Source organism: Monodelphis domestica, chromosome 3 (genome assembly GCF_027887165.1).
Source record: "Monodelphis domestica isolate mMonDom1 chromosome 3, mMonDom1.pri, whole genome shotgun sequence".
In the NCBI taxonomy this organism is placed as follows: domain Eukaryota; kingdom Metazoa; phylum Chordata; class Mammalia; order Didelphimorphia; family Didelphidae; genus Monodelphis; species Monodelphis domestica.
Window position 1 is genome coordinate 401908830 of NC_077229.1, and position 140019 is coordinate 402048848.

The window sequence follows — 140019 nt, forward strand, 5'->3', positions numbered from 1 at the left end:
TAGCCCTTACCACTCTTGCCTTGGAACCAGTACATGGTATTGATTCCAAGATGGAAAGTAAGGGTTAAAAAAAAAATTAGGACTGCATGGGGCAGCAAAGCAAAATGTAACTTCCTACAGTGTGGTTAATCCAGGACCCAAAAGCTCTTGCATTTTAACAGTTCGCCACTCCCAGAGAGACTGATAATATCCTTTATCAGAAGAGTCCTGAACCTCCCTATTGCCATCTGTGCCTGTCAGGTTAAATCTAACTGAAGGTAATTGGATATGAACATGGGCAGTCACTTCCCATGACCGCCTGGACCAAACTACCTGGTTTGAAATAGCAGTGCCCACCCTGCACTTAAGTAGAAGAATGCAGGATATGGAGCCTTTTCAGCCTTCATCCTGCTTGATGAAAGCCAGGAAGCCATGGGACAGCATCGTAGAACTTGGACTTTAGATCTAGTCCAATATTTACAGAGGAGGAAACGGCCCCATGCCACACAAGTTCTCTTCACAGTACTATGAATCCCCGGATTTTGGAAATATACTTGAACAAGAGCCTATTTGCCAAGGCCCCAGGGGGTCATCCAGATTCCACCTAACGCCCCGAAGCAAAAGAGATCCCACCAGCTCCCAAGGCACATCCATGTCACGGATCAGTCCAAATTGTCAACAAGTTTTTCCTTGAAGACCACCTCCTCGCTCTGCCTGCTATGGCCAAGCAGGAAAGGTCCAATTCTACCGAATAGGCCTGAAACTACCTAACCAGCTTCTCCCTTCCCACCAGCCTTTTCCAAGTTAAACTTTCACCATTTCTGCAATCCATTCTCCTAGCTTAAAATCTTGAGACACTTCAGTCAATCCAGTTCCACTAAACAAATAAGTGGCTACTATAGACCAGATCCTGGGATTTTTTTAGAACTTTTCTTACAAGACACTTACCTTCTCCTGGGACAGCTTAGGATGCCACACGTACACAAACAGTATTGTTACTCGGCTATTTCAATCCTGTCCAACTTGTGATCCCGGAGTGGGTTGCCATTTCCTTCCCCAGCTCATTGTACAGGTGAGGAAATGGAGGCAAACAGGATGAAATGGCTTGGCAAGATGGCACGGTAAATGCGTCTGAGGACTTTCCTGACGCCAGGCCTAGAACTGAATCCATTCACCCCCTAGCTGCCCTGCACGGAGAGCACACTTCAGTACAAGGCCCCTTACAGCAAGATGTGACTTTCTTTTTTTTAAATAAATGTCCTCTTTATTTTACCAAATATAATTTATCAGTTAAGTTGACATTTGTCAACTCAGTTATAGCAACTATAAATAATTCTCTTAAGACACAGTTCTGGAACTTTTTAAGAATACAAGAGTAGGGGGCAGCTGGGTAGCTCAGTGGATTGAGAGCCAGTCCTAAAAAATGGAGGTCCTAGGTTCAAATCTAGCCTCAAACACTTCCCAGCTGTGTGACCCTGGGCAAGTCACTTAACCCCCATGGCCTAGCCCTCACCACTCTTCTGCCTCGGAACTCAGTATTGACTCCAAGACGGAAGGTAAGGGTTTAAAAAAAAAAGAATACAAGAGTAAACCAACATTGCTCCTTACAGCCAGGTCTAACGTACAGCACAGTTGGGGAAAGAAACCTTGGATGCATTTGCACTTTCAGTGATTTGTTCTCTCACTCCCCGTTCCTCTTTCTGACCCTCTCCTCAGAGACCACCTACAAAGGACCTGGGGGGAGGGGGAGGCATCCTAGCCTCCTTACCAGGTCCCCTGGTCTACGCACTGGTCCAAATAGGACTCTGCGGGCGAGAGAAAGATGAATTGGATAAACTGGCCAAACTGGGAAGCTGGAAGAGGGATGACCTCTGGAGGGGTTCCTGTTGTGCTCTTTGGGGAGAGGAGACAGGATCGTGGCGGAGTGAGGGGTCGGGCAGGGGGCAGGGGCAGAGAAGACAAGTCCTAGGATTCTGATTCTAGGATGGCCTGGGAATCCCGGGAGATTTGCTCCAGAAAATTCAGTGGGGGTCCCAGGGATGAGTGCTATCGTTACGTTCTGGGGCTCTCGCCTAAGCCGTCCCTAGACGACAATCTGGGAGGTGAGAACGGTGGGAAGGAAGGTTTGGTGGGGAGCCCTCAGAGCAAAGAAGCTGAGCAACCTGCATCCAAAGCCCAGATCCTTACAGGCATGAGTAGGGACCAACCGCGGAGAGGGGAGGAGGAAGTCCATCCGCAGCCTTCCGTCTGACTAGAAGGGAGCACGTGTGACGGAAGTAACAAAACGGATTCTGAAAAGCACGGGAGGCGCAGGGACGGAGAAGGACTCGAGGCCAGGCTGCGAATTCCATCTGTTGTCTGGGAGGAGGGCGTTACTAAAGGCTTTGGGGCCAGTCGACACTGGGGGACACCGAGAAGCTCCTCAGCGGGGAGACAAAGAAGGGAGGCAGAGTTAGACTTGACAAGATGGCGACCGCCTAGCTATGGGGATGCGATGAGGACGAGGGAAGAGCCAAGGAGCCCCAAGAGCAGCAATCTGGGAGGTTAGGAATTTGGAGGGAGACGGGCTCGGAAGGGGAAGGAAACGAGCTTGAGACGTCAGAGCCCACCCAGGTGGAGCTCTCCAGCAGGCAGCTGCCGTGAGGACGGAAGGTCGGCGAGAGGCGGGGCTGGACGTGTAGATTTGGAAGCCGTCTGTGTAAAGATGAATGGCATACACACCCTGGGGAGCATCTGAGGGAGACGGGCACAACGTATAGAAAGACAGAGCGCCCAGCACAGATTCCTGGAGAATGTGTTCCTCGGCTTTCTTGTTTTAGAATGGAAAAATTAAACCTGACTCCCCTACATCAGATGGCTGTTAGGAGGATTAAAGGTATATTAAATTGATAGACGAATAAATGGAGGAATGACTAAAAACTCTAATATGATCATACTTATAATTTGGTGGAGTACGACAGGGTTGTAGATTATGCCCTTAGGAAGAATGTTAGCTTTTTTCTAAATGACTTTTCATTTATGAGAAGGCTTCATGAAAAGATTCAGCTTCAAAACCAGCTTTCTGATTTTTTCTGAATTTGCGGTCTACCTCAACTATATTGGTTATCTGATCCTGGTCAAATCACTTAATGTCTCAATGCACTACAATGCTCTCTAAGACTACAAGCTGCAGAGAAAAGTAGGGATCTACTAGAATTGTTGTTCACTCTTTTTTCAACTCTTTGTGACCCTGTTTGGGGTTTTCTTGGCTACTGGAGTGGTTTGTCATTTCCTTCTTCAGCTCATTTATAGATGAGGAAACTGAGGCAACCAGAGTTGAGTGACTTGCCCAGGGTCACTCAGCTAATATACCGAGACTGGAGTTGAACTCAGCTCCTCCTGATTCCAGGTCCAGTGTTCCATCCATTGAGCCATCTAGCTGCCTATACATTAATAGAGAGAGTTTCTGAATTTGAAAGTTCCCTATACTAACTAAAGAAATCAGGTCCAGTCCCTATCCCTGTGAATTTTTAAAAATTATATATATTTTTTAATCAGCAAAAATCTGACTTTTCTTCTACCTGAACCTTTCCCCTCAACTTAGGTAGAAAGAAAAACAAGAGCATGTTACAAATTTCCCCTCTGTCCATGTCCAAAAATGCCTGTACTAAAGATAATCCAGGGACGAGCCAAGGCTAGAACCTGAATTTCAGAGGCAAGGCTTCCAAGTTGTCCAGGGTCTTGGTAATAATGGCGAGTTGAAGTTGAGGTGGTGGGGCTTCCCCACACCCCATCCCTCATTTTTTCCTCACTAACATATGTAGTCAAAGCAAATTCCGCATTTACTATGTCCAAAAGAAGTTTTTTTTCCTTATTGTATTCTTAGTCCTTCCCTTTTGTACCAGGAAGTGAGTCAGGCTTCATCACGAACCCTGCAGTAGCCCGAGCGCCTTGGAGTCCCGTCACGCTTACCTATCATCCAGTGTCCGTGCTCCCCTCAGACTCCACCCTTTGACACCTTAAGAAGAGCTCTGGGTGTTTTACGCGTCACTACAGTGTGCTTCCCTTAATCCGACGTCCCTCTAACTCCTCTTCCCCCACTTCTCCCCTTTCCTTCCTATTTTCCCATTGAATGAAATGCATTTTTTCTTTTTTTTTAAACCCTTACCTTCCATCTTGGAGTCAATACTGTGTATTGGCTACCCAGCTGCCCCCATGAAATGCATTTCTAACTCCAGCTCCGCCCGCTGCCCCTTCATTTGCCAGGCATCCCACCTATCCCGCCTCTGCATGGGAGCTCCTTGGGGGCCCTCCCTGTGTGGTGATTTTCTCCTCTAACCATGCCTCCTTTCTCTCCATGACCACCAAAATGTATCCCCCTTCCCTTCTCTTTCCATTTTTGCCTGAAGACCATCAAGCTGTAAGAGAGCCACTCACCAGCCTTGTCTCACTGGACTCCCTCTGGGAATCCTGAAGGGCGGCTGGGTGGCACAAGGAAGGGTCAGGCTTGAACTGAGTTCAAACCTGGGCTCGGACACGTAGTAGCTGGGTGACCCCGGGCAAGCCGCTTAATCACTTTTGCCACAGCTCCTCATCTGCAAAAAGAAAAAGAAAACATGAGCTGAGGGAAATGGCAGACAAATCCAGTCTCTTTGCCAAAAACAAAACAAAAAAAATTAGGTCTTGAAAAGTCAGAAATGACTCAACGCCCTCTCAAATGAGTCCTGAGGAGGAGTCCGGAGAAGACAGCCATCCTCTACCCATGTGTGATGCACGTCATTGGCTCTTACTTAATCCTGACGTCATTGTTGTCACAGTTAGCTCTTCACGCTTCACTACTGTGTTTGAACTTCCAAGTTTCTTCGGAGCTCCGGCCTTTTCATCAGGAACGTTTGAAAGTCCTCTTTCCTTAAAGGTGCATTTGCCCCCAGTGATGCCATACTCAGTCCTGCGGTGTAGATCATTATTAGCTTCTAAGCCCTATCCTTTGTCTTCCTAGCATTGCACGCTAAAATATCCACTCTGGTTATGGTGACGGCTGAATGAGTAGGACCCTGACATGGCCCCCTAGTAGGGGAATTCTTTCTGGCTTCTTGCAGTATTTGCTCTTTGACCTGGAAGCTTCCTTAAAAGTTTTCATTTTAAAGTTTCCTTCAGGCTATGACTGGAAGATTCTTTAGAGTTCAGTGTTGCCCTGTTTCTAAGAGATTTGGTTGTTTTCTTTTAAGATCTCTTGAAATAAGATATCTAGGCACTTTATGACCATAGTGTTCAGATAATACAATGATTCTTAAAATTTTCCCCTTTGATCTGTTTTCCAAATAAGATGTTTTTGGTATGAGATACTTCACCTTCCATTTTTTCAGTCTTTTGACTTGGTTTTAATATTTTGGAAGTCATTGGTTTCTATTTGGTTCACTTCAATTTTCAGGGAATCTTATGTCAAATTGCTATTTCCCTTTCCAATGCTTTCTTCTGACACTCTCATTTGTCATCAACTTTTTCTTCAAGTGCTCTCATCCATTTGCAAAAATATTTAACTTAAACTCTGCATTCATCTCTTCTAGGAATTTTAGTTGAATGTGTCCAAGCTGTTTTTTGTTTGTGGATTTGCTTGTAGATCTCTTAATTTTCTTCTGCCTTTGCATCTTGAGCATGCCTGCCCCTGTAGGGATGGGGTTCTTTATTTGCTTCTTCCTGACTTCCTGATTTTGAGTGATGTTAAGGTTGGGCTCTCTCATACTTCTGGAAGACAGACCAAGGCTGATCCTGTTGCTACTTTCTTGAGGTACTGAATGTTGTTAATTCAGTATCTCACAGTGTGAAGACCTATAAACTTTCAGTGCTCTCAAAGGGCAAAATCCAAGGCAAAATCTGATTGTTTCCCTGCTATCCTGAGCTCTGCAAGTTCTTTACTTGGGTGGATACAAGAGTGGACTGATACTAAACTCTGCCCCTATCAGTCAGCTGGAAAGCTCTGTGGGTTTAAGGAGCCACTAAGGACTCACTTATCAACTTAGGAAAATAAGAACTTTTTCCACAACTATTTTCCCTAGTAGAGTTAGTTTTACCAATATGTTTTCTAGTAAAGGTAGATCATCGTATAATGAAAAGAGTCTTAAAGAAGGTCAATGATTAATTAGTATTTATCAAACACCTATTATGTGCCAGGAACTATGCTAACCCCCGGGGATACAGACAAACATGTCATCTTTATCAATTTACAGTGTGTATGGTAAAATCTGAGTGTTGTTTTCATCTCTAAGTCTTGTGACTTGATAAATTTTATGTGATTGTGAAACCTTTGCAATTGATTTGAGACATGTTTGCGCATATCCTTTAGCCACTAATCTACTACAGAATGGTTATTACACATATATGTAATATATTTTTATATGTGATATATGCATATATGTGGGTATGTATTCTATCTCTTATCTGGTTTAAATATATTTCCTACCCACATCTGTAAGGTCTGTTTTGATCTGCTTTGTTTCTAATTTTTAAAAACAACATGACCTTTAATATTAAGATCTATTGTGGAATACAGTATAAGATGTTGGTTGAATCCTAATTTCTGCCAGACTGTTTTCTAGTTTCCCTATAAGTTTTTTTTTCATCAAATAGTGAGTTTTCTTCCTAGATATTAGATGTCTTAGGTTTTATCAAACACTGGTTTATTGAGTTTCATTATTTCAATTATACAAATTTGCATACTTTTCTATGTTTCTCATGGTATCTACATTTCCATTTCCAAATTTCTACTCATTACTGGTCTCTTCATCAGAATGCTTGGAATTCCTCTATACTATTAAAGGCTTCTTTTCCCCCCTTCAAAGAAGTATACTTTAAATTTTATGGGATGTTATCCTTGGTTGTAACCTTTATCTCTTGCCTTTTGAAATATCCTTCCCAACTCTCCTATTCTTTAAAGAAGCAACTACTAAGTCTTGTATAATCCTTATCATAACCTGTTGGCACTAGGTTCTTTCTGGCTACTGGAATATTTTTCTTTCGCTTGAAAGCTCTGGATTTTGCCTATGCTAATTAATTCTGGGTGTTTTCACCTTGGCACTTCTGTAAGTAATCAGTGTATTTAATTTTTTTAAATTTTGCCCTTATTCTTGAGTTCTAAGCAATTTCCATTTGTAATTTCCAAAAATATGGTGTTCAGACTTTTTTCCTGATAATTTTTGAAGAGTCTGATAATAAATACTTAGTTTCTCTTCTTGACCTCATTTTCAAGGAGTTTTAAAAAATATTTCCTAAATTTTCTTGTGTTTGTTTGTTTTGTTGAATCATTTTCTATCTTGCTAGTTCAAAAATTCAGGGTGAAGTGAGCCAGGCCTGCCAGGTGCTAAGTTTAAAAGGCCAGATTAGGCTCTTTCTTTAAAGGATTCCAAGGACTGTCTAGGGGCTCCCTCTTGTTACTGTACTCCTAAAACTCCCCCTGCTGTAAGCCCCACCTGGACTCTTCTACAGGTACTAGACTCCCACCATAGGACAGGAATCAGGACCTACTTGGTCTAATCTCTGCAGAGGGCAGAGATTACTACTACACTTTACCTAGGACCACTAGTGCCCAGCCAAAACCCTCATGGATTCAAATCAAGAAAACATCTAATGCCCAGTGGATTTACGCGTCGGCTATGGGGGGTGGGGGGGAAGGAAAAGAAAATGATCTTTAACGAATAATGCTTGGAAATGATCAAATAAAATATATTTTTTAAAAAAAACCCTCATGGAATGTCCCAAGGTTAGGCACGGGGTGTGTGAGGGCCCTGTTAATACTGGGCTGATTTCAGGCTATTTCCATTTTGTATCATATGACATATTTGTAGGCTTTAACACGATGCATGCATAAAGTGCTGTACACATGCTTATTTCTTCCCTCCTCCTTTCTAAGGATGCAGGGCTGGTCTGCCCAGAATACCTGATAGCTTCTCACTTATGCAGAACTCTGATGGTCCCACTGTGGAGTTTTGCTTTGGGTGGGAGAGTACAGAGGCGATTCCCGCTACAGCCTAAAAAAGTGGTAAATTCCTAAGCCCCAGTAAAGTGCTTTTAGAGGCGTGGAATCGTCAGTGCTCTAACATGCCACCATGTTCCCATAATCCCCTATCACCTTCACCTTATTATTTTAAAACAAAAATTTGTTGATATTTTTGGTTTCTGTATCACCTTTATTTGTCAGTATATCTCTTCTCTGCTTTCACTTCAGAGGGCCACTCCTCATAACAAAAGAAAAAAAAAGGAAAAAAGCATTTCAGCAAAATGAATCAATACATCAAGTTTTATAGTATATATAAATATGCCCATAGTCTTCTACTTCTGCAAGAAGTAAAGGAGGTATCCTCTTCACTTTATTTATTCATTTTTAATAACCCTTACTTTCTATAAAATCAATACCAAGTATTGATTCTAAAAAAGAACAGTAAGAGTTACAACTGGGGTTAAGTGACTTGTCCAGGATCACACAACTAGCCCCTTCATTTTAAAACTGTAAACTGTTTTTCTTTCCCTGTGGAAAATAAATTATGTCAACAAGAGGCAGCATGAAATAATGAACTCCTATCCACTATGATGTACTATCTCACAAAAAGAAAGATCTCAGTTCAATTCTTGCCTCTGACATGAATTTCATTGGGCATCTTTGGGCAAATGTAACTTCTCATTGCCCATAGCTAACTCTGTTAGTCTATAAATTGCTGAGAAGGTGCAGGATGAAATTAATAAAAGCAATTTCCTCACCAATAGCTCCCAATAGATCCAGTTTATAAAAACCTTACAACCATTCATAATCTAGTAGGTTGATTCATTCAAAAGCTAATATTAAAGTTCCTACCATGTTCACAGCATTGGACTGAGGTTATTTCCAATATACAAGCCCATGTAAATACTTACTTCCCATGTGTCAGTGTTAGTGGCAATTTGTTTGCTTATTTAAGTCCAAAGAGCAGGAAAAAGCTGAAGAAGAAAGCATTAAATAGGTGCTTTCAAGAAACAATAAACTCTTAAATACTCTTCATATTGGTAAGTTGGCTTCATTCTATGGGCTGGGCCACCCAACTGAGTGATTTATTATTTCAGTTCCTAGTATGTAATTCATCAAACTTTTCCTCTGAAAGGAATATGAACTAGACATGAATTGGATCACAGAATATAAAAGTTAGCAAGGACTCAATAAATTTGAACCCCATTTCCTATTCAGCCTCCTCTTAAAAACTTCTATGGGTGATGGCTAATTCATTACAGTCCATTCTATTTAATTGCAATTCCCTTTTCTATAATTTTGGTCTCCCTGGGGGCATGCCATTTGGTCAAGTATATCCTAGAACTGTATTGAATTGGATATAGCTCATTTTAATAGGTAACGCTCTATAACTAAATTATGTTGGCATGTGTTGACAACTGCAATTGCAAATCTGCTTGGAGGGTAACATTTTGCTTTGTTTTTTCCTCAGTAAGAATTCTGACGACAGTCTTTGAAACATCATTTTCCTCCTTTTTTCTAGTATTTTATTCTTTTCAATATGAAAAATCATTATACAGAAGTGTTTTTAAAGGACATGAAATATTCAAGAATCACAAATCCATAGAGTAGTATACAATAAAACAAAAGCTTGTACATTTTTAATATTGTGTCTCCTTTTTTAACAACAAGAAACAAATAAGATTTATTACAAAAAAGTTACAAAATGCTGTGTTAAGTGTTGACATCACAATCTTTAAAACCATGCTTGTATAGAATTGTAATAAAGATCAAAATTATGACAAAGTTCCAAAAACATCTCAATGGGGCTGAAGAGTCTTAAGCTCAAAGATGCTCATAATTGGATCATTCATCTCAAAATTAAGTTACAACTTTTTTTCTATTAAAAATTGGACAACAGTTTCTTTTGGTTAAAAACAAATTAAAAACACTTCTACTAATAACCATGTAATTTCTATCTCACTAGAAAACAAGGACTTATAGACCTCTTCACCTTCTTTGATCCCATTAATATTTTAAGATTACAATAAATTATTATAAAGTTATCTTCTATCATTTGTTTTTGTTTTATTTTCTGTCGTCTAAAATAGGAATGCCATCAGGTTGCCAGGAACATGAAATGTATAAACCTGTTATCTTTACTTTTAAAAATTAGCCATTGTCTTCAAAAGACTCATTTTTTCAGTGATTTGGGCACAACCCTTCCATCAGTGTAGATTGCATGCCTTTCATGCCTTAGTACATGATTTCATGAATTTTTTTTTACCAAAATTCATCACCTGGCAAACAGCCAGTGCCAACTAAGTGCTTATTAATTTACTCTTCATTATCATTAATCATTAACATAATCCTTCATTTCAAAGAGTTCATTTGCTGATGAAACCTTCTGTCCTTAGCTAGCCTAATCCTATCAATCTCTATCACCAGAGAAGTACTCAGAGCCTTTCTAGTTTGGTGGGACTTGCCAGAACTCATGGTCCACTGATAGCCTTCCACAACCAGGGTGAGCTCCACCAAGATGAAGCACTGGAGGAAGACTTTATACAATACAATACAATGTTAAATTAAATATCAGCTTTTAAAGACCATATGTTAAAAACACTTTTATCTCTGTTTCTAAACCCAGTCAAGTTTTCCTTTTCAGGGTTATTTTTAAATACTTTGCTTTGATAGAATTATTAGCCCTTTGGGGAAAGCAAATATTTGCTAAAAATAACAACATTCATAACTCCAAGAACTATATCAAAATTTTGTTTTAAAGATTTCTGATTGCAAGAGACCATTTTAAATGGTGACCCAAAAGTGTTAGTACAGTTCAAAACTATTAAAGCTTAATAATTTTCAAAGACTTTTAAGATACTCTGAACTTAAAACAATGAGGAAAAGTCAGCAGCAAGATATCTGTGACAAGATAGTAGAGTCCCTCCCTCATTTAAAAAGAGGAAAATCACTCTCCCTTGAATGAAAAAGATACATAAGGCCTTACCATTTTGTAAAAATGCAATGTGGTTGTAATCAGTTTCCATCTGTTTTTGTTTATGGATGAAGAAGCAAAACGGTAAGGGCAAGGAATGAAGAAGGAGATGCCATTCTTTCATGCCTCCTGCACAGTTTCTTATCAGAACACCCTAACTAGGGAGTTTAGAGCTATTAGCTAAAAGAAGCTCTGAGGATATTTGATGCCATGTTGGCACAAAGCCCTCAACAACCTTAGAAGAGGGGGCAGCTGAGTGGCTCAGGGGATTGAGAGTCAGGACCAGAGATGGGAGGTCCTGGGTTCAAATATGACCTCAGACACTTCCTAGTTGTGTGACTCTGGGCAAGTCACTTAACCCCCATTGCCTAGCCCTTACCACTCTTCTGCCTTAGAATCAATACTTAGTAATACTTAGTATTGATTCTAAGACATAAGATAAAAGTTAAAATTAATTAATTTAATTAAGAAAGAATCTTAGAGGAGTCCCAGGAAACATGTCATTCTAAGACAATAGTTTGGCCACAATTATTACTCCCATGGCCAGAGCATATTTTAACAGCAAAGCAACTAAGAAAAAATAAACAGACTCCCAAGTACTAAGCTGGCACATCTAACTATAACTTGGGGGAGGGCAGTATCATTGCAATCTAAAATATTAACAGCTAGGAAAAAACAAGAAAACAAAACCTATTTAAATGTTAAATCAGTGGTGTTCATTTGTAAACCCCCTGAAAATCTTTCATCTCCAAATGCATATTTCTCTAAGTGAAATGCAAATGGAAGTTCAATATATGACTATAAATGCAATAGCAACATAGGAAAAACTGATAATAAAGGTGATCAAAACAATATCTCATGAAGGGATTCCCTTTGATAAAGAAGGGTTAAATTAGTGACTTTGAATAATGAAGATTAAGTTAATAAGCACTTAGTTGTCTTTGGCCAAGGACTAGTGTTCAGAAATGTGTGAGTCTAAAATTCATTTTGAACTCTTAGGACTGGGAGCTCATTAGCCAGTCCATTCCCGTTTCATCCCATACTTCTACCTTACACCTTAGTCAATCTACAAGGGAAATTCTATTACATAGAAAAATATAAAATTTGGGGATGGGAATTGGGAACAAAGCCACTTTGGGACTTAGCTATTTATTGTAGTCAAAACTTTTAAAAGTATAATTGTTAATGAATACAGGAAGACTTTTGCAAATGTGGGGGATATCGAATGGGATGAGAAAAGGACACAACAACAAACCTAGGTTGTAGGACCTTGAACAGTTAGTGATTCTGTGTCCCTGAGTCAGCCCCTTTCTCTACTTCCAAGGGTAGTGTGATCAGACCTACTACAAAACCGAAGTAAAATCTAACTATGTTCCTCTTCTAGGGAAAGAGAGGAGAGGTTTGCAAGAATGAAGAGAAACGAAGATGTTTAGGTTCTATATGAGATCTAGTCTGGGCCCTGGGGATGAGGAGGTATAGCCCAAAAAGAGCAAGTGTGAAAAGTTCTTTTTACTCAAGGAATATCAAAGTCCCTCTGTGTCAATACAGATCTCCCTTTCATAGAGATTTCTTAGAGATACACAGTTGTATGACTAGAAAAAAATGGAAAAATTTAAGGAAAAAAACAAACACTTAAACGACCATAGTAGGTATTGGACCTTCTTTAGAAATAACTGAGAGGAGGCAGCTAGGTAGCACAATGGATAGAGAACCAGGCCTAGAGACGGGAGGTTCCTGGGTTTAAATCTGGCCTCAGCCACTTCCCAGCTGTGTGACCCCGGGCAAGTCATTTAACCCCCATTGCCTAGTCCTTACCCCTCTTCTGCATTGGAACCAATACATAGTACTGATTTCATTGCAGAAAGTACGGGTTTCAAAAGAAAGAAAGAACTGAGACCATTTTTAGGTCACTACTTTGTTATGTAGATACAAGAAAGTCTTTTGAATGAGAAATTCTTGTCCACTTACCAGATGGAAAAAGATGCTGCCCCTTTGGCATGGTATATAGTATATTGTAACATCTGAATATCTGTGCAATGTTTAATTTAATATAATTTGATGTTTTCCAAAAGGCTATGGTGATGGGGTGGGGTACACACACACACACACACACACACACACACACACACACACACAGAGGCATTAAAAGAGTAAGGGTATGTGGTGATGGTAGTAAAATACTGTGAATTATTCAGTAGGAAAAAGAGGTGGGATTTGGGGCTGTTGGATTTGAATTAAATGTTCAGGTATAAATCACATTTGTATAATTTCCATCAGATTGGCACAAATCCAGAGTCTGCACATAAAGGATCACATGGATCTCTAATATCCCACAGAGAAGCTTTGAGTCTAAGGTTGAGTCCAGAACAGAAGAAATCAGGCTCCAGGTTAAACAGACATCTGTTTCTTGTTCACTTGATATGTCCCTACCACTGCTATAGTGCTATGGAAGAAATAGAAAGTAGAAAACATGATCCTTTCCACAATGAACTTCCCTTGAACAAAAGATGGAGAATGAATGTCTAAACTAAAACCTCCTCATGAGAAGGTAGGTGTCATAATGGATGGAGCCAGGCCTGGAGATAGGAGGTCCTGGGTTCAAATCTGGCCTCACAACACCTCCTTCCTATGTGACCCTGCCTGGGGAAGTCACTTAACTCCCAGTGCCTAGTCCTTACCACTCTTCTGCCTTGGAACCAATACTCAGTATTGATTCTAAGACAGAAAGTTAGGGTTGAAAAAACCCAACCTCATCATCGGTGGATTCATCAATAGTATAAGTAAAGAATATGGGAGAAGAGAAGATGGGGTTGGGATGGACAGAAGCATTGCCTTTCACTATTGCCTAATGGATTGTGAACTTCTAATGACCACCACTATTATGCATAACCCCAGAATAGTTTGGATAGGGTAACGGAACTCATGCACTTCACTGTTTATAGTTATGAGTCTCTTTCAGGGCCAACTCAAGAATGATTCTTTAGCAAACCTTGAGTACCAATAGCCTCCCAGCACCACTTGCTCTACAAAACCAAAAACACACAAAATCCACACCCCGGCTTAGAAAACCTTTCCCTCAAATCACCGGCACATTTATTTTAAAAAATGTAATTTTATTAAGAACATTGTATATTGCATTCAAATGCAGTTATGACAGTCAAGTTAAGTAAAGGCAAAGAATTCATCCTCAGATGTTATTGCTTTAGAACAGGCAAAACATCCCATTTTTTACAGCACACAATTTGTTATTGGCTTAAGACAGTATGTCAAACATTTAATTTTCTATAAATGTATTTTAAACCAATAAATAATATACAATGTCTGTCCACTGTAGCAATAGGCTTCCATCTTAATGAGGTTTGGATCTAATGTAGCAATTCTGACATCTGAAGCAGTGAAAATGAGGCTCTATAAGAGGACTTACCACAGTATTAAGAGTGTCACCTGTAGGCTCTGTAGAGTCACTTATCAAAAGATGTTCTTTCATCCTAATGGTACTTTTGACCAGAAAATACAAAAAAGATGATGTATCATTTTAAAAGAATCAGCCAATTAGAGCTTATGATTTTTTCTTCTCTACCAAGGTTTCTTTAAGAAGTTTGATCCCAAAAGTGAGACCTAGTTTCTAAACTGTACTAATTACTATTATATCCTCTCTTTTAAAAAGAGTCCAGGTGACAAAGTCAAGGCTTGGTGTTGGATCTTAAGAGAGATGCCTCTTCCTCAAACCTCATCCCCAGATTCAAGAAATGTTGAGAAGAGGAGTCATCAGGGGAACTGTGCTCAGGAGGGAGGACAAGATTATTCCACAGCAGAGGCACCAGCTGGAAAAGCTTTGCCTGAGTGGTGAGGTATTATGGCAGAACAAGACTGATATTCTCTTACCACTCCCTTTCAGACTCCCAGGTAGTGTTATTACTGCTTCCCAACAGCTAGGAGGCAACTGGATACCTGCTAGGATAACCAGACTCACCAGGTCCTTGAAGTTTTTTTCTCTAAAGCTTTTAAGAATATAAGTCAAAACACACTTTATTCTTTCCCCCCACCTCATTTTAGGTTCTATAATTTTCTTGTCTTTTGAAAGGCTTGGCAAAATTAGAGGTGGCTTAAATGGCAAGATGGAAAGAGAAATGCTCAAGACCTGGAATCAATGTCTGCCCCTTAAAAATTCTTATTTTTTAGGCAAATACTAAGACTACTAGCTGTTGATGACTTGAAATTAAGTATCTGTAGTAGACATCACCTCCAAATAACCTCTATTTCTTGGGCAAATGGAATCACCAAAAAACTTCCCATGTGACATTCCATAGCCCTAAAGGGAGAGACATTGCTGTGTTCTAACACTATATCTTCAAAAAGGAGTTCTTACTGACTTCTTATATATAGATGCTTTCCCCTGAGCAGTTGCAGGGCAAGGACTTCTAGTTACAAGCCTCAGTTTAAAGATATACCATTAATATGACTATATATTAAGGACTGGGAGGTGTGGGAAAAGGCAAGGAAAAAGGGAAGATGTCCTTGATTCCTTAGCACTATTGCTAATCACAAGTTCTTACTTTTCCTTTTTAAAAAAATATCAGGTCACTATTGTTAAAATACAAGAAAGCATTTGCCAACATTAAAATTCATATCTAAGCCAGTAGTACATTTTGAACAAATGAAAACATTTTTACTGAACCCTCTTAATAAATAACAGACTAAACAATGGAGTATTTTTTGTACACAATAATTTTAAGAGGAAAAAAATTCTTCTAAAACAAAAATCACTGTTTTTTAGTAAATACAAAGGAGGCTAAAAAAGTTGAAAATATGGTAAGATACAAACTTTGATGTTTACATAAGATGAATTGTGAAAGTACATCAGTCTCTTCTGTTCTTTCCAAGATGTCTTTAAGAAGTTTTCTAAAGAAGATTAATTTACCCAATATGCTTATCAATCTTCTTTATAACCCAAATTTTGTTGAAAATATTTTAGTTTTTATCCCCCCCATTATGTTCCTTCACCTAATGGTATTTTGGGACTCGAAAATCCAAAAGGGATGGTTTACCATTTTAAAAGAGTTAGCCAATTAGAGCTTCTGATTTTTTTTTTTCTTCTCTACAGAGGCTTCTTAGAAAAGCTTGATCCCAAAACTAAGACCTCATTCCTAAACTGTACTAATTATTGCTATACTCTCTTTTAGGATGTGTCTTCCTCTCCCAAAATTCTACAAGTACAGCTACACTGGGGTTAATTAAATACATTAGGTCTCCAGGCAGTTTCTGCGGGCTAGTCTGAGAACTTAAACATTTAAGCATCATTTCTATGAGGAAAAAAAAAATCACCCTAGTTCAGTCCTTCATCACCTCTCACCTAGACCACTGCAATAGCCACAACAACAGAAATGGATTTCAGATTTCCCCTTCTTCTAGCCTTCCTTCACAGAGCTGCCAAAATGACCTTCCCAAATCACATGTGACCACACCACTCCCAAGCTCAAAAGCCTTCACAAGCTATTGCCTCTAGGATGAACTACAATCCTCTAATCTTGGCATTTAAAGCCACACACATGGTAGCTTTCAACACACTTTTCCAGGTTTGTATCACAGGCCCTTCACACACTCTGTGTTTCAATTAAACTGGACTATTTGCTATTCCCTAAATTTGACATTCTATTTCCCATTTCCATGATTGTGCAGAGGCAGTCCTCACAATTTGGAATGCACTCACTCCTCACTGGTGTGTTTGCCTCCCTCACTGTCATCAAGGTCTAACTTATTATTTTCTCCTCCTCTTCAAATGTTTATGCGTGTTTGTGCATCCCCTTCTATAGCATATAAGTTCCTTGAAGGCAGGGACTGTTCTCTCATCTGTTTTTATAGCCCCAGTGCCTTGCACATAGTAGGTATTTATAAATTCTAAGATTAGAAAGGAAGACCTAAACAAAACAAACCCTCAGAATTTTGGAATATACAGTATTTGTTAATGAGGAGCTTCCTATATTTGTTTATGTGCTTGGGAAAGCTCAGATTGTACCAGTATAATTTCCAGTCATGCATTTACTGCATGAAAAATGGAATTATTCTAACTTTCTTCACAGATCTTACAAAAATGCACTTCATGAAGTTTTCTCACTATTAAGATATTTTTCCATAGTTGTACCTTAGAAAATAAATATTCTCCTTCTATTATACATGCACGCTATCTATGAATATGACTAATACTGAAAAAGAAATATTTACACTGAAGACACTGAGACTATAGAAACTTTTTGGTTTCTAAGATGTAAAAGGAGATGATAATTTATTGTCTATGCTAGGTTATATATACTTACAACGGAAATGAAAATGTCTAATCTGCAAAGCAATGCACAAAATGAAAAATTTCCATCATTTATTGACAATGTCATGAACAATTATACTAAAATGGCTATTACCTGGTACAAACCCATTGCTAAAAATGCACTTTTAAAAGAAAGCATGGGATCCAATAGCTTTAACACACAGTGTTATGAATAAAAGGAAAGAAAAACCACATTTGTTTAGGTAACTGAGTATATGCAAAGTATACCAGATCTACCCTGTAGCATTGCTTTTTATTCAAAAACTTTGAGGGGACATTAAAAGCGTTCCAGGTTACTGCACAGAACACTACAACTCATCTACAGTGTTCTATTTGTTAGGATTGTTTGGATATTGGAGCTAAAAATGAGACTAAAGCTTTTAAAGGATTTATAGCCAGGAAAGACACAAAATCTATTTTTATAGTGCAGTTGATTTTAGAGATTGCTTCACATTAATGAGATCAACTATACTTAAGATAAAGCACAAATTTATCTCCATAGAAAGGAGATAAAGATTTATACCTTATGAAATTAGTGCCAGAATCAAGAATATCTCAAGGGGTCAATTCTTTAAATTGGTGAATTCCTACAAAGCATTTCAAAGTTTGTTTATTCAAATAATTATAAATGGTGGTATATCCAATGTATATAACCAATTAAACATGCTTTGTTTTTCCTACATTGAGATGGTGAATTAAGATAAACACAGTTATGCTTTTAAATAGGCAATAAGCTAATTAGACTCTTTCTTCTATTGTCCCACTGACTATAAATGCAACGCTGATGTGCTCAGGGACACAGTGAGTTGGGGTGATAATTGAAGTCTATTCTGGGATACTCTTGACTTGTTTCCATAGTCTTGTAATACTAAATAAGTTTTCAGTAAATTCAGAAAAATTACTCTCTTGCTGGGTTAAGTACTACCCTTAGAATGTGAATGTCCTCATCTGACTCTCAAATAAATTTCCATTTCCGTGTGTATTTAGTCAAAAACATTGAGAGATACAGACAGAAGACATTTTGATTGATAGACTAGGTTAAGCTTAACCTTAATCTGTCAACTTTAAGTCCTCTTTAACCATCAAATCCCTATCATATATGAGAATAATGTCCCAACCTCCTGATTAGTTCTTCTCCTGAAGAAATTACATATTATACAGTGATTAGATATTGAAGTTACATTCACATATTAATGAAGAAACATAAAGAGGAACCTTCAAAATTACATAAAGAAAAATAGAGAGGTTTCAGTTTCTCACAGGGCCTTGGATCAAAAAATATATAAAAGGATCTTTTTAAAATAATCACTTCTTTGCGAACATATTAACACATAGATGTCAATTTTTAAATTGTCATGTTAACTTGCCAATAAAATAGGAAAAAACCCAACATTTTAAATATTTTTTATAATTTTTTTTTGTATTTTGTTGGGGATATCTGTGTTAGTGTCATTTTCTCAACAATGTACAAAAATAATACTACGAGACTATCCACTTAACCTATCTTCAGCTCTTGGAAAATCCTGAGGCCCTGGAAAAAGTTGTCATCAATCCTCACTGTAGATGTCTCCAGCAAATGGAAGATGTACATGGCTGCCTGTGACATTGGGCAACCGAGACAAATCTGGCAGGTTCTGGATTCGAGACCTGAGTTCTTTTCGAACCTGGGATACTCTGGCTAACTTGCGCTTGTATTCCTGTAATGAAATAACTTTGAATTAGCATTTGTTGAGGTTACGAATACTAACTTAGCTATGGTACCTTATACAAAATATTATATAAGTGATGCACCCCATGAAACTTGCAGAATGAATGAACAGTAATAATACAATTTGGCTTCTGAGGATGGCCAATCAGGACCATAAGGAAAAGTAGAGCTTTATAACTATGATTAACCACATGAATTTAGATGCAATTAAATCAGTACTAATGTTCCTATCATGTGAAGGACGTGGAGATTATAATATATCAGTATATCTAACATCAATACACAAAGACTTCATCTTATGGAGTACTTTTAGAAATTAAAATTTTATAGGTGCCCTTATCAGATAGATAAGATGGATAAAACATCTGTTTATCAGGTTAAAAATGTATTTCCTCTCATTTTTAAAGCTGTGAACAGATGACTATAGTCCTTAAACAACAAACTATGCTGACATACACAACAGATGTTCACATTATTTGAATGACCCTTACCTTACAACCAATCTATGAAGTAGTTTAGTTAGTGTCTTAGAAATGAGTCAACTGGGCAGGTTGACTGTACACCTCATTTAATTCTACCAAAGCCTCTTAAAGAAAAACCGTTAGATCTTACAGAACCCATGAAAGGTAGTACCGGTTCCTGAGAATTCTGGCTTCATTCTAAGCAGTAAAAAAAGAGACTTGGGTCTAAGTCACCCAGTGAGTCATGCCAAACCTCTAAATGATAAAGAAACAAGGTCTGAGCTTAAAGGGGAAGCAAGGGGGCTATAATGCTCATGATTGATTGGGAGATTTTTGCTATGGAATTTAGGGAAGAGAAAGATGAATGAATCAGAGGGTAACCGTATAAAAACTTTTGGATCTGCCATCTACAGACTGGTACATTTATCAAACTAGATAACATAGGGTAGTAACAATGGAGGAAAAAGTAATAATGGTGAAGAGTAGTTCCTAGGAGACAAAAATAAAATTCATGGCCTTAGATGTCTAGGTACAAATAAAAAAAGTATAGAAAACAAACAAGGTAAAATAGAAATTCTAATGCAAGGAGGCAAATTTGACTTTGTAAGTTAACACTGAGATTTGGGTGAGAGAAGTCCCATGACTGGAAGATGGTTCTAGAAGGATATAACTTATTTTAAAAGAACTGAATACTCATACAAGGAAATCCAGGAGCCAGAAATATTTCTAATAATTTCTGCATGAATCTAAAAGGGCATTATGAATCTTAAAGAACTGAATTACAAATTAACTCATGAACTTATTTTTTAAAAGTTGGGAACTGCTGATATCTTCCACTAGTGTAATTTAGGATTATAGAAGGTTCTAACTGCTAATCCTGACATACAGTGTAAGACAAGTTCTCCAAAGAGAGGGAACAATCTAATCCACTAAACTTAAAAGGAATATTAGCATTCTAAGATCACATTGAAGAGCAGATAAGTCAGTATCTGGGATTGTGACCCTAAAAAGCTTAACTCAAAGACGTGTATCAGACACTCAACTAGTCCAATGAAAATTATTGACAAAATACTAGAATAGCAAACAATGTCAGTCAACTATATTTAAACAGCTGAAAGTAAATATGATCACAACTAACAAAGAATATGTACTTCTTTTACAAAAGTATTATCCTTTCAAGGCCTCTCTTTTAATTTCCCAAGAGTAAATAGATAATGGACTGGGTCTATAATTGAATCAGAGGAGGAGAAAAGGCTAGATTGCTTTAGGGAAACTGCAAAGCCTTTTGATGACTCTAAGCTACCATCTGAAAAAAGTGCATCTACTATTAACATGAAAATTTCTCAGAGGGGCTCAGGCAAAGTAAAGGCAGAAACTTACCTGAGCTCTTTCAAATTACCTTTTGAACAAAATATAAAATAATCCTTCAAGATGTATAGTTCAAACTTGGCAGATTAAGGAAGGAATGTATGAAGATCTCCCAAATTCACCTTCAAACAACTATTAAGAACTCCTCAAAAGTGATAAATGTTGAAGGGGACATTGCAAAATTGAGACACTAATGCACTGTTGGTGATGTGAACTGATCTAACCATTCTGGAGGGCAATTTGGAACTATACCCAAAGAGCTATAAAACTGTACATATTCTTTGATCCAATTCCACTACTAGGTCTGTATCCTAAATAGATAATAAAAAAGGGGAAAGGACCCACTTGTACAAAAATATTTAAAGCTGTTCTTTTTGTGGTGGCAAAGAATTAGAAATTGAAGGGATGTCCATCAATCGGGAAATGGCTGAACAAATTTGTGGTACATATTGGTAATGGAATACTATTGTGCTATAAGAAATGATAAGCAAGATGATTTCAGAAAAAGCTGGAAAGATGTGCAGGAACTGATGAAGGGCAAAATAAACAGAACTGGGAGAACCTTGTACACAGTAAAAGCAATATTGGACGATGATTATCTGTGAAAACTTGGCTCCTCTCAGAAATGCAATGATCTAGGATAATTCTGAAAGACTTATGACAGGGAATGCTATCCACCTCCAGGGAAAGAACTGTTAAGAGTTGTCATTCACATTAGTATATTTTTGGTTTTATTTTGGGGTTTTGGATATGATGAGTGTGCTCTTACAATGACCAATATAGAAGTATGTTTACATGACAATAAAAAAGTGGAAAAAAAAACTCCTGAAAAATTCTGGAGCAGCAGGACCACTACCACCACCACCAACAAAAAACAATTCTCCAGCCAAAGACAATATAGAAGCTCAGAAGCAAATATTTGTCTCACTTGAGTAAGAGGAATGTGATCCAATGGCAGCATCCCCATAAACCATGATCAAACCTTACCCAAGAAAGCTGCCAGCAAAGCAAGACTCACACAGTCACCAATGGCAGAACCAACAAGAAGACAATGTAAAACAAATTATCTCTCCAAAGACAAAATAGAAGCGCAGCAGGAAAGGTCCACGTCACTGGGATTAGAGGACAGTACAATCAAGTTCAGGCAACCTCCTGGCAAGCCAGTAACAGACCTGACTATAGCAAGTCAAAAGCAAAGCTTCCATAAGCTCCTATACTCTATAGCCAAGCAATTCTTGCCCAGGCAAGAAATCAGGCCCATACAGCCCCTATACCAAACAGAGCCCCACCAAGCAGTAAAGCCCTCTGCAGGTCTTGTACCTGTGCAGACCAGCAAGCAGCCAGGCAACTGAGATCTCCCTGACCAATACAGACCCAAGAAAGCAAGGCCCACATAGCTTCCACACCCAGCACAGCCCCACAGGTGAGCAGATACAAACTCCAGATGTACTTCCATAGACAACCAAACCAACATGGCTCCACACCCAGCTCAACCTGGTCAGGCAGTCAGGCTACCCTTGTGCCAAAAATGCAGTATCATGAAAAATCATGAAAATAAAATATGTGAAATCATGAAAATAAAAGGAGTAATTAATAAAAATGAAAGTAAGAAAACCATTGAACTAATAAATAAGACTAGGAGCTGGTTTTCTTGGGGGCAGGGAAGCAATTAATAATTAAACTATTGGCTAATTTGATTCTTAGGAAGAAAATTAAATTACCAGCAGCATTAAAAATGAAAAGGGTGAACTCACCACCAATGAAGAGAAAATTAAAGTAATTATTAGAAAATATTTTGCCCAATTATATGCTAATCAATCCGACAATCTAAGAGAAAAGGATGAATATTTACAAAAATAATAAATGTCCAGATTAACAAAAGAGGAGATAGCATATTTAAATAATATTATCCAAGAAAAAAGAAATTCAACAAGCCATCAACAAGCTCCCTAAGAAAAAATCCCCAGGGCCAGAGGGATTAACAAATGAATTTTACAAAACATTTTTAAAACAATTAATTCTAACACTAAATAAATGATTTAGAAAAAATGAGAAAAGAAATAATCCTACCAAATTCCAATGACAGAAACATGGTGCTGATACCTAAACCAAGAAGAGAATACAGAAGGAAAAAAACTATAAACTGCTTTCCCTAATGAATACTGATACAAAAATGTTTTTAAATAGCAAGGAAATTATAGAAAAATATCAGAGATCATATACCATAACTAGGCAGGATCTATATCAGGAATGCAAGGTCAGTTCAATATTAGAAAAACTATCATAATACCGGACCATATCAATAACAAAACCAAGAGAAATCATGATCATATCAATAGATGAAGAAAAGGATTTTGACAAAATCCAACATCCATTCCTATTGAAAATACCAGAGGGAAAATAGACAAAGTACTGGTCAGTCTAATTAAAAAAAGGAAAGATGAAAAGCAAATTAACAGCATCAAAGATGAAAAGGGGGACATCACCTCCAATGAGGAGGAAATTAAGGCAATCATTAAAAACTACTTTGCCCAAGTATATGGCAATAAATATACCAATATAGGCCATATGGATGAATATTTACAAAAATATAAACTGCCTAGACTAACAGAAGAAGAAATAGAATTCTTAAATAATCCCACATCAGAAAAAGAAATCCAACAGACCATCAAAGAACTCCCTAAGAAAAAAATCCCCAGGGCCTGATGGATTCACCAGTGAATTCTATCAAACCTTCAAAGAACAGCTAATCCCAATACTATACAAACTATTTGACATAATAAGCAAAGAGGAAGTTCTACCAAATTTCTTTTATGACACAAACATGGTACTGATTCCAAAGCCAGGCAGGTCAAAAACAGAGAAAGAAAACTATAGACCAATCTCCCTAATGAATATAGATGCAAAAATCTTAAATAGAATACTAGCAAAAAGACTCCAGCAAGTGATCAGAAGGATCATTCACCATGATCAAGTAGGATTCATACCAGGGATGCAGGGCTGGTTCAACATTAGGAAAACTATCCACATAATTGACCACATCAACAAGCAAACCAACAAGAATCACATGATTATCTCAATAGATACAGAAAAAGCCTTTGATAAAATACAACACCCATTCCTACTAAAAACACTAGAAAGCATAGGAATAGAAGGGTCATTCCTAAAAAATAATAAACAGCATATATCTAAAACCATAAGCTAACATCATCTGCAATGGGGAAAAACTAGATACATTCCCAATAAGATCAGGAGTGAAACAAGGATGCCAATTACCACCTCTATTATTTGACATTGTACTAGAAACACTAGCAGTAGCAATTAGAGAAGAAAAAGAAATTGAAGGTGTTAAAATACGCAAGGAGTAGACCAAGTTATCACTCTTTGCGGATTATATGATGGTCTACTGAAAGAATCCTAGAGATTCAACCAAAAAGCTAGTCGAAATAATCAACAACTTTAGCAAAGATGCAGGATACAAAATAAACCCACATAAGTCATCAGCATTCCTATACATTTCCAACACAGCTCAGCAACAAGAATTAGAAAGAGAAATACCATTCAAAATCACCTTAGACAAAATAAAATACTTAGGAATCTATCTCCCAAGACAAACACAGGAACTATATGAACACAACTACAAAACACTCTCCACACAACTAAAACTAGACTTGAGCAATTGGAAAAACATTAACTGCTCATGGGTAGGAAGAGCCAATATAATAAAAATGACCATCCTACCCAAACTCATCTATCTATTTAGTGCCATACCCATGGAACTTCCAAAAAAATTTTTTTTACTGATTTAGAAAAAAACATAACAGAGTTCATTTGGAAGAACATAGGATCAAGGATATCCAGGGAAATAATGAAAAAAAAATACAAAGGAAGGGGGCCTTGCAGTCCCAGATCTCAAACTATATTATAAAGCAGTGGTCATCAAAACAATTTGGTACTGGCTAAGAGACAGAAAGGAGGATCAGTGGAATAGACTTGGGGTAAGTGACCTCAGCAAGACAGTATATGACAAACCCAAAGACCCCAGCTTTTGGGACCAAAATCCACTATTTGATAAAAACTACTGGGGAGATTGGAAGGTAGTGTGGGAGAGATTAGGCTTAGAGCAACACTTCACACCCTACACAAAGATAAACTCAGAATGGGTGAATGACTTGAACATAAAGAAGGAAACTATAAGTAAATTAGGTGAACACAGAATAATGTACATGTCAGACCTGTGGGAAGGGAAAGACTTTAAAACCAAGCAAGACTTGAAAGAGTCACAAAATGTAAAATAAATAATTTTGATTACATCAAGTTAAAAAGCTTTTGTACAAACAAAACCAATGTAACTAAAATCAGAAGGGAAGCAACAAATTGGGAAGCAATCTTCATAAAAACCTCTGACAAAGGTTTACTCAAATTTACAAAGAGCTAAATCAATTGTACAAAAAATCAAGCCATTCTCTAACTGATAAATGGGCAAGGGACATAAATAGGCAATTTTCAGATAAAGAACTAAAAACTATTAATAAGCACATGAAAAAGTGTTCTAAATCTCTTATAATCAGAGAGATGCAAATCAAAACAACTCTGAGGTACCACCTCACACCTAGAAGATTGGCTAACATGACAGCAAAGGAAAGTAATGAATGCTGGAGAGGATGTGGCAAAGTAAGGACATTAATTTGTTGCTGGTGGGGTTGTGAATTGATCCAACCATTCTGGAGGGCAATTTCGAACTATGCCCAAAGGATGCTAAAAGACTTTGACCCAGCCATAGCACTGCTGGGTTTGTACCCCAAAAAGATAATAAGGAAAAAGACTTGTACAAGAATATTCATAGCTGTGCTCTTTGAGGTGGCCAAAAATTGGAAAATGAGGGCATGCCCTTCAATTGGGGAATGGTTGAATAAATTGTGGTATATGTTGGTGATGGAATACTATTGTGCTCAAAGGAATAATAAAGTGGAGGAATTCCATGGAGACTGGAACAACCTCCAGGAAGTGATGCAGAGCAAGAGGAGCAGAACCAGGAAATCATCGTACACAGAGACTGATACACTGTGGTACAATCAAACGTAATGGAATTCTCCATTAATGTCAATGCAAGGTCCCTGAACAACCTGCTGGGATCTAGGAGAAAAAATACTATCCACAAGCAGAGGACAAACTGTGGGAGTAAAAACACCGAGGAAAAGCAACTGCTTGACTATAGGGGTTGAGGGGATATGACTGAGGAGAGACTCTAAATGAACACTCTAATGCAAATACCAACAATATGGAAATGGGTTCGAATCAAGAACTATCTGAAAAAAATGCTGAGAAAACTAAAAAAATTGGCAGAAACTGATATAGAACAACATCTCATAACATACCAAAATAAGATCAAAATCAGTACATGATTTAAAAGTTAAGGGTGATACCATGATCGAATTAGAGGATCATGAAATAGTTTACCTGTCAAAACTATGGATAAGAATTTATGACAAAAGAGGAGAAAGTATTATAGGATTTTAAATGGACAATCTTACTTATATAAATATAAAGGCTTTTACACAAATAAAACCAATGCAACAAAGATCAAAAGGAAAGCAGAAAGCTGGGAGATAAATTTATAGCAAGTATTGCTGATAAAGACCTCATTTCCCAAATATATAGGGAACAGAGTTGAGTTTATAAGAATACAAATCATTTCCCAATTTATAAGTGGTCAAAAGATATAAACAAGCATTTCAAATGAAGAAATTAAAGCTATCTATACTCGTATGAAAAAACTCACAATCACTGTTGATTAGAGAAATGTAAATTAAAACTCTGAGATACCACCTCACAACTATCAGATCACCTAACATTATAGAAGAAAATGATAAATGTTGGGGGGATTGTGTGAAAATTGGGACACTAACGCACAGGTGGTGGAGTACTCAACCAATCCAACCATTCTGGAAAGCAATATGGAATTATGCCCAAAGGACTTTAAGCTTTTGTATGTCCTTTGACCCAATGATATCGTTACTAAATCTGTATCCTAGAGATTAAAAAAAAAAAGGAAAAGAACCTATTTGTACAAAAATACACATAGGAGTTCTTTTCATGGCAGCAAAAAATTGGAAATGGAGGGAATGTCCATCAGTTAGTATATGTTTGAACAAAATGTGGTATATGACTGTAATGGGACATTATTGTGCTATGAGAAATGATAAGCAGGATGCTTACAAAAAACCAGGACTTGCATGAACTGATATAAAGTGAGCAGAACTAGGAGAACATTGTACATAGTAACTGCAATATTTTATAATGATCTGCTGTGAATGACTTAGCTATTCTCAGCAATATAATGATCCAAAACAATTCCAGAGACTCATGATGAAAAATGCTATCTGCCTCCAGAGTAAGGCTTAATGGAATCTAAATTCAGAGTAAAATGAACTATTTTCACTTTATTTTTCTCATGGTATTTTTTTGGTTTGTGTTTTCTTTCACAGCATCATTAATATGGAAATGTTTTGCATGATTACACATGTATAACCTATGTAAAATCACTTGCTGCCTTGAGGAGAGAGAAGGGAAGACAGGAAGGGAACGAATTTTCAACTCACAATTTTTTTTTAAATCCTTACCTTCTGTCTTGGAGCCAATACTATGTCTTGGCTCCAAGGCAGAAGAGTGGTAAGGGCTAGGCAATGGGAGTGAAGTGACTTGCCCAGGGTCACACAGCTAGGAAGTGTCTGAGGCCAGATTTGAACCTAGGAGCTCCTATCTTTAGACCTGGCTCCCAATCCACTGAGCTACTCAGATGCCCCCACAACTCACAATTTTTAAGATGAATGCTAAAGATACTTTTTATTTAATTGGGAAATTTTTTTGAAATTATTTTAAATACTACTTTTTTTAAAAAATGTAACTTCCTCCAGTGATATCACATGGATTATCAGACTCTAATATCTGTGAAGAAATTGGAGATCACTCAGAGGGAAAGGGAAAAGCAAGTCATAGGTATAAGTAGGTTGTAACAATTAAGAAAGTTACTGGGCAGAAATCATATCAAGGATACCACCAAATAAAGATATCACAGTGGATGGTTTGGTCTCACTCATAGTAAGAGCCTTACTAAAATCCAATTCTGCAAAAGTCAAGATGATGATGATGTCACCAATCCTCTTCAAAAATGAAGGATAAGTGGGCACCGAGGTGGCTCAGGGGATTAAGCCAGACCTAGAGACTGGGTTCAAATTTGGCCTCAGACATCTCCTAGCTGTGTGACCCTGGGCAAGTCACTTTCCACTGCTTAGCCTTTACTGCTGTTCTGCCTTGAATATATACATAGTATTGATTCTAAGATGGAAGGCAAGGGTTTAGAAAAAAAGAATAGGTAGATTTGTAACCGCCGTTGTACAGAATGTGATACTGTAAATAGATTAATTAAAACTAATTTTATATAGAAATAAGGGTCAAACAGAGACTAAATGATTTACTTGGTTGACAGTAATTTTGTTACTTCTTCTAGAGCATTTGGGTACTTAGGAGTAGAAGCAGAGAAATTATCAGGACAAGGGTAGCAATGAAGTAAAAATAGGAAAGGGAGTATTACTGAAATACCCAATTAATGCCAGTGCCATGTCCAAAGTGTGCAAAATCTTATCTACCTTACTTAGACTAGTTCAAATTTGAACTTCATGAAGAAGTCCTAACATTTTAAGGCAAGAATATCTTCTTTAAACTCATAGCACTTACTAACTAGAGTTACTTTGTGACATTGGCTATTGTTACCTTATATTTTTATTTATCTAATTTTTCAATTGCATATGTATTACTCCAATTAGCTTATAAATTCCTTAAGGAACACACACACACTCTCATATTTTTTGTCCTTACCTCATTTCTCATCTAATACTAGTCTCATCACAAGAATATAAATATTTGATAATTGGTTATTTAATCAAGAAAATGTGTGTACAGAAACTTATTAAAATTTCCTTCCTGCATAGCTAATCCCCACATTCTTCTCAAAGTCCCTTCAATGGTATTACATTACAGCTTAAAACTTTTTTAAAAACTAGACCTAATTTACCAAAGAACACAGGGAGCTCAAGTGAAGAACTTCTGACAATGAAGATCTGCATATTCCTTGCAACTTCCAACATCTTAAGAGTTGCCATAAGACAATAAGAGATTCAATGACAGCCTGGGTTAAGGAACTACTTTATATCAGAGGCTGCACTAGAGCTCAAGTTGGTCCTCCTCAGTCTTCTGAGGCTGGCTTTCTATCTACTATCACTACCTTCTGAGACTATGTTACAATAAAGTTCTACTGAAAACTAAACACTCTTAAGTTATGTTCCAAAATAGGTATTATATCAAATTCCATGCTAAAACATGAAAGAGTTGATATTCTTTTTTTTTCTACAGTAAGCTGCAGTCACAGTTTAAAAAAAAACAAACAAAAAAAAAACCCTGAGAACCACGTGTGTAAAAACAATTATTGCTCGTCTTGGATCAAGTATTTAATGCAACTACTTTTTATATTAAGAATGGATTATACGTTTTATTCAATACTACAAAATAAAATGTTTTATATAGATAGTTAAAAGAGACTGGAAGGGAATATATTAACTCCTATTTAGTCTTATCTAGTCATGGGAAGTATATTCGAAGGTACCTAGGGTTTCCTTCTACTGGATGGATATTTATAAATGACATCTGGTTCCTTTGTCTACCTCTATGTAAATCCACATAGCTAACAACATCTGCAATCTAGTGATTGAGCTACGTCTGAAAAGGCTGATGCTTTAGTCACAATTCTGGCTGTGGTTTCATTTCCCCAAATCAGGGCTGGAATTGAGTGGGTGGTAGTAATCTTTCTGTATGAATGTCCATTAAATGTTCATGTAGCCATGAAATTCTGTAGTTAGGATGGCTAAGGGGTGAGGTTTTATCTCTGTTCCTTGAAATCCTGGACCTAAAATTGTATCTGACCCTAGTAAGACCAACAAGATAGAATGCCATAAAACTTGAGAGCTAACAGCTGTCAAACAAGAACAACTAACCTTACTTCTTGTACGAATGAATAGGCCCAGAGAATTTATGCAGTTTGCACAAGTTCAAGGTAGTGGGAGAGCCAAAAATCCTACTAGCCATAATAATAGTATTTGGATAAGAGCTTTGAGGTTTCTAAAATTCTTTACATGTTCTCATTTGAGACTCACAACAACTCTTGAAGATAGGTGCTATTATCATCCCCACCTTATAAACAAGAAAAATGAAGCATAGACTCAGTAATTTGCCCAAAACCACATGAATGGTAAGGTCTTCATCATACTAGATTCAATGCTCCATGTACTAGATTTCCTAGTCACTTTTAGTCACCTGACTGCTTTAATTCAGTCCTAATTCCACTCTCCTGCATAATTTCTCCTTTGGTAAATGTGCAAAAAAATATAATCAAAGAAAGATGAAATTATGGAGACTTTACTTTTAAAATTAATGGGTGCTAATTTTTCACTAGCAAATGAATTAGCAAACTATGTCAAAATTGGAAGAGAAGTAACTATTCTAAAGATAGCTCACTAGGAATGCTGACTCAAAGCAAATGAAAAATAACCCATTCTGAAAGGTATATCATCTGCAAGTTTGAGTTCCACAACTGATATGGGCCTTCAATGTTCTAATCCTCCTTAATACTAGCACTTTTTCTCTAAGATTATCTCAAATTCATTTTGTATACAACTTCCTTGTGCAGTTGTTTGCATGCTTTCTCACTTGACAACTCCTTGACAACAAGAATTTTTGTTTACCTTTTTATGTTCCCAGTGCCTGCCATATTGCCTAATACAGTGGTTCTCAGCCTTTCTAATGCCGTGACCCCGCAATACAGGTCCTCATGTTGCAGTGACCCCAAACCAAAAAATTATTTTGGTGACTACTTCAAAATTGTAATTTTACTACAGTTATGATTCGGAATGTAAATACCTGACATGCATTATGTATTCTCATTGCTACAAATTGAGAGGTTGAGAACCGCTTGCCTAGTACATTGCAAGCACTAGATAAATGCTTAGGGACTTGAAATGAAATAACAAGGTAAAGCTAGATGACCTCTGAGGCCCCTTCCAGCTTGAAAATCTATTAATTATTATACTGATCTTTCTCTCATTTTTCCCTCTCCTCTTAGCTAACACCTGTATCTAATTTCTGAGCTTCAACAGTTCAAAGTATAAAACTAGGCTGGGGGAAATGCAAAGTTTAAATAAAAAAATGTCCCTCCTTACATGTCATTTACAATCTAGTTGGAGTGAATGCATACATAACTAAAAACACTAAATTAAATATAATAAGTACACAGGAGATATTAAGAAAATATTATACAGTTACTCAGGAGGAGGAGATTATTTCCGATTGAGAAGATCAGAGAAGTGCAGTTCATCTATATCAAAAATGTCTGGAGAGGAATAATAGTAGGCTGGAAAAGCAAGATTATATTCTATTGTGGAATATGGAATTCAGCTTTGGACTTTGGTTGGGAGCAAAAGAATGTCATATAAAGTTTTGAAGAGATCAATGTCATCCAATGTGAGCATTAGAATAAGAATAAAACAAGAATGTGAAACATGGATTGAAAAGGAAAGAAGCAATGGTGCTTAAACATATATATATATATTTTTTTTTTTTTTGGATCATGGACAGCTTTGGAAGGTTGTTGAACATAAAGACCTCTTTTCAGAATGTTTTATGCATAAAATACATATGGATACAGAAGAAATATATTTTACTGAAAGTTATCAGAATATTTTTAAAGTTCATGGACCCCAGATTAAGAACTCCTAGAAGGTGTAAAATCTGCTAAAAAGATCATGAGTTCAAGTGAATGATAGTGATATGTATGAATTAGTGTTTTCTCTGTGATTCTGCTCTCAAAACTGTTTGCTTAAGAATCTTCAGTCTCTTAGGCTCCTTCCTTCTATTCATTTCTCTCCTTCTCTCCTCAATTAAACGAAGTTTTAACATCAAGTGCCACATAATCCATTTACTGTCCAATCTCCTAATTTATTTTCTAGGGAAACTATGTTGCCCAATTTTCCTCTATTAGCCTCTCAAAACACTAGACAGTTACTTTCTCTACTAGTCAGTCTTCTGAAAATCAACAATGGTCCCTTGCCAAAAGGGGGTGGGGGGTGGCTTTTTTGGTCTTCACTTTTGACTCTTCTGTGGCATTGAGTATCAGTTACCTCTTGAAGTCCCCTTATATTCTTTTGATTTGATGACATTTCAGTTTTCCTGCTTTCCTCCAAAGCTACTAAAATCTGGACATTAAAGAGACTGTAGGGAGTATCTACGTACCCTTATTTTACAGATTAGGAAATTTGAGGGTAATAGGTTAAGTAAACTGCAAAAAGCCCCAAAGGACTAGAACCCAAAGTTGAATTTCAGTCTTGAAACAAGCCCAACTTAATTTCACTTGTCTTTGCTCACTTGGAATGTTCATTGTTCCCAATTTTCATCATCTCTCCAAATTCTAGCAGTAATCCGAAAGGCACATCATCATTATGAAGTATTCTCTGCATACCGAAACCCCAATGATTCTCCCTACTCTGACATCCTATTACACAAAGTGCAATAAAAAAAATTCATTATTTCATGCTAGTGATGTCTTTCTAAATAAGACTGTAAATTTGGTGAAGGCAAGGATTACTTACTAGGTGATAGGGATTAAGCCTACAATTTCTTATAAGTGACTTCTAGATAAGGGAATTCCCTCTCCTAACATTAGTCATTTTCTCTGAAACATAGAGATTTGGAGACTATCTAGTGCAGAGATTAAGAGGCTTGCCCAGGGTTAGACAGTACATTTCAGAGGCAAGACCTGAATCCAGGTTTTCCTGGCTCAAAGATCACAGCTGCCTGTGTCTTAATATTGTATTATTAACATGACCGTGCCTATATAGCACTTTTCCATTTTTGAAGTATTTACATAAATTCTATTAGTCCATGAATGAGCAAGTATTTCCCAATATTATGTATCATAATGTCATAGCTGAAAGGACCCAACACACCATTGTGTCCAATCCAAACCAAAAATCTATTCTCCAACATCCTAGACAGCATTTATTTTTAAACTCAAGTGCAGAGGGCCTCACCACCCTTCTCAGTCATCAGTTGAAAAATAAACAAACAAATAAATAAATAAAGCTCAATTAATTTCACCCCTCACTTGACCCTGAATTAACTTTTTCATTTTCAAAAGAGGGATTTGGAGCAAGTGACTTTCAAAGCCATTGTAGCAGTTTAGGGTTCTGTTCTCTATTAAGTCACAAAGCTAAGAGATGGGAAGGTTAGTATTAAAACTAAAATCTTCAGACTCTGACTTTTTGATTTATGCTTTTTTTCTACCACTCTTTAAAAGTACTCAATGTTTCTGGTTAATTTTTCAGGCCTTTAAGAATATGTTTTAATTGAAATTTGCAACTGTTGTCAAAAGTCATTATTTAAATGCTCTTAAATTATTTTTTAAGCTGCATGTTTATATGACTGCCCTGACTTTTACAACTGAATTTAGATACAGAATAATTTTAAGGTATTATTCAAGTTTAATTCTTTCATTTTTCAGGTTAGGTAAGATTTAAAGAAAGAAATTTGCTGAATATCACACAACTGATACCACTGCCAATTCTGTCCTATTCATTTTGTGTAAGGTCATGACTAAAGACCTAAATGTCATTGTCATTCTGGAGTTATTTCAACTATATCAGACTCTGCATGACCCTAATTTGAAGTTTTCTTGGCAAAGATACTGGAGTGGTTTAGCATTTCTTTCTCCAGCTCATTTTACAAACAAGGAAACTGAGGTGAAAAGAATTAAATAACTTGCCAAGGATCACATAGCTAATAAATAACTAAGGCCAGATTTGAACTCATAAAGATGAATCTTCCCAATTGCAAGTCTAGTGCTCTATCAATTGTGTCACCTCACTGCCCTGAAGATCTCAATACAATAGAATAAGTCTTTAAAACATATATATGATAAAAACTGTCCTTCTCAGCTGCAAGTGCTATTTTCCATGAGCCTTGGCTATGTTATTTCCATATTAAAAGACTATATATATATATACATATCCATTTTACTGCATTACTATCTGTGGCCTTATGGTAATTACAGTAGTGTGTGGCTAGTTGTTCTGTATGTTAGTTGATCAAATGAGACTGTTCAGGATCTTGTCAACTGAAAATGGGTTGATGCTGTGGTTGTTAAAATAGTATTTACTAAATAGTATTTATTAAAGATCACTTTCCTACTTCTTGATGACATCACCTTCAAAAACTTGTTATTTCCATGGTATTCTACATACTGAGCCTATGCAAACCACCAAGCAAATCAAGTATGACCCATTTATGAAATTCAAATCACATGTTCACAAAGTCTCAAAAGTCTTATTCTTCAATGCTAATTTTTTCAAAGTTAAAGTGAGGTCATGGACTATCATGTTAGATTTTTTTCACAGCAATCATCTATCATACAAGAAAACAGATAAAAATAATTGTGTTATCATCTTCCTGGACTGTCATTCTGTTAACATTGAGTGAACCTAATTTCACTCTTCAATAAAGTCCTAAGTATCCAATGTTATAAAAATGCTTATTTTGAAAATAGTATTCAGAGTTCAATATTGCTTTGGTCTTTGCCTATTATGGATTATATGATTGTTTAATAATCCATTTTCTTTGAAATGTTACAATGTCACAGGATGATCTTTGATTCAATTAAAAAAATTAAAATGATAGATTTATCTTTCATTAAGTCATTTTCTTCAACAGAGATCATAGATGCAGAGCTAGAAGAGTACTCAAAAGTCAACTAGTCCAAATATCTAATTTTATAGGAAAGAAACTAAAGAAGGTCAAGTAATTTACTCAAGGTCCTATAGGTATTAAGTAGCAGAGACAAACATATTCTCTGATCTCAAATCTAGCAATCTTTTCCACTTTTCCACAGTGCCTCAATATTGCAACATAACCACTATGACTTATTGGTGCTCATTTTTATGATTCTACTTGACATCTTAATGCAAGTTATTATATAGCATATATAATCTTGCTTGGTCTGGGATTTGCTCTGTGTGAATTCTTCCTATTTCTTAATCATTATTAGGTTAAATGGCCATGACTAAATCCGTGTGAGAAACAAGATCAGATCCTCTTCTCTCAGGAGTGTTAAGGAATTCCCTTCAAGAAATCAGGGCTCCTGACAACAAAAGGGGTTGGACTTGTAAAGATAGGCAATGTTTCAGACACCACTTGAGGTCAAGGGGTTACGATGAGGTGAAAAAAAACTTCATTGTTGTCACTATGTTCTCCTTCCTCATTATATACAAGTATAAACTCCTCCTGAGAAAAATAAGCAAATATCCAATGCAAGAAAATGTCTTTTTTAGTACAAATTATGTCATGGCATATTCACTTTTCAGTGCCACGTGCTCAATCTAGATTTGACCTTGAAGATACCTTTAAATGATAAGAGTCTATAATTGACCTGATATTCATTTTAGCCTTGGATATTAGCTAACAAATACATAGCTAACTTTTGTCACCATGTCATCTCACATCAATAAATTCATTGACACCAGCCTTCACAATAGGAATAATATAAACATGGAAATTTAACTTTACCATTAAAACTCCTTGAATAAGTGGCATTCTACTGTATAGTAATATATCATTCAAGCCATTTCTGTATCACTTCATCTACTTGTTAAAGATGAAGAAAAATAAGTCTCTTGGGGCTGAAAGAGACCTCAAGGTCAGCCAGTCTGTCATAGGAAGAGGAATCCTCTTCATGAATATCTTTAAAAGTATAATCCAGTTTCTACTAGAAAACTCCTATTAATGAGGAACTAGCTAACTCCCAATGCAACCCATTCCAGTTAACACAGCTATGTTAGACAATTTTTCCTTACACTAAAATGTAATCTGCCTCTCTGCAACTTCCACTCATTTATTGTAGTTTACTCTCTGAGGCCAACCAGAATAAATCTAACCCCTTCCCCCTTGTGCCAAGCCCTAAAATACATGAAGGCAACTATCCTATACCTGGTTACATGTTTTTCACCAGGCTAACTACATTCTGTTACTTCAACCAATACACATATCAGATGGCCTCCAAGCCCTCATTATCCTGGCCATCTTTCACTGGGTGTATTCTAGCTGAGAATGTTTTCCACATCCTTTTTAATGCCCAGATCTGAAGAAAACACTCTAAATGTGATATGACCAGGGAAGAGCAAAACTATACACATTAAGAGGTAGAAGAAACTTTTGATATCATATTTAACTCATCATTTTAGATATAGGTTAGTGTATCTGAAAAAGTCACTCATATAAATATAAGGCCTAGACTTAACTAAGATCCTCTGACTCCAAATTCACCATGCAGGTTTGTCCTAGATGAACTGTTAGCTTTTGGGGCTTCCATATTGCTATTAATTCATATTGATCCTGTAGGCCATTAAAAACCTTAGTTCTTTTTCACGATAATCTGTCCACATCCTTATCCTGTGCATGTAAAGATGATCTTTTATAATGAGTAGGAATTTATCCTTTTCAATTTGGATGGCTTTTCTATCTTGCTAATTTTTTTTTTTTGCATTTGGAATCAATTATACACAGCATGCATGATCCTTTTCATCTTTGTGTCACATAAAAATCTGCTAAGCATACCAAGTATGTCTATTCAAATCATTTCTAAAAATACTAAATAGCACAGGGCCAAGTATAAATCCCTAGGCACTTCAATAGATTTCCCACCAAACTCATTGATCCAATAGTGACTATCTGAATTTAGTAAACTAGTTCCAAATCTATATAACTGGCTTAGTGGTGGAAGTTCTTTGTATTCAAAGGACCAAAATGACATCACCATGTCAGGGGTCAATGTACAGTATGCCTGACAATGGTTGATCAGATTGATCTAAGCTCAGAAGGCTCTACCACAGGTCAGGCAAAAATATCCCTAAGGGGGCAGCTGGGTGGCTCAGAGGATTGAAAGCCGGTCCTAGACATGAGAAATCCTAGGTTCAAATCCAACTTCAGATACTTCCTAGCTGTGTGACCCTAAGGAAGTCACTTAATCTTCATTACCTTACTGCTCTTCTACCTTGGAATCAGTACATAGTATTGATTGTAAGACAGAAAGTAAGGGTTTTTTTAAAAAATAGCCTTTTAAATACTTAGGATGGAGATGTCTCTAAATCTGAGCTTCTCACATTTCTTTTGAGCTACTGGAACTTTGCTTTGCCCAGAGCAGTGTCTTTTTTTTAAATCAGCACACCATACAGGAAAGTCCTGTGCCAGTGTCTCCCATCTCTCACAATCATTAACAAAATTCTTCAGAGATTTTGAGTGTGTCCTGGTATCACTTCTGACCTCTGTGTGAGTTCACAATAAAAGTCTTGATCTTCAGAATCTTCCTAAGAAAATTCAAATGGAAGTGATTCAATTTCCTGGCCTGGCACTTGTATTCTGTCCAGGCTTCACAGGTATACAACAATGAGGTCATCACAATGTTTTTAAAGAGCTTCAGTAGAGTAGGCAGCCTGATACTTCTCTCCCAGTTTCCTTCAGAGCTTCCCAAACACTGAGTTCAATCTGGCTATATATGGATGAACCTCATCATTTGGGTGTACATCCTTGGAAAGCATAATGCCAAGTTAAATAAACTCATCCATAGCAAAGTTTCGCCATTTGCTGTAATCAATGGTTCCATAAATGGATGGTGTGGTGCTGACTAGTGGAGAATCTGTTTTCTTGGTCACTGTCATTCCAAAATTTGCACAAGTAGCAGAGAATCAGCCTATATTCTATTGCAGTCAGACTCAAAGGTTGCATTGAGTACATGAGTCATTCACAACTCTCCCTTCACTTTTGTCTTGACTTGTAACTTTTTCAAGTTTAATAAGCATATTACCATAAAGAGTTCTATGGGCCAACTGGGTATAAATGTAGATAGAAATCAGGTCAGAGTCAAGAAGACCTCGATTCTAATCTGACCTCAGGCACTTCCTATATGAACCTGGACAAGTCACTCCCTTACTACTCTTCTGCCTCTAAAACATAAGCTAAGGCTTTAAAAAAAAAAAAGTGACATCTCTTCACCTTGTCCACAAGTGACCTAAGACTGTGAAATGATTCCCCTGAAATTCACATAGTCTATGACTATCATTCTGACAATCAGTCTAGTTGTAATATCAAAAAAGCAAATGAGATTATATGATCTCTATTTGATGAAGTTATGATGGCTCTTGGTGACCACTGCTAAATTCTAACAAACCAAACCTTTTATAATGCATTCTAGAATTTTATTAGGAATACAAGCCACTAATAAGAAACCTCAATATTCTTTTTTTGAAGGGTGGGATATCTGCTCATGTTCAGTACCTGCAGCATTCTTTTTGTATTTCACATTTTTTTTCAAATACTACAGATGACTAAAAAAATCTTATCTTTCAAATCTTTCAGTACCCTAGGATACAGTGGGTACAGACTAGGGGGATTTAAGTTCAATGATTATTATGATCTATGGATCTTGAGTTTTGAAATCTAGTTAGCCTTTTTTTTGTATTAAAGAAGCAAAACAAACAGTGCCTTTTGCTGTCAAAATCATACCACCTAATCCAACAGAAAATGTATATCTTTCATCCTCCTTTGGCCTTCTGCAAAATTGTTTTTGCTGACATTAATATCACTACTAGTTTCAGCCTATTCTAAATTTTATCATTCTACCTCACTTCAATATGTTTGTCTGAGTCTTTGGAGGTAGATGGTAACTCAGGATAAAGCACTGGGCCTAGAATCAGGAAGACCTGAATTAAAGTCTCAGATACTTCCTAGCTGTATAATCCTGGGCAAGACACTTAACCTCTACCTAACTAAAAGATACACTGGATTGGGTAATGGCAGGTCACTCCAGTATCTTTGCCAAGAAAACCCCATGGACAACTATGGTTTATAGGGTCATGAAGAGTGGACCTTGACTGAATGCCTGAACAAGAAACGAATGTAGATATCATGTATTTTGTTGCTTTTCTTCTTATAAGTTGCATTCAAGGAATTCTTCATTGACATGTTTTTTCTATGCTGTACCTGCTAATCTTTCTGTGGTGTCTGGCTGAGCAAATAAATGTGAATAGCTTTTGCCATTTCCTCCCATTTTCAGCTTCACTTTAGAGACCAGTTTATTAGATTTGTAAGACTCCAATGCCAGGAATTCTTCTTTTCACTTCAGCATCTTGGCTGCTATTACTTTTTAACCACCCCTCATTAGATGCAGTCCATATTCCTGACCAACAATTATTCTTATATTTTAGATTGTGATCTAAAAACCCAAGTTCTCTTGAGGCCTCATCTTCTTAACCTGATGTTCCATTTTTCAAATCTGCCTTTCCTGATATTATCTTCACTAAACAGGTGATAAAACCAGTGCCTCTAAGATTTCAGTTTCTTTTCCAGGATTTCCATAATCCATTATAATGATTCCAAGTATTTTCTAGTGGAATACACTTATTTTATCACCTGTTTCCATTTTAATCGCCAGTGATTATGAGTAGTGGTTGTTAGATTTGGTAAACCTCATCCATATGCCCAAGGAAGTCAGAATACCTCATAACTCTTCATGTAAGGTTAACAGAGGGCTGCTGTTCTCAGTCATTATTATTTATCTCCTTGCTCTAGCCAGAATTGAACAGCCTCTCTCCTTATGGCCTCTGTGGCCATACATCATAAATGCAAGTAACACAATAGAAATCTCAAATGCTTCTTGTTCTTAGTTGGTTTGATTGATTTAAGAAGTTGCTTTGTCAAAGGTCCAAGGTCTACCCTCCAGGAGGCAAATTCCTTATCTATTACCTAGCTGTAAGTTTCATTAGCAATTCATTCTTTTCTTCCATTTGTTTCTTTCCTTCAGCCTTCCAACCTCTAGATAGAGGTTACAATTCCCGCTTATTTCAATTATTTCTTCACCTTTGTTTCCCCTTTTAAGCGACTGTCCTATTTTAAAAAAAAATCATTTCTGGTTATAATCCTAAGAATTTAAAAATTATTCCTGTAGCACTTTCATTTTCCTCTACAGAAAAACGAACCTATGCTATGTACACTGATAAGTATTAAACATCATTAGAAGCACCAATAGAATTCTTTGCAGTTCACTGTAAAGTCTCTGCTTTCCATATTTGTTGGAAATGAAATAAGTAATCCTTAGGGCCAATAGTTATGAATAACTGTCCTCAATTCTTGTCAGTGAAGTATTAAATAGAAATCAAATTTCTAGGCATTTCTTGCCTGTTTTTCTTCTGTTCTTCTCTCATTGGTCAAACTTGTTATATTTTGGTCTTGCTTCTTCACTGTCCACGTTTTCTGCTTCCAAAGACCCAAGAAGGCTTCATAACAGAATTTTCAATTTTGGATTATCTGTCCTAGGGTTTCTCAGGAACCTGGCTAGCTTTCATCAGGAATTGTTAATTTCATTACAAAACTCCAATTCAAATGATAGTTTTCCCCTAGCTTTTGATTGTGAAATTTTAAATTATAGTCTGCTCTCATTTTGAGCTAAAGGTCTCAAATAACCTAAATATTCCTTTTGAATCTCTCAGAATTTCTAATCCAACAAACTAGGAAACCTGAAACTTCATGACTAGTACAGTATCCCAAATTCAGTCATAACATGTAGAAAAGACTGTGTTTTGAGCCTAGCTGAAAATCTGTAAAAATCTATGTCAAACTGTATTATGGTAAGCAGTGCCATAATTTCAGTTTCATCTTTCACAGGTATATATCATCACTAGAAAATAACTGTTAAAGATATGTATTGTTTCCCCAAGGGGAGAGCGAGAGCAACAGAAAGTAGCAAACAGAGATAACTGAAGGTACTATATACTGTATAATTTCCCAAAGTGAAATCTAGTATGATTTTCTATTGTTGAACTTTGGGAATGGGCCATTATATAGTTGCAGTGAAAATTCAAGATACAATACTAACGATTACTTTCATGGGTTATCAATCAAGCAGCATTTCAGTCTTGCAATATGTATTCTTCATTCACTTTGTTTTCCTATGGATGGTTATATGATTTTACTGTTGTAGGTTTTGTTGAAGAATGTTCTGAGTTTCAATGCAATTAGGATAATAACAAAAAGAACTTTACCAATCAACAGGGAATCCTTTTGTTTGGGAATCAACTTCTAGGTAAAATCAGATTACTATAAATCACTCATATCTTAACACTTCATTTGACTATAATACTCTATCCTCTAAACAACTGCAACCATGTTTTAGTTTATATATTCTTAATATCTGTTCAAGAAGTGCCTTTAAAGTAGTATTATCTGTCAACTGACTTCCTTAAAAGAGGGATCTAAATTATTGTCAGTTGTGTGACCAAAAATATATGGCATATTTCAGAAAACTTTTTCTTCTGGCAAAAGTCCTTTCCCTTCTCATATTTTCATGATAGATATACTCAAGGAAAGAGGTTCTTCTCATAGATTTTATTGAGATGAGAAAGCAAGCTTATAAGTATTTATTGATGTCTTCTCAACTACTTTTAAGTTTTGTTGACGTCTTTCAATTTTTATATTAGTCATTTACAAACAGCCCTCCCCTTCACCTCATAAACAAAGATAAACCTGTACCTCTATTTTGATTGTTAACTGATCCTTTATATTTTTTGGATTATTTTTCAGATATAATAAGAATCTATCCTCAAATGGACTTAGAATTGTGTCCAATTTCCAGAATGGATTTCTTCTAAATGTATTTCAAGGTATGCTGGATTGTACAGTGGAGTCAGAAGACCTATGTGAAATCATTATTCCATGGCTTATTTTATGAACTTTGGCAAGAAACTTTACCTGAGACTCAGTTTTCTCGTCCATAAAACAAAGAAGTCAGGTGAGAAAATTTTCTAATGTCTCTTCCAGCCTTAATGTTCTGTGGTTCTTTTTGATCAGGTTTTCTTTACAATCTTATGTGCAATTATAGAACATAACTTTGGAACTATAGGAAACCTTATAAATCAACTAGTTCAATCTCTTAATTATAAGAAAACAGCAGCCTTAAGAGTTGCAATGACTTGTGCAATGACATTCAGTTCTGGAGAGGCCAGATTCAAGCTCAAGATTTCTAATTCCAAATCCACCATTCTTTACACAATATCAGGCTAGCAATCCTACACAGCCTATCAGGTAGAGAGAAATGCTTCCAATATTTTTACTAATGAGAACAAATCCCAATAAAACACCAGCTAATCTGCTTTATTTTGTGAGTCTGTTGTCTTCCTTCCAGTTTCATCTACAAATTTAGAGAAGTTACTGCAGTTGAGCTGTTTCATTATCAAGTTCACTGAAGCCTGATTTTCTCCTTAACCAGTTTTCAGTTCCCAATTCCACCAGGGATTATTGTTTACTCAAATTCTTTAGACAGTCTCCTTGATGGTATTTTCCCAGCAAACTTGGATAACTGCTAATGTCATGGATTTCATGTCTCTTTTAGGAGAGGAAGTCCTGATTACCTAAAATGGTCTCTCAGTTCTTTAGTCTCTTCATTATGAAAAGCATTTTGCCTCAGTAAACTTCTCAAGAAAACAGTGATGATTCAGCCAATGCTTGAATTCTAGTTTCCATTTTTTAAAAAGTCAACAGCTTCCTTTAGACTAAGCAGGTTATCCAGTGCCCTCCAATTCCATTCAATTGTTTTCTTGAATGAAGTATTTGTAATGAATCAACATTAAGTTTATAAGTGGTGTGGGAAACTTCGGCCTCTTCCTTTTCTTGAACCTAAACAATATTTTTCAGAAATTTTGATAACTTCCCCGTGCCTACCTTCAATAAGGACATCGAGGTATATTTTGATTTATTCAGGAATATCTTTCTACAGTCTTAGTTAAACTTCTCTTCTTCATTCTCTAAAATGCATGCGCCTGCAATTATTAGTAGTGGAAAGAATAATAGTTCTTGAAGTCAGAGAAAATGAGTTAAAATCTTGCCTGATATTTATTCCCTCTGCGACTATGAGAAAATCAAAATCTTTCTGGGTTTGTTTCATATGCAAAATGAGAACTGAACTAGATCGTCTCTTTCAGCTCTAAAGTTATGTATGATCCTATGATACTAACATCATTATATTTTGCCTATGATTTCATGAAAATGTTTTCTTGAGAGGCAGTATGGAATAGCAAAAAGTATGGGAACGGGCAAAACAACTTAAATCTCAGTGTCCTCATGTGTAAAATGCCATTAAAAATTAGTGTTACCTACACTTTAGAGTTTTGGTACAGAATATACCTTGTAAAACCTTAAACACTACATTAATGTGAATAATTTGTTGCCTTTGGGCACAGGATGAAACCAACTCATTTCCATTCTTTGATGTTTTTGAAAGCCATTTTCCTAACTGCCCCCAACTTCTTTAAACCCACTGGTTTCATTTATCGAAAGATAGCTGATATGCATATAGTTCAGTTCTTTTAGTATGTTAATTCACAGATAGCTAAACAGAGATTATATGTTGAGACTGGGTTTGTAGATAGTTCTAATAACTGTGGGATTTTTAACACTATTTTTAGGCAGTTCTGTGTCAGAAAAGTACCTTATAAAAATGAAAATAATTTTGAGATTGTTTCATTCTTTGTATTTCTATCCTCTGTCTCTAGCAATGCCTGACTTGTAGTTCTTAAGAAACAATTGTTGATTTAAATGGCCAAAGCAATTTATTCTCTGGTGAATTTTTTGACTTCTCAATAGCACTTGCATACTTCATTACCATTACCCATCACCTTTCTAAACCTTATTTCCTCAGTTCCTATGATAGAGTACAACTAGGTCTCTGTGGCTGCCTTTTCTATTTTTCCTTCGTTTCCATATCTTGCAGTTTCCAAGCATTCTGTTCTCTTCCTTTTGTTCATTATTTTGTGGCTTACACGACCAACCTTAGGCATATGGCTCCAAAATGTCTATTATGTCCAATTTCTCTCCTATGTTTTATACTCACATTTCCAAATGTCTGCTACATCCTACACCTCTTATTGGAACAATAGTTATCTTCACCCCCTAAAAAAATATGGAAGCAAGGGGAAGCTCAGTAAATTGAAAGCCAGGCCTAGAGAATGTCCTGGGTTCAAATCAGACCTCTAACATTCCCTGTGTGACCCCAGGGAAGTCATCTAATACCTCCATTGTCCAGCCCTTACCACTCTTCTACCTTGGAGACAATACACAGTATTGTTTCTAAGACTGAAGTTAAAGTTTGAAATACACACACACTGTTCTTGCTGATTCCTATTTCTACCAATGGTACAACACTCTTATAATCTAACTATACATCTTATTCTCATTCTCCCTCTACAATCTCTCTGAAATATTTCCTCCTCTTCATTTATACTGTTATTCTGCTAGTTGAAGTTCTCATCACCTCTCATTTGTACTACTCTTAACTATATACCCGTCTCAATATCTGTAACCCTTCTACTTCAAACTGTCTTACATGGTGTCCATGAGATTAATGTTCCTAGATTGTAACTGACCACAAGGATCCTCTACCACTTAATAATAGAAATTACCAAGTTCCTAGCAAATATTCAAAGCCTACCAAACTACTGTTCACAATGAGACTTGTCTACACTTGGCATCATTTTTAGATCATATTCAGTGACTTCCAAAAAGCCTTTTGTGATTTCCCACTATGGGAAATCCCACTATTCAATGAACTTTCACAAAACTTTGAAAATTCTTTCTAATGAAACACTAACTTGGAAATCATCTTCTAACTTGTGCTTTCATTGGGGATGAAGCCATATCTTATTTTTCTCCCTATATCTTACAGTGTCTTATATACTATCCTGCATATAGGTCTGCAAGAAATCTTTTTTGAAAAATATACTCCAATACTTGATAGTGACTCTCTAAATTTTATTGGATAAAGTTCAAACACTGAATAGTCTATTGAGAAATTTTAAAAATTACAATATTGTAAACACAATTAAAGAAAAGGGGAACCTTAAGTCAAAACCCACTCCAAAAGTTGGTTAGTATTACTTAAGAGTTATATTTAATCGTAGAATACTTTAAAAAGGAAATAGGCAAGTCTTATTAAGAGGCAGCTTTAATTAAATGGCAAAGACTTTATTAACAGTTAAATTTCCCTAATTTATAAGGATTTTCTTACTTCTTAAATGTCAGATGCAACTTTTAATTTTTAAAATACTCATTGTTTTCACAAGTTTTGGTTTTTTTGTATACATTAAGTTACAAGGAAAGATTTTCCCCCCCCCAAACTGGGGTTTATTCTGTTAAGCTAGTCACAGATGGGCAAAATCATAACTGAATTTGCAAGGTACTTTGGCAACCATAAAATTCAATGAATTTAAATTTACATTTTTACTAGGCCTCATTCAAAAGCAATTAAACAATGATTTGTATTGGGAAAAATAGAAATATCTGTTCTATGTCTGTTAGTAAAGACAAAATTATGCCATATTTGCTACATATCTAAATACAGATGGAAACTCAATAAATATAATTAAGCATACCTGAAAGAATTAAGATGAAAAAGATGAAGATTCCTATGAGGGGTCTTCTTGCACTAGGTTGTTCCAACTATGAGACTATAGGATTGAAGCTTCATCCATTAGGCTCAAGACACCCAGGGTGGCCTGGGGGAGACTTTTTTGCCTGTAACTCTGACCTGGCCTGCTGTCTCCCTTTCTCCTCTCTCCTTTTCACTCTTACTTGACTGTCCACAATACAAAACTGAAGAATATTGATAAAATATAGTATTTAATGAATTTTAGAAATTTTTGTACTTAAATTTCCCTTTCTTGTGTGATTAAAAAAAAATCAGTCAGGCATGTTTACTTTTTAATATGAAATCAACTTCAAAAATACAAAATTCCATGACTTCTATTAAAAAAAAGTTCAATGAAGATAAATTATAAAAAAAAAATTCTGTAATTTCTAGGATAAACTGCAACTGGAAATTTTAAAGTTTGATATTTCAAACCATAATAACAAAAAAGCTCTATTTAAAATATTATCAAATATACTCACAAATCTTATATGTAATTTGATACATTTAAGGGTGATTTCTTTTTAGAAAAGAAAGACATACTAGAAGGGAAGCAATCTATATAGGCTGATGAGGAAGCTGGTACTTCTATTTAAGGTTATAAAGTGGCAGAGGAACATGTTGTCAAAGTCACAATCTCAGAACATTAATCTTGTAAACAGAATGGAAGTTAGGTTGAAGGAGGGTTATAGCTTATTAAGAAAATAGAGTAGCCCAAGTGAGAGGTAAATTCAGCTAGCAGAATAACAGTATAAATGAAGAGGAGGAAACATTTCAGATTGTGGATGAGAATCAACTTAAATTTTGAAAAGCAGCTTGAATAAATCTTAGATTAGAAAGATAACACTTGGAGGTTCACATAAAACCAAGGGCAGAAATCTTTGTAGTGATGTTTACTTAAAGTTGATGCTACTAAACTGAACCTTATATCATACCATTCTGAAATTAAGTTTTTATGATAGAGCATTTGTTTCACTTTATTCCCAATGCAGTTAAGAGGTTGAATTTGCTAATATAGTCAGTGGCATCCATTTGGTTAGTTGACTCAATCCCACATCTCTGTTTATCTCTTAAGACTTCCTTCTCCAATCTATTTACTCTAGAGCTTTTTAAATGAGGTTTCTTTATACTCTTAAGTTTAAAAAGTTTGCTACTTTTCAAATTTGTGTCTACCTAATTTTCATTATCAAAAAATGTTATTAAGTATACTTAAATGTGCCATCAGCAGATTTTGAGCAAATTGTAAAGCAAAAACTGCTATGAAATGTATTAATATGCTCATAAGAATAATTCCTCTAAAAAGTCATTTAATTAAAAAATGTTGAAAATATACATTTCAAGATTTGCAAATGACTGTACTATTCATCAAAACTGCAAAAAGATGAAAGAGAAAACCTGAGCATCTAACACAATGCTGATTTTGATGATCATACATGCCCTGCATTACCTCTATATAATACTAAGAAACAGGAGAAGGAAGAGTAGAAGCACTAGATGTTAGAGATGGGCAGAATCTGAATGACCACCTGGCACTGAAAAAGTAACAAAGATGCAGAATATTGTCTGAAGTCACACAAGCTGTAACTAGAACCAAGAGCTCTTTCTAACCCTCATCCCAATGTTCTTCTACAAATCAAACTCCAATTACACTCAGACAGCAATTTGCAATTCAAATCCAAAAAGATTTCTGCTATTTGCAGAAAAGCTTACAGTCTAACAGAGAAATGAGCAAGGAGTGAATGTAACATGTAGCATGAGGGTCTAAGTAAGATGTAAGACTAATGTTGCCCATAGAAAAACAGTGCTAAGAAAAACATTAGTCATTAACCTCAACCTAATTTTACAGATGAAGAAACTTTTAAAATCAATGGCCTGTTGAGGGTCCTATAACTAGTATCTGATGCAAGACTGGACTACAGGTTGTCTTGATTCAAACTCCAGCGCTTTAACCATTGCAAGCCTTGTTCCCCACTCCAAACAGTGGGACTTTATAGCTATTCTATTTTCAGTAAAAAGTTTCCAGGTTTTTCAAATAATCTTATTAAGAACCAAAGAAGTGGGCCTCCTTGCCAGGGAGGAAGATCAAATTTTTCCATTATGGGATAGTACTTTTTCAAAGGAATAACAGAAACACCAGCAAAAGTAATAGATGAGCTGATATATGTAAGATCAGAATGAACAGAGAGGACAAATGATACAAAGTCAATCCCTTACCCTCAGGAAGCTATGCCCATACACCACTAAAGAAAGTCCTCAAAGATCCCAGAAACAAATGGCGTGTTAGAAAGTAGACCAGGCAATGGACTAAGAAAATGAATTATAAGGTTTAGCACTATCCAAAGGACTATGTGGCAAACTACCAGGCAAGAATAGGATTATTGCTCTCTTTTAATTCCTTTTGTTTCTTTTTCATAACTTTTCCTTCCTTATACCCTCCACCACAATACATATAAAAGATGATCCTTCTTTTAATTTAATCACTTTTCTGATGAAAAAAACTTTCAGTGGCTTCATATTTTGGCCAGGGGCTGGTGGCAATGTAAACTGGGTAAAATCAGGTTTTTATTAACAAAGGAAGAAATTACATGTGTTAATTTGCAAATCAATATTAGTCTATTAATCTTGATTTAGGAAAAACCGACAAATTGAGGAGCCATAATTTCCTTGAGGAAAAAAAGAATTCTAGCAACACATAACCTTACAGTAGTTCGTTACCAAAAACTTCAGTAACTTCAAAGTTTAAAAAAATTTTTAAATTTCTAAAAAGATGATACTTGGAGGCTGTTAGGTGGCTTATGTGATCCAGGCCTAGAGATGGGAGGTCCTAGGTTCAAATCTGTTCTCAGACACTTCCTAGCTGTGTGACCTGGGCAAGTCACTAAACTCCCATTGCCTAGCCCTTAACACTCCTCTGTTTTGGAATCAATAAACAGTACTGATTTTAAGAAAGAAGGTAAAAGGGTGGGTTTTTTTTTTAGCTGATTTTATTTCTATGTAATTGGTTTTCTTTTTAGTTTTTCTGTAATTTCTTTGCAATTACTTTATTTTATGAATTTGAAAATATTCTGCAAAGGGTTATACAAGCTTCAGTGGAACACAGGAAAGGTTAGGAATCTCTACCTAATTGAATTCAATTTTTAAATTCTCTTTATTTTTAGAAAAAAACTTCTAAAATATCCAACTTCTCCATCCCAACTGAATATGTTGATAATGAAATTTTCAAGGATCTTCTCAAAAATGAGTTTTACACTTGAGTCAATACCATGTTCATATCTACCACCATATCATTCTTATTTGCTTGTTTGGAATTTAACTTTCCATTTATCTAAATTACACAAATTAAAATACTGACTCTTATATGAAGTGGGAAGGTTGGGCTACTGGAGTCGATAAAAGATTTCCTCCTGCTCTGTACCACTTAATTTGACAACCTTATATACTGTCTTGTATTAAATATTCCATGTGTCTCAGATCTACCATAAAGTGCTTCAAAGAAGGATTCTTATAATTTTATATCTCCCAAACACATTGTTGAATCCATGAAATGAATGCTCATTAAGTATTAGATTTATTTTTTCTATGCCCCCAATACTTGACTACTTACCCCTTTCTTTACCTTCAGCAAATTACTCAAGTATATTCTATCCTCTATGCCAATAAGTTTCTGTATCCAACTTTTGGAGTAGAAGAAGGCTTAGATATTGCTAACAGATGAAATATTTATTATTCTGAGAGCTGGGACATGAATAATTAGCTGTCTGCCTCAATGTTTTTTCATAAACAATGGAGTATGCTCAGGTGTGATATCATTGATAGAATTGTAATAGTCTCATAATAATTCTCTAATTCTCCACATCCTTGTGTAAATTATATAGTAATATGGCTTTTTACAATTTTGAAAGACTTTATTTAGACAGTTTAGTCAATGGTAACAACAATCATCAGTCAAAATAATTCATGATGAAATAAGCTGACAAAGAGGTGACTTAAGTCAAGGACAGAAATTGAGACCTTTTTTTTTTTTTGGTCAACAGGGGAGGCATGGAAAATGGGAAGATTTGATTGACTACACACATTTGTAATGTTTTTCACCCCTGTCTCTTCTCAGTGGTGGGTTGGATGTGCAGTGGAGGTAAGAAGAAAAGGTAAATTTTCTTTAAAAAATGGATTTTTAACAGATGACAAAAATAGAGGTTTAGAAAACATTTCAAGGAAATTAAAACAGTATTAAGGAACTGAAAAACATACACATTGATAATCCTGATATAAATGAAAATATTTGTAGCTAAATGCTCAGAAGTTTTCGCAAAAAAAAAACACCAACAATATTCTCTACTCAAAGTAGATAACATTTCATGAAGCATTTAGTCATCTCAACTTGAAGACTTTATAAGCATAAGCAACAGACTACTATGAAGATAAATGAAGTTTACTTGTAAACTTGCAACTGAAGATCAAGTAATTATACAAAGAATTTGACAAGAGATTTCAATATAAATACACATGTACCTTGATATGTGATCATTTTCATGTGAAGCTGGACACAAGGGAGGATATAAAATGAAATGGAAATTGTGAATGGGAATTAAGAAATGAAAAAGAACCAAAGACTTGAAAACTCACAACTACTTATCAGGAATATTTTCAAGAGCAACAGAACACACTAGACAGGATGACCAATGAATAATACCAGAAAGAAAAAAACAAAGCAACCATAATTAGGAAACAAGAAACAATGGGGGTATTGATGTGGGGGATAAGCTACATGAATATCAGATTCCCAAGTGACTGAAGACCAAATCAAAAATAAAGATGAGTAAAAGATGACACATATTTACAGTAACTCCAACTTGAACTATTTGAACAAATTATCACTTATGAAAGATGAAGAACAGATAAAAGTAAAAATATGAATTCTGATTATGACTTTCTAGGAGAAATTTAACTGATCATGAAGAAATCAGAATAGGAGGGGACAAAAGAGAAACTTTTGACCTATGTCAGAAAATACTTGCACTTCTTCCTAAATTGAGAGAAATGTTATTCACTAACATCACAAAAAGAGACTAACTCATTTTTAAAACCTGCTGAAGGTAGATGACGAAAAAAACATTATGAACAGTGGTGCTTTACATAAAATCATAAGAGGAAAAACTTGTCTAAGAAAAAATTAGACATTAGATCCAACTCAGCCAGATCTCCAGGGAATTTATTGCTAAACTCAAAACAAAGACAACAAATGAATATGAAATACAACAGATTTGCCATCACTAGATATTTTCTTATTATTGACAAAGAAACCATTTAAATTCTACTGCTTCAAAACTCAGAGAAAACAAGAGACTTAGGGGATAAAATTCTGGCCTGGAGATAGGAAGATTTATCAATCTGAGTTAAAATCAAGCCTCAGACATTTACTAACACTATGTGATCCTGAGCAAGTCACTTAACCCTGTTAACCTCAGTTCCGATTCATCAGTAAAACGAGCTAAAGAAGTTCAGGGGAAAAGACTCCATTATCTTTCCCAAGAAAACTCTAAATGAGGTCATGTAGAGTTAAGACATAACTAAAATGACCAAACAATACATCCTCAATATTCAATATGCTATACAAATTAAAAATGTATTTTAAAATGGGAAAACAGAACGAAAATATACACATAATAAATATGTGTTAGGTGATAATTTTAAAGGTAAGATTTTCAAGATATCCAAAAGAGGAATTTTTCCACCAAAAAATGGAAAAATTCACAAATGGGATTAAAAAAACTTTTTATTGAAAATACAAATGCAATTGCCTATTTTTTCACATTGGTTGGTATGATCTATGAAAGAATTTATCTTCACAATCATAAATGATTAGGAAATATACAATTTACATTATACTAAATCTGCCACATGACAATAGAAATTCATAAAATACCTGTAAGTAGGCTATAAAAGACTGTCAATGACTAACTGAATGCAAGTAATATCATGAAAAAATTGAGGATATGTATTACCTTTAAAAAAGATATAGCAATTATATAACAAGAACAACTAATAACTGGATTGGTGGTGCAACTGCTATACAACTACCCAAAAATTGTTCAAAGATCTGGAGGAACGCCTTGCTCCAAGCACACTGAATAGATCATTTCTGAAACATGCATAAGAATCCTATTAGTGAAATCAGAAAGAACAAGGATAATTTTTTGCCTTTCCATATATTCCTAACACTATGCCCAGTGCCTGGCATAGAGAGTCCTTAAATGCTTAATGACTGAATACTTGATGACTTGAGTACTGAGTTTTGAACTACACAAGTGGAAAAAGGCCCCACAAACTGATGAGAGATCCATCAAAGAATAATTACTCCAGATGATGCTAAATAAATCATGGAACACAATAACTTCAATAAATTTAAAAAGGCCATTACATGTACTTCTCTATGAGTAGCAATGCAATGATCCAGGACAATTCTGAAGGACTTAAAGAGAAATAACACTGATCTATCAAAAGAAAAACAACTACTTGATCACACAGGTCAATGGGGATATGATTGGGGTTATAAACCCTAAGTGATCATCCTAGTGCAAATATTAATAACATGCAAATAGGTCTTGATCAACAATACATATAAAACCCAGCGGAATTGTGTGGGGGCTATGGAAGGAGGTTGGTGGGGGGGAGGAAAAAAACATGATTTTTGTAATCCTGGAAAAATACTCTAAATTAATCAATTAAATAAAATTTTAAAGAGACATTGGAAGAATAAAAAAATGTCATTAGAACCAATAGAACTATAATAGGTTAACTTAGGAAACTCTATTCCATTTCATTAGCGGTCATCAACAAAAGTTGAAATAATCAATTTTAGGCATACTAAGGATGGAATTTTGTTCAGCTGTAGAATGTTGATTAGCAGTCACTAAGAACTTCTCCAATTTTGAAATTCTGTGATTCTTGACTTTTATAGTTCATAACCAGTACTAGTAATGACTTATCCATGTGAAAAACAAATGAGCTATTTCTCCAAATTAGAAATATTTCTCTTCCACAAAAAGATAGCCTTAAAATTTAGTTGACAGGGAAAAAAAGTTTCTTTTTGGAAAGAACCATTTAAATTCTTTAGAGTTTTAATATCTTTCCTGGATAACATGAGACTGGCTAAGAAAAGTGCCAATTAATGTGACCTAAAAAAAAATTTTTATGCTTAAAGTATCAAGGCAATAATTGAGATTGTGTATTTTTATTTTCCAGGAATCAGAATAAATTTCTTTCCTTTCTATTTTATCATATCCAACACATAATACAAAAAAAAATCTATTTTATAAATGGGTTGTAGCTATTGATACATATTGGAAATTTAAATTGATTTTCATTAAAAATTACTCAGATACAGACAAGTCTGGACATGGGAGGTCCCAGGTTCAAGCTTAACCTCACACACTTCTTAGCAGTGTAACCCTAGGCAAGTTGCTTAACTCAAAATGCCTAGTCCATACCACTCTTCTGACTTGGAACTAATTATTAGCATAGCTGCTAAGAGAGAAGATATGGGTTTTTAAAAAATTAAAACTGGTCTATTTGCATTCAATTCATAGCTGAGCAATTTGTGGTGGCAAAAATAATTGGAAAATGAGGGGATGCCCTCCAATTGGGGAATGACTAAACAAATTGCGGTATATGCTGGTGATGGAATACTATTGTGCTAAAAGGAATAATAAACTGGAGGAATTCCATGTGAACTGGAGGGACTTCCAGGAATTGATGCAGAGTTAAAGGAGCAGAACCAGAAAAACACTGTACACAGAAATTGATACACTGTGGTAAAATCAAATGTAATGGACTTCTCTACTACTAGCAATGCTATGATCCAGAACTATTTGGAGGGGCATATAAGAAAGAAAGCTATCTACATCCACATCCAGAGGAAGAACTGTGGGAAAAGAAAGAAAAGAAAAACAACTGCTTGATCATATGGGTCAGTGGGGATATGACTGGGAAAGTAGACTCTAAAAGATCACACTAGTGCAAATATTAATAATAAGGAAATGTATCTTGATCAATGGCACATATTAAACCCAGTGAAATTGCAAATCAGATATGGGGATGGGGGTGGGAGGGAAGTAACATGAGTCATAACCATAGAAAATTATTCTAAGTCATCTAATTAAAATTAAAATAAAATAAAATTGCATTCAATGTTACAATTGTTTTAATTTCATTAATAGAATCCAGTCTCACAATGATATATAGCTAGAAAAATATAATATAAAAATAATTAGTATTACAAAGATAATTTTGATCTCATAGATCCCCTGAAAGGGTCTTAGGAATCCTAAAGGGTTCAAACCTCATTTTGAAAACACTTGTAGTACTATATTATTTCTCCCAGGATACTTAAAAAAATAAAAGATTCTCAAAGACTACAAGATATGAGCAGAACTTTTACTTTAAAAAAGCAAGTAAGACCTCAGCAAGACAGCCCAAAGATCTCAGGTTTGGGACCAAAACCCAATATTTGATAAAAACTGCTAGGAAAATTGGAAGACAGTGTGGGAGATATTAGGTTTGGATCAACATCTCACACTCTACACCAAGCTAAACTAAGAATGGGTGAATGGCTTGAATATAAAGAAGTAAACTATAAGTAAGTTAGGTGAACACAGAATAGTATACATGTCAGACCTCTGGGAAAGTTAAGATTTTAAAACCAAGCAAGAGTTAGGGGAAAAAAATCACAAAATGTAAAATAAATAATTTTGATTACATCAAATTAAAAAGGTTTTGTACAAATAAAATCAATGCACCCAAAATTAGAAGTGAAGCAACAAATTGGGAAACAATCTTCATAATAAAAACTTATGACAAATGTCTAGTTGCTCAAATTTATAAAGAGCTAAATCAATTGTACAAAAAACCAAGCTATTCTCCAACTGATAAATGGGTAAGGGACATGATTAGGCAATTTTCAGTTAAAGAAATAAAAACTATTAATAATAAGCACATGAAAAAGTGCTCTAAATCTCTTATAACCAGAGAAATGCAAATCAAAACAACTCTGAGGTATCACCTCACACCTAGCAGATTGGCTAACATGACAGCTATGGAAAGTAATGAATGCTGGAGGGGATGTGGCAAAGTAGGGACATTAATTCATTGCTGGTGGAGTTGTGAATTGATCCAACCATTCTGGAGGGCAAGTTGGAACTATGCCCAAAGGGCATTAAAAGACTATCTGCCCTTTGATCCAGCCATAGCACTGCTGGGTTTGTACCCCCCAAAGAGATAGTAAGGGGAAAGACATGTACAATATTCATAGCTGCACTCTTTGTGGTGGCAAAAAATTTGGAAAATATGGGGATGCCCTTCAATTGGGGAATAGCTGAATAAATTGTGGTATATATTGGTGATGGAATATTATTGTGCTCAAGTAAACTGGAGGAATTCCATGGGAACTGGAACAAGCTCCAGGAATTGATGCAGAGTGAGAGAAGCAGAACCAGAAAAACATTGTCCACAGAGACTGATACACTGTTGCACAATTGATTGTAATGAACTTCTAAATTAGTGGCAATGCAATGACCATGAACAACTTGGAGGGATCTACGAGAAAGAACACTATCCACATTCAGAGGAAAAACTTTGGGAGTAGAAACAAAGAAAAACTGCTTGATTGCATGGATCAAGGGGATATGGCTGGGGATGTAGACTCTAAATGAATATCCTAATGCAACCACCAACAACACGGAAATAGATTCTGATCAAGGACACATGTAAAACCCAGTGGAACTATGCATCAGCTATGGCAAGGGGGGGTGGGATGGGAGAGAAGGAATATGATTCTTATAACCAAGGAATGTTCTACATTGACTAAACAAATAAATTTTAAAAATTAAATGTGAGTTCAAAAATAAATAAAAAGAAAAAAGAAAATAAGAAAAGAATCAACACCAACTTGACATCCTAAATTGTTTGTTGGGAGTAACCACTCAAAACAAAGCACATGCAAAAGGATTCTTTAATCAAGTCAACAAACATTATATTGAGTGCCTACTATTTGGCCTATAATAACAATATTAGAGACAAGTGCTCCTTTTCTGAGATATTATACTTAATTGCTCCAAACTCCAGAACAAGGTAAATCTTCCTCAGTTAAATTCAAAGTAATGAAAAATAGAAAAGCAACAGAAAAGTAATTGGATCATCTGCATTAAAAGAACAAAGAAATAGAAATGCATGCTGAGGAGCAGCTAGGTGGTTCAGCAGATACTACTGGCCTAGAGATAGGAGATCCTGGGTTCAAATGTGACCTCAGAAACTGCAAAGCTGTGTGATCCTGGACATCACAATTCAAATTCCCATACCACATCTCCTGCCTTGAAGTGGATACTTAATATCAACTCTAAGACACAAGGTAGGGGTTTTTTGTTTTATTTATTGCATACTGCCTAGACTACCATTTGATTTCACTGAATTGTCTTCCAATTTGGAGATAATATTGATGGTAAATAATGTTGATTCAAGACTATCACATTTGGATAATCCCATTTATCACAAAAGTTCAACTAATTATGAACCATGCTCTGGGCATAATAAAAATTATAAAAAACCCAAAGGACACATATAGAAATATTCATGCTTTAGGATGTAAAAATGAAGGAAAGTGCATTCTTCAATGCAAAGTATTATAAAGAAAATGAAAAATAGTTCCTTAAATTCTGAAATATGAGTATAAATGGGAAATGGAAAAAAGTACTAAACCTGGAGTCAGTAATATCTAAATTCAATCCTAGCCATATCAGCTTCCTGATTGAGGAGTTATCTATTTTAACTGCCTCAGTTTCCTCATCTAAAAATATTAAAAACACCTCCAAAGATTTTAATTACCTGAGTTTCCTCATCTGTAAATATCTCCCAATATTGTTGAAGATAAAGTAAGAATTGTAACACTCTTTTTCAAACAAATTATTATATAAAAATAAGCTGTTATTTTTATTGGGCAATTTTCATTGCTGGGGAGGAGGTATTTTAAAATTTTGTGTGGGTATTTCCTTAGATCTTTTCTATCAAAACAAAACTTATCTCTCTAAAAGTGTCAGAAAGACATGAAAACTGTCCTCTATTAAATATGACCAGAAATGGGCCCATCATGTACTAAGAAACACAACAGATTGATATAGCCCAAGTGGAACATTAGTACTCCATAAAATATTTAATAACAAAAAAAGGTCTCTAGTTGTATTGATCAAGTCTTTTATATTTACAAAAGGTATGAACAAGAATCACATGTGATGAATAGACACAGATAAGATAGTTTCTGCATCAGCAATGAAAATGTGTCCAGGAAAGAATTCATATTAGTAACTGGTCCCTTCCAGCACTAGCACTCTCATCACTAAAAATAGCTAAACTTACCACACTGAGTACCTACAAGAATGTCTGTCTTGATTCCATATGACTCTGCATAAACTACTAAAATGAACTATAGATAGAACAAAACTAAGAAAACACTTCTACTAAAGCCTGAGGACAGTACAGATAGGTCACTATTACTGCACATTTCAAAAGTCACTAAATAACTTAACTGATATTGAGAGTTAGATGTACTTAAAACATGAAAAAAGACTTTGAAAAACAAGTTTTAACTAATGCTAACATGATTTTTTTTTGAGGTACTAATCGTTATCCTTCTTCATCTTAGAAAAAGCTTTTCAAATTCTGTACTACTTGTTCCCCAGACATAAAATTTCATCTCCTGCCTTTATCCATTTGGATTGTCCTTAATGGCTATATTCTCTCTCCTTTTCCTTTATCCCTTAGGATTAAATGCCTAATCCAGAGAATTTGCCCCTTTCCCACAATTGTTAGGTGTCTTCCCAATCACTAAAATGTGCATATATATTTACTTGTGTTGTAGCCTCCTGCCACCCACTAATAGTTCAGCTCTGAGGCAGGAACTGGCTCCATTTTGTATTTAAATTCAAAGAGACTACTAAGTGCCTGCCACAAAGACACTAACAGTTATAGACGGGTCTAGAGTTTCTGATCTATGAAATAAGCACAATAATATAATTTAGTAATGGTTTCCTTTGATATAATTTGTATAACAGGATGTCAATTATCTTTAAGGTTTACTTTCATATACAGAACCTGGGCTAAAATTGTAAACTGTAGATGTTTCTGATCTACAGAACTAAGAGAAACATAATGGAAGCAAAACAAAGTTATAATTAAATTTCTACGTGCTTTTTTATGATTCTATGTTGCTTTCAATAAAAATGCCTCTAACAATAACATAAACAGTATAAAGAAATGCCCATAGTAAAGCTATTTTTCTTGAAAATAATATGAATCATTATTATTTAGAAATAAAGAGTCTGGAAGCTACTAATTCTTCTTTTAAAATCCTGGCCTTATGTCTCAGAAGCATCACTTCCAAGGCAAAAGAGCAATAAGAGCAGGGGGATTAAGGTTAAGTGGCTTGCCCAAGGTCACACAGCTAAGAAGCTATGGCCAAATTGAAACAATGACCTCACTTTTCTAGGCCTGACTCTCTATCCACTGAGCAACTCAGCTTTCCTGATGCTATGAATTCTTAAAAAAATCTTAAATATAACCTACTTTCAACAATTGACACCAATGGAGAATATTATTAATTAGATCATTAGAATATTAGATAACCCAATGATTATGTCCCTATGAAAAATTGTTATAATTAAATATGAGTGTTTGATACTGGCGAAACTTCAAGGTAAATAAGAGTAAACAGTCTGGATGTCAGAGAAAAAAACTTTATAGAGCCTTTGATTTCCTCATGCCAATAGCTTAAAACTAGTTAAGTTTTGAAAATTTTTGTTTTATAAGAACAATGATTTCAAAAAGAATTTAAGGCTAATAAACAAGTAGCAAGATGCACATACTTAAGAGTTAGCAATCCATTCATTTTAATGAAACTAAATTCCAAAATGCATAAGCAATTTTTAAAGTTTTTTTTAGAAGGTGGGGGGAAGAGGAGGAAATGTATGTATAGAAATTTATTTGATCAGTCCTGAAGCTCAAAATGGTCGCACTATTTACTCTTTAGTTATTTAAATCATTTTTTTTTTAATTTTGGGCAGTGATCATTTTTGTAATGAGTCAAATGGTAAAAAGTCTAAATTAATGAAAATCTTTTAAAGAAAAAAGGTTTACAGCTTTTAAGTATAGATAAAAATTCTATTTAGGCTAAAAAAAGTATTAGATAATAGAAGTTCAGTTAGAGACATTCAGTACTGAAGGTTACTAAATCAGAAAGAAAGATTTGTAATTAACATAGCAATTCATCATAAATATGGGAAATTTTGTCCAAATGCTTGAAATATTTTGAAGTCCATGAAATCTTCCTACTAAAAACTCAGTTCACTCTATTGCTGGCAAAAGGACTTCATAAAGAGTAACTTTAGCTTAGCCAATATAAATTGCCACAATTTCTAAGTATCAAGACAATTTTTTTAAAACTATAATTAAACTTTCCCACAGTCTAAATGCAATAGTCACATTTCTCTTGGATAATTATGGAAATGGCTTTCTGAAAACTTGTGTCTGAAAGTCTCATTAACTGAAGTGATTACTGCTGTTACCTTAAAAAAAGTAGAGGTGGTTACTGTGAAAAACAAAACAAAACGAATTCTTGGATCAAAACAGAAATCTTTTTAATTGAAAAAAGTTGGACCAAACACAATATTTTGCAAACAAGAGTTACAAATGAGTAAGAAGTACACTCCAGGTATGGAGAAAGTCCTATGCAATACACATAGTTGAGTGTTGAGAGTGTTCATCCAGTTCAGCTAGGTAGAAATGCATAGCTGGTCTGGTCAAAGAGTAGAGAATGAAGATGAAGAAATACAGACTGCAGAAAGACTATGGAAGAAACACCAGTTTAAAGATTTTACATTTAAAAATAGAGGAAAAGAAGTCAATTAAAATTTCTGACCAGGAAATTGGTATGAAAAATGTGTAGATGAAGTTAATCCTTCAAGAATGACTATTAAGAGGGAAATTCATGAAATAACCTCCAGGAAGTGATGCAGAGTGAAAGAAGCTGAACCAGAACATTATACACAGAGACTAATACACTGTGGTACAATCAAATGTAATGGACTTCTCTACTAGCAGCAATGCAATGATCCAGGACAATCCTGAGGGACTTATGAGAAAGAACACTATCCACATCCAAAGAAAGAACTGTGAGAGGAGAAACGCAGAAGAAAAACAACTGCCTGATCACATGTTCGATGGGGATATGATTGGGGATGTAGACTCTGAGTGATCACTCTATTGCTAATGTTAATATGGAAATAGGTTTTAATCAATGACACATGTAAAACTTAGTTGAATTGCTCACTGGCTACAGGAGAGAGGAGGAAGGTGAGGGGAAAAGAATATGAATCATGGAACCATGGAAAAATAAAAATAAAAAAAATTTTTTTAAAGGAAATCCATTCAGACTGGAGTCCAAGTAAGAGGCAACAAGCCCTTCAATTAGGGTGGTAACTATTAGCAAAAAGAAAGAGATGAAAGAAAGAGGAAAGGGAGAGAGGGAGACAGAGAGAGGGAGGGGAAGGAAGGAAGGAAGGAAGGAAGGAAGGAAGGAAGGAAGGAAAGCTGTGGAATTAGAAACAAGAAAACTCATCCCCTGACTGGATATAGGAAGAAAGGAAAAAGAGAGAACTAGGTGTCAAAGTTCTCATGGAAGAACTAAAAGAGAAATGCGGAGAATAGTAAAAGGAATAGGTTTAAAATAATTGATGATATTGACCTAACTAAAAAACAGATTTCCCAAATATAAATGGAAATAAACCTTTTCTGTAAAATAGATGTATTTTATGTAATTCCTAAAGAATTATAACTGCATATATTGTAAAGAAATAATACTTAAGTTCTATCAACTATATATACCAGTTGAGAAAAAATTATTCTCTTGACTTTAACTACAACTTACTTTTATTAAAAACAAACTTGGGAGGCTACTTGAGGTGGCTCAGTGGATTGAGAGCCAGGTTTTAAAGATAGAAGGATCCGGGGTCAAATCTGGCCTTGATACTTCCTAGCTATGTGTCCCTGGGCAAGTCACTTGACTCCCATCATTGCCTAGCCTTTACCATTCTTCTGCCTTGGAACCAATACACAGTATTGATTCTAAGACAGAAAATACGAGTTTTTAAAAACAAACCTAGATAAATGACAATCCTACAAGTCCAACTTCTTATTTCATTAAAACACTTTCCATGAGAATGAACAACAAACAAGTATTTAACAAGAATCTTTTCTGAGGTTTACAATTAAAAAAAACTCAGAAGCCAAGAAGTGAGTATAGCAAGAAAGCTTCACCTCCTTCCCAATCCCTCATTAAGTAAATAAATAAATAAATGAATAAATAAATAAATTGGAGCTTTCTATGAAGAGAACTAGAAAATGCATCAGATCAAATCATTACTTGGAATTTTTTTTTTTAATCAGTGAGTTACTTTTTTTCAGTCCAGGTCACAAATCAGATGTAAGAAAGCAGACAGTAAGAAGGAGCAAACATAAAAAGAATTCCACCATAAAAGGTTATTATGGTGATAGCAACACTCAACAATACAAATCCAGAAAAATGACTACAAAATATCTACCCAAGACACACCTCAAAGAAAAAAAATAGCTGAAACAGTCAATTAGAATTCCTGAGATACAAGAGTTTTAAACATGTTTATATAAATGTAGAAATGAGAATCTTAAAGGGGAAAAATGGAAAAGAAATGAAAGCTATAGAAGAAAGAAGAGGAAAGGATGAAGGGAAGAGAGGAAATAAATATTTATTAAGCAAATACAATATGCTAGGCCTTGTGATAAGTGCACTTAAAAATGTTACCTATGTTCGACACAAGATGTATATAAAATGTTGCCCAAGGAATAAACTCTGGAAATTAGAATGAACCAAACAGAAGCTACTAAATTCACTAGACAAGAAATTTTAAGTCAAAACACACAAAAAAAAAATCTAGAAAATAGAAGATAATCTAATAGCAAAAACAATTTAACCTGGAAAAGAAATAAAATTTTTTAATCTTAAAATAAAAATTGACCATATCTCTTAGAAACAGAGGACAAAGTGGTTATCATCTATTTTAAGAAACCAAAACTGAAACCTTTCAGGAACATCTTAGTCAAAATCCAAAGCTTCCATGTAAGAGGGGAGAGGGGGATCTTCCAGGTAATCAGAAAGAATGAAATCAAGTATCAAGGAATCAGTCAGGTTCATTCATGATTTAGTAGAAACACTAAAAAGGAGCAAAGAGCTTACAAAACATATTCCACACAACTTACCCCCAAAATATGAATATAATCACATGGGGATGGGGTAGGAGTGGAATGTGGAACTTTAATTAGGTTTCCAAACATTCCTAATGAAAAGATCAGAGCTCCACAGAAACTCTGAAGTACAGAGGAGTAAAAAGAAACTTAAAAAGGCAAACATGAAAAAAGAATCATTAAAAAAAAAAGAAAAAAAAAAGAAAAAAGAATCATAAAGAGTAAGGATAAATTCTCCTTCAAATAAAGGGAGATGATTCATGTCTCATCCCTAAACTGTATTATCAGGGTAATCAAATTTGACAGTCTCAGAGTGCTCTGTTCCATCTTTAATGATCTTAAGAATGGAAAGAGGGGGAAGAATCATATTATGGGGTAGACAGAAAAGGAAGGTTAGGAAAACTACCTTGTGTAATCAGAGCAAGAAAAGAAATCTATATAAATGAGGAAAGGTGGGAGGAGGGAGTGATACCTGAACTTCACTCTCATCTGAACTGTTCAAAATAGGGAAATATACACATATACACAGATGGGTACAAAAATATATTTCACTGAAAGGGGAAATAGAGAAAAAAGAAGGTAGAAATTGGAGACAGACTGAAGGGATTAGCTGTAAGCAAAATTAAATCTAAAACTATACCAAACTATGCCTAAATCTTTTTGAAGTTGTAAAGAATGGGAAACTAAGGGGTTCCCCATCAACTTGGGAATGGCTGGATAAATTGGGGCACATAAATGTGATAAATACCATTATGCTCTAAGAAACCACAGAAGGGATGGTATCAGAGAAACCCAGGAAGATCTTTATAAACTAATGCAGAGTAAAATCAGTTGAATTAAAACAATTGATACATGAAAATATTACTGTTAAGTGAAAGGACTTTCAAAGTACAAAATGATTTTTCTTAACGGTTAATTCAGAAATCTGTTTTGCTTAACTATAGATGTTTGTAACCGTTTAGTTTTGTTTTTCTTTGTCAATGTCAGGGTGCAATGGGAAGGAGAAAAGGCAGGTTTTTGCTTAAAGAACATATTTCACAAAAGAGGAATCAAAAGAAGGTGGGGGCAAGGCCATTCTGGTGGAAAGAACATTGGAAACAAGTCTGGGTTTAAATTTTGATTCTACTTCCAAAAAAAAAAAAAACCTCTTACCTTCTTAGAATCAATACTAAGTATTGACTCCAAAGCAGGAGAGCAGTAAGGACTAGGCTACTGGAATTAACTTGTCTAAGATCACACACTTAGATGGATTTAAGGCCAAATTTGACTTGGGGATCTGTCTCCAGGAATGATCTATTCACTGAGTCATCAAGCTACCCTATTTCTTCTACTTTTTAACTGCATGATCTGTAGCGAATCACTTAGCATCTCTGGGTCTTGGTTGCCTTATCTGAAACAAAAGGGCACTTCACTAGACAATTTCTAAATCTAATACTACTGTACAGTTTCCTTACTTGGGCTTCCACTCTATATCTTAAACAACATAGTCTTTAAAAAAATAATTCTAAGACAGAAGAATGGCAAAGGCTAGCAAAGGGGCTAAATGACTTGCTCAACATCACACAACTAGAAGTGTCTGAATTCACATTTGAACTGAGGTCCTTCCAATTCTAGGCACTCAGCTACTGTGCTATATAGGTGCCCCTCAAAAAATATAGCCTTTATATTTTAAAAACTGCTAGATGATAGCTAGCAGTAGCCATGTAAATCAAATGTTAGACTTACAGCAAGGAAAGTTTCAATCCTGCCTCAGACACTTATTAGCTGTAACTATGATCAAGTCACTCACACTATCTGAACCTGTCTCCATGTCTATAAAAGAAAGTACTGTTCAAGATCTAAATCTATAATACTATGCTATTTCAACTTAATAAACTGAGGAAAATGAGAAAACTCAATGTTTTAATTCCTTTTTAAACCCAAGAAAACTCATTTCTAAGATCATTTCTGAAATTGTTCCAACAGAAACCAAGGAATATTACCAAAATATAAGGTATGGGGGGAGAAAAAAGTAGAGGAAGCATCCTGTATTCCATGCTTTTTTTTAACAGTAAACTTTTCAGTGTATAATTGTTCAGAACTACACTAAAATATTAACAGGTAATACTTTAAAATTAGTTTTTAAAACTCTATTATTTTTAAATGTCCATTATATAAAATTTGGACATAATATTAAATTTTTGGAGGTTACTGAATGGAGAAATATCTTTATTTTAATTAAGGAGTCATTTTTTCCTAAAAAATCAAATTGAATTTTCCCAAAACTCCTCATACAAAATGGGAATTATCTTTTTTGTTTAATATTTTTTGAAACATGGCAAATTTTGCCCAGGTAAGTACTCAATGTACAATTAGAATTACAAAGTGGTAGTCTACTTGGACAACAAACTAGGAATATACAGTAAGAGTTTAAAACTCATATATATACCCTTGGACTAAGTGACCATATTAATATTTGTGTCCCTAGAATGTAACTGAGAATAAAAAAAGACCTCACTAAAAACTATATTAGCCATTGCTGTTTTATTTGCATTCATGAAAATCTAGAAACACACTGTGTCCAAAGGTTGAAAAGAATTAAACAAAATGTAAAATGATGAAATTGCCCATTACTAAGCTAAATGAAAAATATATCGAAATATTGAAAGGGTATACAATATACAAACTGAAGTAGAACCAGAAGGTATATTGTTTAAAAAGGTATCTACATGTATTCAAATAGAAAACACTGGAAAGTTCAATGAACAATAAACAAGTTTTCTTAATATATGTTTTTATGTAAATCTTTGATGTTTTTACAGCTAAGTTTTTTTAAAAATTATGCCAAAGAATAAGTTTATATTTCAATTTTGAATAATTATTTTAGGTCATAAAGTGATGAGTGGAATGGTACAAAGACTCATGAAGTGAGGCATCTGGAAGAAGTATAGTTATGTGACATTCAGAATGACCCCGAAAGATAGACTCAGGTTTCTCTCTCTCTGTCCTGACTCCATTCTTGGAACTACAATTTGTTTTCCTCTTTGAACGACTAATTATTCTAGATACTGGATATGTACATTTTAAGTGTATGCTTTACTTTCTGACATTTTATTATTTTCTTTGAAATAACATGTGCATATAATTACATGCTAAAAAATTGAGCAGTCCAAACCTGGGGTGTTTTTACAAACCACATCTTTTTGATGTCTTGGGTTTGTTTTTTTTTTTTAAGCATGTTTTTAAACGTATTTCAAATAATTAAGATGAACTTTTCCTTTTGAAGTTTTCACATATATGACCTGTAATTATTTTGATAACCATGCACACTTCAAAAAACAAGCAGGGAAAATGCTAAATTTTCCCAAAATGAAAAAAATTCTTTTTCTACAATAAAATAATTCTAATTTCAAACACTTCTCAAAAGTCTAAAAAGTAATTTTAAAATCCCCATCTACTGATTTACTAATCTGAAACTAGCAACATTGTTCAGATATATGTTCCAACAGGAACAAAAGAATTATGAACTAGATTTCAATCTAACACTTGAGGTATTACCTTGAACTTTTATATAATAATTCTACTATTAAAAACATCTGTGCTTATGTCAATAAGCTAATTTTATACAACTGTTAGACATGAATTTTTTATCTAGTAAATGTTGAGAAATGTTTTAAATTTTTTTCATAATTTCTTATACTAGGTTTGGGGGGGGGGTTTCAATTTGATATACAATTTTAAAACACCTAATATGAAATATTTTTAAATTATATGCTTTCCAAAAAATGATACTTCTTAGGCTGTACAAGCACAAAGATATTTCAGTTTATCCGGACTTCTAAGACATAAAAATAACATAACTGCAACATTTCTGTAAAGTGTGGCCAAAAATAAATCTTCAAACAACTAATGTCTATTTTATAGGATTTTTTTCATCCTTAAAAAAAAATAACCTAGCTATATTTTCCTTAGCTACAAAGTTTTAAATATATAAGGTTTTTCTCTAGCATGATCAATTACAGTTCTACGTTAAGTAGGAAAGCCAAAGCTAATAAAGTGAGCAAATGTGTGGACAAAATTCCCTTGATGTTGCCAATGTTAAAATCCACCATGGGATGTAACTAGTTACGATGGAAAGAATAAAGAGTGAGACAGTGATATAAGGTAAAAGGGGGAAAAATTCAAGTATCTTCTTCCATTTTTTTTAAAAACATGAGACAATACAGGATTTTGAGTTTGATATTTATTTTTAGCAGGATGGGTGTGCTAATGGTTGACGACATCATTAGAAGATAACGCCCTTGTCCAATACCTGAAATAGAAGCTAGATAGAAGTTAAAGAAACCATACTTAAAGTCAAAAGCTGTGTATGACTACTTACCCTCAATTCTGTCAATAAGAAAATAAGCAAGAGCAGAATTAGCTTATGGATCAAATCATATTATATTAACAATAGCTGTTAGATTATCAGATTTGTCTTTACTTTTTAAAATATCATAATTCTAAATATAATATGGATAAGTAAAGCTTTTAAAGGGGGCATACTAAAACACCACAACTCCTTTCCTTTTGGATAGGTAGTGGCAGGAGAGAGGTATTAAAAATGAATGATGACTAGAGGAAGGCTGAACAATTAAGAGAGTTATCATCTATTCTAACCATGGTAAAATATAGGCTAGCTACAGATAGCCAGAATATATAGAGTTGGTATACTCAACAATCACACTTGGCTTATATATCTCTGAGTCATGTGGTCCTAAGATATAGGGTATCAGTAGTGAGGCCAGAAGAAGCAATATAATAGCATGTGTCTGGTGTTTAAATTATTGCATTTTTCATCCATTATATATTCAATGAGTTAAGTACAGAATTTTACAAGTCAGTGTGGATTCCAAGTCACATATGCATGCTACTATGGAGATTACAATAGCAAGAATGTGGAGGGCTAAATGATTGATACTTTATTTCATATCTTATGGACTGCCAAGGTGATATACCAACTAGCTTATCTTCATTTTTAATCAGGAAGATAAGAGGGAAAATTCCCAACTCCTACTGTCAATTGAAGGTGAAAACTCAGGTAGTTATTCTCACTGGGATGGGAGAGGATATATAACAAAACTGGTCCTCATCTAGATGATAAAATCAAACTGACGATTCAGGAAATGTCAAAAGAAGTTCAAAAAATTCCAGTAACTCTTCCTAAACCTAGAATTTTTGAATACCACCTTATTAATATTACTCTATATAACTGCTAAAACAGAAAACATTTTACTTAAGTCTAAAGAGTAAAAGATTACAGATCATGTCCAAAAATTTCTTTCCCAACCCTGGAGATATAACATAAATTGTATAAATCATGATAAAATTCATGGCTAATAGATTATTTTCATTTCTAAATCAACTACATAAAAGACCATAAGTTGATAAAATCAGTAATTTAAAAATGATTACCATTAAAATCAACTTTCACATCAGTACTGTTTTTCCATTGCTTTATGTTCCTGAAGAGAGGAGATGCTCTTATTTTAAGCTCACAATGCTGACATTTTATTAATAAATGGTCTTCCATATCACTACCTATAAAACTGAATATAATGATGCTAATCCAAGTTTATTATTCTTTTGACTAATTGGGTTTGGTCCAAGTAGGGAGAACCCAATTAATAGAAGAAAAGGCAAATTTAGGGCATGGCCTGTAATATTTATAAATAAATAAAAATTCAAAGGATCTACATAAGGCCTTAAAAGCTTAAATAGGGAAAAACCTATGAAGCCAATATACTAATTTAATTTCAAAGTTCCAAATAATGAAAGAGTTACGCACTTCCAGCTTATGTTCTTTCTCTGCAAGGGCCTCTTTTTGACAACGAAGAAAATCTGATAACATTCGAGTTAGTTGCTTCCTATCATCTATTTCTGCTGCCAATCGACCATTGTAATCCGCCAAGAGCATGCATGCATCATCTACCATCTTGGAAAGCTGTTCTCCTGATTCTTTATCTAAGACCCAAGAAAAAGTAATAAACAAGAAAATGGCACATTAAAAACAAAGCCAAGACTTGAATTTTATTCAAAAATCAGAAATTACTCTATCTCACCTGTTATTTTGTCAAGTAGAGATACATCTTGGACTTCAACAGGCAAAGAAGCTATTCTCTGATGAACTGCTGCATCACCTGAGGCTGCATTTTCAAGTTCTTGTAAGGCTCTAATGAGATCTATAGTCTGAAAAAGCATACAACTTCAGAAACAAACCAAAATCTAAAGAGTTTAAATTAATTTAATATCCATGCAACTTCATGGCATGTCTGCTAAGTCAAACACTTTGTAAAGGTCCACCTAGACATTGGAGAAGATTAAAAGATCATAAGTCATTTGCCCATTCTAGAACCTCCAAAATATATTTTAATAGATTTATCGTTTTAAAAAAAAAAGATGTATTGTAGTTTTCTACTTTAAAGCAATTATTTTATTTAACCAGAATTTTTATTAAGATATTTACAACATAATTACAACTACAAAGGATTTGCATGTAGTTTTGTAAGTTTGTTTTTCCTTGTTTTGTCGAGCCAGCTGACGTACAATAAAGCATCTTTCTTGTTCCAATTCTAGTATTTTTCACAATTCTAAAAAGAGTATGGAAGATGGAGAGTCTTATTGGAACAAGGCCCAAACAGGAAAAGGATTACTACACTCCTAAAATCCTAGTTCTGAGTCCTTAACATGAAAGCAATCTATCGGATTAGAAAGGTGTCTATTCTAAAATTTGCTAGTCAAGAACTTCTCTCAGGCATTATATATCTTCACAGAAACAAACCTACTGACAAAAAGGAAAGTAATTCTTGAATCATTGATTTTAATCACCTTTTCCAATTATGATAGCTAAATAAGTAGCAGCTAGTTAAAAATGATGTAAAGTTGATAATAGTTACCATACTCTGGACAAATGAGGTTTCCTAGTAAGAGGCTTGATCCAAGTGACTACATTTTATGAGAAGTACAGAGAAAAAACAAGTGGTCTACAATAAAAATTTCAAAAAATATTCCTAAGAATTACTATCATATCATTCATTCTGGCAGGGTGACCTCAAGCTAAGTTGTCATGCTCTTAGATAAGTTGTCAATCTCTTAGATGAGAGCAAGATCTCATTTCTGATATGAAAATGAGTTTTCTAAATTTCTTCAAATCAGGAAGTATAAGGAGATAAATTTTGAGAACATATTCAGGGATATACCTTAAGAAGAAGACCAAGAAATCTGGATTTGTAATATTAAATATACTTTTGCTGAGGCCCTGAGTTAGTACTTTAAAAATGAGAAGAGATGAATAATGAGAAAGAAAATATGCCACATACAATTCCCTCTACAGCTGATGTCTGTAGGGTAGAATGTGATCTATTTCTCTTCTATTTACCTAAATTCAAAAGCTGGCAAACTTCAATTAGAAAGTTGAAAGAATGGAGAAAAATCCCAAAGAATTAGGTTTTCTTGTTTGTTTTTTGTTTTTTTTTTTCAATAAGAAAACATGGCATATTTCTCTTCATTCTGAGCTAAATTTAGAGCTAGAAGGGACCTTAAAGTAGATCAAGTCCAATCCTTTAATTTTACAGTTGAGTATTTTTGAGAATTGAGAAATAATTTACCCAAAGTCACACAGCTAGTAAGTGAACCTTCTATAAACACAAGCAAAAATCATTCCAATGCTCCACGTGATATGAAAGAGTAAACATATCAAATAAAAATGATACCAAATCATTTTTGAAGGAAATGAGGAATAGAAATTTAGAACTGAAAGGGATCTCAGAGATTATCATTACAACCTTTTCTCCATGGTAATTAAGAGTACTCTTTTTAAAAAATATATTAAACTCTTACTTTCTTAATATCAATTCTAAGCCAGAAGAGCTACAAGGACTAGGCAATTGAGATTAAGTAACTTGCCCAGGGTCACAGAGCTAGGAAGTGTCTGAGGCCACATTTGAACTCAGGTCCTCTCACCTCTAGGTGTGGCACTTTATTCATTATGCTACCCAGATCCATCCCATAGAGTATTTTTAAAGCACTTAAAATAGCTTAAAAAAAAAACTAGAAAAATATAAAGCAATAAAATATATTAATTGGAATAAGAGTTTGGGACTTTCAAAGGTACAACCCAGAGGTTTTAATGAAGTTTCATTTTCTCAGAAGGAACAAGCTATTTCAGAACATCCTATTCTTTTCCAAGACAGTTCCAAAAGTAAAGCAAATAGAATCCTATTTAAAGTAAACAAAAAATCTGAATAGTTATATATGACACTTATTTATTAGTTCAGAGGTTCCTTCCTTGTCCTTATAGTTTAAGATAAAATTACCAGAATATAATTTCAATGAAAAGTTTAACAACAAAAAATGTAATACTACCAGTAATTTACAACCATATACAGGTTACTTCAAAAGTCTTAAGATGAGCAATATAAAGTTATTTAAGCCATTAAAGCATAAAACAAATCATCTAAGATTTCTGAGACTGTCTATATATTCTCTTTTGAAAGAGATTATTTCTACCTGTGGAGGTTCACTTGGTGATCCTAGTGATGAACAATTTTCATTTTCATCCACCTTTATTTGTTCATATGAACGCTTTCTAGACTTCTTATCACCATCTGATTTAAAAGAAAATGTAGTTATTTTCAGAAAAAATGATACTTTCATGAATATTTATATATTTTCATCTATGTATATTTACATATATACTTACAGAGAGCTTGTCTAAGTTGTTCTAATACATCATTTTCATAAACAGACCTTTCTTCCCAAATAGACAGCACTCTTCCAAGATGCTTTTTACAATTTTCATCAGTCTCACTTAAGGAAAAATAAATAATGTTAATAGTTTAAAAAAAGATATGCTGAGCCTTTGAAAAAGGTTACTAGTAGTTTTAAAGAATTTCTGAATTGAACCATATTTCAAGAAAGATTAAGAAAGCAATACAAATAGCTGAATTACCCAAACTATGAGAACAATATGAGTCTATTATACTATATCTTAAGTTTCGTGACATAAATATCATCCTTTGTTTCATATGACTTACCTTAATAAAATATACTACCAGCATTTATAATTAGGATTAACTGATATCTAAAATCATTTGTTATTTCTTACTTCTGGTTTTTGTTTTGTTTTGTTTTTCCTTCATAACATTTGCTCAATAGCTTCAGAAAAGAACACAAAATACTTTATATAATACATACACAGATACATGAAATTAATAGCTGCTATGAAATTCTATATTTAAGCTGGACTTGATAAAATTATTTGGCAATCGTTTTTAAGAAGACAATTTCACATTTCAAAACATGTGTGGAAAACTTATGAAGTAAAGCCAAAATTAAAAAACTTAATGCTGAAAGACCATATTCAATATTTTGGACAGCAAATAAAAGATGTATGGAATGAAAACTAATGTATTATTCTCAACATATTTTTGACTACCAGTAGTAACAATATTACATCAATATCCCTGAAACTCCAAATACAGGTTCTGTTTAAATCATTAAGCTTAATTAGATATAGCTTCATTCTCCCTTCATCCTTTCCTGTCATTCATATAAATTTTCAATTTGTACTCTTTTGCACAGGTGGAAGGTATTGTATTAGTTTCCTATAAATTGCAAGTTCATTTGTTTATCTTTGGGCATTACCTTAGGGTCTCTGACTTAAGCAGAATGTCCCCATCCTTTGCAAGGTAAGCAAAAAAGCTGCATCTGTTGCCATCTTATTCTGGCCTTTCTGATTATGAGTGATTAAAGGGGGGGGCATCTTGCTATATCAAGGCCCCCCAAATTCCTACCCCAGACAAGGGGAAGGAAAAAAATAAACTGTACCAAAAATCATTTAGGCAACAAGGCAATATTTTGGCATCTCAAAAAAGGTTGTCAAAAATCTACAGACAATATTTATATTCAACTAATTCCTCTATAAAAGAATTCTTCCATATTTATCAATGACCTTAAACACAAATTATTATTTTCTTTAAAATAAAGCTTGTATATATTTTTTATATACTTATGTGTTCTCTCCCCCAATAAAATACAAGCTTCTTAAGGGTTAGGGATTGTAGCTTCATTATATTGTCTCTTGCATCTGGCATGAGGCTTATCATTTAGCAGATAATTTTTTAAATACTTGGTGGAGGCAATTAGATGGGGCTCAATGAATAGAACACCAGGTCTGGATACAGAAGGTCCTAGGTTCAAATACAGTTTCTAATACTTCCTAGATGTGTAACCCTGAGAGAACTTAAACCCCAACTGCCTATCCTTAGCACTCTTCTGCTTTAGAACTAATACTCTGTATCTATTCTAAGACAGAAGATAAGGATTTTTTTAAAAATTAAAAATAAAATACTTGGTGGTTGATTGACTGAAAAGGAAACTTTAAAAGAAATACATTTTTATAATCTGGAAAGGGCAAATTTTAAGGGGAAAGGGCTTATTTTAAATTAATATTTTACAAAATATATTATATGTAATTGGTCAAATAAAATATCTTTATAATAAAATACTATTTTACTATACCTGGAAACATGCTTAAATGCTTCAACTATTACTGGTGCAAAATCTTTTGTGAACTCTGGTCCTTTTCTTTTGCTGTTCTGGATGACATCATTGGCTAGATAAAGAAATGTGAGCTTCCGGTTTGGTTTGGCTGAAAAATAAAGAAAAGTAAGAGGTTTAACATTGACAGCAAATAGTTTGATAAAGGATCAAGAACGTTAAATTTAAATGTCTTTAATGAAACAGCACTACTTACTACAAATGAACAGTCAGTCCTACTATAATACTTTTTTGGGAAAAGGTGAATTTGTTAAGTTTGACTGATATATTAGGAAATACTATTCTTTTGAAAATCCTTTCACTATATTACCCACATAGTCTGATAGTATTGCCCTCTGTTTTTGTCACTACCTAATGTAACTAGGACAATCTACAAAGTCTGCAGGTAGGCAAATGAAACAAATGAAGCCTTTTCACAAACAATCTGGCTCTAATCAATCTTTTCCAACAAAGCAGTTCCTTTCCACACACACTACATTCCAGTCAAACTGGGCTACTGGCTGTTGTTCATGCACGACATTCCAACTCCCATCTCCATGTCTTTCCATAGACTGTTGGTACCCATGCCTATAATGTACTCCCTCTGCTTCTTGGAAACTGTAATCAAAAATGCCTTCCTTGGATTTCTTCTGCTCCCTGTTGAGATGAGTTAGGCTGGCACTTCTAATACATGAATATGGTAACAGGAAGTAAACACAGGGCCTGGGTTCTTGCCACTTTGCTTTGTTCCACAGTAAAACCAAGGTCAACCAGTCCTGTATTTCCTTACAGTGATGATCCCAAAGTTTTGGGGGGTTTTTTAAGTCTTTTTTTTTTAATCACCTCTTGTATGGACTGTTTCAATTTCCTCTTAACCATACTGTGTCTCTCCCCATTCCAATCCATTATCTATACATCATCTATACAATTGGCAAAGTCATATTCCTAATGCAGATCTTATTATGTCATGCCTCACTACTTAATTAACTCTAGGGGTTTCACCTTACTTTTAGGATTAAATATAAACTTCCATTGGGCATTTACACCTGGCCCTATCCTGCATTTCCAGTCTTACACATATTTCCTTTAAAAACACTCTGAGATCTAGGTTACAGACTGTCCTCATACATAAGGTTCCACATTTCATCTTTTGCTTCTGTATTGGCTGGCCTTCCCCCCACCCCAACATGCAATCCTTACTCACCTGACTTTTAAAATCATTGTTTTCCTCCAAGTCACAGCTCAGATGCTTCCTCTAATATAAAGCTCTTTAGCACCCAGCTGTTAATGCCTGCTTATCCCCATAACTGTCTTGAATAAATATCATAGGATCATCAATTCAGAATTAGAAGGAATATTAAAGACCATCTGGTCTAACCTCTTTTACTAATGAGTAAAATGAAGTCCAGGGGGATTAAATAATTTGCCTAATGTCATCAAGGTATGAAGAGACAAAGGTGATTTGTTTACATGCACACGCACACGCACATGCACACACACAGCTCTCACAAAATACCTTCCTTGAGAGAAGGTACTGTTCTGGCTTTGTATCTCAGACATAACTTAATGTCCAGGATTAAATATTCATTGGTTGACTGATTCACACCTAACCACAAAGCCATTTCATTCAGAGGAAACATTTTAAAGTACCGTTTAATCTTCATGTAAATAGTGCAGAAATTTGTTTTACTAGTCTATACATATTTGTAAGGCGTTTTTTTTCCTCAATGGGTGGGGGAAAAGAGGAAAGAGAACTTGGAACTTTGAATAAAACAATAGTTAATTTAAAAAATAAAAAAGCTTGGTGTAAACTCTAGCATGTCATCAGTAATTGCAATTTTTAAAAAATATCAACAGTTTACATTTAAGAGAACTTTATAAAGAGTTTTCACATTTTACCTGCATTTTAAAATCCAAGTGTGCCCAATCACTGAGAGGTAAAAGTTTAACTTATTCTCTTTGTTATTTGTTTTTTATTATTTAGATATTTTTATTATAATGGGGAAGTGGGGAGAAGCAAGCAAATAAAATTTCCTGTTGGCAAATTTTAAGTCCTGGTATTTTTCAAAACTTCAGTCTACTTTTACTATGTAGAAAAACATCAAGGCCTACTCTGGGAAATAGGCAATATGATATGCTATTTTGACAGGGATGTCTCATCTTATTGAGTATCATTGCAACAAAGGACCATTTATGCGAGGCTATAGCTCTCCACCAAAGAAAGGACATCAGTAAAGGATAAATTTAAGCACATCTTCAAAAAAACTTTTTAATTCAGAAATAAGAACTATGAATCCCCACATATTCATTAATGAATAATAAAAGTATGCAAAAATGTTATACAAAATCTATGAGAAATAAAAATAAAGTTATTGACTACTATATGTAAGCACATGTTAAAAAAGAATAACATAGTAAAATAAAATTACCAACAATATCCTCTGGGATTATTTTTCTTTAAGTGAGAAAATTCAAAGAAAAGGCTAAAAATAAAATAGAGTATTTATTGTTTAGTCTGATATGCTGAAATTTTAATTGAAATAATTTGAAGTAAATAAACTGTACTAATATGATCATTACAAGAAACCTGACAATAAAATTGTCTTCACTATTTACTATCTCACTAAAAACCCAGGTAAAAAATATTGAATTATAATACTAAAAGCTAAGAGGGAAGACTAATATGGAATTAACTAATCATGGATAGGAAACAGGTAAGTAACATAGCAATGTCGGAATTCCTATACAACAAAGAAAAGATTTTAAGATATGAGGTAAATGAAATTTAACTGAAAATTTTAACACTGAATGTTAATGGATTGAAATTGAATGTTAATGAAATGAAATGAAAAAAATCTTTCATCCTCCCCCCAAAATTAATACATACCTAAAAAAAAAGAACAATATAGTATTCAAGAATCTAAACCATTAATTATAGGTGAATAATTAGGAATTCACTCTCCTTCTATACATGGTAATGAAGCATAATGATTTGTTTTTAAATTAGTTTTAATAACAAACCCCCCCCCAAAACAAAACCTACCTAGATTTTTCATATAGTCAGTAAAAACTGCAAAACATTTTTTTTAACCAAACTACACATTTTTGGGAGATAGGCAACCACAAGAACTCCAGGCTAAAGATCCCCAAGTCTTTCAATATGCTTACATTCACATAGCAAAGATTATACAATGCTTATTTTTATAAAATCTAAGAATTAAATGAGCAAAAAAAAAGTTATCTCTTCAGATGTCACTCACAAGTACTTCAAAATTATGACACTACACAATTACCAACTCTACAGAAACAACTGTTCAAAAATCCACTGATTTAAAAAAAAAAAAGACCATGCTCACCAAGGCATTCCCAAGTGTCAAAGAAGATCAGTTGACAAAGAGCAAAAAGTTACCTTAATGGTAGCTGGGTTCTCAAAATTAACAAATGACACCAGACTCACAGCACCAAATTAAGTCAACAGCAAGGTGATATTTAAGCAAAAAAAGACAACCCAGTGCCATGTTTCACCAATGAAATCCATAGTGATTTTAGACAAGATTGAACTAATCATCCTTCCTCCGAAAAAAAAATGACAAAAAAGTATGTTCCTGTTATTGTGACAGGTAGCCTGGATGGACAATCAACCAAGTTAGTTCATGAAAAATAAATGACATAATTACTACAAATACAGTTCAGCAGAGAAGAGAAAACCGGAACAAAATGCACAGGATTGCATTTGGGGAAAATGCAAGATACTTTCAATGATTTCAAATGGCTTAGCACTGAAAAAGTCTGTCTCTAATCCAATATTCTACTGGTGATGTTCATACAGCTGCAAAGTGAGACTCCAACAATGGCTGGTGAACTAAAATTACCAACCCCAAGGGCAACATTATTATGCATGGTAGGCATGAACAAGTCACCACCATTACCATTGGAAATGGGCCTAATTGGTACATGGTGCCTCCTTCCTAGAATAAATGAGATCTGGAGCAAGTATCTGAGCTTGCAAGATTTATGGGTAAGAATTTTATAGCCCAAGAAGGGAGCTGTTATCTACATCTGTGGAACAAAGAGTCACAAAGAACATTACAGATCTTTGGGGAAATTTTGATGTTTAAAAAGTTGAAGCCAACTAGCTGAATTCCTGAATAATCCACAAGACTAAACTAAAAAAAGCCTAAACTATAATATTACCTGGAGTTGTAAGGGTCTTAAGGAGTATGTTCCTACATGTTAAGAAAGTGCTTGTATCTCCCAGTCACATGACAGGCCCTAGATAAAATTATAAAGTTTGTCTCCCATATCCTTTTTTGCTAATCTTATAATTTCTTAAACGCCCTTCTTCTGGGTTCCCCCATGTATTCCCCCCCCAATAAAATCCAACTGTAATATTCCATCTGGATGTGCTCCCCCCCCCCAAATGAGATCACAATTACTTTCATCACTTTCTCATATCTCCCTGCTTCTATCATTCTAAATCATTCCCTTAGTGACATGGATCTTGGCTAGATATGAGGGAGAAAAATAGTAAATTATCAAATTCACAAAGCCATTAATCCTTCCAGATGCTCTTCTATTTTTTAAATAGTCATCTTAAGGTGAAATTAATCTCTATCACCCTTTACTGTTTTAGAACTGTCTACAGGCAACATGTCTACACACTGCAATCCAGCAAGCATAGCTGTATAAGACCCTTCACTCCTTACAAATTTTGCCTTCACCTTTTTCCCCATCTCATTAAGATGAAAACTTAATTTATATTAAGTAAAAATTTACCATTCCATTTTTTGTGCAAAGTTCTAATCTCCCCAGAGGCATTTAAAATAAAAACCTGATATTTGTAGTTTAATAATCTTCAACCCCCATTTATCAATTCCTTTTTGGTCAGAGAGTACTCTAAATATAGGCTACCTTAACTGCTGACCTACTAGTTATCTTCTGGTGGGAAAATTTCCTACAAATCTATTGCCAACCTGTAAAAAGGAATTCTTTATTCCTTTTTTTAATTTATCGGGGGACCTGGAGGGTCCTCTTACTATAGATGTGTAGGGATTAAACTGCCCACGGTGACAAGACGTAGAAACCATAGAGACAGACAGGAGGAACCAGAGACAGGAAGGAAGGTAGAAAAAAGTTATAAAAGGAGTCAGTTGCTGACAGAACTGGCAATTTCTAGGAAGTTGGCTACTGGATGTGAGTTGGTTGCTGGTGGTGTGGGCAGGTGATTGATATTATAGGTAGATATAGGCAGTTTAGGTAGGAGTTATAGGATAACTAGGAATAATTAGGAAATTTTATTTCTCTTCCTATTTCCTATATTTCTCTCCTTTACTATATTCATTTTACCATATTCTTTTACTATCTCTATTTTAATAAAACTAAATTGTTAAAAGCTGCTACAAGTTTTCTCTGGCTTAAAGGGATAATATTAATTTACAACTGTACTATATTCTCATTAAAACTTAAAAATTATCAAAAGCTGCTCTCTTATTTTGTCAAAACTCCTAATTTAACCCTTACAAACATCAGCTAGCCCAACATCAGAAAGAAAGAAAATCATAAAATTAACACCTTCCTATCAATCTACAAATCTTTGCACTCTCCAAAGAAAAGACAAAGTATAATTCACATCTTTCCATTTTTATGATGAAATATATAATATTAGTAAGGGAAATGTTAAGATGTTTTTCTTTCTAGTAAAATTGCATAAGAGTCTACTTTTCAATAGCAAAGAGGGGAAAGTGATGAAAGTAAATACAACATGTATATTATTTTAATGTAAATAATACATTTAAAAATTATAAATAAGAAAAATATATGGTCAAAGGATTTAAAAAAGAAAAAAACAAAATAAAAAATACTTCAAATAACTTATAGGAGAAACATAAACCAACTTTAAGGTTCCAGCTTATTCATCAAACTAGAAGATGACAAATGAGGAAAATAAAAACTGTTAGTTGGACTATAGAAAAGATGAACATGCTAGTGTACCACTGAAACTGCAAACTGGTCCAACCATTCGGTAAAGAAATACAGAATTATAACTTTGAATACCTAGATAGTGTATATTCCAAAAAGGACATAGAAAGGATCCTTACCTATCCACATCCTCAAATATTCAAGACTTTTTTATTATAATGAAGAACTAAAGGGAAGTTACCCATTAAACTGGGGAATAGTTAGACAAAGGTATATATCATATTGGAAGAAATGACAAATGACAGATTCAGATAAGTACAAACTGATTCAGAATGGTGCAAGAATCAGAAGACCAATTAAATAATGACTAAAGTAATGTAAAGGAAAATAGATTTGAAAACCTTAAAAACTAAAACTCTGGTCAATTCAAAGATTGGTAGTGAGATAATGGCTAAAGTGCTAAATGAGGCATTTTCTAATGTGGTCAATGTGCTGATTGGGCTTCAGTCATTTAATCTATCCACAAGACACCTGAAGGAACAAGGTCTAGCATCTCAAGGTAAAGAATTAGGGGGAGAAGGGGAGGAGAATAAAGGAGGAACAGTATTTCCCAATCTCAAATTATATTACAAAGCAGGGCCAGAAAAGTTTGGTATTGGCTAAAACCAAGAAAAGTAGATTAGTGGGAATTAGGCAATATAGGCAAGTTACAGAAATTCTGTTTGATGAACTCAAAAATAAGAACTGAGGAAAGGAACAATTATCTGTGTCAGCAGCACCACCCTATTCCTACTTGCTGCCCCACCATTCTTGCTTTTAGTCCAGCCCACAGAACCATCACCTAGGACAAACTGATGGCATGAGTGTCAAAGATAGCACACAGAGCATTCTCTGTGGGCACTTAGCTACCCCCTCCCCACTGGAGTTCATCACTAGAAAGACAGACTGAGCTAGGCAGAGCTGCTCCCTTCCCCTCTCTACACTTGCTGAGGCCATTCTTCACTTCACCCATCCTTCTGCCCAGCAGTCCAATGGGAGCACTTTCTCCCTCCTCTGTGTGGAGTAAGGGTGGGGGGTCAGGGTGCATCCAAAACTTGATGGGGGAGGGGGGACGGGACTCTGCACTAAAAGGTTCACCCACTGACCTAGGGAAACAATTCCTAAGGAGTCATCTCCATCAACTACACACCACATACAAGCCAGGCAAATCAGCATAGTTGAAAGAGCAGAGCATCATGAGGGAATAAACAGAGCAGGAAGTGTTAGATAAGTCAAACAACTCCTACCCCACTGCTACCAACTCCACCTTTACAACTAACTCCCTTTAGACCTTAATGGGGACAATCCAGGACTGACATTAAGAGTCTATGAAAGTAGTAATGCCTCTAGTTCAATGTCCTCAGACATCATCCTGAGAAGCAATACACAGATAATATTGCTTATAACCCTAATAAAAAGAATGTTCCTGCTACCAAAGTCCTCGGCACCAATCAAATGGTTCAAAATGATATGATTTTATCCCAGAATTAACATTAAATCATCAATTCACTGCATATTAAGTACCATGGAACTTTTCTGACTTGCAGCTGCCCTATGTGTTATTTCATCCATAAAAATTAAGAAAAGGGACTGTCAGTTTTCTTTTATAACCCCAGCACTAAGCAAAAAAAAAAAAAAAAGGCTTTGCAAATAGTAAACACTTAATGCTATTCATCATTCTTCAACAAGAACTAGTAGGAAAACTGGAAAGCAGTTTGGTACCTATTATAAATCATCACCTACTAAACTCCAAACTGAGACCTAAATATAAAGGGTCACATTTTCAAAATTTACAATAGCAGCTTGGGGAAATTTTTTTTTAAGCCCTTACCTTCCATCTTGGAGTCAATGCTGTGTATTGGCGCCAAGGCAGAAGAGTGGTAAGGGCTAGGCAATGGGGGTCAAGTGACTTGCCCAGGGTCACACAGCTGGGAATTGTCTTGAGGCCAGATTTGAACCTAGGACCTCCCGTCTCTAGGCCTGACTCTCAATCCACTGAGCTACCCAGCTGCCCCTCAGGGAAATTTTTTTAAAGCAAAAAGAGGATAAATCTATGGACAGTATCAGGCTTAGAGACAGAAGGTCCTGGGTTCAAATTTGACCTCAGATACTTCTGCGTGACCCTAGGAATGTCACTTAACCCCAATTGCCCAGCCCTTACTGTTTGTCTGCCTTGGTACTGATATGTAGCAGCCATTCTACGACAGAAGGACAAGGTATTTTTTTTTTAAAGAAATAATTATAAAAGACAGCCAATATTGATGGGGCTGTGGAAAAGCAGGCAAACCAGATAAATATAAATTGCTCCAACAAATAGGGGAAAACAATTTGGAATCGTGGAAGAAGAGTCAATGAACAACATGTTCATAAATACCCAAAGCATGAAATACCCTTTACAACATTCCCAGAAATGACTGTGCAACCTCAAACTGAAAAGGACAACTGTCTACTTTAGACAGCTATAATTACTAAGAAATGTCTTTCTTTATAAATGAGCTCAAATTTGCTACCTTTCAATTTCTTTCCATTGTCTTTCTATAAGAAAATGGATTCTGAGTTACACATTATCAAGTCATAAATACATTTTTAGAACACAACCCTCCTTTTATATAAGAGAAGAACTTTGATATTATTGGATTGCAAAGAAAATTCCTTTAAGGTGTCCATAAAATGTTCACTAAAATCCAGAAAAAGCAACTCAACTTTTGGTTATGAAACTGCCATAACTTCATAATACAATGATAATGGATGCTTTCAATGCCTTTCCCTTAATAGGATTTAATAAATGTCTACTGAATTCAAAGTAACAATACACTTAGTAATTAAAATATTTATTGGCACATATGCTAACAAGGTCCCTGCACACAAGGGATCTAGTTAGGGAATTAAGACAGATACTAAAGGAAATAAATGATATAGAAAGATTATTTAATGCCAAAAAAAGCATAACTACATTACAAAAACAGTAAATATCTACTTTAATAAAGTCCTGAATAAAAGACTCTGAAGTCACAATGACAAGTATTTCAGAATATGATACATACAATAAAAATGTCTAAAAAACCTAAGATTTTTCTTTTTTTCCTCTTCTAATCAACTACATAGTATTACCTCAATTTTCTAACCTTTTCCCAACCTCAAGCAATTTTGGATACTTCTCTTCTCACATATTAGCTCACATCAACAAGCAAGTTTCCACCTCTTCTAACAGAATAATCATGTTAAATCACCTTGGAATTATAGAAATATGTATGATTTAAAAATCTGTTAACCCTAAATAAAGAACTACATATCCCAAGAGCCCACTAACCAGGTTCCTGTCATTACATACTTCCTGTAGACAAAGGATAAAGGACATGGGCTTTGGAGGTTCCTCCTCTCTGATGTAGAATCAGCAGTGATGATGGTGAGTGGGGATAGCTAAAAATGGCTAACCAGGCATGGGCACGTGGTCTTTATTTTGTATCTTCTTTATTCCTTGATTTCTAATGATCATTAATAAATCTCTTAAAATAGGGGGCAGCTGGGTGGCTCAGTGGATTGAGAGCCAGGCCTAGAGATGAGAGGTCCTAGGTTCAAATCTGCCCTCAGACACTTCCCAGCTGTGTGACCCTGGGCAAGTCACTTGACCCCCATTGCCCAGCCCTTACCACTCTTCTGTGTATTGGCTCCAAGACAGAAGGTAAGAGTTTAAAAAAATCTCTTAAAATATAATATCATTGAGATTTAATTTTAACTTTTACACATACCAGAAGATTGCCCATAATGGCCTGCACACTTCCCTTCCATGCACAGAAAAGCAAAAACATCTTCAGATTATTTGGATTTTCAAAATATCTACTTCACATATATTAAAAAGGAGATAGAAGGTTGTGTCAGTTTAAAATAAAATGAATGAAAAACCCATGTAGCTGCCCCAATTTTTCACTATACCCAATTCTTCCATTCATTGCTAGAAATGAACTTATCTCCTATACAAACTTAGATCTTTCTTTTCCTCTTAGTTATATTATTTTTCCTTTACTACCTTATTAAAGCATATTTTATTTGTATATTATAGGAGAATAAGTATGAGAACACCAATTATAGCCCCAGTAGAGTACATTCAGGGCAGCTAGAGAGCATAGAAGATAGCTCACTAGGCCTGGAGTTGTGAAGATCTGGGTTTGAATATGGTCTCAGACACTTTTTAGTGGTGTAACCCTGGATAAATCATTTAACCACAACTGCTGATTCCTTATCACTCTTATTCATAGGAAGAAATACTTAATATCCATTCTAAGACATAATGTAAGGATTGAGAGCTTGAGAAAGAGAACATCTAAAGATTAGTTACATTTTAAAAATTCACTTGCCTGATGAAACAATCATGCATGATTTATTCTTTGCTAACTAGAAAAAAGTAGTCATAAAAAAAATCTATTCCGTAAAAAGAAAATGCAGAATGGGACCCAGGTAAGTAAAGCAGTGTTGGAACTACCATGTTAAATTTGAAATATGTTTTCAAGAATTGTATGTAATGGAGAGTCACAATTTCATGTGGTTCTCTTTTTTTCTGTTCTTTGAATGTGGAAGTGTTCATTTTGTTAATGCTTATCAAGAAAAAAATTTTAACTATACTACTAGTAAGCTACTCCATTCTGTCCTCTCTCAAGCCATATTATCTTGGCACCTGCCCTCATGGCAGCATAAACACTATTAAATGTCTCTTATCCTGATTCCTGCTCCTAAAGCTTAGCACTAATTGAAATATTCAGATCTATAATAGTGGTTCATAAACTTCTGTGCTCAATAGCTCTTGAATAACTATAACTGTCCCTTCTCATTTATAACAACAATTGCCATAGCACTTAGAAACTTGCAAAGCACTTTACAAACATTACCGCATTTTAATTTCACAGTAACTCCATGGAGAAGGAATTATTATGGCCCATTTTAGAGAAAACAAAATTAAATCTCAGAGAGATTAAGTAACTTCAATCACCAGCTAGCAAATGGCAACTGAGATTTGAGCCCAGATTCAAAGACTCATACTTATTAGAGAAGAAAGGGAATCTAGAGTCTATTTAGGTGTCCCACAAAAGCTAAGTGATTTGTCTCTAAATCCAGCACCTATCCATTACAATGATATCTACAATACCATGCTAGTTTACCAAATGCTCAGCATCTCTTATCTCATTTAAAGTACATTCCCTTATGAGGTAGGTAATATATTCAAAGAATCACAAAATTTAAAAATGGGAAAGAACTTCAGCAGCTAATTAGACCAATCTATACATGAAAGGAACTAACATAACATACATGAAAGGATCACATAACCCACATGTGATCATCTCCTTAAATATCTGCAAGGAAATATTTAACCAAAAGACTTGAGGCAGCCAAGTAGCAAAGTAGATAGTGTCAGGCCTGGAGTCCAGAGGACATGGTGAATTCAAATCTGGCCTTAGACATTTCCTAACTATGTGACCCTAGACAAGTCACTTAACCCCAATTGCCTAACCCTTGCTGCTCTTCTCTCTTAGAAATGACACAACTAACTGGTACTAAGAAGGTAAGGGTTGTTTGTTTGTTTTTTTTTAAGTGAAAAAAACATACAAGATAGGAGATAAATTATAATGTGAAGAATAGTAACTACACCAAAAAGAATCAAAGTAGAGAATATTGTGTTTAAAAAAAAAAATGGGGGAGAGAGCTGCATAGCTCAGTGGATTGAGAGCCAGGCCTAGAGACAAGAGGTCCTAGGTTCAAATCTGGCCCAGACACTTCCCAGCTGTATGACTCTGAGCAAGTCACTTAATCCCCATTGCCTAGCCCTTACCACTCTTCTGCCTTGAAACCAATACACAGCATTGATTCCAAGACAGAAGGTAAGGGTTTAAAAAAATAATAGGAAGGAATCAGGTTGTGTGAAAAGCTTTAAATGACAATGGTTTATATTTGATACACTAATTTTGCTAATCTATTCTCTCATTTTTCTCTTAAGTATCAATTTCAAAACAATCCTTTCTGCCCTTGCACTCTTTATTACCATCCTGTCAAAATCTCCTCCCCAAAATATAACCACACTTTTTTTTTCTGTGATACTATTTTTTTTCCCTTTTACAGTTTTTTAATTTATTTATTTAGTAAATTTAGAACATTATTCCTTGGTTACAAGAATCACATTATTTCCCTCCCTCCCCTTCCCGCAGCTGACATGCAATTTCATTGGGTATTAAATGTGCCCTTGATCAGAACCTATATCCATGTTGTTGGTGTGTGATGATATTATTTCATACAAATCATCTCTCACACAAACAAAGAGCTGTTCCAGAGACTTAGGAGACAGCAAAACCCTGCACTCAGTTTCAGAGGCAAACTAAAAAAACATTTTATTCAAATAACTAGGAAGATAAGCATTTTAATCAAATATTAAAATTTCCATTTTATTCAATAAAAGATTTCTATTTCCTGTCCCTAAAGAATTTAGATATACTATACCTAGTATGCACAGTCAGATAAATGATAGTGTCTTAAAAACAAAAATAGAACTTCTAAAGTTAGTTGGCTTTTTAAAAATAAGATTACAAAAATTACCCTTTGGTCGCTAAAAATGGGATTATGATAGAATCTCAAAGCTGGAATCAATTACTTAAGTGTATATTTGCCCAACATGTATAATCTCTTCCCACAAGATAAAATTAAAACAGCTGCATTATAATCCTGAGCCTTCACATAAACATAAAGTAACTAGTACTTTTTAAAACAAAAATGACTGGATCCCATCTATATATCCCATCTATAAAGTAGAAGAGGAGGAAGATGGACAGTAAGCAGAAGAGAAGGCCAAGAGGATAAGAATTTGAATAAATATATGTTGTAAAGAGGGTATTTCTGAATTTATCTGCTAAAAGGTTTAAAACCACAAGGCTTTATTCTCTTCAAATTACTTTGGAAGTTATCTAAACAACTAGTTTAGACTTAAAGGACAAACAACTATAATGCTGCTGAATCTATCATAAACAGAATTGTAAATCCCAACTCCCAAACACCAGAATTTCAGTGTTTATAGAGGAGACATAAAAAAATATTTTTTGAAGAGCATAAGCCAGAAGGTCATAACGTGTGGTCAGCATAAATCAAAAGTACAAAAAACTAAATAGTACAAGTTTTTCCCCTCTTCATATATATATATGTGTGTGTATATATATATATAAATAAAAATAAGAGAAATACGTGAGAGCAGTGAAGAAGAAAAATGGAGCACCTGTACCTTGGAGGAACCAATAAAATTCTAAACCAAACTAAAGAAATAAATGCATTTACAAAAATATTTATAATTCTTTTTTTTTTTAAACCCTTACCTTCCTTCTTGGAGTCGATACTGTGCATTGGCTCCAAGGCAGAAGAGAGGTATGGGCTAGGCAATGGAGGTTAAGTGACTTGCCCAGGGTCACATAGCTGGGAAGTGTCTGAGGCCACATTTGAACCCAGGACCTCCCATCTCTAGGCCTGGCTCTCAATCCACTGAGCTACCCAGCTGCCCCCAATATTTATAATTCTAAACAGAATTCAAACTGTCCGTTCCCAGCTATTCATTATTCAATCTAATCATTGTTAAGTCAGTTATTTTTCCAATCCTTCATTATAGCAGCATTTAACTTCTTATCTTGAAATTACACATTCTGGAAAAATCATCTAGCTCAATTTGATAAAGTAAAAGGCCAGCAAGAGTACTATTGGTATGTTGTATTTCAGATACAAGAAATATTACCTTCTCCATTTAAAAAAAAAATCACCAGACAATTTTGATTACACAGAAAGACTCCTTAATCAAATATTTCACTTAACTAAGAATAAATCTGCCTGATTTATTTGACCAAATATGCCATGGGATCTGATGAGATGCCCAAAATAGCTAATAATGCTAGAAAGATTTTGTCTCAATTAAAGACATAGTCAAATTTATCCTAATAAAGAGGACACTGTGTTGAGGGGAACTATGAGAAGCGCTAAAAGAATCCTATTCTCCCCAAATCTGGTCTGTAATTAGGGTTCTCCTTATTCTTTCTTGGCAACAATTTGCAGTTTTTTTGGTAGAAAACAAGCTAAACCTCTTTACAGCTTTCTCCATGGTATAATTACCTAATTTCTGCTCTAACATATTTTCCACTACCAGAATTAAGATCTTTGTAATAAGGAATGTGCTATAATCTGCAAAACTCCATTTATTAAGTAAGGTCATCTATATTTTGCCATAACTCAAGATGTCAGAACTTTATATTTTATTTATTATGTTCATATATCTGAGTACAACCAGAGCACCATATGAGCTATAGCTTTAAAGGTGAGACAGATAAAACTACTTATAACAAAAGCATTTTGTAGCATCATTGCATTCAACAATTACACACTCCTTTTTCTCTAAGTTTCTTTTTTAAACCCATACCTTCCATCTTAGAATTAATACTGTGGGGGGCAGCTGGGTGACTCAGTGGATTGAGAGCCAGGCCCAGAGATGGGAAGTCCTAGGTTCCCAGCTGTGTGACCCTGGGCAAGTCCCTTAACCCCCATTACCTAGCTCTTACCACTCTTCTGCCTTGGAACCAATACACAGTATTGATTCCAAGAAGGAAGGTAAGGGTTTAAAAAAAAATTTAATACTGTGTATTGGTTCCAAGACAGAAGAGCAGTAATGGCTAGGCAATGGGGATTTTCTTAAGTCACACAGTTACCCTGTGTCTCACAGCGTCTGAGGCTACATGTGAACCCAGGGCCTCCCATCTCTGGGTCTAGATATCTATTCACTAAGCCACCTAGGTGCCCCTGACTGGGTTTCTAACTAATATAGAGACTCCCAAATACTGTTCTCCCCCCACCCACCCACCCAGATACAGGTCTTACTGCTTTCTCCTTACTACTACTAGTTTCTCTATTGTACTTCCCTGCTGACTCACCTGCTCCTGAATTACTCATTTTTTACATATAGTCATGTGCTATGTGCAGGATGATGGTACCTGGGGGTGGCGCTTCAGGTTTTGTTGAAGCAGGAGATTTACTTAAGGAAAAAGACTAGCAACTAACCCTATCTGATCTCCCTTCCTTATTCAAATCTCTGATGAAAGAGTAAACATCCCAAAACTAGCTGGGGGATTGTAGTTTTCTCCTTTCTAGTCAATTCTTGTTTGGCCACCCTTCACTACTGTAACATTTCAAAATGCTTAATAGATTTCCATGCAATTCTGGAAGTTATAATACAATGAAAGAGTCCATATATTAACCTAGGAGTAGGAAAAAAAAATCACAAGATTCTGACTAAAAACATACTGAAGGCAGGATATGATCACCAATAAACTTAGTTTATAAATTAATACTAAGAAACAATCATTGTTAAACCCATATTTACCTTCGAATTATCATCTGTATCGAGCAATCTTTCCCCCATCAAACCTTGGCAGTTCATTTCTTCCTATATACTTAAGGGCCTACAATTACAAAATCTCTCTCTAAAAATCATAATAATTACAGGTATTCCTCCATATTTGAGATCTAAATGAATATAATAGATAGCAGGAAGGCTTCAGGATTCAGGGATTGAGAGTAAAGGCAAATTGTTGGTTAAATATAAGCCTGAAAATACACATGGTTAGTTTAGATTTTACTATATGCAGTTAGATAATATGGACAGGCAAAATTACTATAAAGGATGATTAATTCACAACTGTTGAGTCTCCAGTTTCCAGTCAAATAACTGACACTACAAAATGATGTTCCAATGCATCCAAATGGGATGAATCATTAAAATGAAATTAAATAAAGTCCTACTTTCAATTTATAATTTTGATAATTTATACAATCTTTGTCTAATCTAGACCTTCAGGCATAAATACCTCCAAAGTCATAGATGCTGTTTCCTACAATAGTAGCAAAGTAGTCTGCAGACAGATGCTATAGAAAGAGAAATTAAAACAATGAACATGCGATTATATACAAAAGACACCTTCTGAAAAAAAAAGCACAATACTCATCCAAACAAATAGTTGGAGGAGAAACATGCTCAAGTGTCACTTCTACTAACAGTCAAAAAAGCCCTCTGAGCCCACCCCAATTATTTTTTTCTGCTTCTGTACTTGAAAACCCTATGCATTAATTCACAGGGTAGTTTCTGCCCAAAAATTGGGCTAAGGGAAAAAAAAAATCAAACCACTCTTTTTTCTATATCCTTGAAGAAAGTCTGGCGTGTTTTCCCCATGAAATTTCCCACCCTCACAGTCAGACTAGCTTTACTACTAGAAAAAGTCTGAATATTATCTTCCCTCCCAAGCTAATGCTGTCACTTGCTGTTGCTGTAGAAGTTATTTGCGATGTAAAAAGCAGAGGAAATGTCTTCTTCCTAGAAAAAGGAGAAAATTAAACATAGAATGTTAAAAATAAAAGATCAGGATTAGTATTATACAGATAATCAAGTTTAATGTCAAGAGGAATGGGAGGGGAGTCCATTCTTTTTAATATCTAAGATGGTTAGGAAAATCAGGGCTTTTAGGTTTTCTCAATCACTAACTTAAGACATCACTTTAATCATTCAAATGCAATACAAAATAAAAATATGAAGTAACAATAGGAAATAAAATTTCTATTGCCTAAGTAGAAGCAGAAATCATTACATTTATCTGCCTCAAAAGTGTTCAATTTATCATATGAAATATAGTTTAACAAGTAATTTTCTTTATTCCTTAAATGTCTGAGGGGTGGGAGTTGGGAGGAAGTGTTTATGCTCATGTTTTCCTACAAAAATATTATTTGGTGATTTGACCTGATCTCCTAGACATCCTACCAGAAGATGTTGCTGAGTCTCTAGCAGCAAATGCCACATTCTTTTGAAGTTTACCCATTTTTGTGACAAAAAAAAGGAAAATGAGGGGGTGTTCCTTGATTTGGGAATGTCTGAATAAACTGTGGTATGTGATGGTAAAGGAATACAACTGTGCTATAAGGAATGATGATCTGAAGGATTTCTATATGAACTGGAAGAGCCTCCACAAACTGGTGCATGATGAAATGAAGAGAAAAGATTGTACACAGAAAGTGAAGCATTGTAGAATGATCCAATCTAATGGACTTTACTACTAGTAGCAATGATCCAAGACAATCCTAAGGAACTTATGAAAAAGAATGCTATCCACATCAAGAGAAAGAACTGTGGGAGTATAAACACACAAGAAAAACATGACTTATCACTTGTTTATATGGGTATATGATTTGGAGTTTGATTTTAAAAGACTGCTCTACTGCAAAAATGAATATGGAAATAGGTATCAAGTGATAACATTTGTATAACCCAGTGGAATAGCTTGTTGGTTCTGGGAGGGGAGAGGGAAAGAAAATGAATCATGTAAACATGGAAAAATATTTTAAAAAATAAATTTTAATTAAGTTTATCCATTTTTGACAGAAACAATGGATGTATACTTAGAAGAGTACCTCCATCAACCCAAGTTCTGTGGCCTCTTAATACTGTTCTCCTTTATATTGCTGTTATACCTTATTCTTCTGGCTATGCTTCTTTCACTCTACTTCAATTCATAAGTCTTCCAATGTTTCTTTGAACTGTTCATACTTGTCTTTTATAAAATCATAGTTATAATTGGAATAAACCTTAAAGGTCATATTCCTTAAAGAGTTTCATTACAATTGTATAGTTCGTTTGGTTGTTTCCCAAATCACTACGCACAAAATGATTCTAATCTTTCATTATCACAAATCAAAACATAATATTGTTCCAATGCTATCATTATAGTTGTAGAGATAAAAGGGACCACAGAAATCAATTAAATTATACTATGGATTAGATAGGAGTTTAGGGACTGACATGGAAACCTCTATCAAGTTTGTCAGGACCTTTGTTTAACATGAATATAAGATATGGGAATTTCTATCTTAGAGAGATCCTCAAACTAGTATTGCCTCCCATGCCCTCCTACACAACAATCTGTCCCCAAGATGATTTCAGGTAATATTTGTAGGAATATGAATAAAATTATAATATGTAAAAATATAATCCAGAGTTAACATTCCAGAACTTTAAACAAATCATACCCCATCCCCTCTTGGACCATTGCTCTTGAAGAGACAAAGGAAGATCAACATGGAGATCTTTTCCAACAGAACAGAGGAAAAATCCCTTGGGTAGATCATAAAGTCAATTGCTTCAGGACTAGAGAAGCAGAGAAGTGGAAAAATTAGTTAATCTTTGTTAAGAGGTTAAATATTATCTTTAATCTATTTCCCTCTACCTTTCCAAAATGTTATTTTACTCAGATGTCTAGAAAAGGGATTTCAAGGAAAATATTTGTTAATATTTACTAAAAAAGGTGGTCTTAAGTATGCTTCCACACATATATATCAGCAACATATCAATAACTTTTATAAAGTTTTGGGAGCACATCTTTTTTTTTTTAAGTTATTGGCTGACTATAACACTTTTTTATCTCAAATTCTTATATTTTCATTGGAAAAGTTAAGTCGATCCACATTTATTTTCTACACTATGTCAATCACTATGTTAAGCACAAGTGACACAAAGAAAGGCAAAAACAATCCCTAAAGAGCCTCACCTGTTGAGGAAATAACATTAAAACTGTTTCCTCCCGAAAAAAAGACTTACAGGATGAATTAAAAGATAATTTTAAGAAAAAGGCAGTAGTATTAAGGGGAAATCAGGGCTTATGACAAAAGGCAGGATTTCTAGGCAAGGGGGATAAGCAGTGAAAATGCCCAAAATCAGAGGGTATCTTAGTAGAAAGAGCCAGGTCTGGAGACAGGAGGTCCAAGGTTCGAATCTAGCCTTTTTGTGATAAGAAATCACTTTTGGAAAAAAATTGTTGAGACAAGTAGAAAGTAGTTTGGCAGAAATTAAGAACAGAGTAAGAAAGATAAGATCCTGATCTAGACATAAAAGGAGATATCATAAGTAAACAATAGGTGATATATTACCTATGAGATTTATTGAGAGGAATTTATTAGTCAACAAGAAATGGAGAGCACTGTGAAATGTAAAATGAATAATTTTGAGTACATTAAACTAAAAAGATTTTGCACAAATAAAACAAATGTTGCCAAAATTAGAAGGAAAGCAGAAAATTGGAGGAAATTTTTTATAAACACCCTCTCAGATAGAAGTCTCATATCAAAAATATATAGAAAACTTTGACAAATGTATAAGCCAATTGGTAAAAGATATGAATAGACAATTTTTGGATGAAGAAATCAAATCCATATGTAGGTGTATGAAAAAATGCTCTACAGATTATATAAAAAAATACAAATTAATAAAAAATCACTACAGATTAGAGAAAGGAAAATCAAAACAAGGCTGAAATATCTCACATTCAGACTGCCTAAAATGACAAATGTTGGAAAGGATGTGGAAAAATGGCACACTAATACATTGTTGGTGAAACTGTGAATTGATCCAACCATTCTGGAGAACAATTTGGAATTACAACTGAAGAGTTATAAAATTGTGTATACCCTTAGACCCAACAATAACAGTGCTGGGTCTGTTTCCTAAGGAGGTCAGATTAAAGGGAAAAGAATTCATATGTTCCAAAATATTTATAGTAGCTCTCTTTGTAGTAGCAAAGAACTGGAAATTGAGAGGATGCCCATCAACTAGAGAATGGCTAAACAATTGTGGTTTATGATTGTGATGGAATACTACTGTATCATAAGTGATGAGCAGGCTAATTTTATAAAACATGGAAATAACTACACAGGATGAACCATGAAATGAGTAGAATCAAGAAAGCATTATACACAGCTACAGAATACTGGAAGAATTGTAATGTTACCTCCAGAGTGAACTGAAAAGGGAAAATAGGACAAACTTAATTTGTATTAACATGTGGGTCTCCTGGACCTTCTGTGATGCAAGGAGAGTGGGGAGGAGCTGAGAAACTTGAGGATAAAATAAATGAATGTTGGGAATGTAAACTTTATTAATTGATCACTCTACTGCAAATATTAATAATATGGAAATAGGTCTTGATACAGGTAAAACTCAGTTAAATTGCTCATTGGCTATGGGAGGGGAAAGGGAGGAGAGGGAAAGAACATGAATCATGTAATCATGGGAAAATAGTCTAAATTAATTTAATTAATTGAATTTTTTAAAAACACCAAAAAATTAAATTAATTAATTAGGTGAATGAATGGGGGGAATAAAAGAAAATCTTGGTTTCAAAATTCCTGGCTTTTAAAAATGTTCTGTTTACTGGTTTATTGCAATCTAGGAATAATTATATGAAGTATTTAAAAAAAATAATAATTAATCCTACTTCTAACCTAAGTGGCATAGCAACAGAAGGCCAGTTATCTTCAGTCTATCCAGCAAAGTGTCAAATGGGAAAGTTGGTTGGGAAACTTGTGGATTGCCAAGTTAAACTTTTATCACGTGGATTGGATTTATTATTGAAATATTTTAGTTTCCGGGAAGGTTAGACCCCAGAGTCAACCAAGCCAAAGAAAAAAACCTTTCAACTCTCACAATTGAGCCTGAATATGTAATACTTAATTTCAGTAACACAGTTGGCAATTCTTACTGATTAAATAAAGTACTTTTAGGATATGTTTAAATTCATCTTGGTTATTAAATCATTTAAGCACTTTTTCAGGAAAATAAATTTTTAAAATTTTGTATGTATGAACAAATAGAATTGAAAAATATATGTATGTATGTATGTAGTGTTGAGGTCTGAACTCTGCATTTTAAAAGTAAAAGGTACAGTTTTCTGTATTTTCTCAGTTGTAGCAGTTATTATAAAAGAACCTAAGAGAAAAGTTCTCGACGTCGTTCCACCTGCCCCTTCATACACTATATTCCAGCCAAATGAATGTGCTTCCTGTTCCCAAACTGAACATTTCATGCTAGCCACCTCCACAGAAACTATTCAAGTTGTCTTTCACATCTATATATTTATGATTCTATTTAGGGGTTTTGGTTATATATGAGTTTGCTCTTACAAGAATGACCAACATGGAATCAATGTGGAAGTGTTTTAAATGACAATAAAAATTAAATTTAAAAAAAAAACTGAACATTTCATTTTCTAACTCTTTTCCCTTGCACAGGCTGTCCTCCATTCTTGAAATGTACCTCTTAAATACATACTTAGCCTTCTACAAAAGTTAGCTCAGATTCCACACCTCTACAATGAAGTCTTTTAAGACCTCCTTAGTTGCTGCTGTCCTTTTCTTCCACAAATTATTTTTTACATATTTTCATGTACATGGTATCTGTCTTCCAAGGAAGGAATTTTGTATTTGTTTTGGATTTTATATTCCCAATGCATAACAGGCCTTTAATAGAAGTTTGTTGATTGAATGACTAAAACAACTAGCCAAAAAAATGACAAATGGCTTTTAAATAAATAGATTTTTATTCAGACAGAACGAAACATTCATCTTTTTATTTTGTAAATAAAAGCTTAGTAGAAAGAACTAAGTCAGAAAATCTGTTTTAGACCCATTCTGGGGAGAGGGCCCAGGTCACAAGTCTTTATTCCCCTACAAAGACTTTACAAGACCTAAAATTCTCTCAAACTCCTACTGCTTTTCAGCTCCATTTTGTTTTGTGTTGTCTTCTATTAAGACATAAAAATTATTTGAGGCCAAGAACTGTCTTTTTGGCTAGTATTTGTATCCCCAGTATTTAACACAGTGCCTGACACAGTAAACACTTAATAAATGCTTCTGACTTGCTTGTTACCTAAATTCTAATCCAAGGTCTGTTTCAATGTATCTTGTGACCTTGGGCAAGTCATAACTTCCCTACATCTCAGTTTTCACATCTCTTAAAAAAAATTAAATCAGATAATAAGATCCCTTCCAGATTTATATTAACTATACCCATAGGAGTCAATAAAATCACATAGAGAAGAGTACTAGAAGAGACCCTTATACAACCATTTAGGAGTCAGGACACAAATAATGACTTGGTGAAGGAGCCTGAAGTGGTCAGATAAGTAGGAAAAGCTGTCACAAATACTCAGGGATGAGAATCTCTAGGAGAAGGCAGTGAAAATTGTCACACACTGTAGAGATCAAGAAATCCCCTAGCCTTGACAATGAAAAGATCACTAGTAACTAGAGATCAGTTTTTAGTTAAATTATAAGGTCAGATTGCAGACTGCAAGGAGCTTGAAAAGTGAGAAAGGAAGAAATGGAGGAAATTACCTTAGATATTTTTCAAAGGCAGCATTTTCCAGGACTTTAGCTGTGAATGGGAGGAAAGCTCTTATACCAGAAATAATATGCAAATAACTATACACAGACAAGGCATGTACAGGATAAATTGGAAATAATCAAAAGGTGGAAAGCACCAGAATTAAGAGGAATTAGTTAAGGCTTGAGGCAGTTGGTGGTATAGCAGATAGAAGGATGGGCCTGGAATCAGGTAAGACTAGATGGAGTTCAAATCTGATCTTAGATTCTTATCAGCTATGTGATCCTGGGCAAGTCATTTAACCTTGTTTGCCTCAGTTTCCTCATAGGTTAAATGAGCTGGAGAGGGAAATGGCAAACAATTCCAGTATCTTTGCCAAGAAAGCCCCAAAGGGGATCGTGAAGCTAAGACTGAAATGAATAAACAACAAAGGAAAAGCTTCCAGTAGAAGATAGGATTTTAGGTGGGACTTGAATGAAGCAATGGAAGCCAGGGGACAGAGATAAGAAAGGAGAGTATTCCATGCATAAAGACAGTCAGTGAAAATTCCTGAAGTCAGGAGAGGGACTTCCATCACTGAATAAAAGAATGCTGGAAAGATAAAGTAATTAAGACTTTAAAAGTAGGAGAAAGATGCCAGTTAATGGAGATTCTCACCTTTGAACATGAAAAATAAGATTTTTTATCTGAATCTAATAATGTTTATTAATAATAGTTCCATAGCATTATTGAGTAGGGGGTAGTGTCATGGTCTATACTTCTGGAAGGTCATTTTGACCATTAAGTGGAAAACAGATTTGGATTAAAGACACTTGTAGCAAACAGACTAACCAGTAGATTATTGCAATAATCAACCATCAAGTGATAAAGGCCTTCACCAGAGTAGTGGTAGTGTCAGGAGAAAAGGAGGCACACAAGAGAGATGATACAAAGGTAAAATGAACAAACATCAGCAATAGATTAGATATGGGGAAAGAGGAGAAAAAGAGAAAAGTGCAGTATGACACTAAAAGATAGGGTGACTGGGAGAATTGTTGACAGTAATAGGGAAGTTTGGAAAGAGGGAAGGAAGGTTTGGGGAAAGGATGAGTTTAATTTTGGACATACAGAGTTTAAATTAGGATCATGATACTGAATTCAAAATGTTCATGAAGCAGCTGAAGATTCAAGAGGGGAGGTCAGGTGAATATATATTTGAGAATCATCAGCAAAGAAATGATAATTGAATCTAGGAAATTAGGAGCTGATGAAGATCACCAAGTGAAACAGTACAGATAGAGAAGAGAACAGGATCCAAGGTAAAGTACTGTAGGATACCTACTGTTAGTGGGAATGGTCTGGATGAAGATCTAGTCCTGATCTCTAGAGCCTTCATTCTATTAAGGTCATATATACATAAGTAAATATATTTAAATCAAACACAAGATACTTTTTTTTAATGGGAGGGAGGGACAGCAACTGCAAGAGTGAAAAACAGAAACAGTACATGAACTGAGCTATGAAGAAAATTAAGGATTTTAAGAGGCAGATATAAACAATGTAACTCAAGCAAAGAATGGGCATGATGAAAAAGCATTAAAATGAAACACAGAACAGCACAAATAAGAAAAAAAGCAAGTAGGATAGTTTGGTTGAAAAGTAGAGGACAAGAAGGGAAATGATGTATATGTGTTAGGACTTGAAAATGAGGTAGTACAGGCTGTGAGGACTTTAATTTTCAAAGAGAGGAATATATATTTCATTATTTTGATGTGACCTGGGGCCTCTAATAGAGCTTTCCCAGTTAAGAAAGGAAAAAGCAATTTTTCAGAGTTCCAAAAAAAGTAATTTAAATAATCTAACAAAAGAAGTATTTGCAAGAGAATTGACTTGTTAGCACTTTGACCTTCATCTTTACACTAAAATTAATAAGATTATTAAAACAATGTGAGAAAGACAAGTTTTCTTTGTTACAAGAAACAATTCAATGGGAGATGGACTTAAATAAAAGACAATAACAAAGGTTATTCATGACACCTGAAGTTATCTAAAATTAGTTAATACACACTCAACAGATTAAACTACTTAAAACCATCTAAATCAAAATATTAGATTTACATCTTTAGTGTATAACTTCAAAAAACAACTTTTGAAAAATCACAGCTTACCTATTATCTAAATAGGACTAAAATCTTTCAGAGATATGTAGACATATCAAAATAATTTTTAAAATACATCTTTTCATGAAACATAGGATTAAAAATTTGAAATCTATAAAGATGTACTTTCAAGTCAAATCAACAAGGGTTTATTAAATAACCACTTTATGCCAGTCAATGTAAGTACAAGTGACCCAAAATTACAGTTTCTGCTCTCAAGAAGCTCAGTCTAATGAAGGAGATAACATGGAAAAAAATTATGTACATAAACAGCATAAAGAGTATAAAATACTCTGAGGAGGAAGGCACTAGCATTACTGGGACTCAGAAAATGTTCTTGCAGAGGTGGGATTTTGGCAAAGACTTGAAGAAAGTTAGGAAGCAGGTGAGGATGCAGTCAGATGATAAAGTGTCATTTTCAAGGAAAACAAAGAAACCAATGTCAATGGAGTGTAGAGCATATGGAGGGGGTTATTGTGGAAGAATACTGGAAAGGTAGAAGGGTTCATGTTATAAAGTGCTTTAAAAGACAAACAGGATTTTATATTAGATCCTGGAGGTAATAAGGAACCATTGAAATTTACTGAATAGAATGAGATAATACCTCTACAATTTAGGAAGTTTAATTTGACAATTAAGTGGAGGGCAGACTTCCCTGTCTTCATCAATGCATTTGAGTACACTAACTTCTATACCTGACATATTCTTTCTTTATCCACTTCCTCTGCCAAATTCCTACCCAACTTTAAAACTCCCAATGCAAATGTAACTTCTATGAAATCTTACCTGATTTTCCACCAGTAAAGACCTATTTATTTACTCCTGCTTCCACACTACAATCTGTTTTACATCTTTTTTATATATTTAGCACATATTATTGTGAATAGATTTTTTTGCAGGGTAGCCCTTATCTTTCAATCAAAGTTCCATAAGGCTCCCAGAGACTCATCCTTTAGCTAAACTTTATTTATTTACCCTATGCCTTGCTATTGTTCCAATGATTCATTTTTTAGAATCTTTAAAACATATCTCAATTTATTTTAACCAAGCCAATGGTAATATCTTACAAGCTAGCTTTTTAAAAAATCTATTGGGGGGGAGGGGGCAGCTGGGTGTCTCAGTGGATTGAGCATCAGGCCTAGAGATGGGAGGTCCTAGGTTCAAATCTGGCCTCAGATACTTCCCAGCTGTGTGACCTTGGACAAGTCACTTAACCCCCATTGCCTAGCCCTTACCACTCTTCTGCCTTGTATTGGCTCCAAGATAGAAGGTAAGGGTTAAAAAAAAAATCTGTTCTGGTAAAAAAGATAGTAAAGACAAACAACTTTTAAAGATTCAGAATTCTGATCAGTGCAATAACTAACCAGAATCCCAGACCAACTGATGATGAAACATAGTACTCCACCTCCTAAAAGAGGTGATAGATGATGTAGAAATGAGACATATTTTTAGAAATAGCCAAAGCAGGAAATCTGTTTGGTTTGACCCAATGGGGGTAAGATGAGAGAAAGAGAGCTTGTCAATTTGAAATAATTTTTTAAATCCTTACATTTTGACTTAAAATCATATGTATATACTAAGTATCAGTTCCAAAACACTAGAGCAATAAAAGCTGGGCAACTGGGGCTAAATGACTTGCCCAGGGTCACTCAGCTAGGAAGTGTCTGAGGCCAAATTTGAATCCAAGACCTCCCATCTCCAAGCCTGGCTCTCTATTTCCTGAACCACCTAGCTGTCCAATTTTTTTTTTAAGACCATTAGCCTAGGGCCCCAACTTCTACTTTACAAGGTATTTGAAGTGGACCAGTATCCACTGCCTAGTCTCACCTGATTTCTACAGAGGAATCTATATTCCTTTGCTTTCCTATAAAAGTGTTCCCTACTAGTCACCCTCACAAAAGAACACTTAGATGAGACAAATCTAACTTCAATAAGTCCTGTCACACCTAACTATTCCTTTATCTTCCTCAAATATTCCAAGACCACTCTGATCTCTTTTTCCTCTTCACTGCCTACTTTTTATTATACTTAACATCAAATTCCCTCAGAAAAAATATAAAATCAAAAAAGGAAAATTTCTTTACTTAACAGTACCTCATACAAAATAGATGTTTGATAAATGTCTGCTGAATTGAATGTGTCTATGCCTTTGAAGATAGGTAAGGTGGGCAAAACCTAGATATAAGAAAAATGATACAAACTTTGAAAGTGACTGGTTTTGAGGTTTTAATGAAAACTTAAAAAAATATTTTTATGGTACATGTGTTCCAAAGTTAAGGCTAAAGATAAACTTTACATTAATGTGAAAAATGACATTCCTTCAGGGCATCACACATTAGTGTTAGTGATAGATATTTCTATCTCTAAATGGTGAAATATTTTAAATCATTTTTACAAAGCCTACAATGGATAGATCTATTATATAAGACATATCAAGGGGGCAGCTAGGTGGCTCAGTGGATTGAAAGCCAGGCCTAGAGAAGGGGGGTCCTGGATTCAAATTTGACCTCAATCTCTTCCTAGTTGTGTAACCCTGGGCAAATCACTTAACTCCCATTACCTAACTCTAGTGGGTCTTCTGCCTTGGAACCAATACACACTTGACTCTAACAGGGAAGGTAAGGGTAGGGGAGAACACCTATAAAAAATATAGGAAATAATTACAAAAGAAAAGAATATTCATATCACCAAGATTGTTACATATCTAGTGACATAATGAGGCAGAATCCATCAATAACATATAGAGTTTAAGTAAAGAAACTTGAATTTCAAAAAACTTCAACTTCCAAGGAAATGGTGTAACACATATTATGCAGGAGGAATTCAATGCCATCTTCAGGTGATGAAAGTACAAGTAAAAAGTGCAGCTGCACATCTGACTGGCCCTTAAAGACAAGGTTTCAGTTAGAGATCAGTTATATTACACTATTAGATTAACTGTATCCAACCATTTTCGGTTTTCTGCCCTACGGAAACAAATGCCAATTTGTCTTCCCTTTTATCCCAGGAGCCACCAGTTTCCCTGTTATTTTACTCAAATGAACAGTTATTCCTACTGTAATAATTATCCTAGGTAAAGCTATTTTGACTTTGAAGTAAAATCAATTCTACCAAGTTCACTCAGTTCCTTAGTTCGAGTATTTGAGGGCTAATAAAAATCAACCCTTTGACTAACTGTTGAGCATGGAAACCTGTTGAATGAGTAACTTTAGATTTGAAAAACTGGAAAGAGCACAAATGAAAATGATCATTGATATAGTATTCAAAGATAAACACATGCTTACTGAGCCAGGCAGGAGAATCCAACAAGGTATACAAATGATACAATAAATTAGTCATGCAATTCAAAATGAGTCCATTTTGTTATTCTGAAAGCACTTTCTAAAATCTTAAAGCAATATGTAAATGTTTTATTACCCTCTATAGTCACAGTCCATGGAAAAACGGCAATAAACACTCCCACCACCTTCATTGTTCAAAAGTACCAGCTTCCCCTTTTGTTTGCTATCTGCCCTCTAGGTATACTTACAGGGATGAAAAAGCATGAATAGTTGCAAACTTGAGAAGACATCTTCCTTAAAATTTGGGACACTTGGGTCTAAGGGGAGGAGAGAGGCCATGGTTCCTAAAATTGTCTTCCTTTTATGAATACCAATCGATATCTTAATCTTAACAAATGGCAAACTGAGGAAGTTACCTCATGAGATTGAGCAGCTAATAAAAAGGAATTGGGTTAGCCCAATTTAAGGAGGTGACAAGAAACTCCCCATATTATGGGAAGAGATGATTCCTGGCTATACAATCTGCTTCTAATACAAATAATCTATACATAAGATAATAGACTTAATTGTATTTCACTATGGTCATGCTTTTGGGCAGCTGTGTAGCTCAGTGGATTGAGTGTCAGGCCTGGAGATGGGAGGTCCTAGATTCAAATCTGGTCTCAGACACTTCCCAGCTGTGTGACCCTGGGCAATTCACTTGACCCCCATTGCCTAGCCCTTACCACTCTTCTGCCTTGGAGCCAATACATAGTATTGACTCCAAGATGGAAGGTAAGGGTTTTAAAAAAAAATTAAAAAAAAAATAAAAAACTAAAGTCATGCTTTTACAATAACTGACAAGCCTGACCAAAACTAATGAATGAGTAATTCTATTACCAAGTTGCTAATATAAGAGGTGAAATTAGGGCTTACAAGTCCCAATTACAAAAGTCCAAATGGGACTATTCTCAGTGTCCATATACTTAATTCCTACTTCAGATACAGGCACTGTGGAAAGGCATTACAACAACCTATGAGGAAACCAAACTCCCTGGCCTCATCTAATTCACCAAATTACATAGCTCCACAATCTCTGAGGCAGCCTGAGCAGATGAAGAACTGAGCTTAGAATCAGGAAAACTTAGTTCAAGTACCACCTCTGACACCAGATAGGGAAGTCATTTAAGCCCTGTCTCCCTCAATTTCCTCATCTTTTGAGGAAACCTACAGGGTTGCTTTAGGTTCAAATGAAAATCATGTACGAAATTTTACAAATGCCAGACATACATCATCAATAAAAGCTAGCACTTTTAAGATTTGCAAAGCATTTTACAAATATTACCTCATTTGAGCCTCACAACAACCTTGAAGATGTTATAATAATCCTCATTTAACAAATGAGGAAGCCTGTGATGACAAAGGTTAAATGATTTGCCCAGGGTCACAGTTATTAAGCATCTGGGCCACATTTGAACTCAGATCTTGCTAACTTCAGATTCAGTGCTCTATCCATTGCAACACCGACTTTGCCTCAATCATCATTAGATTGTTTCATAAGTCTGATGCTATAGGTATTGCTATTAAGTACTAAATGCTTCTGACAGGGAAAAAATGTAAGCTGGTAAATAATAAACCCTTATTTTATTGCTTAAGAAAAATTAAAGACAAGCTATATATTTTTCTAGCATGTGGCCTAAGTAAATATTGCCATTCTGTGTCATAGTTCCACTGACTCAAGATTTTTCTAATTTCAGTAATAACTATAACCCTCTGAGACAAAACCATAGTTCTTAAGCATTTGACACATATAAGTGAACAATATTTGAGAGTGACAGTAATATGTAAGAAAAAAATGTAGGTTCGCCAAACAAAATGAAAACCAAAGTGTATTAAAATAATAAACTGTTCAGGGTAAAAGAGGGTAAAGCAGGAAACACAAATGCCATGAAACAAGCTAGTAAGTGAATCTTAAAAAGAAATGTGAGCACATATTTTCAACTGGAACCAAATAAGAAACAAATACAGGAGGAAAAAGCAAAGTGTTTTGAAAAAAAAACACAAAAGTTTATCTAGATCATGAATGACACCTAGTACATTATGACCATTTTAGGTCAACTAATAATATAAAATCATATCCAAGTAAATAATTCCATCTAAGTAAACAAGCACCCATTTCAATTCCTCAGCTTTACTGAAAGTTTATCTAACGTGCAAATAAATTTTATAAGATGTTTCTTCTAACTTTACAAAGGCCAAATGAACAAGAGGGAAAGAAGCATATAGTGGAAAACAGTGATTGGATTTGGAAACCAGAGGTCATAAGGCTAAATCCTAATTGTAACTTTTAGTTCTGTGATATTAGGGAAGTCAATGAATTGATTACTTTGTATATATCTCTACAGAGTCTCCTTGCTTTAAACTGTAAGCTCCTTGAGGACAAGGACTTTGCTTCTTTCTAAGCCCCAGTGGCTACACTGCCTGGCACATTCTGAATGTTTACTATAAAATGTTTACTGAACTGGAAATTAATTCATCTGGCATGAGATTCCTCATCTGTAAAATAAGAGGGCCTCTAAATTCTCTTAAAGCTCTAAAGTTGGGGGCAGCTGGGTAGCTCAGTGGATTGAGAGCCAAGCGTAGACACAAGAGGTCCTAGGATCAAATCTGGCCTCAGACACTTTCCAGCTGTGTGACCCTGGGCAAGTCACTTAACCCCCATTGCCTAGCCCTGACCACTCTTCTGCCTTGGAACCAACACACAGTATTGATTCCAAGATAGAAGATAAGGGTTAAAAAAAAAACTTTAAAGGTAAGAAACAAGGAAAATTGTTCAGTGGTCATCATTTTGATGGAACCAATATAACCTTAGGGCATAATCACACTATTCTATCCAATGAACTCTAGATTCCATAAAGATATCATACTCGGATAAAATTTGAATATTTTAATCAATGTACAGCTAATTCGTTCGAGCTAGTATCTTTCTGCGAAGTTGAACATAGTTTTTAACCCTTGGTTGACCACAAAGACCCCACTGTGTTACCTAAAGCTTGAGGACTAGTTTTGTAAAATAAAGAAGCTGGACTCATTTTTCTAGCTCTAAAAAGGCTCTTTCTCTCTAAATTTCCAATTCTACAGAAGCTGGGTGTGACAAGATAATTGGAAATAATTCATCAACATAAGCTTCCTCCACTCCAGCTGCCTTTTAGACTTCAGTCCAGTTCTGTTTGACCTCTCCACAGAAAAAGGGCTTCAGGAAAACACAACTCATCCAGCCTAACAGCTAGAGCCCAAGCAAGGGTGCGGCTTCCAGAGACACATATGTATTGCTTCTCGCACGAGTATTGAAAGTGTCCCCAATTTGGGGGAGCCTGAGCAAGGATGTGCAATGGGCAGGTCCCTCGGGTAGCCACACGCATGGGGTTTATAAACCGTTCTGCCTCAGGAGCTCGGAGCTTCGCGGTTCCCGGATCCTCTAGCAGGACGCAACCAGGGAAGACTTTCTGGCTCTCTGGGGGACTTCGTGGACCCCGGGGAGAAGCCGCAGAACTGAAGGAAAGGCAGGAAGGAAAGAAGAAAGGCGGCAGCACTAACAGCAGGCGAAGGTGGGGGGTGGGGGGGAGTAGGAGGAAGAATAAGAGGAAGGAGGGAGGGAGGAAAAGGGAGGAAAAAGCACATAAAAGGAAGAAGGAAAGGAAAGGAGGTGGAGGGGGAAAGGATGAAGACGAGAGAGGGGAGATGGATATGGAAGAGGAAGGAACAGGCAGGAGAGAGGAAGGAAAAGCAAGGAAAGAATAAGGAAAGGAACGAAAAAGGAAGAAGCGTAAGATAGGAGGGGGAAAGGATGAAGAGGAGAAAGAAGAATAATGAAGAGGAGAGGGAAAGGAGGAATAAGAGGAGGAAAAGATGAAGAGGGAAGGATGAAGAAGAGGACAAGGAGGCAGCCTGGTCTGGGACAAGAGGCGGCCCCGGAGACGGGCCTCACTTACCCTTGCGCAGCTCCCGCTCCCACACGGTGACGATGGGCCGCGAGTGCTTGCGGTGGTGGATCAGCCACAGCGACAGCGTCTGCACGCTCTGCTGAGAGTTGCTCAGCTCCGACAGCTTCTTCTCCAGCGCCGCCTCCGAGAAGGCGGACATCCCCCCAGCCCGGCGCCCCCGCCGCCCAGCGTCCGGCGCCCGACACGCCGCGGAGCCCACGGGGAGGAGGGGCTGGCCAGGCCCGGCCACCAGCGCGCCGCCCCCTTACCACCGCCGCCGCCGCCACCGCCGCCACAGTCCCATCCAACCCCACTACAGACGCAAACTAGAGCAAGATGGCGCCCCAACCGGCAGTGACATAGACAAGCGGATCGCCGCCACCCTCTTCCCAGAATGCACTGAAGCCCGCGGAAGGGGCGGGGCTGTGCTTTTCTAAAAGGCGGGGCGTGCGAGGCACGCCTGCGCGGACACAAACTGGGAAGCACGTGGCGCTCGGGATCTCCCCCAGGTGGCGGGCGGGCTCTACCTGAGGGTAGGGTTTGAAGGGCTGACGGTACTTGAGATGGCTAAATTTAGCAATTTACGAGAATGTTAGGGTCTGGGTAAGCTTGTGACTAAATTTTTTTAAACCCTTAGTTGCTGCACTCATCCTTTAAGTACCTGAAGTTTACAGAGGACTAGGCTTTGAATTTTTTTAACTTAGAGAAAATTGGTTAGCTATTTGAAAATGTCACCAGAATGGTGAAAATGAAATATAAATGAATTTGGTATCTTTTATTTCTTAAATACTTATTTTACAATCAAGAATTTCAGTCAAATGGTATGAATAAGTTTAATCCATGAATAAGTAGAAATACACCAAAGTATATCAGGAAAAATTTTGGTGCTGTCAATAATCAATTAAAAAGTAGGTATTAAATTTTAAAATGTATTTAAAGAATTCTCAAAAAATCAGAAGTTCCTTCAGTACTTCACTACTTCCCAATGCAAATTGCAGATCTGAGGACAACAGACTGATGCATAATCAAAAAACTGCAGACTTGTTTCTTTACTAGGTTGATCTCTTAAGAACTGCCTCAAATCTACAATGGAATTAATTCCTGGATGTTTCTAATGGACACACTTCAGAATTGAAATTCAAAACAAATTTTTTTTGTCCATGGGATTGTAAAGATTCGCATTGTTGTACAGATCTTGATCTTAGGGATTTTTTTTTAGAATTGATCCACTTATTTATTTCACTAGGTGATAATGGGAAAACATTTTTAACTGCCTCTTTCTTAAAATGGATCTTGTTTATTTCATTACGTCTAATTATAATTAGCTTTCCATGGATAAAAGCTAGCCCAAGAGCAAAAATAAGATTTTTTAAAATAATTTTATTATTCCTAAATTACTGTTAATTCCTTTTGGCACCATGACAAATTCTATTTCTAATTTGTTTTTTTCCCCCCAAATAAAAAGCTGTGCATTAAGTAGCATTTACCTACTAATGAAGAGCCCTAATATTAGTCAATGTTTTTAAGAATAAGACAGGCCAGGATCAGTGGCATAGACCTGGGGTAAATGCCCACAGCAAGACAGTCTATGATAAGCCCAAAGATCCCAGTTTTGGGGACCAAAATCCACTATTTGATAAAAATTGCTGGGAAAATTGGAAGACAGTGTGGGAGAGATTAGGTTTGGCTCAACATCTCACACCTTACAGCAAGATAAATTCAAATTGGGTGAATGACTTGAATATAAATAAAGAAACTATAAGCAAATTAGGTGAACACAGAATAGTATACATGTCAGATCTTTGGGAAAGGAAACATTTTAAGACCAAACAAGAGTTAGAAAAAAATCACAAAATGTAAAATAAATAATTTTGATTACATCAAATTAAAAAGGTTTTGCACAAACAAAATCTATGCAACCAAAATTAGACGAACCAAAATTGGCTAATTAAATAAAATTTTCAAAAAAGGAATAAGGCACCCAGATTGTGGGAGTAGGGGTGAGGAAGATTATCACCCTTTTTTCCCTATTCCCTTTAAATTTTGGGAGCTGGATCTAGCTATTTAGAAAATGGGCTGCTTCTACTATAGATTGCCTGCTTTTGCAGCTGCTTCTACCCTACTCCATCAATAGAAACTGCTCTGTTTAGATTTAGAGCTGAAAAGGATTTTAGAGGCCATCTAGTCCAATCCCTTCATATTACAAAAGCTTAGAGATATTAAATTACTTGTTCAAGGTCATGTAGCTATTTATTGCCAGAGGCACAATTTAAAACCAGATTTTCTTGACTCCCCAGCCAAATTCAATACTCTATCCACTATACAACACTGCTTCCAGCTTTCTAGGTAACTGGCAACCTACTGATCAATGACAAGGACAGTAGCCTGGCTGAAAATCCAGCAAAGAAGGCAAAGAAGGAATAGTCAAACAGGTAGTATGAGATCCATGGCAAAAAAACAAAAACAAAACATTTTTTTAAACCTAGAGAGAAAAGAAAGTATCATGGAAAAGAGTGAGTAAGTCTGTGAAAAGCTTAAGAGAGGAAGAAAAGGATTGAGAAAAAGGCCATTAGATTTGGCAAGGGTCATTGGAAACTTTTGTTACAATGCAATATTCTATTAGGGGAGGAGGAAGATACAGTATAGGAAGTGGAGAATCATTGGAAAGGAACAGTGTTAAAAAAATAAAATACCATCAACTAAACATTTTTAAAAGGAAAAAAATCCAACAAAAAAAGTAAGGAATTTAATACTGACAAAAAACAACAAACAAACCCACTAACATTTATTTGGAAATATAATGATAGAACATTTAGGATATCCAAAAAACATGACAAACTATTGAATTATTAATGACCACCAAGAAATAGGATTTGAAATAAGTTCCCCAAAATACACACCTTAAGGTTTCAGTCAACAAGCATATATTAAGAGATAAATTACTATGTTCAGCTTACTATGTTAAGTACCAAGTTAAAATGCAAAGGAAGTTAAAAAAAAAATAGATAATCCCTGTCTACAAGAAGGCTTCTGGGATAAATGTATAGAAGAAATGCCATTTGCTACAAAATGTATCAAATATTTGACCATTAGCCTAAGAAAATTCATATAAGATGTATATAAAGTTAGCTATTTGGTGCAATAAATACAACTTTTGGCCTGGGTTCAGAAAGACTTCAATTCAAATCAGCCTTAAACACTAGCTGTGTGATCCTGAGCAAATTACTTTTCCTCTGTTTGCCTCAGTTTGCACATCAGTAAAGATGGGGATAATAGCAATTACCTGCCAGGGTTGTTGTAAGAATAAAAAAAGATAGTAATTTGTAAAGTGCTTAGTACAGTCACTGGTTCATAGTGGGCACTATGTAAGTGTTAGCAGCTGTTATTATAAAAGCAGCCAAAAAAACAATTTTGTCAGAAGAAAAAAAATACATAATTAGAAAGGTTTTTGCTCTTTGTGCAATACAGGTAAGATAAAGGAAATATTAATATTTCCCAAATTCATGTAGATATGTAATATTATTTGAAACAAAAGCAATGGAATAGTTTGTAAAATCAAATAAAATGATACAATTTATGTGGAAAAATAGGGACAAGGATATCAAAAGCTAAGAAAAGTTTCCTTTGTGAACAGAGTAGCCAGGAAAGGCAAAGGGTTATCTCCAGAGAGAAGTGGGTAATTAAAAGAGTTAGAATTATCCTTCTTGTTAAATGTAGGTAATTGGAGTAATTAGGTAAATGGTAATAACTGATCTTCCAAAGACACCTGAAGCAACTGTTATTTGTGTTTGAGCTTGACAGGAATGTAGTAATTGCTCCTAAAAAGCTTTTGAGCAAATAGCAATCTTCCTGTTGGGAGAAAAGATTAGAAGGCTACCAGAATGAATTAAGCCTGAAACCATCAAGAACAGGCTCATCAACTAGACTATCAAAGTTAGCTGTGGGAGCTTCCAAGAAGAATGAGGATCCTTTGTGAAGGATAGAAGGTAGGACAATTTTACAGTAACCTACAGAAACTGCTGTTTTTATATCTGTGAACACCAGATAACAGTTTGTTTCCATAAAGTACAAGACAAACTCTATCCTAGATGAAGGTAAAAGACATAGAGAAACACATCCCAATTCTTCAAGTTATCAGAGAGAATTAAGGTTTCTTTGAAAGATAGGGATAAGATGTAACCAAAGCAACATGGCTACTTGAGCAAGTACAGGACAAACTTCTAAGTTGTCTAAGGAGGGAGGCTGGCTGAGATCAACACAGACTTACCTTGAAGAGAAACCAGACTCAGAACACTGGGAGGCTGAAGAAACATGGAGATAGGGTGTTACAGAGTTTAGGGAGAGGGGGCAGCCCACAGCAAAATGCCACAGAGAACAATAAAAAGCCCTAGGGCTAAAACCTCTCCAGTGCTCAATACAGAGACCTCCCCAGACTTCTTCCCAATCAATCTTTAATTTCTTGAGGGCTGAAAGTACAGCAAGTCTAGGGACCCCAAGAGGTGGAGGAAATGTGGAGATAGGGCACAGAGCTTGGACAGAAAGGGGAGGCTAAAAGAAAAACGGCCACAGAGACCCAAAAAAGAGCCTCTGGGCAAAATCCTCTCCAGTGCTCAATACAGAGACTAGCCTACAATCCACACCCAGACCTCTGCAAGGCAGTCTTTAAGTTCTTAGGGACTAGATCTGCCACTAAGAGCAGCTGGACACTGCTGAGGCCTGGGAAAAATATCCTCAAGGCAAAAAATCTCTTCAGAGCCCCATACAAAGATCACCAACATTCCTCACTTACACATCTGACCAGGAAGGAACAAGGCAATGGCCACCAACTCCCAGGAACTAAAATCCACAAATACAAACACACACACACACACACACACACACACAAAGAAAATGTTGGCCATTAATAATTTTTATGCAGAAAAAAACCAGACTAAAGAAGAGATAGCAGAAGATCATCAACGATTAAACACACCCAAACCTTCAAAAGAAAAATAGAAATTGGTCACAAGTTCTTGAAGACTTTAAATCCAAGATTGTCAAAAAAATTGGAAGAGATGTGGCAAGAAAAATGGGAAATAGTCCAAAAAGAAAATAACAGTTTAAAAGACAGGAACTCCCATTGGAAAAAGAAGCCCAGAAATCAAATGAAATAATAAGCAAATTGAAGATCAGAAATGACCTTCTGGAATCCATGAAAAGCAGAATAGATCAAACTGAAAAAGAAAATCAAAATATTTTAGCTGAAAATCAGACATTAAAAACTAGAATTAGGCAAGTAGAAGCCAATGATCTCACAAGACAGCCAAGAATATATAAAGCAAATCCAAAAAAGAAATGACAGAATAGAAAGCAACACAAAATATCTCATTGAGAGGGTGGTTAACCTTGAAAATAGATCTTGGAGAGACAAGTTAAGAATCATATGCCTACCTGAAAACCTGAAAAAAAAAAACAGAAACATTACCACCATATTACAAGAAATTATCCAAGAAAACTGCCCAGAGGTTCTGCTATAAGAGGGCAAAATAGACATTGAAAGAGTCCATAGATCACCCACTACACTAAGTCCTCCAAAGACAACCCCCAGGAATGTAATTGACAAATTCAAGAACTTCAAAGTCAATATTACAACTTCAAAGAAAATATTACAAGAAGCCAGAAAAACAATTCAGATATCAAGGAGCACTAATCAGGATTACACAGGATCTGGCAGCCTCCACGATAAAAGACCACAAGGCTTGGAATACAATATTCAGAAAGGCAAGAGAATTGGGTCTACAACCAAGGATCACATACCCATCAAAATTGACTACATATTTCCAGGGGAAAGTATAGGCATTTAACAAAATAGAAGACTTCCAAATCTTTGTAAAGAAAAAACCAGAACTAAACAGAAAATTTGACATCTAAATTCAAAAACCAAGAGGAACATGAAAAGGTAAATAAGAAAAAGAGGGGTATTTTTTTTGTTCTCTAGGGGCTTGAAATAAGGCCAGATTGTTTATATTCCTATATGGAAAAATGTTATTTGGAACTGTCAAAAATTGTATTTACTATTATAGTAGTTAGAAGAATTATCCTTAGGTAGAGATTGAGGTACTAAGTGGTTTAAAATAATATATTAAAAAGAAGAAGAAGAAAGAATCGTGGGGGAAAGGGGGGAAATGCCACCAAGAGAAACTTGAAGGAATAAGAAAATTAGGATAATATAGAGTACACAAAAAGGCATATGGGAGTGGAAGGGGAAGAAAACAACTATAAAAAGGAGAGGAAGTGAGTGCTAAAAGTTAATACTCAAACCTTATTCTCAGTGGAATCAATTCTGAGAGGAAAGAGCATCTAGATCCATTGGGGTATTGAACTCTATATTACACTAAAGGGAAGCTACGAGGGGGAAACTAAAGGAAGGATTAAGGAGGAGAGTTAAATAAAAAGGAGGGAGGGAGAGGGGGGAAGGGAATTTAATGGACTCTAAAAAAGGGTGAATAAAAAGGGAGGGGGATGAAAGGGAGGATGGAGTAAGAAGTAACACAAGGCAGGAAAGTGTGTGCAGTAACTTAGAAAGACCCCCAAAAGAAAATTAAGAGAGGAATAAGAAGGGAGCGGGGAGAAAGGACAGTAAAATAAGGATGGGGATTAGGGTGAATGATTGAAAACAAAATACTGGCGTAGAGGGAAATAATGAAAGAGGAAAGGGGAGGACAAGGAGAGAAAATCAAAATGTTGGGAAATACACAGGTAGTAATCATAACTTTGAATGTGAATGAGATGAACTCACCTATAAAGAAGAAGCAAAAAGCAGAGTAGATTAAAAACCAAAATCCTACCATATGTTGTCTACAAGAAATATACATGAGGAAGGTAGATACTCATAGGGTAAAAGTAAGCAGATGGCGCAAAATCTATTGGGCATCAACTGAGAAAGAGAAGACAGGAGTCACAATCATGATATAGGACAAAGCCAAAATAAAAATAGATATAGTTAAAAGAGATAGGGAAGGTAATTATATCCTGATAAAAGGCAGTATAGACAATGAGGAAATATCAGTACTCAACATGTATGGACCAAATGGCAGAGCATCCAAATTTCTAAAGCAGAAACTAGTGGAGCTCAAGGATGAAATAGATAGAAAAACTATACTAGTGGGAGACCTGAACCTTCCCTTATCAGAAGTAGATAAATCGAACCAAAAAACAAATACGAAAGAGGTAAGAGAAGTGAATGAAATCTTAGAAAAATTAGAGTTAGTAGAAATATGAAGAAAAATAAATAGGGACAAACAGGAATACACCTTCTTTTCAGCAGCACATGGTACATTTACAAAGATTGGCCATGTACTAGGGCATAAAAACATTGCAAACAAGTGCAAAAGAGCAGAAATCATAAATGCAACCTTTTCAGATCAAAATGCAATAAAAATACTAAATTAGTAACTGTACATGGAGAGGCAAATCAAAAATTAATTGGAAATTAAATAATGTAATTCTCCAAAATCAGTTAAAGAACAATTCATAGAAACAATAATTTCATTGAAGAAGATGACAATGAAGAAACATCTTTCAAAATCTATGGGATGCAGCTAAAGCAGTACTTAGGAGAAAATTTATATCATTGAGTTCATATATTAATAAATTAGAGACGGCAGAGGTCAATGAATTAGGCATGCAAATTACAAAACTAGAAAGTGTACAAATTAAAAATCCCCAGATGAAAACTAAGTTAGAGATCCTAAAAATTAAAGAAGTTAATAAAATTGAAAGTCAAAGAAGTATTGAATTAATACTAGAAGCTGGTACTTTGAAAAAACAAATAAAATAGACAAAGTATTGGTCAGTCTAATTAAAGAAAAAGGAAAGAAGAAAACCAAACTGACTATAATGGAGAACTCACCTCAAATGAAGAGGAAATTAAGGCAGTCATTAAAAACTATATTGCCCAATTATATGGAAATAAATATGGCAATCTGGGTGATATGGATGAATATTTACAAAAATATAAATTGCCTAGATTAGCAGAAGAAGAAATAGAATACTTGAATAACCCCATATCAGAAAAAGAAATTGAACAAGCCATCAAAGAACTCCCTAAGAAAAAATCCCCAGGGCCTAATGGATTCACAAGTGAATTCTATCAAACATTCAAAGAACAACTAGTCCCAATACCATACAAACTATTTGACATAATAAGCAAAGAGGGAGTTCTACCAAACTCCTTTTATGACACAAGCATGGTACTGATTCCAAAACCAGGCAGGCCAAAAACAGAGAAAGAAAATTATAGACCAATCTCCCTAATGAATATAGATGCAAAAATCTTAAATAGGATACTAGCAAAAAGACTCCAGCAAGTGATTAGAAGGGTCATCCACCATGATCAAGTAGGATTTATACCAGGGATGCAGGGCTGGTTCAACATTAGGAAAACTATCCACATAATTGACCACATCAACAAGCAAACCAACAAGAACCACATGATTATCTCAATAGATGCAGAAAAAGCCTTTGATAAAATACAACACCCATTCCTACTAAAAACACTAGAAAGCATAAGAATAGAAGGGTCATTCCTAAAAATAATAAACAGTATATATATAAAACCATCAGCTAATATCATCTGCAATGGGGATAAACTAAATCCATTTCCATTAAGATCAGGAGTGAAACAAGGATGCCCATTATCACCTCTATTATTTGACATTGTATTAGAAACACTAGCAGTAGCAATTAGAGAAGAAAAAGAAATTGAAGGCATCAAAATAGGCAAGGAGGAGACCAAATTATCGCTCTTTGCAGATGACATGATGGTCTACTTAAAGAATCCTAGAGATTCAACCAAAAAGCTAATCGAAATAATCAACAACTTTAGCAAAGTTGCAGGATACAAAATAAACCCACATAAGTCATCAGCATTTCTATATAATTCCAACACAGCTCAGCAGCAAGAACTAGAAAGAGAAATCCCATTCAAAATTACCCTAGACAAAATAAAATACTTAGGAATCTATCTCCCGAGACAAACACAGGATCTATATGAACACAACTACAAAACACTTTCCACACAACTAAAACTAGACTTGAACAATTGGAAGAACATTAACTGCTCATGGGTAGGACGAGCCAATATAATAAAAATGACCATCCTACCCAAACTCATCTATCTATTTAGTGCCATACCCATGGAACTTCCAAAAAATTTTTTTACTGATTTAGAAAAAACTATAACAAAGTTCATTTGGAAGAACAAGAGATCAAGGATATCCAGGGAAATAATGAAAAAAAACACAAAGGAAGGGGGTCTTGCAGTCCCAGATCTCAGACTATATTACAAAGCAGCGGTCATCAAAACAATTTGGTACTGGCTAAGAGACAGAAAGGAGGATCAGTGGAATAGACTGGGGGCAAGCAACCTCAGCAAGACAGTATATGACAAACCCAAAGACCCCAGCTTTTGGGACAAAAATCCACTATTTCATAAAAACTGCTGGGAAAATTGGAGGACAGTGTGGGAAAGATTAGGCTTAGATCAACACCTCACACCCTACACCAAGATAAATTCAAAATGGGTGAATGACTTGGACATAAAGAAGGAAACTATAAGAAAATTAGGCGAACACAGAATAGTATACATGTCAGACCTTTGGGAAGGGAAATACTTCAAAACCAAGCAAGAATTAGAAAGAGTTACAAAATGCAAAATAAATAATCTGGATTACATCAAATTGAAAAGTTTTTGTACAAACAAAACCAATGTAACCAAAATCAGAAGGGTAGCAACAAATTGGGAAACAATCTTCATAAAAACCTCTGACAAAGGTTTAATTACTCAAATTTATAAAGAACTAAATCAATTGTACAAAAAATCAAGCCATTCTCCAATTGACAAATGGGCAAGGGACATGAACAGGCAGTTCTCAGCCAAAGAAATCAAAACTATTAATAAGCACATGAAAAAGTGCTCTACATCTCTTATAATCAGAGAGATGCAAATCAAAACAACTCTGAGGTATCACCTCACACCTAGCAGATTGGCTAACATGACAGCTATGCAAAGTAATGAATGCTGGAGGGGATGTGGCAAAGTGGGGACATTAATTCATTGCTGGTGGAGTTGTGAATTGATCCAACCATTCTGGAGGGCAATTTGGAACTATGTCCAAAGGGCGATAAAAGACTGTCTGCCGATCCAGCCATAGCACTGCTGGGCTTGTACCCCAAAGAGATAATGGACAAAAAGTCTTGTACAAGAATATTCATAGCTGCGCTCTTTGTGGTAGCCCAAAATTGGAAAATGAGGGGATGCCCATCAATTGGGGAATGGCTGAACAAATTGTGGTATATGTTGGTGATGGAATACTATTGTGCTCAAAGGAATAATAAAGTGGAGGAATTCCATGGAGACTGGAACAACCTCCAGGAAGTGATGCGGAGCGAAAGGAGCAGAACCAGGAGAACATTGTACACAGAGACTGATACATTGTGGTACAATCGAAGGTGATGGACTTCTCCATTAGTATCAATGCAATTTCCCTGAACAATCTGCAGGGATCTTAAAAAAAAATACTACCCACAAGCCGAGGATAAACTGTGGGAGTAAAAACACCGATGAAAAACAACTGCTTGACTACAGGGTTGGAGGAGATAAGACTGAGGAGAGACTCTAAATGAACACTATAATGCAAATTCCAACAACAGGGAAATGGGTTCGAGTCAAGAACACATGTGATAACCAGTGGAATCATGCGTCAGCTATGGGAGAGGGAAAGGCGGGGGGGGGGGGGGGGGGGGGGTGTAAGAAAACGATCTTTGTTTCCAATGAATAATGTATGAAAACGGCCAAATAAAATAATGTTTAAATAAAAAAAAAAGTAAAAAAAAATAAGCAAAGAAGGAGTTCTACCAAATTCCTTTTATGACACAAATATAGTACTGATTCCAATACCCAGGTAGATCAAAAACAGAGAAAGAAAACTATAGACCAATCTCCTTAATGAACATAGATGCAAAAATCTTAAATAGAATACTAGCAAAAAGACTCCAGAAAGTGATCATGAGGTTTATTCATTATGATCAGGCAGGATTTATACCAGAAATGCAATGCAAGAATGGTTCAGTATCAGGAAAACCATTCTCATAATTGGCCATATCAACAAGCAAAGCAACAAAAATCACATGAATATCTCAATAGATGCAGAAAAAGTCTTTGACAAAATACAACACTCATTCCTATTGAAAACATTAGAAAGCATAGGAATAGATGGGCCTTTTCTAAAAATAATAAACAGTATATATCTAAAACCATCAGCAAACATCATCTGCAATAGGGATAAATTAGAAGCATTCCCAAAAATATCAGGAATGAAACAAGGATGCCCATTTTCACCTTTATTATTTAACATAGTACTAGAAACAGTAGCAGTAGCAATTAGAGATGAAAAAGGAATTGAAGAAATTAAAATAGGCAGTGAGGAGACCAAACTATTACTCTTTGTGGATGATATGATGGTCTACTTAAAGAATCCTAGAGAATCAACTAAAAAGCTAGTGGAAATAATCAACAACTTTAGCAAAGTTGCATTATACAAAATAAACCCACATAAATCATCAGTATTTCTATATACTTCCAACTCATCCCAGAAGCAAGAGTTAGAAAGAGAAATTCCCTTTAAAGTCATCACAGACAGATTAAAATCCATAGGAATCTATTTGCCAAGACAAATGCAGGAACACAACTACAAAACACTCTCCACACAATTAAAACTAAATCTAAATCATTGGGAAAAAATCAATTGCTCATGTGTAAGAGGAACTAACAAAATAAAAATGACAATCCTACCTAAACTAATTTACTTATTTGTTGCCATACCCATCAAACTACCAAAAAAAATTTTAATAGAATTAGAAAAAACAATAACAAAGCTCATTTAGAAGAACAAAAATCAAGAATATCAAGGGAAATAATGAAAAAAAAATTCCAAGGAAGATGGCCCAGCAGTACCAGATCTTAAACTGTACTATAAAGCAGTGATTGTCAAAACCATATGGTACTGGCTAAGAGACAGAAGGGAGAATCAATGGAATAGACTTCCGGTAAGTAACCTCAGTAAGACAATCCATGATAAACCCAAAGATCCAAGCTTATGGGACAAAAATCCACTATTTAACAAAAACTTCTGGGAAAATTGGAAAACAGTATGGGAGAGATTAGGTTTAGATCAACATCTCACACCTTATAGCAAGATAAACTTAGAAAGGGTGAATGACTTGAACATAAAGAAGGAAACAATAAGTAAATTAGGTGAACACAGAATAGTATTTATGTCAGATCTTTGGAAAAGGAAACATTTTAAGACCAAGCAAGAGTTAGAAAAAAATTACAAAATGCAAAATAGATAATTTTGATTACATTAAATTTTTTTTAAAATATATTTTATTTGATCATTTCCAAGCATTATTCGTTAAAGACATAAATCATTTTCTTTTCCTCCCCCCCACCCCCCATAGCCGACGCGTAAGTCCACTGGGCATTAGATGTTTTCTTGATTTGAACCCATTGCTATGTTGATAATATTTGCATTAGAGTGTTCATTTAGAGTCTCTCCTCTGTCATGTCCCCTCAACCGCTGTATTCAGGCAGTTGCTTTTTCTCGGTGTTTCCACTCCCATAGTTTATCCTTTGCTTATGAATGGTGTTTTTTTCTCCTGGATCCCTGCAAGTTGTTCAGGGACATTGCACCGCCACTAATGGAGAAGTCCATTACGTTCGATTATACCACAGTGTATTAGTCTCTGTGTACAATGTTCTCCTGGTTCTGCTCCTCTCGCTCTGCATCACTTCCTGGAGGTTGTTCCAGTCTCCATGGAACTCCTCCACTTTATTATTCCTTTTAGCACAATAGTATTCCATTACCAACATATACCACAGTTTGTTCAGCCATTCCCCAATTGATGGGCATCCCCTCGTTTTCCAGTTTGGGGCCACCACAAAGAGCGCAGCTATGAATATTTTTGTACAAGTCTTTGTGTCCATTATCTCTTTGGGGTATAGACCCAGCAGTGCTATGGCTGGGTCAAAGGGTAGATATTCTTTTGTCACCCTTTGGACATAGTTCCAAATTGCCCTCCAGAATGGTTGGATCAGTTCACAACTCCACCAGCAATGAATTAATGTCCCTACTTTGCCACATCCCCTCCAGCATTCATTACTTTCCTTTGCTGTTATGTTAGCCAATCTGCTAGGTGTGAGGTGATACCTCAGAGTTGTTTTGATTTGCATCTCTCTGATTATAAGAGAGATTACATTAAATTAAAAAGGTTTTGTACAGACAAAAGCAATGCAATTGAAATTAGAAGGGAAGAAACAAATTGAGAAACAATTTTATAACAAAAACCTCTGACAAAGGTCTAATCACTCAGATTTATAAGGAACTAAATCAATTGTACAAAAAAATCAAGCCATTCCCCAGTTGATAAATGGGCAAGGGAAATGAATAGGCAATTTTCAAATAAAGAAATCAAAACTATTAATAAGCACATAAAAAAGTGTTCTAAATCTCTTATAATCAGAGAGATGCAAATCAAAACAACTCTGAGGTATCACCTCACACCTAGCAGATTGGCTAACATGACAGCAAAGGAATGTAATGAATGTTGGAAGGGTTTTGGCAAAATTGGGATTAATGCATTGCCAGTGGAGTTGTGAACTGATCCAACCATTCTGGAAGGCAATTTGGAACTATGCCCAAAGGGTGCTAAAAGACTGTCTGCCCTTTGATCCAGCCATAGCACTTCTGGGTTTGTATCCCAAAGAGATTATAAGGAAAAAGACTTGTATAAGAATATTCATAGCTGTGCTCTTTATGGTGGCAAAAAATTGGAAAATGAGGGGATGCCCTCCAATTGAGGAATGGCTGAACAAATTGTGGTATATGTTGGTGATGGAATACTATTGTGCTCAAAAGAATGATAAACTGGAGGAATTCCATGGGAACTGGAATGACCTCCAAGAATTGATGCCGAGTGAAAGGAGCAAAACCAGGAGAACATTGTACACTGTAAACCTCAAAATTTCTTAGACTTATAAATGTTGGAAATTTCACCATTGGGAAATTTCATACTTGAAAAATTTCCTATTGATAGTGGGTCTTGACTTTTGGAATGTGAATCCCATTGGCATGGGAGGTTCCTTCTCCTTCCCTTCTTAAGATTACTTTATGACAGAAACCTTTTGCTGAACAATGGAAAGGACTCTGACCTATGCTTAAGCATAGAACAGGAATTTCTTTGAGTCATGATTGATTTTAGAATTGATACAATGGAGATACTTGGAATCAATCTCCACCCTATTCAGTCCTAACAGGATTGAGTAAGGGCTGCAGCCTTGATCAAAATTTAATTATTCCAATCTCTACCCTACTCAGGTTAACAGGATTTAGAAAGGGCTGTAGCAAAGGAGCAAAGATTTAATCATTTGAAAATATGACCTTCAACAGACATGTGCAAAGCCTCTGGGCGGTCCTGGGTTAAGCTAGAGCCTCCATTGGCACAGGGAAATTGATGGAGAGTGATTGGTAGATGTGAGAACTGAGGGGAGGCAACTTGGATGGTTTCCTTAAAGATCAGGGGGGTCTGAAGACTCGGGGGGGGGGGGGGGGGGGTTTGAGGAGTTTGTCGTAGTGGTGGCAGTGTACTCTGAGAAGCTTGCTCTGAAGGAAGCTGAAGGTGGGGGCCTCTGAGACTGTTTCTCCATTTTGGTCACGTGAGTAATAGGGACTGATCTCTTTTCTTTGCCTCAGCTATCTAAGGGCTTGGGCCTTTTGGCCCAGCCTAAACAGAAGGGGTATTTAAGCCCTATTCCCTTCTCTCCCTTTTTCTCTCTCTCTATCTCTAATTCCTTTCTTCCACCTATTGAAATTAAACTCCATAAAAGGTTGACAGCTGACTTGAGTTTTCATTTAGGAATTACATAGCTGAATTCCTTGGCGACCTTAAATTAATATATATCAGTCTTTTAAAGTGATTTCCTTGTCACGACACAGAGACTGATACACTGTGGTACAATCGAATGTAATGGACTTCTCCATTAGTGGCAATGCAGAGATCCTGAATAACCTGGAGGGTTCTAAGAGAAAGAATGCTATCCACATTCAGAGGAAAAAATGTGGGAGTAGAAACAGAGAAGAAAAACAATTGCTTGAATACATGGGTCGAGGGGACATGCCTGGGGATGTAGACTCTAAATGAACACCCTAGTGCAAACATCAACAACATAGAAATAGGTTCTGATCAAGGACACATGTAATACCCAGTGGAATTGCGTGTTGGCTACGAGAATGGTGAGGGGAGGGAATGGAGGGAAAGAATATGATTCTTGTAACCAAGGAATAATGTTCTAAATTGACTAAATAAAATTTTTTAAAAATCAAATGTAATGGACTTCTCTACTAATAGCAATGCAATGATCTAGAACTATTGGGAGGGACATATGAAAAAGAACACTATCCACATCCAGAGGAAGAACTGTGGGAAAAGAAACACAAAGTAAAAACAACCACTTGATCACATGGGTCGGTGGGGCTATGACTGGGAAAGTAGACTCTAAAAGATCACTCTAGTGCAAATATTAATAATAAGAAAATGGGTCTTGATCAATGGCACATGTTAAACCCAGTGGAAGTATGCGTCAGATATGGGAGGGGGTTGGGGGAAGGGGAGGGAAGGGACATGAGTCTCTTAACCATGGAAAATTATTCTAAATCATCATTAAATTAAAATTTTTTAAAAAGAGATATGGAAAGACTTGTATTGACGGATGTGTAGTTCTGCATGAATAGAACAACTTGTATTATAAGATCAATATAAAAATAAATTTGAAAACTTAAAAAAAAGAAAAGAAAAAGAAATATATATATATATCCAAAAGAAGCCAAACTGAGTAAAGGGTCAATGTATTCTAGAGATACAGTTTTGGTTTTGACTAGTCAGTGGTTCTGGGTTTAAAATCTGTTTCCACTATTAACCACTTGTGTAACCTTGGGCAAACCATCTAAACTCCTTGAGCCTCAGTTAATAGAATTTTAAAAAGCAAGTGTAAGACCAATGTTACCTAAAGATCCTTCCAGCTATAGATGTATTTTCCAAATTATGAAGTAAATTTTGACCCTGAAGAATATAATGAAATATGCTTCCTTCTAGTCAAAAGAAAGGTATGGGAACACAGAGGGAGAATATTGTTTTTGTTGTCAGATGCAGTTGTTTTAACTGCCTATTTTTCTTTGTCACCTGGAACACTGTTTGGGAGAGTAATTAGTTTAATGAAAAGGATATTATATACAGAATTGGCTGTGACAGAGAAAAGAAGAGGCATCAGTAAAAGCCATTAACAACCCTCAAAATGTTCATAGAAGTATGCCACAGTTTCTTTAAAAATAAAGGGTTTTAAAAAATATATCATTAACCTTAAAACTAATTGTAATATATGTAATTTAATTCTCTGTTTAATCAAATGTATAGTCATATAGAATTCAAATTTATTCAATCTGAAACCTAAAAATTAAATTAAATATATATTTAAAATGCAATACTTATGTGAAACAGAAATTTATGAAGCATAGTAACAGTTATCAAACCATATCTTATTTAAAAATATAATACAGATGTCATTTCTATTGTAAGGAAATCAATTATACAAATAACACAATAGTTAATCTGAATTAATTAAAATTTATACTGCCCTATTCTGATAAATATGGACTTGGACATATACTAATTTTTACCCAAAGTTAAGGTAGCATGCTGATTTTATTTGTAATATTATTGTAAAATGCAAGAATAAACCTTTAAAAAGATGACCTATTCAAGTTCCTTTTCCCAGCATATCTTCTCAAGCTCTATAAAACCCTGAATTATTTATGTGTCTATTGCACTCTCACATAAACAGAGAATCCCAAAAGTCTTACTGCATTTTAAAACTTAAAAAGCTCACAAGCAATTTACCAAACTGTATACATTTAGCAGATATAGTGAAGTCTGACCCACCCACCACAGTAACTCAATGAAAAGACCCAAAGAAGCAAATACACTTCAGCCAATGAAATCTTGATTTCTAGACTAGGCTAGAGATGTGACTACTAAAGGCAACATTGTTTTAAAATCCAAGGTCATTTAAAAAACATCAAGGAGGATGGCAAAATATTACAAACAATATAATCTCATGAAATAAAATAAGGCAGTTGACATCAAAATGAGCTTGCAGAAAGAATTTGTTTGTAAGATTTCTAAACCAGATCTTCATAAGGACATTTGTAAATAAAACTGAAAAGAGAACTTCAAATAGAAATAAAACAGATTTTCCAGTGGTGACATAGTGAACCATTCTCATCCATGACAATAGTTGAACTATAATATTTGGATGGGTTAAATCTGGAATAACAGGAAACAATGGTTTGAACTTCTGAGCATATCAGTTTATTAAGCAATGCATGCCAATAGCATAACAAATCAGGCACAGGCCTCTTCAGCATGGCACTGGACCCCAAATATAGAGCCAGGGTTTTTTATGCATTAAAACAAAATAATTAATAGGATATAAACCAGGATATTAGATTATATAATTTTATTTCTAATTGGAGGAAAGATTAAGGACTGTCTGAGTTGAGAAGGGGAGAGTAAACAGATAAAAATTCTCTAAAACCAGAAAAAGAAGTGACCCACTTTCCCCAAAGTTTTTGTATTCAATAAACTAGAATAAAAAATTGAAGGAAACTGATTGACCAATGTGGGGCCAGTTTTCAGAGAAAACATAGATTACTTAAAATGTATAATTCTGAAAAAACTCCTTTTATCAATCTTCTGATCTGACCAGGTTCTTAATAAAAGTGTTTCAGCTTCCCAGCCACACAAGAATAAGTTCAAACAATGCAATTCCTAACACTCCATATGCCATGTGACACTTAAGTAAAGGATGTTAAGAAAGTGTCTGAATGTGACTGTATTCATATGGAAAAAATCTGAGCTGGAAATTATACAATATTAAAGGAGGTTAGGGATCTATCTTCAAGATAAAACAAATATTTCAAAAGAGTAAAAAAATCATGAATTTTTATCAGTAAAAACTTCATCTACTTATTTTCCAAATGCTTTCTTACCTCAGAGCATGAAGTCCCTTACACAAATGTAAACCCAAAAGTGTTTTTCTATTCCATTGTGCAAAAAAGTGAATCTTTGTTATCTTTTGTGATTCCTCCTTCCCTGGGTCCAACTTACCAATTATTCTGTTACATTCTGTGGTATCCACATTTTCTTTTATTAATTTCACTATTAGTTTTCCATATTGGTTCTAAGAGAACAGAAATTTTACTAGTTTCTCCTACTTGATTTATCCCATACGACTGATAATTTCTCAGAACAACAGCTTTGCTATCAAAATCAAGACTGATAAATAAAGAATTAGGCTTTTAGGAATCATAGTTGTATGTCATTTGAATATTTTTTACCCACTTCCTCAGAGATTTCATCCATTTTCATGGCTTCAAATATTCAAATATTTCCACAAAATTATTTCCAAACTATGTCTTCCACTTTGACTTTTTTTTCTAAGTTATAGCTCCTTTTCCATCTCTATTGGATACCTTTTTTTTTTAATCTCTATTGGATATTTCCTCTAAAATATATCACTTTCATTTCAACTCAGACTTCTGAAAATAGAACATTTATGTGGAGCCTGAGGATATCAGGGGTAACCTCTTCTAACTCCCTCACTTAACAATTAAAGATTCTAAGGGCCAGAGAAGTTGTCTGTCTAAGGTCACAAGGGTTCACAGTTCCATACTAGATTCATTGCCTTCCACCTTGAAGTTGATCCCAACTTGATTAGTATTTTCCCTCTCTAAATGTTTCTGTAGTTTTCCGGTGATTCAAGGGATCAAACAAAAATTCTCAGCATTAAAGGCCATCCCCATCCCAGGTTTCCAGACTTATCTCCCCCAACTCTTTAATACGAACTCTTAACTCCAGCTAAAATATTTGAAATATGGTCCCATTGAACACAATTTCTTATCTTTCTGCATTTATTTCTACCATTCCCTCTACCTAGGCTGTATCCCACCCCTTATATCTTCCTTACCCACTTATCCAAATTTTACCTTTACTCAAAACCCAAACTAAATGCTATCTCTTCCACAAGGCCATTCTGGACTACCATACTTTAGTCAATCCATCAATCAATAATTATTAAGTGCCTACCAAGTGCCAGACACTGTACTAATAGCCTTTCCTCAAAATAATAAGTAATATTTATTTAAAACCATCAACAAGTGTCATCTGCAATGAGATAAATTAGAAACCTCCCCAGTAAGTTCAGGGATCATTCAAGGATGCCCATGATCACCACTGTTATTTGATATTTTAGTAGAAACACTTGCTGTAGCAATTAAGAGAAGAAAAAGAAATTGAAGGAATTAAAGTAGGCAATGAGGAAACTATGATTCTTTGTAGATGACATGATGGTATATTTAAAGAATCCTAGAAAAATCAACTAAACATTTAGTGGAAATAACTTTAGCAGAGTTGCAGGATATAAAATGAACCCAAATAAATCATTAGCATTTCTCTATATTTCCAACAAAAACCAGCAGCAAGAGTTAGAAAGAGAAACTCCATTTAAAATCACTCTTGGGGGCAGCTGGGTAGCTCAGTGGATTGAGAGCCAGGCCTAGAGACGGGAGGTCCTGGGTTCAAATCTGGCCTCAGACACTTCCCAGCTGTGTGACCCTGGGCAACTCACTTGACCCCCATTGCCTAGCCCTTATCACTCTTCTGCCTTGGAGTCAAAGGATTTAAAAAAATAATAATAATAAAAATAAAATCACTCTAGACAATATAAAATATTTGAGAATCTATTTGCCCAGACAAACACAGGAATTATATTAATACTGTAAATCTTGAAATTTCTCAGACTTGTGAATGTTAAAAATTTTCCCCAATGGGGAATTCTCAATTGAAACAATTCCCTACTGGGAACATTCCCCATTTTGACTGTGAGAACTCGCCAGGATCAGAAATGGGAGGACCTCTACTCCACCCGTACTTAAGACTGCTTTAGGGGAGAAAACTCCTTGCTAAACAATGAAAGTACTTGGACCCATGCTTATGATGAGGCAAGGAGTTCTTTGAGCCATGCCTGTTTTTAGAATTGATACAATGGGATGCTAGGTACCCATAAAGGTCGGGCAACTTGTAAACTTGCCAGGAGCAAAGAGGTGAAAACTTACTTAGAGGTTTTCTCTTGAGGAGATTAGTCAACTCAGCTGTGTTTTCTCTGGTTCAGATTTACTGAGGGGATTAGTCGACCCAGCAGTGTTTTTTCTGATTCAAACTTACTAAAGGGATTAAGTCGACCCAGCAGTGTTTTTAGAATGGGTTGTCCTTTGGAAAACATCTACAGTGATTGGTAGATGTAAGGACTTAGGGGAGGTGACATAGGAGAAAAACCCCTATATAAGAAAAAGCAGAATCTCTTGAGAAAAAAATCCTTTTGGAGGATCGCTTGGGAAGAATCTCTTGAGAGAGGCTCTGGAGAAGGGAAGCTCTTGGAGGACAATCTCTAAGGAAGTCTCACTGGAGCTCCTCTGAGGGGACTCTGTCCCTCTGGAGGCTCTGGAGAGAGGCCCTTTGAAACAGTCTCTGGCTGGATCTCTCTTTGAGGAGGACTCTGGCTGGAACTCTCTCTGGTGAAGTCAGCTGAGATGGAGCTGGCCTGGTGTCACTAGAATCCTTGCTTAGACAGACCTTGTGGTGAGTGATAAAAGACTCACTGACTGATCTCTCTCTCTTAAGACTCAGGTCTAGGCCATGTTGGCTTAAGGCCCTTCATACTTATTTCTTTTTTGTCTCTTTCTCTCTTTTCTTTAATTCCTCATTGTATTATTAATTAAATTCTCTATAAAGCCCAGTTGACTTGGGTATTTGAATAATTGGGAATATTTCCCTGGCAACCACCTTATAATTTGATTTAAAACCAAGACACTGTAGTGAAACATATTTTCTGCAGTCAAATTTACTCACCCACTCATATCTATCACAGTTTCTATCTTCCACTATTTTACTCACTATAGTTTACAACCTCAACCTATTTTAAATATTACAATACAACCACAAAATACTTTCCATACAAATAAAACTAGATCTAAACAACTGGAGAAACGTTAATTGCTCATAGGTAGGACAAGCTAATATAATAAAAATGACAATCCTACCTAAATTAATTTACTTATTCAGTGCCATACCTATCAAACTACCAAAAAACTATTTTATAGAACTAGAAAAAACAATGACAAAATTCATCTGGAAGAACAAAAGATCAAGAATCTCAAGAGAATAAAAAAAATAATAATAAAATAATTTTTAAAATGCGATGGATGGTGGCCTAATAGTATCAGATCATAAACTGTACTATAAAGTGTGAATTTCAAAACTACTCCACCCTATTCAGACCATACTTTAGAAGATCAGATTTAGCTATTTCCTGATTAATAACAATAGAGATACTTGGAATAACAGAATCAGGTCTTGGAAATTACATTCTCCTTCCGAGTCAGTGTAACAAGATTTGGAAGGGCTGCAGCAAACTCAAGATTTAATTATTTGAGAATATGGCCTTCAACAGATATGTGCAAAAAGGACCTCTGGGCGGTCCTAGGTCAAGCTAGAGCCACCATTAGCACATGTGAAATGCAGGAAGTGAGGTAGAGAACAGCCTCGGGAATTCTCAGGACTTCCTGTGAGGAGGGCGAGAGTCAGTTGGAGGCTGGTTCTTGGAGCTGGAGGAGCCTGGGGACTGTTTTTCTCCAGATTGGTCATATGAGTGATAAGGACTGATCTCTTTCCTTGCCTTGGCTATCCAGGGCCTTAAAGCCCGCTTTGGCTCAGCCTGAGCCAAAGTGGGTATTTAAACCCTCTTTCCTTCTCTCCCTTTTCCTTCTCTCTCTCTCTCTCTCCCTCTAATACTTCCTTCCTCCTGTTTGTAATTAAACACCATAAAAAAAGTTGGCAGCTGACTTGAGTGTTTCATTTAGGAATTACATAAGTGAATTCTTTAGAGACCTTAAATTAATATATATCAGTCTTTTAAAGTGATTTCAATATCACAATGTGGCTGACCACGAAAGTCTAACATGTTCTCTCAATAAACTTCCTGAATTTTCTTGCCTCTTTACTCTTCTTTCTCCCCACTCAGTGAGTCCTTTTTAAAAGCTATCTTGGTTTAAAGATTAGAACAGGTTAGTTAGAACAGGTGAGTATAAAAAACTTCTTCTCTCTTCTCTTTTTTCCTTAAGTTAAATTGGAACCAGCAAGGTTTTTTTCCTTCCTTTTAATCTTAAGGGGAAGCTGGGTGGCTCAGTGGATTGAGAGCCAGGCCTAGAGACAGAAGGTGCTAGGTTCAAATCTGACCTCAGATACTTCCCAGCTGTGTGACTCTGATAGCTAGATAGATAGCTAAATATAGTTAGCTGATCCTTGTTGATTAGCAGCGAGGAAACTCTAGAAAACGGAGCCCTTGCTTCGATCTTTCACAACAAAAACAGCTAGACCACCAGAATACAATACCCATTTTCCTGCTTTCAGGCTTCTCTCCTTAAATTACATAGAACTCAGCTGTTTTAAATCTTAGCAACAGGGCCCTAAGGTCCTGGCTGGGAGAGATGTTTCTAAATATCCTTTCCCTTAGGGAACAACTGCCTAGATTAGGAGTGGAAAAAAAACCTGTGGAAAGTTTTTGCTTTGTCCTGCTCCCCATGTGTTTTGTGAAGACTGTTAGAAAAATAATTACAATATATATATATATATATATATATATATATATATATATATATATATATATATAGTTGGTTGTCTCTCGAACCGAGGATGACGATTGTCTTTGTGCGTTTTTGTGCACAAAGACACCTGTGCATGAAGATTTAAGTGGAAAAGTCGATGCACAGAGACAGTCCCACTCTCTCGGCGTTGGAAGCCTGGGTCCATTGGCACGAAAAGTCGTTACACCTGGAGACTTCTTCAGCTGCATTGGATGGCCGTGTTGTCTTTTGTGCTCCATCACGCCCTGAGCACTCCACAGTGCCCTGCTGCATCGCCATCTCAGCCGTTGAACCTTCTTGTTGGTTTCTTCCGCCTGTTCCCGCCGAAGCAGTCTTCACATGCTGGGTGAGAAAAGCCCTAGTTCACCAGGGGTCGACGTCGACCCGATGACTCCCCTCACAAGGTTTAGCCAGCCTGTCGAAGCCGTTGCCCGGGGTGTGGCCGCTGCCGCATGCTAGCAGCTACTAGGAGCCACAAGTGAGAGCTGGGTGTCAGGTGAGGGTCAGTGGCTGGAGAGTTGCCCCAGAAGGGCACAACAAGCCCTCCATACCAGAGATATTACCCCTCCCTGAGCACCCCATACACCCCTATATATATATATGTATATATATAAATGAATACTATATTCTTTGACATTTATATGGCAATTGAAGAATTAGGGACATTGAGGAATACAGGATACCTCCAATTTTTATATTAATAGGTAATATTTTTATATTCCTCAGCACTGTGTTTACAGATGCTAACATAAAAAAAATTAATTGATGCTGAAATTCAGAAAAACACTCAAAAAAATGAGGAAATGAAAAAGATGCAAGAGAACATACAAGCCCAGTTTGAAAATTTAAAATGTTTCTTACAGGATCAATTGGCAAACATCCACCTTACCAGAAACAGACCTGTTTCAGAACCTTTGAATGAGGAATTTTCCTTCCCTGAAATAGAGATGGAAAACATCTTCCCTATAGCTCAGTTAACCGACTACTTCCCTTGTGTAGTACAAATTTTGACTGAATTTAATCCCCAAAACCCTTCCCCTGCAATCCCAGTTTCTCATGTTCCCTTCTCCTACAGAAAACCAAATTCTAGCCCAAAGGAGATCTCCTCCTCCTAGAGAAACTTGTCCTAGTCAAACTGACCCACAGGTACAAAATTGAACTAGAGGTCTGTTTCCTCTAAGAGAAGTACCTGAAATAGGATGGAATGGGGATGTGGTGACTTTAAGACACAGAATACCGTTTACTCCCCAAGAAATAAATGAATTTACGCAAAATATCCCCACATATGAACAAGATCCCTTTCTTGTAACAAAAAAGATTGAAGACATATTTTTTTCCATATAATCCATCTTACATGGACGTTGAGAACTTGCTACAGGTTTTTTTAACTGCACATGAGAAAAATAAAATAATTGCTCATGTCAACCAAACCTAAGGGTGTAATGCAGCACATTGGCCATCTCAGGATCCCGAATAGGACTATAACAACTCTGAGGATTATCTATAACTATACCGTTGTAGAGAGGCCATCCTTACAGCAATGAGGGAATGTGCAGACAGTCCAGATAAGTGGATGGAACTTGAAAAAATTAAGCAAAAGGAGGAAAAAACACCCTCCAGATTCATGGATAGAATAATCGAGTTTGGGGACAGATACCTGGATTGGGACCTAACTAAAGAGAATAGCTTAAGACAAGTTAGAAGGATCTTTGTCAATAACTCTTGCAAAGTGATTAAGAATTATTTTAGAACACATTGTCCAAGATGGTCAGAGATGGACCTTGAAGAATTGTGAAAAATAGCTACATATGTTTTAAAGGGAAACAAAGAAAAGGAGGAAGAAAATAATGATGCCATGGAGGAAATGAAGAAAGAAATGAGATGTGTAAAAGAGAAGATAGCTAAATTAGAAAGTGGGCATGATAATGAACCAATGACAATTGCCCCTCTCCAGAAATCTAATTATCAATCCATTACCTGCCACTTCTGTGGGAAGAAGGGCCACAATATGGTACAGTATAGAGCTTTTCTCAAGATTATGGGAAGGAATACGCAGTTTAATAACAACTACAAAAGTGATTATAGAAATAAATATAATTATGACAATGAAAAGCATAACTTTAGCAATGATGACTATAGGAATAAATATTGGGAAAATAATAACTCAAATGAAATAATTCCACAACAATATAAAAAATGGTGCTTGTCCAAAAAATACTCGAGGTGCTAATGCCCCTCTGGGGGGTGCCCTTCAGGGGGGCGCTTTTCAGGGGGGTGCCCAAGGAACCTCCCAAACACAATGAAGGTGTGGGGGGGGGCTGAGAGGATACAACCTTTGATTTTCTGGACCCTGATGTCCTACTACCCTTTGTCCCTATCCACTACCCCCCCATACTAATGAACCCCATGTACTTTAAAGGTGGGTAATACTTATTTTGATTATCTATTAGACACTGGAGCTTCCTGGTCTGTATTAAAGAGAAAACCTGATTTACAATGTTATTCTATTGGCTCAGAGAATGTAATGGGCGTATCAGGAATACTCCAAAGAGTTAAAAGACTTCCCCCTAGAATGGTGTCTGTAGGACCCCTAGAGGTACAACATTCCTTCCTTTTGATGCCTGACTCCCCTTTAAATTTGCTGGGGAGGGACCTTCTATGCAAATTCAGAGCCACAATAACTTGCTCCCCAGATGGTTCCTTATCACTGGAAGTACCAGAAGAATCTTTAAATTTACTCCCTGTAATTCTCTCAAAGATTCAGGAGAAAAAAAGAGCATTCCACCTTTGCAATACCTGAAGATATACCGGAGTCTCTTTGAGCCACATCTTCTTCCGATGTAGGCTTACTTAGTCGGCTGTTCCTGTGCAGATAAAAACTAAATCTAGCCCACCTCCTTCCATTCCTCAGTATCCCCTCTCAAAAGAGGCAATTGAGAGAATTACCCCAGTAATTAACTCATTAATTGCTACCTGTATTCAATGCTCTGAGCCTGGCATAGCTGTGCCACCAAGGCACTCCCTCCAGACTAGAGCCCTTGCCTGCCCAGAAATTCCAGAGACCACTGGAGACTCAGCAAAGTAGGTGGGGGAGGGATCCTGGGACCTTCCTTCTTCCTTTCCTTTGAACCCAAGAGTTTAAGAATTCAGGCTTTTTTTTTGGCATACTTTTAAAGTTGAATCCAGCAGGAGGGTCCCCCACCTCTGTTCTATTCTTAGATTTGGTTTTCTGTTCCCTCAAAGTACTTTGTTTTTTACTTGTGTGGAAGGTTCTAAGGGTCCATCTTGACTCTGCCCTCAGGATTGCACTAAAAATAATTTTTTAAAAAGAACTATAAAGATCTCCATGAAATGATGCAGAGTAAAATAAGCAGAACCAGGAGAAACGTTATACACTCAGTTTCTGAACACAGTAACTGAAACATTATGAGACAATCAAATGTAATAGACTTGGCTACTAATAACAGTGCAATGATCCAAGACTATTCTGAGAAACTTCTAAGAAAGAATGCTAGCCACAGCTAGAGAAGGAACTGTTGGAGTAGAAATGCAGGAGAAAACATATGATTTATCACTTGTTTATTTGGGTATATGATTTGGAATTTTGGTTTTAAAAGATTATTCTGTCACAAAAATGAATAATATGGAAAAAGGTTTTGAGTGATAATACATAGATAACCCAGTGGAATTGTTTGTCAACTCTAAGAAGTGGGAGGGAAGAAGGGAAGGAGGCAACATGAATGATGTAATCATGGGGAAAAAATAAAACAAAAACAAATCAAGGGGTGAAAAAAGAGGATTGTACTGAGAGAAAAGGAAAGGGAGAGATGGAATGGGATAATTATCCAACTTAAAGATGTGTGAAAAACTATTGCAGTGGAGGGGAGGCGGAGGTGATGGGCAATGCTTAAACTTTACTCTTTTTTTTTAAACCCTTACCTTCCTTCTTGGAATCAATATTGGGTATTGGTTCCAAGGCAGAAGAGTGGTAAGGGCTAGGCAATGGGGGTTAAGTGACTTGCCCAGGGTCACACAGTGTTACAGTTAAAAGAGTGGTTGGCATAAACCGTGACCGCAAAAATATGGTTTCAAATAAAAAATATAGTGGTTTCCATGGGAAAATTCCCAAATTTTAAATATACCCAAGGCAGCTGGGTTTTATGGAGATTTTAATTAACACAAATGAGGAATTAAGGAAAAGGAGAGAGAATAAGAGAAATATAGTATGAGCCTTAAGAGAGAAAACTAAGTCAGTCTTTAATCACTCACCACAAGATCCTTCCAAGCAAGATTCTAGTGTTCAGAGAGACCCAGCTACTCCAACTAGTCCGAGCTCCAACTCAGATACCAAAGCTGAATTCCATTTCAGCCACTGAGACAGAGACCAGCCTCCAATTTAGCTCCATAGCTGAATTCCCTTTCAGAGGCCTTCTGGCCTCCTTTTAAAGAGAATTTTCTCCTATGTCACCTCCCCTAAGTTTTCACATCTACCAATCACAGTAGATGTTTTCCAAAGGATTGACCATTCCTAATTCAATCCTGAGTAGACTAAAACTTTTGAGAAATTTACACCTGAGTAGACTAAAACTTCACACCTCTTTTGTTAAGTTTGTCCCTTGCAAGTTTGCAAGTTGCCTGACCTTTTAGTGATCAATTTAACCTTCATAGGTACTTAGCATCCTTTTGTATTTGATCTAAAAATAGACCTAGCTTAAGGGCTTTTGCCTCACTATAAGTATGAGTTAAGTACTTTTTCATTGTTCAGTAAAGAGTTTACAATTTTATCTCCCCCTAAAGTATGCCTAAGTATGGGTGGATTAATGTTAAAGTTCCTTATACATTCCCAAGTACATTCATTGTTTAAATGGGGAATAGCCTTAACCAAATGTTCTAAGGTAGAGTCTGAGAATTTTTTAAGATTCACAATAGCTAGGGAATGTCTGAGTTCACATTTGAACTCAGGACTTCCCATCTCTGGGCCTGGATCTCAATCCACTGAACCACCCTTTAACTTTACTCTCACCATAACTGGCTCAGAGAGGAAATAACAAACATACTTGTATAAAATCCTACCTACCCTATAGAGAAGAAGGAGAGGAATAAGACGAGGAAAGGGGGTGGTAATAAGATGAGGCGAGAAATAGAGGGGGGGGCGTGATAAAAAGCAAAACACTCACGAGGAGGAACAAAGTAAAAGGAAAAACAGCAGGATCAAAAGGAGAAAATAAGATGGAGGGCAATATACAGTTGATAATCATAACTGTGAATGTGAATGGAATGAACTCATCCATTAAATAAAAGCAGATAGCAAAGTGGATTAAAAACCAGAATCCTACTATACGTGTTTACAAGAAACACATTTGAGGCAGGGTGAAACACACAGAGTCAAAGGTAAAAGACTGGAGCAGAATTTATTGTACATCATCTGAAATAAAAGCAGGAGTAGCAAGCATGATCTCAGACAAAGCTAAAGCAAAAATAGATCTGATTAAAAGAAATAAAAGACGAGATTTTAGTTAGGACTTAAAGGGAAGCCAGTAGGCAGAGATGAGGAGGAGAACATTCCATGTATGGGGGACAGCCAGAGAAAATGCTTAGAACTGAGAGTGAAAGTATTTTGTCTGGAAACAGCCAGGAGATCAATGTCACTAGAAAACATGTTGAAGAGTCAGGGTTAAAAAGAGGAGAGAAAGTGGTATATTCAAGAAATGCCAAAGCCTTCACCTTTGGCAAGATTGAAAATGGGTTGGAAGGGTGACTTTAGCTTCAGTAGAATGTATGCTACTTGAGGCCAGGGACTGTCTCATTTATGTCTGCCAAGATGGCTTGCACATAGTAGGCATCTAATAAATGTTTGTTGAATGAAAAGGAAAGAAAATGGGGAAGGGGGTGAGAAATAGTGAGGAGCCCAGGATGAAACCTAGGTTGTGAACCAAGAGACTATGAGGATGATGTTGCCCTGAATAGTAATAGGGAAGTTTGGGGAGAGAGATGGATGTTAGGGGAAAGTTCAGTTTAAGATGTCTACTGGACATCCAGTTTGATATGTATAAAAAGCAGTTAGAGATGTGAGACTGGAGGTCAGCAAAGAAGCTGGCACAGAACAGGTGGATTTGAAAACTGTCAGCATCTAAATCATCTAAAAGGCATCTCTCCCTATGTAGCCTGGTATAGTACAAGGAGTATTGTCTAGGCTTGGAATCAGAGACCCTGGGTGAGTCTAGCACCTTTGGCAAGTAATACTAGGTAACATTTATATCAGGCCTATGATGTGTTAAGCACTTTACAAATATTTCACTCAGATAAGAATACAAAACATTGTCGAAGGAGGTGAACAGGAAATTCTCAGTGGAAGAAATTAAAACTATATTTAGTCATATAAAGTAATCCTTCAAATCACTAATAATTAGAGAAATGCAAATTAACACAATTCTGAGATACTACTTCACACCAATCAGACTGACCAATCCGCCAAAAAAAGAAAATGACAAATGTTGGAAGGGATATGGAAAAATTGAAGCACTACAAATACACTGTAGGTGGAGCTATGAATTGATACAACTATTTTGGAGAACAATTTGGAGCCATGCCCAAAGAGCCGTAAAACTATGTATACCCTTTGATCTAGCGATGCCACTACTAGACCTGTATCCCCAAGAGATCAAAGAGAGTAAAGGATCCACTTATACAAAAATATTTATACCAGCTCTTTGTGTGGTAACAAAGAATTGCAAACTGAAGGGATATACATCACTTGAGGAATGGCCAAACAAGTTGTGGTATCTGATTGTAATGGAATACTGTTGTGCCCTACAAAAGATGATCACAAAAAACCTGGAAAGACTTATATGAAATGATGGAAAGTGAAGCGAGAGGACCCAGGAGAATGTTGTACACAGTAACAGCAATAAAGTGTGATGATTATCTATAAATGACTCAACTAATCTAGGACAGCTCCGAGGGACTCATGATGAAAAAGGCTATCCACTGGCATAGAAGAAACTATCTGAATGCAGGTGGAAGTAGGTCATTCTTTACTTCATTTCCTCCATTAATTTTACTCTAATATAAAGGATATGTCTTCTTTCATAACATGATATGTAAATATAGTAACACCTGTGCAACCTATTTTATTACCTTTCATCTTGGGAAAGGGGAAGGGGTGGGAGGAAGAAAGAAAATGGATTGCAAAATGTCAGAAAATGATTATTGAAAATTGCACTGACATATAATCTAGAAAGAAATTTTTTTTTAAACACATGTTATCTCACTTGATTCTCTCAATAACTCTGGGAGGTAGCTGATATTATTATCTCTAATTTACAGATGAGAAAACTGAGGCAAACAGAAGTCAAGTGACTTGTTCAGAAGTTAAGTGACTTGTTTGAGGTCACATATCTATTAAGTGTCTGAGGCTGGATTTCAATTCAGGTCCCCACCTGGAGGCCCAGCACTCAATTCACTGTGCCACCTAGATGTTCCTATCTATGAAATGAATGAAATCCCTTCTATGAAGTGATCCACCAAATCCTTGCATAAATTCTAGCCTAAAAATCATCCTCAATAGTCTGGATTAGATGATCACTTAAGGTACATTCCCGCATTAACATTCTGTGTAATGGCTTGTATTATTATCATATGCTCTGAGGCTACTATTCTAACTTCCATTCAGCTCCACCATTAAAACAAAAACAAACAAAAAACCCTCCCAATTCCTCAGGGACAACCCAGGAGCCCTAATGGGTCCCAGCTGCCATTAGAAATTCAACTCTAGAGCACCAATAGCTCTCCTCTGGGCTTTAGGGTTATCCCTAAGGCACTGGAAGTTTTCCTAATAATTGAGCTCCTTTGCCCTGAAGCCTTGCTTCTCATCAAGATTACTAGTTGATATTAATTAGTAAGCCAAACTTATTAATTAGTATTTAGGAAGAAGTATTTACTAAGAGGGAACAGTTAATACAAAACATGGGACAGTTTATATAGAGTCCAAGGTAAAATAGCTCAACTTTATAGAGAACATGTGGCAAGGGCATAGTTTTGAGAAATCCTTTTTCCAGAGTACTCAAGATATTCCCTTTAGATAGGGAGTAGTTTATCAGTTGGGCTATTTGTAGAATCTTGAATCTTATCTTTCCTTATCACATCCAGAGTATCCTTGGACTGCTGCTGCTTACTACTGTCCCAGTATAGTAAGGAAATTAGGAAATATAGGAAGAAAGAAAGAGAAAAACAATTCAAACAAACTCTATCATGTCGAACAGTATATAGATACCATATTCCACATCTATGGCTCCTTGACCCTCTACTGAGCAAAAGAGTGCAATCATCAGCTCTCCTGGACCAAGGAGTTTTTTTACTAGTCAGAATTTGCTCTCAAGTGCTGTTTTACTTTGTATATACAGTAATCATCACCTATATTATTTCATTTACTTAACTTTGCATTAGTTCACACAGATCTTCCTTTTTCTTTTAATTTCTCATATTTATAAATGTCTTTTTATAGAGGTGTTGCTGTAGCCACTTGAGCCAGTTTGTGAGAGATGACCAGCACTTAAAACTATAAACCAGGGCTTAGTTTGTTGTTTTGTTGATTCTCTAGACCAGGGATCCCCAAACTAAGGCCTGCAGGCCACTTGTGGCCCCCTGAGGCCATTTATCCAGTCACCAAGGGGCACCTCTTTCATTGGTGGTCAGTGAGAGGAGCACAGGATGCAGGTGCATCCTGTGCTCCTGGAGTACTGTATGTGGCCGCGCCGCAAAGCGTGGTATTGCTCATACAGTACTGCTTCTGGTGACATAATCCTTTGCATGGCACCTTGTTCTAGAACAAGGTGCCCCACAAAGGATTATGGGGCTGCACAATGGAAGAAGTCAGCATGGTGAGCAGCAATCTGGGGAAGGGGATTCCACACTGTGTATACTGCTGCCCGGTATAGTGGTGGCAGTAATGGGCCTGTGTAAAGTGTGACAGGCCCATCCCAGGCAGTGCTGCAGCCTCCGCTATCCCAGACAGCAGTATACAGTGTCACAGGCCCAGCACTGCCTGCGATCAGATTCCTGTGTGAGTTCACAGATCTCAGTGCGGTTCACACAAGGAGTGTTCCCACACTCCACCAGTGTGAGCCTGAGGTAAAAGTGGAGTTTCACCAATATGGCTATTGGGGAGGCTGAAATGATGTGGACTGGGAAGGCTGTATTGATGGACACAGATCAGACTCCATTGATGGGCAGTGCAGTCTGTATGCCTCTGTGTGGGCAAAATTATTGTTGGTATATTGTTTTTTTGTAGGAATATATATATGTGTGTGTATATATATATATATGTATATATGTATATATATAGTTATAGTTATAGTTATTTTACTAATAGCAATTTGGGATCCCTAGAAAACAATGACGTCAAAAAAAGAGAAAAATTGACTCAAAGTGTAGGATATTCAAAGAACAGGGGACTTATGATCACTTTTTCATGCAGCACAATGAAAGAGCTGTGTTTGATATGCCAGTTATAGTGTCTGTGTTCAAAGAATACAATTTGTGTCCACACTCTCAAACTCAACATAAGATAAATATGATTGTTTGGTCAGAGATGTGAGAAAAGATAAAATATTACAACTGAAAAATACATTGACAACTTAGCAAAATACTTTTGTGAAGCAGAAGCAGCTAAATATTTCATCACTATGAGCAAGTTTTCAAGTTGACAAGCTAATAGTGTACACTGGCAAACCATTCATGGAGGGGTAATTTATTAAAGAGTGCCTTCCTTCTGTTGCCAAAGAGATGTGTCCAGAAAAGGCAGAGTTATTTAATACAGTTAGTCTTTCAGGATCTACAGTTACACGAAGGATTGAAGACAATTTGCATCAGCAGTTGCAGAACTCTGCAAGAAAACTTTCCTATTTTTCCTTGGCATTCAATGAGAGCAATGGTGTTTGTGATTCTGCACAACTTCTATTTTTTATTTGTGGGACAAATGACAATTTCAAAGTCACAGAAGAGCTTGCTGCATTGCAAAGCATCAAAGGAACAACTACAGGAGAGGATATCTATGTTATCTGGTCCTACCCATGAGCGATTAATGTTTTCCCAATTATTTAAATCTTGTTTTAATTGTGAGGAAAGTGTTTTGTAGTTGTGCTCATATAGTTCCTGTGTTTGTCTTGGCAGATAGATTCCCAAGTATTTTATACTGTCTAGGGTGATTTTAAATGAAATTTCTCTTTCTAATTCTTGCTGTTGAGATGTGTTGGAAGTAGATAGAAATGCTGATGACTTATGTGGATTTATTTTGTATCCTGCAACTTTGCTAAAGTTGCTATTTTGCTATCATCTTTTTAGTTGATTCTCTAGTATTCTTTAAGTAGACTATCATATCATCTGCAAAGAGTGATAGCTTGGTCTCCTCATTGCCTATTTTAATATCTTTAATTTCTTTTTCTTCTCTAATTGCTACTGTTACTGTTTCTAGTACAATGTTAAATAATAGAGGTGATAATGGGCATCCTTGTTTCACTCCTGATCTTATTGGGAATGCTTCTAATTTATCCCCATTGCAGATGATGGTTGCTTGTAGTTTTACATATATACTGTTTATTATTTTTTGGAAAGGTCCTTCTATTCCTATACTTTCTAGTGTTTTCAATAGGAATGAGTGTTGCATTTTGTCAAAGGCTTTTTCTGCATCTATTGAGATAATCATGTGATTTTTGTTGCTTTGCTTGTTGATATGGTCAATTATGAGAATGGTTTTCCTAATATTGAACCATCCTTGTATTCCTGGTATAAATCCTGCCTGATCATAATGAATAAACCTCATGATCACTTTCTGGAGTCTTTTTGCTAATATTCTATTTAAGATTTTTGCATCTATGTTCATTGAGGAGATTTGTCTATAGTTTTCTTTCTCTGTTTTTGATCTACCTGGCTATTGGAATCAGTACCATATTTGTGTCATAAAAAGAATTTGGAAGAGCTCCTTTGCTTATTATGTCAAATAGTTTGTATGGTATTGGGACTAGTTGTTCTTTGAATGTTTGATAGATTTCACTTGTGAATCCATCAGGCCCTGGGGATTTTTCTTAGGGAGTTCTTTGATGGCTTGTTCAATTTCTTTTTCTGATATGGGATTATTTAAGTATTCTATTTATTCTTCTGCTAATCTAGGCAATTTATATTTTTGTAAATATTCATCCATGTCACCTAGATTGCCATATTTATTTCCATATAATTGAGCAAAATAGTTTTTAATGACTGCCTTAATTTCTTTTTCATTCAAAGTGAGGTCTTCCTTTTCATCTTGGATACTATCAATTTGGTTTTCTTCCTTCCTTTTCTTTATTAGATTGACTAGTACTTTGTCTATTTTATTTGTTTTTTCAAAGTACCAGCTTCTAGTCTTGTTTATTAATTCAATAATTCTTTTACTTTTTAATTTTATTAATTTCTCATTTAATTTTTAGGATCTCTAATTTAGTTTTCATTTGGGAATTTTTAATTTGTTCATTTTCTAGTTTTTAAAATTGCAATACCAATCCATTGAACTCTTCCCTCTCTATTTAATCTCATATTTAATATATGAACTCAAGGATATAAATTTCTCCTTAAGTACTGCTTTGGCTGCATCCCATAGATTTTGAAAGGATGTCTCATTATTGCCATTTTCTTCAATGAAATTATTAATTGTTTCTAGGAGTTGTTCTTTAACTAACTGGTTTGGAGAATTGTATTATTTAATTTCCAATTAATTTTTGATTTGCCTCTCCATGTACCCTTACTAATTTAGTATATTTATTGCATTTTGATCTGAAAAGGTTGCATTTATGATTTCTGCTCTTTTACACTTGTTTGCAATGTTTTTATGTCCTGGTACATGGTCAATCTTTGTAAATGTACCATGTACTGCTTAAAAGAAGGTGTATTCCTGTTTGTCCCTATTTACTTTTCTCCATATAACTAACTCTAATTTTTCTAAGATTTCATTCACTTCTCTTACCTCTTTCTTATTTGTTTTTTGGTTCGATTTATCTACTTCTGATAAGGGAAGGTTCAGGTCTCCCACTAGTATAGTTTTTCTATCTATTTCATCCTTGAGCTCCACTAGTTTCTGCTTTAGAAATTTGGATGCTCTGCCATTTGGTCCATACATGTTGAGTACTGATATTTCCTCATTGTCTATACTGCCTTTTATCAGGATGTAATTACCTTCCCTATCTCTTTTAACTAGATCTATTTTTACTTTGCCTTTCTCAAATATTATGATTGCATCCAATTTAAATTCTTCAAGAGCTTGTGACCAATTTCCACTTTTTTTGGAAGTTTTGGATGCATTTATTTGTATCTCTTCTTCTGCTATTTCCTCTGTATTCTGGATTTTTCCTCCATAAAAATTATCCTGGGTCAATGCCTTCTTCTTTTTCCTGGGCATTGTTTGCCATCACTATGGTGGTTTTTCCTTCCCTTTCCATTCAGAAGTCTGAGTGAGGAGGGCAGGCTCTCTGTGCATGGAGCTAAGGAGCATGGTTTTTGCCTGAGGCCACCTCTTAAGTCTCTGCAGCTTCTACTGTTTACTGCCCTTCTCTGCACTATCTCCCCATTGAAACCCAAGTTCTGAGCTCTTCAGCCTTCTGTGGTCTCAGGTCTAGCTACTCTGAGGGGTAGGTCTTTGGTGGTCTTAGCTGCCAAGGACCTACAGGTGCACCTCTCTCTCACTAATTCTAGCTTACTGGCTCTGACTCTGGCTCTCTAGGTGGGATGGAGGAGGGTTGATCAACTCGAGTTTTGGTGGAAGCTATTTTACCTCCTTATAGTGTGGTAATGTCCATGTACCTTTAATGTTGAGCCCTACTGTAGAGTCCCTTCATTCATATGAATTTTTTTTTTGGCCTTTTGAGGTAGTCTATATTGGTAGGTGGTGAGGAGAGGAAGAGTCCTCTGTCTACACTGTCGCCATGTCTACCCAGAAGTGTAAGGCTGCATTTTAAATGTACTTTGCACTAGCAAAAAAAAAAAGGGTAGTGTCTCTTCTTGTTCTCCTTTAAAATTGAATTGAAATACACTAGAGATCAAAGCAAGGTCAGACTATAATAGTTAGAGACTCTGCTGGTATGACCACAGTAGCCAAACATTGGCCTTAGAGTCAGGGACATCTAAGTTTAAATCCTTCCTCTAAAGTGTGACCCTAGGCAAGTCACTTAACCTTTTAATTTCCCAGATAACTAAAACTACAAATTGCAGAACAAGTGTTTGTCTGCTTTGGTAGGTGGTATTTCCTCACTCAGAGTTCCCTGTCAATGAAATCACACTTCTAGCCTCTTTCCCTTCTACTTCCCTCTCTTCTCTCTACCCATCTCCTTATT

At 35.6% G+C, this 140019-nt stretch overlaps 1 protein-coding gene across 3 annotated transcripts; it reads right to left on the minus strand.

Moving 5' to 3' along the window:
• Positions 1-14017: 14017 nt before the first annotated feature.
• Positions 14018-104207, minus strand: RPRD1A (regulation of nuclear pre-mRNA domain containing 1A). Of its 3 annotated transcripts, none has more exons than XM_001362745.4 (7): positions 103818-104206; positions 72248-72377; positions 70428-70534; positions 70235-70332; positions 67789-67915; positions 67515-67690; positions 14018-18944 (listed from the first exon to the last, which is right to left on the minus strand). In XM_001362745.4, the coding sequence occupies exons 1-7, from the start codon at positions 103966-103968 to the stop codon at positions 18795-18797; spliced, it is 939 nt and encodes a 312-aa protein (XP_001362782.1). In that variant the 5' UTR covers positions 103969-104206; the 3' UTR covers positions 14018-18794. The 3 variants fall into 3 exon arrangements, with proteins under 3 accessions (XP_001362782.1, XP_007486812.1, XP_007486813.1); XM_007486750.3 differs by lacking the exon at positions 14018-18944 and adding an exon at positions 65913-66011 and having other exon boundaries at positions 103818-104207; XM_007486751.3 differs by lacking the exon at positions 14018-18944 and adding an exon at positions 65913-65999.
• Between the last annotated feature and the right edge of the window lie 35812 nt (positions 104208-140019).

Bases quoted from the DNA above. Each gene is read 5' to 3' on its own strand.
- RPRD1A (XM_001362745.4), bottom strand. From the start codon at position 103,968: ATGTCCGCCTTCTCGGAGGCGGCGCTGGAGAAGAAGCTGTCGGAGCTG. The intron at 72,378-103,817 runs GTAAGTGAGGCC...TTTATTTTTCAG, and splicing joins GGAGCGGGAGCTGCGCAAGG to CCAAACCAAACCGGAAGCTC. The intron at 70,535-72,247 runs GTATAGTAAAAT...TTTTTCCTTAAG, and splicing joins GCATTTAAGCATGTTTCCAG to TGAGACTGATGAAAATTGTA.